Below are 134,747 nucleotides of genomic sequence, written 5' to 3'. Positions count from 1 at the left end.
TATTTTATTATATATTAACCAAGGCCTTAACTAACGAATAATAATTATTTATTATTAGGTGATCTTTTTCGAAAATTGATATACATACAAGTTTAGAAGCTTTAAAGCTTTTAACCAAGATTATTTATTTTTTCTATGGGAATTAAACAGCCTAACAATATCAGTTAGTATAAAGTTTGTAGGGACAGATAATAAACCAAAAATAATTTTAATATTTAGTAATCTGAATTATGAAAATATTATATATTACTATATTATCATTACGAATTTTTTATAGCGACTACCGTACGGTAATTGGCAAAGAATGAGCTATACATTCACCCCTTTAAAGCTATTACCGCTATAAAGTATCATCCTGTAAATATAAATAAGTATTAAATTATATCCTTATTGTTATAGGTATTCTATTTGTGTCATGTTGGCTAGGTAAAGAAAAGACGTTAAGATATGTTTGGGAGGTTCGTAATAAAGTATACATCGAAAATCTTCAAAGGTATAACATAGTTAATTATTTAAGAGTTTAATATAAGTTCCTTCATTAGCTGCAGAGATCGCTTAATTCTAGCAATTGCATGTATCTTTACTCTTTGCTAAGATTTAAGTACCGTTGGTCAATAATATAACAAATGTTATATTAATGTAAAAAGTGATAATATAATAAAAATTCATTTGTTAACAAAATGTTGATAACAAGATATATCGTAGAGTACCGTTACGCATGACTTTATATTTTTTCTTTAAATAATCAAAACAGCTATTAATGTCTTTATCTAAAGACTGCCTGTTTAAGAATTCCTTTTTTTATTCAGACCAGAGTTCGACATAGATCGCGCAGAGACGAGAAAGTCCAAGGTAACAGGTATCGCTATTGTGGAAGGAACATTTAAAGAGAATAAGACTTTGTATGGAATCTATTTCAGCGTTGTAAGTTTTTTTTTATTTATCGCTCTAGCGCTGATTAATATTGATAATAAATTAAATTGAGCAAAAATAGGTTTTTTAAATAGATTAATTTGATGAAGTTTTATGTTAAGTTCAAAGATCTAAATAACATTCGATGGTAAATTATGTCTAAAAAAAATTTTTTTTTCTGAAAATAAAATGATGTCGAGTTTATTTAATCAAACGAAAGAAGAAAATTTTTTTCAGGCCAAATGTTTGAGATATTTCTTCAAAACTTTCCAAATTATTTTATTTTTATACATGTATTAAGTAAATGTTGTTCACACCGGCTATGTTTTTAAAAGATTAATATTTCTAACACACCAAATGAAATGCCGGCTAATATTATTTTGGGAGTTGATATGACCGCCTTTTATATGGCTTCTAGCAAAAGATACGAATTACAGTAATGCTGAGACGTAGATAGGCTGGAGATTATGGGCCGTAATCCAAACTAATTGTATTTACAGTATAAAGACGTGCCGGTTAAACACATTATGGTTTTTTGAGCAATGGTGTTGGTCGGTTATGTCCACCTTTCCAACTTGCATATTTTCGTGGAATTATTTACATATTTTTTGCTGGCGACTATAAAAATATTAACATCAGTAATTAGGGAAACAATTCGCAAACTATGAACGTAAGACATTATCGGGCCAAGCTATTACCTAAACAAACTAAAAAGACTGAAATACAGTACAGAAAATTGGTGAGTTGACTACAAGTATGTCGTGGTTGTAGTTTTGGAGTAAAGATTACTGGCAGCGTAGAATGTGGACCCTCAAGATGCACGTACGACCTTGTTAAGGACCTCTGAAGATGCCAGGATTTATGTTACTTCCGACTGGTTGTAATTCCGAAATCTTATGTTTGTGGCATATCTCCAGCAGTGGACTCTTCTACGGCTGAAGTAATGATGACGATGTCGTGGTCTTAGGAACATCTACCGACTGACTATGTTGTATTTTTCTTTCTGTCCCCAGGTTCTATTATGTTTACTTCATTTTTATTTCGTACTAATTATGAATAAACCCGCATATAAGATAATACTTGGAACGATGCATGGGGGCAGAATGCCTAGAAAAATGAGGATAATAACGACCACCGTTCTATTCTTTATTGCGGGGATCCTGATACTGGATCGCGTAAGTACAAATTGTATTATAATATATTTTTCGTCATTGATTCTGGTTGTTCGGTGTTTACAGCTTTACCAGAAGAGTTGAAAGCTTTGGTTTAGTTAAAATAGTTATAACAGTAATTAAGCTTGAACAGTCACACGGGTACATGGCTCCTTGAGAGTTAACTCTTGCATTATGGCTGTATTTGTTCCAACAAGCTTTAGAGACTATTAAACTCTTAGGTCCATTAAGCTGATACCTTGTAAACAGATTGAGCGCAAAGGGAACAAGAGTACTCCTTAGCTGGTGCTGTTACTCCAAACATTTAGCAATACGCATTCAAATTCAACAGTGCCGGAAAAGGCAAATCCTCTGTTTGATCATTTGATGTTACCGTACAATTATTAATATAAAAAATTACTTTGTGATCAAGATTTCTCGACTAAGTCGAATCAGTAATGAGGAGATTAAAACAAAAGCAACAGACATAGTCCAGGGGATTGCCAAGTGGACGTGGCAGTGAGCAAGCCACATAGCGCACAATAAATTGCCCAAAGATCTGAAATGGAGACCGCAGACCAGTTAGCATACAGGCATAACATCGGTGGACGGTGACAACCTTGTTAATATCGTCGGAAAGGTGGTCGTTTCAGACCGTTTCCTACTCGTGTTATCAGAAATCTAGGAGAGACTCTCTTTTAATTCCATTTTGGCATATTCCATTAACACGTAATGTACATTCTCTTCAACACCAACTATACTGAGGAGAGTCTGTTTTTTTATAAAATATAATTTTGGTTAATGGTATGAGTTCAAATCTCAATCTTAAAATAAGTCTTCCTTAAGTTCCTGTGTCCCCCAGGTAGAAAATAGGCCGTCCAGCCGTTTTAACTCGGACCTCACCTTTCCTATTTGCTTTGCCTGTGCAATTACCGTCCGTCGCTAGGACTGTTAAGGATAACCACGCTGTCGCTTCCTTAGGGATTCTAGCCTAGGCCTCGCCTCGTTAGACGTTAGGGGTCCCTACAAAGCAGACCATATGCCATTTCCGTTGTTAAGTCGTATTAAATATATATAATTGTCCTTAAAAACTACAAATTACGGTATACGAAAAGGCTTATCAGAAGGTTTTAATGTCTTATATATCGCCTTTACTTCTGACGTTTCATTAAAAAACTTTTTTTTTTTTTTAAATAGTCTTAAATTTGTACATGATTTATTTTTGTGTATAATTAGGTAACATGTGTAATTCTATACCTTTAGTTCATCCTTTATTTGTCAAATTATCTAACTCTTCATTACTTGGTATACCTGGCCGAAATGATTATGATGATGAAAACCACACCGATTTTTGTAATTTCGATTAATAAATAAGAGTGCAATTTAAAGTAATCTCTTAAACATATTTACGATTTCTGCTAACGTGTGTTGATGTCTATATTGTGTAAAAGTATCCGTAAAAACAGTTTTTTGTACAATGATCAGTAGTTTGCTGTTTTTCTTACATTGTAACATGAATATTATATTAATTTATTTTTAATTATTCATTTTTTTATTAATAGTGGAAAATTTTGCGTCGGAGAACTGACCCTTAATAGTAAAATATTAATTAATTTTTTTTTCAGGTCAATAAAAAAATTGCAAATTTCATCATAAAAAAAGAAAATCATAGGACATATCAATCGTGCAAATGGGCTTTAGGGAGATACCTTTTTTTCTTAAGTTTCACTGCGCCCTTTTTGGTACTTTTTTACTACGGATTTCATGTGGTAAATAAAAAAGATTTTTTAAAATCACTTTAATCACAGTTCTTTTCTTTAATATTTGTATATAGTCTGTTCACTTTTGAAGTAACTGAAGCACCGTAAATGAAAATGTTTAATTTCGTTATGATTCGATATCGAATAAAAAATAATCATTCTATTTCATTGAGGATCCTATTTATAATAATCCTAATATCCTTATAAGTCTAGTAACTGTTCGCTTGTTGCACGAACTTAATGAACGCTCTTGCGGGTGCAATTTCATTAGATACCTTTATAGTTGTCCAGCTAAAGAAATATTCCTAATTCAAATTTCAAATCACTGACTCCTGAAATGTTATGATGAAGACAGGACATGTATCTTTTATCTTTAGACAGATGATACCTAAAATAATTACTTTCTGTTCTTCGTGTTATAGAAGCGAAATAAGCGTTCAGAAGTTTTTTTTTTCTTAAATAATATTTGTTTTCCGCTTTGACATCGAGAAATGGGTTGAGAAAGTCAACGTACGTGAACTCAAGCGTAAACGAGAAACTTACAATCTTTATAACGTATTTACAAATTGTTTTTACGAGCCATTTATTACTTTATGAATAAGAATTTCGATAATTAACATTCCGTGAGCCGAAGAGGTGTTTTTGTTTTTCTTTGAAGATTATGATATTAAATTTGTACCGTTGGCGTCTACGCAATAATAGACTGATTATTTTGCGCAGTGATAATTGTATAAATAATTGTTCTTTTATATTTCGTTTCAATAAATATTTTTTGTACTAACAATAATCCTTTAGATAATAATTTTAACATCACAGGATTACTATCGTAGACAATTTGGAAGAGAAGCGAATGATTATCGCCAAGTACCGATTTGTGGAATGACGCACTGCTTATACGAACTTGAGATAGCTTTTGTGCTGATAATACTAACAAAGTTACCAATCTTAAGACAAATGTCATTATATTTGAGGTATGACTTGTAATTTTCAACTAACAATTTAAAATATTTAAAAAAATGATGTCAGCAAAAATAATTTACAGACGAACTGATTATAACCAAAATGCAAATATTGTAGAAAATGTTCCAAGTTGGGAAAGAGAATATCTAATGAAAACATTTCACGAAGACGACTTAATAGACAAAATGAGATTACTGGGTAAACTTTGTTAGTTAGTAGTATTGCATACAAAACAGTTCGTAGTCATAGATATTCATTTTTAGAGATGTAAATGTCTAAGGTTTTGGCCACCATATGTATAATTCTGATAACATAATATAATCTCTTCTGTGAATTTCAGTGATACAATTTGCCCTGATGATCATGTTTGCTTACGCGTTTCCAATGGTGATTTTAATTATACTATTGTTTAATATATATGACTTCAGGTAAACAGAAAATTTAGCTTAATTTACTTTTACATATTCATTTAATCGTTGTTTATTAAAAATTATAAGACTAAAATTATTTACAGCCAAGTATTTGAAAAGGAAGGGAAGTAAATGAATCTATTGGATATCAATCATAATTTTTTTACAATACATGATAGATATTTTTTGAGATTTATAATATCTATATTTTTTTATGTATATTAATATTTATGATAAAGTCCATTTTATTTTACAACGTCACAAAATCCTATGGCAATGGCCAGTAATAAAAAATTATAATATAATACTCTTATTTTATATAGTGTTTTTATCACTATATAGTGATGTTTAAATTGTGTGGAAATTGGTTTGTTAATTGATATAATGTACCCATGAAAAATAGTTAAATTTAATTTAAAGGAGCAACAGTTAAGTTTCTGACCGGCTCTTCTTAACAGATCAGCGTTCAGAGCCGACAATAGCTTACTACTTATGTTTTTAAAATTACCGACGATGCAAAAGCGCATGTAAACACCTACAAGAATAATATTTTCCAGTTTGAATTTGTATAGATCTTCATAAATCACTCACTCTCTCACTTACCTCATGAACATTCTTTGCGCACGCATATCGTATTACAGGAATTTGTATTAATTCTGTTGCAGACGTAACATGCAGCTGCATTTACTGCACTATCGAAGATCTCTGATTCTCAAAGACAACTCTTTCAATATATGGTCAATATTATTGAAGAGATTGATTTATTTAGCTATTGTGACACACGTTAGTTCACATAAATATTTATTACAACTTTCCAAATAATAAACAGAGTAGTGGTAGCGCAGGAGTTAAGGACTGAGACTTACGAACGTAAGTCGCGGGTTCGACTTCCGGGATAAAGATGGCGAGCAGCGTCCTCTGTACCATTATATCACAATGCGATTGCAAACCTGTTTGCTAAGCATGGAGATAATTGTATATTCCCGCAAAGATATAGTTTGAGAAGGCCTTTGCCATGCAGTGGGCCTCTATGGACTGAAATGACGACGAAATGATAAACATCTTCAGACAACCCACCAGCCCTTTAAACGATCCATACAAACTGTACTCTTGTTATTATTGAAAGTCACTGGAATATTTTCAATATTCGGACAATGTCAATGGGCGATGCAAATAATTTTCACAGAAATTATCTAATGCAATAGTTTAAATATTTTGATGTAATTACAGGAGGTTATCCAAAGCCAGCTCTTAAATGTTGAGTTATTTTAAAAGCGACAAACAAAAACTTCGCACTTTTAATAAATATAGCTTGATTAGTGTCAGGTGATGAAATCCATTTTAACTTTCGGCAATAAGAAACTATACAAATACCTCGGTATGTAAAATTAATATTAGACATTAAATGTATATGTATACATACGTGTGTTTTTTAGATTCTTTCGTTGATGGCTGGCGCCGGCTTTTTGGAATACTATTTACTTGATGAAAGAAAAAAAACTGAGCCTAACGTTAATGGATACTTTAATAAAATAATATTTCAAGAAGTGGTGATTATCTTTGATTTACGTTTAAGTTAACTGTATTTTCCTCTAAAGAGTTCATTTTCAAATTATCAACGGTTGTTGTGTATAAAATCTTTTTTCATGTTCATTTTTATGCAGTTTATTGAATTATTGTTTGCACACACAAAATTGTTTTGAACACTTTGATAGTCTTCGGACAGGTCATCTTTGGAGGAATAACTTTACGAGAAAAATGTTTTTCTTGCTTAGATTTTTCTCAACAAATCATTTTAGAATGCTATCGAGAGATATAAAATGCCTGTTTTGATTGACCTCAAGATAATATGATACTTTCCAGTCATTACTATATATATGTGATTGAAGTAAAATCTATAAATAATAAATAAATCATCTATAAACTACAATTTTATAATACAATTTCTACGTTGTTTTTCAGTGGGATTACGGTATGAAATATTTCATGCATGGTACGTTCTTTATTTCGTATTGCAAAAATTAAAATTTGTTCGTATAACAAACGAATTTTTAGTTTTGTAGAAGTAGCAATGTCTGTTATTGCAACGTTGTTATGTAAATAGTTAATAAAAAATTAATGTAGAAGTAACAATTGAAAGAATGCATTAATTCATTTAGACAATAAAAGGTTTTAAGCAAAGGTGGTATAGTTGCAAATCTCATTGACTATATTTGCTCATTCATAACCTGGTATCCTAGATAAGTGCATCTGGAGTTCCAGTTTATAGTCCGGTTCTAATTTTGTATTCGTTGCAACGACCCTAGTCGAGGTTCCTTAGGGAGCTTTTACTCTTTGGAATAACTCCCAAAACAGATAAAAATATATTAATATAGTGTGATACAAAGTCGTAATTATCTCATACGTAAAAACAAAGGTGCTCGAATGAGTAACGCAGGTGCAGCGTTGCGTGTAAAAAGCTGGACTGACCGCTACGAGGCCGGAACTCTTTGCCCAGCGAGACTACCTGCTCGTAGCGAGGCATTTATATATATATATATATATATATGTAATTAATCATTTTAATGACACGGGTTGAGTGCGCCATATGCCTTCTGTGTCTGACGCTTCAAACATGGAATGGAATTTCCGATGAACCGAGTACAGGTCGTCAAGGAATAATTCATATGAAATTTTCCCCTCAGAGGGATTGAGTGTACGGTCATTAAGTTCGTGAAGAGGGCGCAGGACAGCTGCCTTTATTTACAAATTTAAATTAAGTCGTTTTTCTTCTTCAGGACATTATTACCACAAGAATTCCAGAGATGAAAGGTATTTAAAAGAGCAATTGACTGCCGACGAAATAAGAACTTATCAGTACATGTATGTTTTCGTATTTGAGGTAAGCGTTTTTTAATTGTCTTACTTTAAATATTATGTAATACTAAAAATTATTATTCACGGAATAGTACGAATATGCCGAAAATTATAATAAATAATTTAAGAGAGTTTAAACACGAAGAAATCAAGTTCTTTGAATATAATATTCATAACATGCCTTTGTTTGTGTGCCAGTTCATCATCTTTCATATCAGTCTATATTTATCCACTGCGTCCGTCTGTTTCAATTTTTTTTCTAATTTCATGCTTAACTCTGAGTGTGCAGTAAAATATAGCGCCTGTCAGTGTTAGAAACGGTTTTTTTTTAAATGATAAATGAAATATTATTTATGACTCTGTGGTCTGTACGTCCAGAGCAAGCGATTTTAAACTGTATTTTAAAGTAATTCGATGTAATTTAGCCTAATTTATTTCGGGCAAATATGTCCATAGCCATTCGATAGATTAAGAACCAGTGTTGAAGAAACAAGGAATGGCTTTGTGAAAGACAATAACATATATTTATTTTTACAGCATTTTATGGTGGTAGTGTTCATCATACTACGATACATATGTTCAAACGATCTTGAATTCAAAGAAAAACCAAGAAAAATAATTAACAGCGTAGACTATGATGATTAAACATGGATCCTATGAAGTGACTAATGTTGGAAATTTTAAATTAATTCAATCTTGTAATAATTACGAAAAAAATGAAACCTTTTGAAAAGTACTTGTAGCATTTTTTTTTACATAAATTTTATAATGTTTTTATGGTATTTTTGTGCAATATTGGAGATTTATTAAAGTAAATCTGAGTAAGTAGTTTTATTTTATTTTTTAATTGTTAACATATGCATAGATACGAGATATAATATATCTGTTTCTAAAATATATCAACTTTTGTAAATATTTGTTTTTAAGTGAGTTTTAGACATTTGAAATTTGTTCCTTTATATTGTCTTGTGGGGAAATTCTATATGGAGTATTCTTTTGCGGTCGGAGTAAAGCAGGGAAAATTTTTATGGCCTTTCTTAACATCTTTTATCAATACTACGGAACACCTACGCATGCTACCGTTTCTTTGGCGGTGGCTCATCGTATTAGGGTAAAGTAGCAGCTTCTTTATGATAACGTTTAACGTTACATGTTAGCGTTCTATATGTACGAATTAAAATTTTAAAAAAGTATAAATAGAAGAAATGTCATAATTTGTAACGCAGTAAAAATATAAAAAACATTTGAAGGAGCACGCTACATCTCAAGTGGCGTGGGGTTGTGAAGGCGCGCTATTGGCTCGGCGGATCTTTATATATAACAAACATTCCAATAGGCCCGCTTGCTAGCCGCGGGAGTGTAGATCCATTGCCCAGGATAAGGAACCTGGCCTCGGTCGCGTTCACTAGCTATGTGACGTCCCACACACCGACGCACATTCTTTGTGTCGGTTGGATTCACAAGCTATGTGACGTCTCACTCGCCGGCGCTAATTCGAATTTACGTTATAAATTTTTGTATCAGTCATTCAACTTCATTCTTGAAGCATCTTTAAATTCACGCTAGGCTTTCTGCCCACTACCCATTTAATTGAAACATATTTTTCTTCTGTTGCCGAGTTCGCTGTTTCTTTTTAATTTACCACACACAGTTTTTATTCAAACTATCTCGGAATTATGCGTGAAGTCTAAAAATTTACGGTCACCGTATCACCTATAACCAATTTAGAAAGAAGTAATACAAATAGGTAATTTTATTTCAAATGGATATCCTTAATTTCATTATTGGTATAAAAAATTCATTTAAAACAATTCGGGAAATAATTAGATAGCATTTTCGAGAACCTTTATACGACTTACAAGAAATTTCAATAATTAAATGAAGGTTCAAGTTTACAAGATATTTTAAGAATTCTGGTACTATTAATCTGGTATAATTGTTTTAATAATTTTTTAACAAAACATGCCAACCTATGTTTAATTTTAAAAATATGAAGTAAATTATTCGCTGATTTTCAAGTTATGGGATCGTACTTTTTACTACAGATAGCCTTCGAAAATTATAGTACGCTCTAGCAATAATTTTAAAAACTTCACTAAGTATTTCATTTTATTTATTTTATATCACACACAAAAAAAAATTTCAACAAAACAAAATTTATTTTTATATGGGATTTTTATGCTTTATATGGGATAATATTTAGCGACATTCTCTTGGATCGGAAAACTTCATACTTTATAGTATTTTTATGATATTTATTTATTTTATTAAATTAACTATGCTTGAATGGTTGGCTGGATAGATTTAATTTATGGTCATCCAGACAAGAGAAATCAGCAGGTTTTTAAAAGCAAATTCTGTTGAGTCAAAATTTTGATACGATTTTCATGTACAGTTAAATCATTGTAAGGTGTAATAATTTGTGGAAAATTGTTAGAAAGGTGGAATAAATTATAATAGTATTTAAAATATTAAAACATGGAAGGAAAGCCGGAAAAACCAGTAGAACAGGTTTGCAAGACAATTGTTATTTTTACATCATCATTAAAATACTTGCTGTTCACTGACGAAAACCGTTTATAGCGATGGATTTATAGCAACTCATCAGGATGAGAAAAACATTTTTCTATTTCATTACAAGTCATATATTTTCTGTTAATTTTTATTTATTAAAACATAATCTACTTTTTAATGTCACTGAAATCAAGATATTGAGGTCCAATCATCAATCCAAAAGCCATTTTGTCCTTTAGTTTCAAATTATAAAATTACTTTCCTAGTTAAAAAAAAAACTTTAGTAAGATACAGTACGTATTTAAATTTAATTACAGGATTATGCGCCATGCTTAATAGAAGAAGTCGACAATCCTTGTGGACCTAACACTTTCACGGATCGTACTTTTCGAGATGGTATACGGCAGATTGATCTTGTCATTGTAGTAAAAGAACAAGTGGATCAATTGTACATAACATTGAGAAATAATTTTATAGTAAACATAATCAAAATGGGCTTAGAAATCGAATACGAAGCCGGTGTTGTAAGTAACTCTACGCATCAAATTTAACGATAGTTTTAGAATCTTAGTGAGTTTGACCTGACGTTCACTGAAGCAAACATACATAAATTCTGTGCAATTTTGCGCAAAAAAATACCTCGATACTGTTCATTGTTCGACAAAATCCCAATCCTAAAATGCGATTGCTGGCCAGTATAACTCACGTCTTTTGTACCATTGTGTGCTAAAAGTTTATATCTAACACACAACTAATACAAAACTACGTTATTTCTAAAAATTAAAAAAATGTTGTTATATTAAATATTTTTAAATACTCATTAGTAACACAGCTTTCAAGTAAAAAAATTTTACTAACATTACAATATTTCGTGGACTCACTATGTCTAATAAAATTTATTATTGTTATTGTAAAAGATTCTATTTTTTTTAATATCTAATTTGAGATGCTGGTGCATATTTACTTTAGTCACATTTTGGGATCGGTTTTCCGATTCCAGTGCAAAAAAGGTAATCTATAGATGTACTTAAAACATATAAAAATATAAAATAAAATCGTCGCCGTCGTTACAGCCAATAAACGCCAACTGCAATGCCTGGGTCTCCCTCAAACATATCTAATGGGTGGTAGGTAGTAGGTGGTAGTAGGTGGTGGTAGGTAGTAAGTGGTAATAAATCTAATAACAATGTTAATCAAACACATTTTAGATGCCGAATCACAAAGAATTATTATTTTTCAAAATACATTGTCCGGATCCAGTTCTTAGTAAGTTCGCAAATGACGTTAGCGTGCGATGCGTTGACAAAGATCGTGCAAAATATATCATGTCTCAAAGTGAACTTGAATGGATTAATTTAGTCAGGTACGAATATATATTCGAATTCCTTACACACTTGAACTAAGTTGAACCTATTCACTCGGTAGGAATTCATATAATTTAGTTGGTAGCAGAAAAATTGCACATTGAGGTTAGAATTGTTCTACTAGTATTTATATGTAGGACATTTTATAAAAGTCCACTTATCATCATCACCATCATCATTATAGCCGCAAAACATCCACTGTTGACCAAGCACGGTTGGGAATCCACTAACATCGCTTAAAGACTAATTTACTTGCAAATATTCGGCGTCCTTTTCAATAGTTATTCTAAAGTTTTTAAAGATTTAGTTGCTGCTAGCCCGATGGGCTCTTACAGCTTCATCTGATTTGAAATCGGACCCCGCGAACATATCATAATTTACTGGTTCGTTATTCCAGTTGCACGTTGACGATCGCATGAAGCTACCCAGACTGTACGTACTTTGTTACGTAAATAAAAACAAGTACATTAATTTAAAACATAGAATTAAATAAATACATACTCTACCTAGTCTATCATGATATATTCTTTTAAATATAATAATAATAAATAAATACTCTACATAGTCTATCATGATATATTATTTTTCAGTGTAAAACATACAGGGTGATTGGTTGTCCATGTAAAAGCTTTAAAAGTGAATGTTTGGCTCATTTGTCAAAAAAAGCTCTAATGCTTTTACACCTATTTCCAATAACTCAGTAGAGTCATCACTGTGAAGTTGATTTACATTAAATATTTTTCGACATGCTAGCAGCTTCTCACAAGACAATAATTATTAATAATTAATATTTTAATATATTGCAATCCGAATTTCGAAAAAACCTAATTAACTATAACATTATTCATTATTTCTGAATCTAATGATTTTTGTATTTAGTATATCATTATATTATAATATATACATTAACTGACAACAATGAGCTATATAATATATTTAGGTTTTAAAGGCTTAGCCGGGTATTTCTTGCTTCTAACTCTACATCAGACCTTACTCATTGCACTATGCACCTATAGGGTATCTTCTATCTTCGTGCGAACGTCTTGAATGCACTGGTACTAAGAACTGGTCTTTATTTAATAGTTCGCTGACCTTGGTTCCGCGAACTCATTTAGATAAAATTCTACAAAACCTAACGTCTAATAGCACTTACGTCAACAAATCTATGTTTTTACTTATTTGTATCGTTTACATTAATTTGAAATCAATATAATAATAATGAATATAAATTGCATTTGTTCAGAAAAGATTATAAAGAATACTTGCATTATTCGAATGCGGACAGAAGCCTTGTAGTATATACTATTTTGTTGAACTTGGCTTTTGGTGAGCGTCAAAATCACATTGGACTGGAAAGGTTAGTAGAAACAGACCTAGTTTTAAATTTAATACATTGGAACACATCTGTAGGATAACGATAACCGTGTTTATTTAAGATTGATAAAACGTAAGGTAGTAACGGACGTGTATGCTTTGCATGATGGGCCATACTTCATTCCTCAATCAGAAAATACGACAACAAATGTCAACACTCGCCAGGTAATATTTTAAAATAAATAGTACACAACTATTACCCTCTACACTTTTATTTTATTTCACACTCCATTATCATCACCGTCATCATATTAGCCAATAGATGCCCGCTGCAAGGCATAGGCCTCCCCCAAAAATCACCACGAACGGTCTTGCCCAGTCCACATCTAGCAACTTCGTCCACTGGCTCATTCTTACTCCACAATTAACACTAACTCGAGCCACAAATATTCCAACAAATTTGAAGGTCAATAATAAAACACTGTTCCATAAACGCCCCATAAAGAAATATATTGGGAATATAATAATATTTTTAAACCGGTCATCATAATGAATAACGTTTTTACAAAATTTACATGATGTTTTGAGAAAATAAATTACAATTCGAATTAGTCGAAAGTGGTATTCTATCATTTAAAACAATATCCTAAATGAAATTAATAAAACCTGATGTCGTTTCATTGATTCTAAGTGAAATAATTATTTCCAAAATTTTATTTTAAAGTATAATAGTAAGTTATGAAATATACTTTAATTATAACTTATATTATCATTGTTATAAACTTCTGATAAATTTCTACGATTATTATCTTTAGACATACAGCCTAATTTATACTTGAATACACGACAAGCGACTAAAAATCTAGTGTAAATAGTAATTTTATGAATCCATTGTAATCGCTTAAAACGTGCATCTAGTTATTTTATAAATCTAAGAGGTTTTAACTAAATCAGCAAGAATTGTAAATTAGAAAAATAACTGAACACAAATTATTGCGCAATTTATTTTTCAGGTTTTGTTTTACAACTGGGCTGGTTGGAGAAATGTGTTAAGCCCACAACCATTGAACTTAATTCATGAATACTTTGGACCAAAGGTGAGTTAACAAGATATGTTACCTATAGATATTAGATTGTAAAATGAATAGTGTTAACTTATGCTATAGAGAATCTAAGAAGACTTGATGAATTGAACCCATGCTACTTTTTATAACATAAAGATGGGAAAATATAAAGGCGAATTCGAAATTTTTTGTTAGGAAATACAAACACATTTATCTATAATTAATATTTTGTTTTTCTCCATCTTGGTTAAGATTGCAAAGTACTTCGCCTTTTATGGACTCTACAATTTATTCCTTGCGGTTGCGGCAGCTGCTGCAATAGTAACAACCCTACTAGCCATTTATGCGAACAAAAAATACGTATCATTCATGTAAGTATGTTGAAAATGGTAATAAGCTACAGTTAAGAGCAATAAAGGCAAAAAGCCGTGACATACTGGTATGAATTATTAATTTAATTTAAGTAAATTATTAACAATTATATACCACATGGCAACACAAGTTATGACGCGATACACATTTTATTTTTCAAATTATAATTATTTACATCGATTACACATTTGCGACAGAAAGACTAGGCCACCTTAGACGAGTGCGGTATGGACAATCAATTATACGACACTATTGCCTAATGTTCACTGCAAGCTCGACGGAATAGCGTAATAATTATCAATTTTGTAAAGTTACAAATTGGTTAATACAAAAATTAGAAAACGGCAACCTTGTTCAAAATTCTCTAGACCCAAAAGGTGATAATTATATGCGGAATTATTTGCCTACCCAGTGGCCTTTGTGCGAGACGTAAACTTGGACGTGTTTTGATCTTTTATTTGTATTTTACAGAAACTTGATGTGCCACAAGGTTGACCCATTTGTATCTATATACTGCACACCCACTTTTTGTTGGGTTTCTCCTATTTTTGACTATTGCGGTCAATACAAATTAAATCTTTTGGCTGATAATAAATATACTCCCTTTTTTTCAATATTTCTAATGCTCTGGGGTGAGTATTCGTTTTTTTCGTTTCAATATTTGGTTATGTAGTATGTAATATGGTGTACAAAAAATGTAACTTTTTTTAAATAATCACGTATCATTTTAATCACAATACTTCCTCAACTCGCTTCGTGAACTTCATGAACTTCGTGAACAATCGTCCCCTCAAATCTTAAAATATTAACCGCCTAAAATCCGGAGAAACCGTGAATGTAAACAAACCAACTTTTATCCGTATTAGTTTTTTTAAATAAACCCGACAATGATTATTTCCGACCTTATTACATTTCATTAAAATATATCATATAATACATGTTGAATACACCTAAATAATAAGAATTAATATTGAGCTTATAGTTATACCCTAACTGCGAATTGTATCATCATCATCATTTCAAATGTAGGATGTCCACTATTAAACTTAGGCATCCCTCATAGATTTCCAAAAGTGCCGGTTAAAAGTAGACCTGCATCCAGTGTCATCTTGAAGGAAATCGTATGTTCACCTAGTTTTGGGAGCCCTTACGCTGCGCTCACCTGTCCGCGGTCTTCTACTCCAAAACTTTGAACTTCCAGTAGCCATCAGTTCTGCGCACTATGTGCCTGTCTACTGCTACTTTTACTTGCCAATCTGCTTGGCTTTGTCCATTACTTTCCTTCGTCTACGGATCTCCTCAATCCTGATTCGACCTCGTATAGAAATCACGAATATAGCTCCCGATTACAACACAGGAGCATAAATTTCTTAAATCTTTCTCTAATCACAAGACGGATTAATTATAATCTTGCATTCTACTTCATCTATTTAAATACTTTGTAAAACTCTGTTACAGGTTTGTTATTCGTGTCGTGTTGGCTAGGAAAAGAAAAGATTTTAAAATATATTTGGAAAGTACGCAACAAAGAATACGTTGAAAATCTTGCGAGGTATAGTAAACACAAAAAAAGTAATATTTATCATCGCGGTGGTGATTCATTTGCCTATTTTTTTTTAGAACTGAGTTTGAGACTGAACGCTCGGAGTTACGAAAGTCAAGTATAACTGGAATGTCTATTATTGAAAGAACCTCTAGTGATAAAAGGACACTATACGGTTTTTACTTAGCAATTGTAAGTTAGTTTGCTTGTATTATAAGTTTGCTTTAGCAGAATTATTAATTTTGTTTATTTATTTCTCGCATTACACATTAATATTAATTAAAATTAAATGGCGACAGTACACGAACGAAAACGGAAGAAAGGATAAGGTATTATGAAAGTGTGTATGGGTGTGTATGATTAGTGTTGAAGGTGACGAATAAACAAAACGAATCTATCTATATATAAGTTTTATTATTATATATATAGGGTTGTTATATTTTTTTAGTTTTTTACGATTAAGACGTATGGTTACTCATACTGGTATACTGGTTTATATTTTTTACCGGAGTATCCGGTGGCAGAGAAAGCGTCTAATGAAAATTCCGAATTAAAAATGTCTGGTCTGAACTTAATGTAGTTTTTAGTCTGCAGTTCATAATTGACTTGCAAGCCCTGTGTACACCGACAAATATCTCATTTCTTTCAGGGCTTTGGTCAAAAGATGTATATTTCTCGTGATAATTATCTTTATCTATTAATATCAGTTTTAATGTTACATAATTGAAGTGGTTATGACTATTAGAATAGTTGAAATGTTTTAACTATTTTAAAAATTATTACATTATTTTAAATAAGTTTTAGGAATTATAAAATTGTTTTTGTACCCGTACAATCTGTATTCTGTTTCTTGGATCATTTATAATTCTGTACAATGTTTATTCTCTAAGCTATTTTATTAGTACAATCATTACTATAGACGGCAATAATTTGATAAAATCATTTGTATCTACGATGCTTTGTGATGTGCCAGTAGGCTTTATATTAATAATAAACAAGTGAGTAATTTAATCTATGGCGGCGACCATGTCCATCTGTGGACGTACTGTGACTGAAATAATGATGATGATGTAGTGGATTATAATAAGTGATACGTCGTGACCACGGTTAAAATATCAAAATTCGCATTTTTTTTCTTTCAACAGGTTTTACTGTGTTTAGTTCATTGGTATTTAACAATAATATTGAGTAAACCTGCAAATAAAATAATACGCGGAACAATGTGGGGGGGCAGAATACCAAGAAAAATAAGAATATTAACAATGAGCGTCGTAGTTTTTTGCATAGGAGTAATACTTCTGGATCGTGTAAGTTTAAAAGATGAGATATATGTAACTAAATTATCATTATTTGTTAAAGTTAACCTTTTTATATGTTGTAATATGCGAACTACTAATTATCTTTTAACTCTGATTTTGGTATTGTGATAGAAACCATTCATATGCAGTATGTTTAGGTTAACGCAATGTATGTTACATACGTTATTAGTATCCTTACATACATACAAATATATCTACGCAGCGTATTGTTTAATGTTGTGTACCCAAGAAACATATCAAGTAACAGTAATTCAAGATATAAGCTCGATATATTATTACAAAAACATGTAAAATACGTAAATTATTCATTTATTGATTTATTATGTGCACCATGGTTAATAATAGGATGCTGCTATTCCATGTGTAGCACATGATTCTATTACTAAAAATCATAGAAGTGAGATTTACTAATTTCTTTAAGTGAATCTGAATTGTGCAATTAAATGTCTTGAAAGAACTTATTAAAATTCCGGAAAGTATGGAGAGTATGGTAGGCAGCCGAGACCTTCCAGTCACAATTCCACTAATTTAGCAACAGTCGTGCAGTGTGTAGCCATGTTGGAACGATTCATCATTCTCGGTTGTTTGCAATTTTTGACACGATTCATATCTGCAGTAATAAATAGTCTGGCAGGTTTTAAAAGTTGAAATGGACAAAGACCTATAAGTAGAGGTCTAATAAACACCTATAAAACCTTTACATCACCCAACATACTTTAATTAATATTTTACAGGTGAACAAAAAAATTTCTTGTTTCATAGTAAAAAAAGAAAATCATACAACATATCAATCGTGCAAATGGGCCTTCTCGAAATATCTTTTCTTCTTGAGTTTTACTGCGCCTTTTTTAGTACTTTTTTACTACGGATTTCATTTGGTAAAAAAAGTTTTTTGATTAATTTTCATAGTTTAATTAGTTTATGTTATAGCTATTTTTCGTCGAATTCAACTAGTTGAGCTTGATTGAAGTGGTGTTAAATTTTTCCTAAGAAAACAAAATTGGGTTAATATAATAAGATCAGTCTGCGTCAATCTTCGGAAGACCATTTTTTATAAGATCATATTTCTTCACATGCGGAAATAAATTTATATTTTTTTAAAACTAGAGGCATTATTTATTCGATCTATCAATCTAGTGTACTAAAGTAGAGTATTAGTTACCCGCGAAAACGCAATATCTCCGTTTTCTAAAAAGATAATACATTAATTATGTTTCACTCTGCTAGTCAAGTCTGTCTTACTGGAAATGTACGGTCCGTAATGACGAATTTTGTTGCCGGACGTGCATGTTTCTTTGCGATATTTTCTTTGTGCATGTGCGGAAGTGGCTAAATATTGGTCCTTTTCTTACTTAGGATGAACTTCCGCGAGGTAACGCCTAATTCCATTAGATATTTTCTTTGTTTCTGAGCAATGAAAATGTTTAAATCCCACCAAGTATGCACCAGAATTGAACTCGCAAGTAACGATTGCTTGTCATAGTCTAGAGTCGCAACCCCTGGACTAACAATGTTGGAGAAAAAAGTTCTTATTGTTTGAATGTTTGCTTTTGTTAATATAAATAATTCGTGACCGTTTTTCTTTACAATTATGTTTCAAAGGTACTTATTTTTATTTCTTGTTCTTTATCATTAACATCAAAGAGCTACTATCGTTACCGCTACGGGAGAGAAGATAGAATATTCCATCAAGTTCAGATTTGTGGAGTGACACACTGTCTATTCGAACTTTCGTTGGCCTTCATACTGATATTAATCACGAAATTACCAATTGTAAGAGATATATCACCATATCTGAGGTAAACAATCATTTATACTAATTACACATTATTTTTAATCAAGTTTTAACAATTAATATCAACGAAATAAATTACAGAAACACCGATTATAACCAAAGTTCAAATATTGTTGAATGTGTTCCATGCTGGGAAAGGGAATATTTATTGAAAACATTCCACGAAGAAGATTTAATTGACAAAATGAAGTTACTTGGTAAACTGAGTTGTTTAATCATTTAAAATGAAATAATAATCTTATAATAATAATATTTGCAACGCAATTACCTCATACGGTAAAATAAGAAAATGATAAGATAAATAGCAGACTCAAAAATTATGCCAAAACTATGCCACGTGTCTAGAGAAACTGATTAATTGCGAATAAGAGGCGCTCTTATTCAAAAACATTTTTTGTCTTAGTGCAACGGATTCTAAATCGAGAAAAATTTTAAAATTGATCCTTATCATCAAGCAAATCACTGTTTTTAAGACTACCAACCGATCGAGCATAATTTCAGCAGTCTCAGGCGCTCCCAAATTAAAAATTCTAAGCAAGTTTCGAATAACAACTCCTAGTTAAGATCCCTTAATGACGGATACCCTTGCATCCAATTACTCTACGGCGTGTCAACCATAGCTATCTTAGAGTTTGGCGGCTAATACGATAAAATAAATAGGCTTGCATTTATGACAATAAGAATAGAACATAAAAAACGTTTTAAAACTCATATATTCTTAAATTTATGCATACCTAATTTTTTGTTCTCTTTCGTGGATTTCAGTGATACAGTTTACCTTCATCGTCATGTTTGGTTACGCATTTCCAATGGCGATTTTGGTTGTACTATTAGTCAATATATATGACTTAAGGTTATACGAAATTTTATTTACTTTCGTTCATTTTTCCTGATACGAGAACTGTTTGATAACTCCGCTATTATTTAAATTTGCCTCGTAATAACTTAAATGCTACACTACTGCCGTCAAACACCATCTGTTATTCTTTGTGTTTGACAACCATTAAAAGAATACAATCTTGTGAATGGTTACAAAATCGGAAAAAAGAGTTTTACGTTAGTTTATTAAGAATTATTTTTTGCATATAATCCCGCCACAGTTTCCAAAGAAAAGCCTTGATAAATACTATGAGAACTCTAAACGATCAATATCAATATGGTTTATTGAATTCTGTTGTGATTATACAATCAAGTACATCATATTTTACGTGGTGTTATTCACATAGATTACCTAGAGAATGATTACCGGCTAATACTAATAATAAAACAAAAACGATAACATTTGGCGACAAAAAAGTCTGTGTATGTTAAAAATTAAATGTTTATTTGCCAATAATTCTTAGTTTATTAAAATAATCGCGGAGTTATCAAACAGCCCTCGTAACGTTGCTGTAAGAAATTTCTTATCATTTTAAAATAACTCAATTTACAACAATGGTCATTTATAAAAAAAAATTGTATGCAATGTCGATACGAACGTCTATAGGTCATTTAGTGAACTCAACGGTCACTCCTCACCCTTAGTGAGGAGTGACCGTTGAGTCACGATTTGTCCTTTATAAAAAGCCAAGGCAGATCGAGGTTTGTAACTTTTTTTAAATAGTGCTATCCCATTAGTATATTTTTATAACCTTAAGATTTTTATTATACTCAATTCTTATTTAAAATGGCTACTATGAAAAAAAATACAAATTGCAAAACGTAAAATCATATTCGATAGAAGAACTATTCATCTGTACTCCTTAAAGTAGAAATTGAAATGAATATTTTTTCAGACGTAACGCGCAGTTGCATTTGTTGCATTATCGAAGGCCACTGATTCTTAAAGACAACTGTTTTAATATATGGTCGAAAATTTTGAAAATTATGGGTTTTTTAGCCATTGCGGTTCACGTTAGTATACTGCCCTTTTTATCCGGAGTAGCAAAAATTTGAATTTGAGACGTGGAATCTTTTAATTCAAAACTCGCTTCAGACTAGTTAAATGATCCTTACGATATGTAAAATTCACACTGCCATATCATGTACCTGTTAAAATTTTCTCATTACTATTAACACTTTTGTATGTGTGTCATTGTGGTGTACCATAAACGATCTTTTTACATTTAACTAGCCTCCTAAACAATTAATTTTTCAATTGTAACAAGCTGTCAAACTGATCTTTGTTTTAGTCGTGAATCTTGCTCAATCAAAGTTAAAAGTCTATAACTTTTTACTTTAAAATTAGCAAGCCATCTACCGTTTAATTTTTCGAGCGATATGCTCTAATACTAAAGGAATTTTCCCACTGAAAGTACCATACCATGACCGTAATAAAATCGTTATCGTAAATAATAGATAAAATCTTTGTTCATAAATTGCAATACTTCGTCCCATGTATTGTAGCGTAGTTATAAAACAATAATCATAGAAGAACAATCTCTGTATTTATTATAGTTCGCTTATATAAAGTAACTTGTTTACAAGATAATTTAACTTACGACTCCAATGTTATTAATTAATAATAACTAAGAATTTTGTACATTTTAGCCAAAACTTTCCAAATTTCTTCCATTTAATCATCTTTGTTATAATATAATAAATATATGCAAAATAATCACATATTATATTTTTAGATTCTTTCGTTAATAGATAACGCCGGATATTTAGACATATATTTGCTTAACCAAAGGACAACAACCCCAGCTACCATGGAGGGATACTTTAATCCAACACTATTTCAAAAATCGGTGATTTTTTTTATATACTTTGATGTACAATATTTTATTCCTATTTTCTACATTACTTTGCTTTATTAATATAAAAGAAAAAACAAACGATAAAATTAACTCAAACTGTTTATGATTACCTCTTCAACGGTGTAATGGCGCCTTTTTCGCTCTTATTACTTATACTCGCATTGTAAGAGCTTGTAAGAGATTGATTGATAAAGAAAGATGGTAAGAGATTGTAAGGCGCGTTTTCACCAGAAATATGTGAGAATGCGTGGGTATGTGTAGCAACACTGTGGAACAGGGAGAATGCTCCCACAGGAAATGTGCTAGACCAGTGCTGGGATGAGTAGCAACGCTGTAGAACAGTGGGAGTGCTTCCGCTAGAGATGTGCTATAGTGTGCTTAGCAGTGTGGTGTTATGTATCAGCGCGATCAGGTTGCGAATGTTTCCACGTTAGATATATTACCTCGTCGCTGAACGATGTAAGAATTTGTAGAAATGTTATTGAACGAAGCGCGGATCGGAGAGCATGAGTGTTTTGTATCTATAAAGCCTCACTATGCTTAGCTATTTCCACTACATGCTAGTGATTATATCGGTTCTAAACAAACATATCCCTCGTTACGCATCCTCGTACATATCTTGTGGAAACGCAGCCTTAGTCTTAAAATAATATATTTCATTTTTAAAATGTTCTTTTTTATTATTATTTTCAGCCCAATCGTTATATACTTGGTCGTTATTATACACGTTATATGCACGGTATGAATCATTTTTTTGCAATATTTTTAATACTAAATCTATTTATGGTACTGCCGTAGCAGATGTTTATTTTTACTTGTAATCAGAATTTTGTCGTAATCATATTTTTATTTTAAGATTTAATAAGATGAGGCTCTAGGCAGGTATTAAAGGTATATTAGGCTATCGAATAATTAACTTCAAGCCTCCGAAATCAAAGTGGGTATATGTTTATGTTACATTAACAAACGAAGTTGCTGGATGCGGCAGTGCAAGACCGGTCACCGTGGCGATCTATGGGGGAGACCTTACTGTAGGTGTTTATTGACTGCCACGACGACGATGGTGATGATGTAAATTATCCAAACTATTTTGTATTGGAAGTGTAATAATAATATTTGATGGAATCAGGCGTTATTTTGCGGAAGCCCATCCTAAGTAGGAAAAGTACCAATATTTAGCCACTTCTGCATATCACGAATCACTCTGTGTTTAACACTAACCGGTGTAACATAACTCCTGAAGATGCCCCGTGGAGGGGTGAAACATGTGTTGAGTAATTTAACGGTGGTAGTTGTGTAATTCGCATTGATGGCCGCATGCGCATTCACCAGCGGGCTAGCGGGTGGTGCACTTTGTTGCACGACTACCACTGCATGTGCGGAAGTGGCTAAATATTGGTCCTTTTCTTACTTGTAATAATAATGTTAGCGAATTCTACATCGCCGTCATTATGCTTGTTAAAACGCTAGAGGCTGGGCTCCCACCGTTCAAATAAATGTTATGTAATATGTACTCTATTTAATTTGGAAAATTATTATGATTTGAATATTTCTGTAAACGAATTACAAAAATATAGAAAATACTTAATAACCGCTTTAATTTTCTTTAGCTTATTATCTACATCTAACTTATAAAGATGAAAAGTTTTTAAGACAAGCATTAACTTCCGAAGAATTTAGAACCTATCAGTACATGTACGTATTCATATTCGAGGTAAGCACAATCTTTTTAATCTAATTACTAACTTCATTTTTATCATTATTTGAATTCATTTATATATAAAAATAATAAAGTATATTTAAGTTACCTTAACAATTGCCTTAACAAAAGTTTATATATAAACAGGTTGATTGCCTAAAAGTGTGCTTTTTATGTATGGTACATCTATCCAATATGTAATAACGTAATCGTGATATAGTAATAAAAAGCGTTTTCAAAATTCCGATAAATTTATTACACATTTAAATTAAGTTTCGTTTGTTGTCATCGCTGCAGTCTTATACGACCAGAAGCTATTAAAAACTATATTAAAGTAAAATATTTCAGGACGATCCCACCCCATTGAAACTTTAACTGCACATTTACAATCACTCTATAGATTCCAAACACTCATTATATATTTTATTATAGTAATAAGACAATTATTTCTAACAAAACTATTTTCTCCTACTCTTAACAATAAACATTCGATTTTTTTTATGATACATAATTACAAAACTTTCATATTCTGCCACCATTTTTTTACGCAGCGTTTTTTGTAGGCCTTCGATATGGATATCCATTAAATATTTTTTTTCTAATCACGTGGTTAAGAAATTTTGACTGTTAATATAACGATGTTTTACTTAAAAGAAACTTATAGTATTTATTTTCCAGCATATCATGGTGGCCATGTTCCTTGTGTTTCGGTATATTTTCTCATGGGATATCGATTCAAAAACAATTCCAATAAAGCGAACAAAAACATTAAAATGATTATTTTTCTCCATGACGGCTACTATTAAAAACCTTTAATTCGTTTTCGTAATCGTTAGGAAAATATTTCTGTAAACTCGTCTCTTGTAAATTTTCTTTTGTATTTAAGTCATTGTAATCACGTTTTGTAAAATAATAAGTGTTATTTAAATATATTTGTGCCAAGATCCTGTTTTATTTTAGCAATTAGATATCGCAAACATGTAGAATCATGAAAAAAATATTATTAGTATATTATTTGTCCTTAGGAAAAATTTAGTATAAAAGGCTTTGAAAAACGCATTCTTTGATATCATAATATTTTAGTGGCCTTTACATGCCTTTACTCTATAATGTTAAATACCGAAAGATTCTTGATCACCAAAAGGACATGTGTAATAGCCACATAAAAAAAACCACAATTTTACTTTAAAAAACTAGTTAAACTTAATAAAAAACTAACCATAACTTTAAAGCTATTCAATAATTTGCAGTGAAAAAGACAACTTTTAAAAAAAGCAAGTGCTATTAAGGTTAATAGTAAAGATTTCGATGACGAATAAATTTGTTTACGCAATTCCCTACATGCGACTTTGTGCTGTTATTTTAACTCGGAGGTTTTGTTGTATTCAGGAAGCTCGGAAATATCTCCAAAATACTGCAATACCTGTACTCTCGTTAATCTCGCTACTCAACCCCCAGAGCGTAAATTTTTCGACAAGTTGTTACCAATAGCATCAAGACATGTAGTTGAATGATTATTTTTTTATTAATAAACTCCATAATGCCAGCAAGTGTGCTGAAGAATATCTATATAACTTACGCCGTCAGTTCTAAATTAACAAATAAATATAATTTCAATTAATTATAATAATGTAATCGTGGTTATCCATGTATTTCTTTTCCAGTTCTCGTAGTAGCAGATAAATTAAAATATGCACTCGATACGTGAGGTCTAAAACGAACTGGGAACTCTCCTGGGATATTTTTAGCATAGTTTTTGCAAAGTGCCAAAAACATTGTATTCATGATTTTGGCAAAGATTTCTACAAACATGGTAATGAATAACATCCTGGAAGTTAATTAATTTAACACATTTCTTAACTTTTATGCCTGGTTTTCAAAAAATTATCATTAATAATATCATAAAAAATTTGAACTTAGGCTAAATCTTTTAATTTCTTAAACAAAATAATATGGATTTTTATTGTCAACAGGATGTGTACATATTTTTAATATGTATATGAATTTTAATCAAAGACAAAGTACACAAAAAATATAACAAAAGGAAAAGCAAAGTTTGTTAGACAATATAAATATAAGGAACAATATAATTTCTTAAAATTTTCAATGATATCATAAATTTATTTTGTAATTATCCGTAATTATTAACTGAAAACCCACGCTGAATTCTAGAAACGCATCTGCTCGTTGCTACATAAGTTACTGATAAGGATACAGTTTATTTTTGTTTGATGAAGTCGTCGTTCATTTTAAGAAAATATCGCCGGAAAAAACTATTGTTATATTTTCGTCTTGCATACGCTTTTAAGAAACTCCTTTAGGAAACTTGTGTCTTAAATTTTGATTGTTCGTTAATAAAAGAGTACTCAGTTTTTGGTAATAGGAAAATAATTAACTACTCTATTTTTTAAAAACACCCTACCCATTGTTTACTCGATCTACCTATTCTAAATCTAAATAAAATTTTGTTTCGAAAATTACATAGTTACACAATTTTACGTCCCTGAAGTCTTATAATCTTAAAATATAGGAATGTACGTTTTGTTAGTTCAGCAATCAAATTTCATTACTTGCTGGCTACAGCATACATAGTAATGTATGGAGCGTCTCTGGCACATGTGATTTACAAGTGGATTTGTCAGTGTCATAACAATTCGCTTTTTTGCTCAGTGAAACTGAATACAGTTTCAATTTGCTAACTTCTGCTGTCAAATATAGCATAAGAATCGATTCCGTTTGACGGAAACGATAGCCATTGAAATGACTGGGCTAATGGTCACTCTCATATCTCATAACAAAAATGTATACCTAAATAAAATTTTAAATTTTTGTACAAAATCATATTAACCTACCTAATAATAAACCTAATGAACCTAATGAAAAATCTGATAGTGATCTATGATACTTTTCAAAATTACTATTATTTTCATTATACAACAGAAAAAATATTCTGCCCCTGTGCAATAAATAAATATCAAACATAGTTAAAAATTTTAATATGGTTTAAATTATTGCAAAACATAACGAGTAAAAACAAAAATTGTTTTAATTTTAGAAACTATCGTTGTTTCAAAAAAAACAAAATCATATTATGCTATGCAAAAATCATTAAAATATGTTTACCGTCCCTGGTGCGGAGTACTATACTATACTATATTACTAGATTATATATGAACTTTAGTAATACATGTATCATAGATAATATACTGTTAGACATTCCATTGACATTTATCAATGTAATTGTCAGTGAGTTTTGTACAATATATTTTATGGTACATCGAATAACAAAAATTCCAAAAATTGTTTTATGTGGTTTGCTGTTTATAAATATTCACTTGAAATCTAAAATTTTATACTTTGGTTATTTTACCAAAGTATTTCATCATTGTTCCCCCGAACCATGTCTCATGTAACAGACATGAAAGTTCTTTTTACGAGATTGTTTTCTATTAAAAATGGGTAAGCAGGAATATGTCTTATTTTGACTATTTTCTTTTTATTTCTAACAAATATATTGAAACCTAGAACAGTAGCAATTTATCCCGACCTTGATAACATTAATTGATTATTAAAGGTTATGTGTTAAAATCTCGAATAGATTGTTTTTTCTGACCGGCTCCTTGGATGTAAGTATGTATATATATATATATTGGCTTGTATATAATATATACACTTTTTCATATATTAATTTTTAGTTATACCATAAAATGTATATATGAAATGTACAAATATGAAAAGTAATAGACATTCTTGTTCTTAAACCATGACAACTAGAAACGAATTTTATAAAAATATCTTTGTAGGGTAGTCAGATTTATATTACTTTATTAAAAAATAAAAAAATTGATGCAGTAATAAATTTATTGTGGTGTTATCAAATAGAAATATTGTAATACAAATATTATAAAATCCAGTTGCAATTCAATTTAAAAAGTACCTTTTCTTATATACAAAATTAACTTTTAGTCTTTGTCTCTAGAAGTATTTTCAATAGGTGGTGCCCTTATTTCTAAAATTCTTTTAGGATATTTAATACATATTAATTATAGAGTTGAATACATATTTAATTATTTCTGTTATTATTTAATACATTCTTGTTAATATCTAATATGCTATATCTATATGAAATTTCAATAAATGTATATTATTATGATAATATGAATATTATATGATCTTAAAATCACAGTACCCATTTTATAATTTAGTAATTCCACTTATGTTGTTGGGATGTCTTTATGTCTCAATTTTCTTTATATCTAGCGGCTAATAAGCCATCTCTAAAATTTACACCTTAATTTATTTACTCTCTTTGTCTTTATTAATACATATTTTTTACATTCAGTTCTAGGTTAAATAACATAAGGTTTAGTGGAAGAAACTTTAGCCAAGAATCGGAACGATCACAGCAAGCTATCAAAGTTAGCTCAACTATCCCACCTCTGTCAGAGCCTCTTCCAAATCTACCCCCCGTGACTTACTCCTCTGCTAAATCTGAAGATTCCATTACTGAAGTTACAGTCTTAAGTAATGGTCTAAGAGTAGCCTCAGAAAAAAAATTTGGGCAATTTTGTACTGCAGGAGGTAAGCTTATAAATGTAATATATTTATTAAAATTTTTAGTAACATGTTTAAATGTGCAAAAATTAAAACAATGTTATTATTACAGTGGTAATAGATTCTGGGCCAAGATATGAAGTAGCATACCCTAATGGCATCTGTCACTTCCTTGAAAAACTCAGTTTTGGTGTGAGTAAAAATTGATATTTACAATATCTTAATTGTGAAGTGATCTTGTTCCTTATTATATCACTATTCTTTTCACACTTAAATTAATGAACACCTTACCCAACTTTTTTGAATCAATTATGATTTTTTTACTTCTTTTATTTATAGGCCACTCATAAATTTCCTACAAGAGATGTGATGTTAAGAGAACTGGAAAGACATGGCGGAATTTGTGATTGCCAAGGTTCTCGAGATACCACTGTTTATGCAACCAGTGCTGATTCTAGAGGCCTTGAAGCTATTACACAGGTATAATTTGAATTAAATATAAGTCTATTATTGACTTCATTTCTAAAAGTCGTTCATTTTTAAAATTACACAAAAGAAATTTTTTACTTTATTTATTTTGTTGTCTGTTTTAAAATTAATGATTATAAAATGTTGTGAATATTACTAAAATATGCAGTGGTGTACCAAGAACTTTTGCCGCCCGGGGCGATCTCCAGTTTGCCGCCCCTTCTATTATAAGTCAATCAAATAGTGGTTTTTTATAAATTAATACACATAAATAAATTATTAAGTTATTTAATCAATATTAATTAATACACAGAGTAATTTTTTTAGACATATGTGTATGCACTCGTAAACATATTTATATAATATCTACTCTTCTTTCTAGCTTTCATACTAGAAAAATCGTGTATAATGCTCTCAAAATTAAAATTATTTGTAATTTCTTGTTCTATTGGTAATATTGCAAGAGTTTTTGGTCTTAATTGACTCATTGTAGAACGAAGATAATTTTTTATCAACTTCAATTTTGAGAAGCTTCTTTCGCAACTACCGACACTGATTGAAATTGTTAAAAAAATTCTTAACAAAATTACAATGTTGGGAACAGAATTTTAATTTATTATTCAAGAAAGAAAATAAATATGAAATGAATATGTTGCTTTTTACAACTATAAGTAAATTTAAAAAATGCCGCCCCAAAGTAAGTGCCGCCCGGTGCGGACCGCACCCACCGCCCCCCCCTAGGTACGCCACTGAAAATATGTATTGCTATGACAAATGTTAGATTTGATTAAATAAATAATTAATAATTTAAAGTTAACAATCTTATGGCAGAGCTTCATGCAAGCATAAAAATGATTATTAATCTTGTCTATTACCCAATTACAGGTATTGGCAGAAGTGACCTTAAGACCACAATTATCTTCAGATGAAATTGAAGCAGCAAGGCAAGCAGTGGCATTTGAATTAGAAACATTATCCATGCGGCCAGAGCAAGAAACAATTTTAATGGATATGATTCATGCAGTAAGTATATTACTATAGTACATATATGTGTATGTATATATATATATATATATATATATATATATATATATCTGTTAAGGTTTCTCACGAAAGTACTTTATACTACATAAAATAATTACAGGAATAAGAACAGAAATGGTACAAAGTATAGTATTTAATATGTTTGGATATTTCAAGTTTTTTTATAATTTCAGGCTGCATACAAAGGAAACACTCTAGGATTACCAAAAATATGTCCCAAAGAAAATGTACTTAAGATTGACAGAGGAACTATAATAAATTATTTGAAAAATCACTACACACCTGATAGAATGGTGGTTGCGGCTGTGGGAGTAAGAAAGTTTTTATTTTTTAAATATCATGTGGTCATATTGGATTTTGTAGTTTCAGTCCATAGACTCCACTGCAAGGCGTAGGTTTCCCCCAAAGGAATCTTCGAGAGGGATATACTATAATTGCACCACACTTGGCAGGTAAACAATTGCAGTGTGCTATTATGATATGCAGATACAGTAGTATCTGCATATCATAATAACACAGTAGGCACATAATAGCACAATAGGCAGTAGCCTATCCCCTGAAAACTTGTTTGTGACCATTGCCAATCTTATGTAATTAATGCACAATGTGTGAATTATATATAAGACTGTATCCCTTGAATTGAACCCGTGACTTGCGGTCGCAAGTCGCTGATATCAAATAATGTAATAAAAAACTTATACAGGCTTTAAAAACTACCCTTAGAAGAATCATTAGTTATTAGTCACTGATTAAACAATTGCCAAACTCTGTAAACAAAAAAATATATTAAATGAATATGCAGTGAAGGTTATTTTTGAATATTTTACTTTAGGGTGTTAGTTGGTTGTTCTAATTTTGATTTAATTTTACAATAAATAATTGTACCTGTTTTTAAAAGATTTTTTTTTCAAACAGAGTGAACATTGACCCAAACCAAGATTATTTTCTTCTTTGAGTGTCTATCTAAGCTTGAAGGAGTCCCAAAAAAAGATGTTAGTTTAAGTCATAATTCTTGTTATTTCTAATGATTAAAACGCATTCACAATTTACAGGTGGACCATGAACCTTTTGTTGAACATGTACAAAAATACTTTGTGGATATGAAACCAATGTGGAGCTCGGAAAACAGTGAATCATTTACACAAATAGTGGACAAGACTGTTGCAAATTATACTGGTGGTATTATACAGGTAAGATATTATAATTCCACAAGGCTTTTTCAATATTATCATTCTATGATTTAATTCTACTTAATTTCCTTTTTGCTAGATTTTCCATCACATTGTAATTATAGTTTTTAAAAATTTTGTTCACCTTAAAGACTTCAATGCTGACTAAAAATATGCAATATATATATATATATATATATATATATATATATAATGTACATATCATAAGGTAAACGCTTTGCTCTTTTGTGGTCTGATAGTAGGAACCAATCATCAATGTCAGAATGCTAAACATGTATGGAATCTCAGCCTAAGCCAAGTTCCACTTCTGAATGTCTTTGCGGCCTTTGTCATGGTCTGCTTGCCTAAGTAACTAAAGAGCTTGGCAGTTCGCTATCCAGTGGAATTTGTGCCCATAATGTCACTTAATGGAAATTTAAACTTTAATGTAATAATTCCTAATTACTAATATTTCTTTCTAGGATGAATGTGAAGTGCCATTGTATCCAGGTTCAGACTTACCTGAATTATCCCATGTTGTTATTGGAATAGAAAGTAAGTAATTATAATTGAAGGCAATTTAAACAAATGAACATGTCATTCACTGTTGATTTTTAAATAAACATATATTCTTGAAGTATAGGTTATTTCTTGATACAAACGAAACCTTTACAAAATCAAGTTTAGATAAAAACATCCTTTTCGAAACTCTCGATCATTAATTCTGGCGTCCTATATCCAACAAGCAAAAATGGAGTGTACATATTTACCTAAAGTTATTTTGTTAAGAATTAATTGAGACAACTTCAATGAATTACTAATATAAATGTGTAAACTTGTCACTATTGTGTCTCAAGTAAGTTATTCACATCACTTACCTATTTATTTCAGGAATTCAATACCAAGTGCTTTCCATAATAAGCTATAGCGTCGATTTACGTAAATATGTGTCTATGTAATAGATAACTGTTAATGAGTTGTTATTTTCAGGTTGTGCTCATAGCGCTCCGGATTTCGTAGCCACATGCGTTTTGAACATGATGATGGGTGGCGGTGGATCTTTTTCTGCAGGCGGTCCAGGGAAAGGAATGTACACCCGCCTTTACACAAATGTTCTTAACAGGTAAAAACTAAAAATTATTTCTGTAACACTTTTTGCCTGCTGACATATACAGCTACACCTATTTTGAAATGGTAGAGCATTGAAGACTTTAGTCTAGAACTTTTTGAAATATCTAAAGCTCATAAGCAACCTCGCGTGTTTTGACTTGAGTTAACACATTACTATTACTTGGATTGGGAGGCCGTCAAATGCTTTAATCACACAGAAAGATGTTACATAAAGAGGTCTCAGTTAAAGGTTTTATTTAATATGTATCTAACGAAACCTTCGATTCGATATATAATGAATGAGAATCCTTGACTGATCAAATTGAAATGCTACACACATATGTTTGTGTTTCTATAGCTGATAAGAAAATCACAGTTCTTTAATTACACAATATTTTATTCATATCATCATTACAGCCAAAGAACATCCATTGCTGGATATAGGCTACCCTATAGATTTGCAACAACACTGGTTAGAAACAGACAACATCTTCCGACGACCTTAACAAAGTTGTCTTAAAGCTCCAGCGGCCATCTGTTCTGCGAGCTATGTACCCTGCCCACTGCCATTTCAACTTACTCATATAATAGGACTTATCAAAACTTGGCCTATGATGATTACTTTTCATATTCAGTGTCTCTACGGGTCTGTATGTATTTTGATAAAAGTGATTAAAAATTGGTATATAACCAGTGGATGATAAAAAATAAATTAACGATTGATTGGTCGTCAGATATCACTGGATGTTCAATGCGACTGCATATAATCACGCTTATGTGGACACCGGTTTGTTCTGTGTGCACTCTGCGTCGCCGCCCAATCGCATTTATGACACCACGCTGGTCATCGCACGCGAGCTGTCCAACATGGCCGGAAAAGTCGGCGAAACTGAATTACGGGTAAATACCATTTGATATGTCCAATAGTTATAAAACATTCTTTACTGTTGATTAAAATTAGAATTAAATTATACATTACAAGTACCATTCTTTTAAACTCTTATTAAAAACGTGAAACTTGTCTAAATTATTACAATATGTTTTATTATGCACAAATAATTGAACATCATTCAATAATATATTGTAATTACCAGGTAGAGTGGGTACTAGAGAATGCACGTATTATTGCTCATTTATGTCAAAAAAAGGATGTGCGTTTACATGGGGACCAAATGCAAGTTTAGATCTGTCTGTTCCTGTGCTAGTTTTTTTTTGTTGGTTTCAATTTAGTCCTTAATTTGGCGTTTTTGCATTGATATCTTTTGGGTTGTAGTCAATGATTTGACAACACAGGAACAAAAATATTAAAGCGGTATTTAGGATCGACCTTGAATACTGACAGGTGTTTTTTAAAAATCTTGACGGAATGCTTCTCCAAAAATAATCTTAAAATTAGCATCATCAATAAACATTCATTGGATGTCAGTATATAGAAAGGTGAAGGATATACATACAACAAATGTTGCAGAGAAATACTTATAAAATTTAAATCCTTAATTATATTTAAGGCCATAAAATAATTATGTTTTTCGAATAGCTCCGAATTATTATTTAAAAAAAAAAGTTGCTATGTAAAGGTATTATTTTATTTCTTTCCAATTGTTGACATTCACTACAATCACGCGTACAAAAAATGCGTTTGAAAACGCGCTAAATTAACTCTGTCATGCAAACTTAGCATAGTATTTTTATATGTAGACTTGCTTTTTGTTAATAAATATCTAAATGTATTCTATTAATTACACATGCTTAGCGAGTAATTCTTAAGTAAGTTGACATGAGACAATATAACAACATTTTGATTTGGAGAAATAGCTGTGTTTTAAATGTGATAAATTGGAATGTATGATTTCGCAGAGGGCTAAAACACAACTCCAGTCAATGTTGCTGATGAATTTGGAAGCAAGACCTGTTGTATTCGAGGATGTTGGCCGTCAAGTATTAGCGACCGGGAAGAGGAAACCGCCATCCTATTTCATTAATGAAATTGGTTAGAAAAACAAATTATATTATTTATTGAAAATCATTTATGTATATATAGTATTTCTTCTGAGTATTCTGTTATTTAATCAACAATTAATTCCACAGAAAAAATTACTGCTGACGACATTGTACGTGTAGCAAGGAAAATGCTTAGTAAAAGACCTTCAGTAGCCGCACGTGGAAAACTAACGCATTTACCTACATTCGAAGAAATCCAGGCAAACATGACACTGGACAAAAGTGACGCGCCACAAGGACGACGACTCAATTTATTCAGAGTTTAAATTTAAAATAAAATAGGTGTTATGTTGAAAACAAAAGATTATTTTGGTCATGTTTAGGAATAAAAGGTTAGTTTATTCATTCTATCGAGGTTTTATTAACGTTCCACCTTAATTTCTGTGTTTTTATTGAAGAGCAAAAGAGTTGCAAACTAACATTTCAAGATTAAGTTCTCAGTGGTGACCATGATTACAACATTTTCGTATGGAACCCGAATAGAATCCTTCTAAAACCTAAACAGACCTGTACAGGGTTTTGCCTAATACTTGGTACACCCTGAACACTAGAACTGCAGTTGTATTAATAAGTACAGTATGTTAATAAATTAAAAACCTTAATAAACCTTCTTAGATAATCTTGAGTATTATTTTTAATCTTAAACTTCCTGTTAGTGGGTATGCAAATCTTTTAAATAAAAACTTTGTTTTATGTAAAGCAGACTATAATCGAGTTTACAAAACGCTAATATTAAACAGCTGTACTTGATATTGATTCTTAGCTAACATTAATTTCTGACTTAATTTTTAGCAAAGTAATTCATTCACTCAAACTGTATATTATTATTTGTAATGAATAAATAATTATAGAACAAATTTGTAATTATTGTCATCATTATAACTTCACTTCTTGTTACATTTTTTTTTTAATTTTTTAATCCTAAGTATTCTAAAATTTGGCGATGAATCCCTTTTATAAAGTTATACCTTATACTGCGAAGAAATATGCTGTTTAGTCGACTATGGAAGTTATTAAATATGAACTATGAAACTTGATCCCAAATTAACCTACACAGTACTATACTATTTTATTAAAGAGAAATGTAACGCTTTCTCTATAGTTAATCTAATTGAAAAAGCTCGTTATTCATCTCAGATGACTTATAAATATTTGTAGTACCACGAAAAGAGAAGCTTTGGAAAAAATACGCCGTGTAACTAACAACAAATCCAAATAAGCTAAAGATACCATATGACATAAATGGAAAATACTATAATATTGTTTAGCGGTAATTACTCGTCGCCAGAGTATGAATTCATTTGTTGCTAGACTTATCTCTAAAAATAATTGATTTTTCGTGAATACGAAACTGAACTGAACCGAATACGAAATTACAGTATATTCACCACAGTATATTGCTGAAAACCTTTAGGAAAAATCACGCTGCGGTCTGGTTTTATCATCCTGGAATTCCATAAGATCCGGAATTGCTAATGCCTAGACTTATTTTAATAAAAATAGTTTTTCAGATTCAGTCTTACCTATAACAACTTTTAGTACGAAATTTTGGAGACGGCTTTTATTAGTCAGCATAAGATAAAGAATGGAACTATTATAATCGCAGAAGCAAGCATGTGATATTCGTTAGTACGTATATTACTCACTTGTATTTTTCAAATACAATAGTGTTTTTTATAATACGCTGACTGCAAATTAATTTGCATCCAAATGTTCGATTTCTGATTTAAAAAAATATTATTTTCTAAGAAGGAATGGGTTTCAAATGAAATTACTTTGTTTTTTAAATATAAAATGTGTATAAATTTAAATAACAATTTCAGTTATATACATGTGTCATGTTTCTGTAACAATTATTAGGTTTCATATTATATTGATAGTAATGATTTTTCAGTCTTATTAAATAGTTATATAAGTATCTTGAGCATTTGAAATAATAAAAACGAAACAGGATTTCAAAGAAAATAATTCAAAATTATGCCAAGCTAACAGCTTTAAAATAGTAACCATATGTTTATTTATATTTTTCAGCTTATCCATATCCCTTAAAATGGTAGCCTAACATTTTTTTTATTTAACCTTAAGTAAATAGCCTACCCATATATATTATTCAATTAAAAAATTAGAATGCTATTATTTTATAATTTATTATTGTGCTAATTTCACAACAGTTCTAGCTGCTTCGTCTGCATCATTTATTATTTTGAATGGAAGTTCTGATTCTTCAAGGATTTTCTTAGCAATGGCTGCGTTAGTACCTTCCAAGCGAATAACAAGTGGATGTTTTGGAGGGCTCTCTTTACAAGCTGCTACTATACCATTGGCAACTGTAGCACAGTTTACAATACCTGTAATAAAACATAGCTTCACTTTATATCAAAATTTGTGAAGCATTTTATACACGAGTTCACCCTTAAATCAATATGTTACATCAGATCAAATAATTTTACTTCATAGTCTTTTTTCATGCTTACAAACTTACTGTTTCTCGGTCGATTTAAACAATTTTTTATGAATCCACAAGAAAAAAAAATCCTATGTCCTTTTTTACTAAATATTTAATAAGACCAATAAGTAGTAGTAAAGTAAGTAAGTAGACCAGTAGTTTGAATGTTTTGGACTATGACATAATATTTCACAAGTTTAATCCCACAATACAAAGCCTAAATAATATTATTTCCAATCTACTTTAAGCTTTAATGGATGTTGTGACCACAATGACACCACATAGATTTAATATTAAATTAGATTGACTTATGCATAAAAGCTTTCAGGCATTCTCTACCAGTACCAACTTGTGTAAATGTGGATTTTATGGTCTGCCTTAACAAGGATTGTTAAAAAAGGGTTAATAGGTAAAGAATAAGAATAACTATAGTAATTCCATAACCCCTTAGGCATATAACTTACCAGCAAACACATTAACAAATATTGCTTTGACTTTTGGATCTGACTCTAAAATCCTCAATGCTGCTGAGACTTGTGCCTGTCCAACACCTCCACCTAGATCTAAAAAGTTTGCTGGCCTTCCTCCACTTAACATAATAAGATCCATTGTAGCCATTGCAAGGCCAGCACCATTCACCATGCATCCAATGCTGCCATCCATATCTATGTATGTTAAATTAAGTGAAGCAGCCTCTCTCTGAAATAAATAAAATTTTAGTTAAAATAAATCAACATTATACACCAATACCATAGAAAAATCTTGATAATTATGATTATTAAGAAAATAATATAACTTGTTTACAATGAAAATGAAAAGGATGTTTTAAAATGGCAATATGTTAAATGTCAAGGGCATTTTAGAATAATTACTACCCAACAAACAGGTATATTAAAAATGAACAAATGTATATTTTTTATTAAAATTCTCAAGTTGATTTTGAAGTTACAGTAGTTGGAAAACAATAAAAAAATAGTAAAACCTATTCTTGTTACAAACATAATATATAACCATAATTGCCTTACTTCTCTTGGGTCAACACCCGATACATCATCCAAAGCAAATATCTCCTGCTGTCTAAATTGGGCATTATCATCGAAATTAATTTTTGCATCTACTGCTACCACGCGTCCATCATCTGTTTCAACTAAAGGATTAATTTCAAGTTGTGTGGCATCCACCTAAAAATATAGGAGTAAAAAAATTTGAAAATATTATACATAGGACACAGAAGACACTTTCTAGTTACAAATTGATAATATTTTTAGACATCTTTAATATGGAAAACAACAATCAATGAAAAGTTTAAGCCTACGGTGTTGTATATAATTAAAATTACTTAGTCACATTTTGGGTGTCAAATCTTACTTGTATATGAGTTTCCACCTACGTTGCAATGAATAATTTTATGAATTTCTACCTACAAAGGAGGTTTAGGTGGCAGCCATCATCTCACAAAGAGGGCAGTGACATTTAGTAATATAAGTTTATACTGCTAACCAAAACTTTTTTAAAAATCTAATCACTTTATAATAACTATTTGGTTAATATAAGCATAATATTAAACATTTAGTATATTTTTTTTAACAAATTGTCTATTACTTAACAATTAAATGAAATATTGCATGTTGTATGAAGCATATCTGATTTGCCTCCTGAATGTCAATATTGGCTCTTACAGACAAAGTACCAATAATGTCTATTTTAATAATAATTTAAATCAATACAATACTTTTTTACTAATCGACTTTTTTGATGAGATGTAAATTTATAATAAAAGATATCATTTGTCAATCTACACAATTAAAATACAAGTGATTACGAAGATATAACCAAAAAATTGTTATACCTTAATAAACAAGTCCCATAATTTTTTTAATTCGTCTGCACACTTCTTTGCCATGGTGCCTTTAAATTCTAAAAATGCTGCAATTTCATCAGCCATTTCATCTGTTATCCCTTCATAAATATCAATGGGGACAGTCTTCAATAAATGTGGAGTCTTTTCTGCAACTGCCTCAATGTCCATACCACCAGCAGGAGAAGCAACTAAAGCAGCACCGTTATAAGATCTTTCCATAATAATACTAATATACGTCTCTCTTACTATATTAACGCTTTCTGCTACCATTACTTTATCAACTAATATACCCTCTTTGGGTGTTTGCTTCGTGATTAACTTATGACCGATCATGTTTTTAGCTAAGGGTACTATTTCTAAGGGATTTTTAGTTAAATGAACACCTCCTTTAAACCCATTGTCGAAATGTCCTTTTCCTCTTCCACCTGCCAAAATTTGAGCCTTAATCACGTACTCTTGAGCTTTAAAGTCTGACAAGATCTTCGAGTCTAATTTTGCATCAAGAAGGCGAAAGTTCTGAATAGATACTTGATGTTTTTTTAGCAAATCCTTACTATGATATTCTTGGAGATTTAAATTTCTTCTAGAATGTACCGGTGGACTGTATTTTACTCTAGAACTCAAAAGGTTTAAAACTGTCATATTTCTTTTATTTAGCGCTGCCATAATGAACTTCGTACACAGTTTATTTTTAAAAAACCAACATTAAACGTAAAAATTATGAAACTTATGTAACTACAGACTTGCACCAATAAATATAAAGATAAGAAAAACGTGTACGAATAGTCGGTTATTGGTAAAGGAGAGCGAAACAATATTTAGCTATTATATAAAGTCGCGATAACAGATGTCCGATGATAGCGGACAAATAACTTGAATTTCATAGGTATGTTGATATTTGGGTTATAGTTGTTCGCATATATATTACTCAACGTGTATATAGTTACGTGCATATGTATCACTCAACGTTGCAATAAAGTTTACATTAAGAGTTTCTAATATTCTTTGTGTTAACAATACAAAATTGAAAGTATTAAATCTAAAAAAATTACAAATAAGTTGTACGTTCAAAATAATAAACCCTTTTTATGTCATTTGGCGTGAAATTTACTTAAGCATGGTCATAGAACATGTTAAATTCTTCGAATTATATTAATTAATTAATCAATTGTAGAGTATGTTCGAATGAAAAAAGATATGTAGGTAGCTTAAAAATCTACATAATTTACTGTTAGTAGATTACCAACCTGATTTTGATAATGGAATTAAAGTACTATACTGATGAGATTGTCCCATGTTAAATAATTTTAAGGAAAAGTGTAGTAATTTAGTGAATATGGATAAACCATGTCTTTTTTCATTAAAATAATGATTTTTTTTGATAAAAAATAAAATGACTTTATTATCAACTACACTTTATAACAAACAATTTTAAAATTAATACTAAAGAATAAATATTACGCTTTGAAAAACAAAGTTATTATTTTTTTCTTAAATTATATAGACAAACAACTATTATTATTTTTTACAACTATTAATTGTCTAACAAAAGTGTGTTCGCTTTTGATTTATAATGATTTTTCATTAAATAAAGGCACTTTTATCTTACTTTTAATTAAAATTGACATTTTTTGTTTATTTGGTATTATATTGATATTATATTGAACATATATCATTTGTCCAATATAATATTATATAAAATCAATGAAATTGAGTGAACAGTTTACATAGAATATTTACATAATTTAATTGTTTTCAAAATAAAATACATGACGAATACTAGAATAAGAAATAAAGTAAAAAAATTACAATTTTTGATTTCTAAAGTGGATTGTGAATTTGATTTAATATGAGTAAAATATATGGCAACTTCATAGTGTTGCCAACAAGCTTTTACTTGCGTCTCTGTAACCCCGACCACTTCCTTTTTCCCGTGTTCTTTTGACAACGCGAGGTTATAATTTCTGTTTAGCCTAAAAGTAAATGTTAACTCTGTTAATTTGTTTTGATTATTCTTGAGATTAATAGTATTAAGTGTTAAAAGTATTTGTTATTGTTTTAGGTGCTAAATATGACGGAGGAAAACTGGAATGACGAAAGTATGGAAGTGGGCAGCATGGCCGTAGAAAGCATGCCACTGCCGCAGGCGGCTGACATTCCAGAAATTAAACTCTTTGGAAGATGGAGCTGTTATGATGTCCAGGTTTCAGATATGTCTCTTCAAGATTACATTTCTGTCAAAGAGAAATATGCTAAGTATTTGCCTCATTCTGCTGGCAGATATGCTCACAAGCGATTCCGAAAAGCTCAATGTCCTATTGTTGAGCGCTTAACTAACTCTCTGATGATGCACGGGCGCAATAATGGTAAGAAACTCATGGCGGTTCGCATCGTAAAGCATGCCTTTGAGATTATTCACCTCCTGACCGGGGAGAATCCCCTTCAAGTACTGGTCACTGCTATTATAAACTCTGGGCCCCGTGAAGACTCCACTAGAATTGGTCGTGCTGGTACTGTTCGTCGTCAAGCTGTTGATGTATCTCCTCTTCGTCGTGTCAACCAAGCTATCTGGCTATTGTGCACGGGTGCACGAGAAGCCGCTTTCAGAAACATCAAAACAATTGCAGAGTGTGTTGCTGATGAACTGATCAATGCAGCAAAGGGTTCATCAAATTCCTATGCCATCAAGAAGAAAGATGAGCTGGAGCGTGTTGCTAAATCCAACCGTTAAATTTCTTAAGGGTGGATCAATAAAATTTAAAAATATGTATGTTTTTTCATTCACTTTTCATTTATTCTTTTTTTAATTTAAAAAGACAAACTTCTGTTGTTCATTTAAGTTATTATTGGGTATTAAAATAATGTTAAATTTCAGTGTTTTTTGCAACATTTTGTAATAGAAAATCAAGGAAATAGATTATGTGGAATATACTTTTGTAGCATATATAACAAGTAATAGGTAAATTTGTTTTGAGAAGATACATTTATTTTAATAAGATAGAAGACACATTTAATTTTTTCAGATTTTTAATAAATTATTTACATCCTTTGAAGCACTTTTGAGTTTCATTCCTTGACTGAATTATAAAAAAGCCACAAATACATTTATTCATAATATTCAAGTATCAAAATTTTACATTTTTTTTGATTTTGTCATTTTGTTGGAGCCAATTATAAAAAATGCATTGATTAATATATCAGCTAAAATGAACTCTTAATATGCTAACAATGGTACATTTTTTTAGTCTATGAAAAACTAGAAAATTTATAAGGATGTTTGTGTTTTTTTTTGTATGTGTTGTTAAGTTGCAGAGAGTTTCACAAAACGATTACAAAAAACTATTGTGTAGGAAAGGGTTAAACACATTTTAAGTTCAATTAATAATTTACATGTACTCTGGCAATGAAAATATATACATATTATAATCAATTACATGTCAAAGTTAGTATTTAAGAATAAATTACTTGATTTGAACATAATTATTTTTTAATGCTAGAATTTCTTTAATAAAGAAACTAAATGACTGTTAAACAGTAATGCATACAGTTCCTGCTACACTGTTTTACAGGTCAGAGAGTTAGTTAATAATTAACAGCTTTGTTAAAATTAGCTGCAATTTTTTTAATGATTGAATATAATGGATTCATGCTTGGATGCCCATATTTAGAAACAATAACTTCTTATTGATGTATCTTAGAATAAAACTATCAATTTATGAGATGCCTTCTTCCACCTTTTTACCGGTCTTGAATAGAAAAAAATTGAAGGTCAGTGAAAATATGGTAAGTCTATCACCTATGGGCTGAAGAAGAATGGCTTTAACAGAAGGAAATGGAGTACCAGTAATAAGAATTAATTATTTATGTGTATTGGCACATACATATATAAGCAGTTTTAATTAATGTCAAAATCAGTGGAAGAAGGCTCTTTTTATCTAATTATTTTTTAACCAGTTGCATATAAAGATTGATAGTTATGGAATATGTCAGATATTCACAGTTCTTATATAGAAATAAACTTGATATGTCTGGGAGACACCTAAAAGATTTATGCACATATCATTAGTTTTTATATTTACCACAAGTACACACTATAGACCTAATGAAACAAACCAAGTAATGTCTAAAGGTGTTGAGCACACACTCGCAAATTAGTTTTCGTAAATTTGGGCCGATTGAATCACTCAACAATAGCGGCATATTCTGCTTGAAAAGTAGAGATCACTAGAATTTTTTTTCATAGACCACCAAGATTTAGCTCGTTCTGGTTGATGCCTAGCAGCTACATGTCTATCCTATTCCCAAAACTCTACAAGTAATGTGAAGATTAGATCAGGAATATGCCAGTATTCACAAAAAAAAAACAGTAACTTAGCATTTAATAAATCTTCCTATGCTATCTGCTATATTGATGGGCGTGAAGTCAAGATTTTAATTCTTCTCCATCAAATTCAAATAAATTCTAGTGAACCCCACTTACAAATTGTGAACCTCATTATTTTGTCACACCAATGTAGGCCTTTGTTTAGTCTTTCGTGAAACTGGTGCAGCCCATCTGTGCCATTTTGGGATCTAAGGGTCTAGAGTAAGAGCAAAAATGATTATCATTATTTATTAACATAAAAATAGTGTTATAAATAGTAACAAAGACGGAAAAGGGAGCCAAGCAGAGTTGCAATAAGACGTCGGACAGACGCATACGTGATAGCGAATGTATAGAGAAATAGCGCGGCTAAATGGCGTGAGAGATGCCGTTGGGCTATGTACACAAACGTCGTCGTGACCTCTTGCCACGATTTCTAGCTTTTCCAATCTATGAGTTGCAAAACTTCTTGTATATGCTCTCCAAGGCTGGAATCTTCCTCGACAACCTCTACCCGTGTACAGTGGTCCAACATCGACGAATCTTTTAAAACATCCCTTCATATATGGACCGAACATGTTCAATTTTAATCCCAAATCGTACTTCCATTCCACGTAATATGGATACCATCTGTACATTCTAACTTGTCTATCATAGTAACGCCACGTATCGTAATAATGACACCTTGCTCTGAAAAATCTCGCCATATCGCGATTAGAAATATCATCAGAATCGAAAATATCGTGACAGATGCTGTTTGATGGTATCAGCGTGTCGTTTAAGCCGCACCAGTAACATGAAATGATATAGGGATAAGTAATGTGCCAATACTCTGTAAAATGAATATGATACCATGCACGGCGAGCGGGCAGTGTTCCCGTGGTTTTAGTAGTGAATGCGGGCCAGTGCGTCCTGTATCCCTTTGACTTTGTTACACGTAAAGATGAGTTATCATAGTTTATAAAAGGCTCTTCTGTACTATACGAAGCAGATTCAACGGAGTATTTTCTTTCCCGATATGGAGTTTCTTCGGTTTGACCACCCTTACTTAAAAAAGGTAGAGCGGACGCATTTAAACGGAAGCTATTATCTTTTCTATTTCCTGAAAAAACTTGACGCAATATAGGAATTTCGTTCATCAAATCTTCATAAGTTTTGTCATCTAGGTTCTTTATAATTTCTAGATCGGCGTTAGGCACATATTCTTGTCGGTTTCGGAAACGCGACAATAGCGAGCATGATGCATAGTTCAATAAAATAATCAAAATTAGTAAAAGCCTTGAATATAAAGTATTTACAGACATACTATTTCAAACATGTCAGTAATGACTTTTAAAAGATATTACAACTATTTTGATCTATTTTAGTTTTGTTTTTCACGTTGTGTTACTAAATATAAGAAAATGTGGAATTCTTCATTTTAAAACCTTATATGTATTAGTAATTATGTATATAAATCAATATAATGTCGGGAAAATAAACACGAACAAAATGTCACCTTTGTGTATAATTAAAGAGATAGTAGGTTACCTCGTCCGGAATGTTCACCTACATGGATGCATTTTTAGGGTTCATCCGAAGGTGCAATGATAGAAGATGGACGGAACATTAATACTGTAAAATTATTTAATACAGTCTTCAAAATGTGTCCTTTGAAACACAGGGACTAGCAGTGATGCCTTTATAATATTTCTACACCTGGGGCATAAGCATTATTTCAAAGGGTTTAGATAGATGTCTTCTATCGGCGCATATCTTTAACATTTACTATCCAAGGGCAATGAATCTTTTACGAATACTCTTCATAGTTCGTAAACAGTGATCTTGTATAATTAATACTGAATGTGCTGCCTTCAACATACGACGAAACCTATGCTTTTAAAATTATCCCGGTATAAAACTTCCGAAAATCTAAAGTAAAAGTTCGGCAACTTTTCAACATTATCATTTCAACCTGAACGGCATCCAATAGATAAAACTACTGGGGCCTTATGAAGTCCTGCATTAATCGCCACGATTCTTAACTCCTTTCACTTTCACAATCTTATTCATATCAGTTAACAATGTAGTCAACGTAACAAAGTTACAGCAGATAATGTAATTTAGATCATTTTAACGTAGGTTTAATTAAAATCTGACTGAGTTTTTTAAGTAGCTCAATGCATTCGCCTGCTAATTGCTTACATACTGCTCTCAGCTAAGATTCGCGGCATATTAATAAAATGTTCAAAACTGAAATTTTTTAGAAATTATATACCATGAACAATGAGTTATATTAATTCAATTAATCTGATTTTTTTCAATGAGAGGTGTGTGATGCATTTAGAAGAATTAAAGTTTCGGTTAAAACAATTTTGCCTTTGTTTATATATATAATAGGTGACCCGGCCACGCGTTGCTGTGGCTAAAGTTTTTGTTATATTACATTATAGTAAACAATCTAAATTGACTCCTTATTTGACTTTCTACTACTATAACCCTTTAGTACAATAAAATTATTTACGAACAAAGACGAAAATGTTGATGTTGGTATACAAATTCACTGGATTGAGATTTGAAGGGGAAGTACGTTGAACACAATTAATTAAAATGTTCTTACACTTGATATTAAGCAGAAATCAACAGGTACAAAATAAAAATTTATCAGATTTATTATTTCTATTTATTTTATAACAAATATAAGTATAATACAGTAAATAACATGTGACGCTTAAACTCATAAATGAGGTATGCAAGGCAGACAGTCTTAAACTTTTAAACATTAATATCTATTTTTTTGAATTATAAATACTTTCAATTTCAATTTAATTTAACACCAATCGGTGCACAATGTTTTTGGTTAACCTGTCTTTAGCTAACACAAATAGATTCGACGGTTTCCCAACACGTGAACACGCAACATATAGTTGCCCATGAGAAAAACATGGATTTTCCAAATCTAAACCACAAATGGACATTGTTTGACCTTGAGATTTATTTATAGACATGGCGAAAGCTAAACGAATTGGAAACTGTAGCCTTTTGAAGGGTATGGTAGAATCTGATGGTATCATCGGAATACGTGGCAGCAGGACCACTTTTCCTTTAAACTTCCCAGCCAAAATGGTTGCTTCAAGAATGTTTCCGGTGATCTTTTTGATGACCAAACGCGTACCGTTACATAATTGAGGTGGATTCAAATTACGGAGGAGAATAATAGGGGAACCAATCTTTAATCGAAGATTATGTGGTGGCATTCCAGGGATATCTAATGAATTTAAAAATTCAATCGGAAAATTTACACTTTCATTTTCATCAACAACAGTATCGATTGATTTAAAAGACATCAGATCGCCTGGTAACAACTGTTGTATCTGGAAGTTAATTTCATCAACATCAACGTTTTTGGCTGCCAAAATCGCCCGTTGACTAAGCCATTCATGATTCAAATAATTATTCTGTATATCCGGGAAAATACTATGAATCAATTCATTTTTATCCTGAACAACAGTGCAAAAATTGTCTGTTTGTTTAATGCATTGCGTATTTAGTTGCAGTTCTATTTTACCGTTCCCAATATCTAGTAGTTGTTCGGAAAATATTTGTGCTGATGGATCATTTTGCAATTGTACTCGCATATTTATGGTCAATCGAAGTGTTTCAACACTTCGCGATAAGAATGATTGTTTCAAACATGCATTAATCTCATCCGCGAAAGTAGAGCGAGGTATAACCGGTAAGGTCTGCCGGAAGTCACCAGACAAAAGTAAGATAGCACCACTGAAAAGTTTATTATTGCTGTTTAAATCTTGCATAGTTCTGTTTAATGCTTCAAGTGAATATTTGTGTGCCATTGTGCACTCATCTCAAATTATTATAGAACTCTTCCGCAACACTGCAGCTATTCCACTATTCTTTTTGATGTTACACATTGCATCTGGTTTATTATGAACGTCCAATGGCAGCTTGAATGTTGAATGTGCTGTTCGCCCACCATCCAGTTAAGTAGCCGCAATGCCTGACGATGCTACTGCTAATGCGATTTTTTGTTGTGACCGTATTTTGGCAAGAATCAACGATATTAAAAATGTCTTACCGGTTCCACCGGTTGCATACAAGACAAAAAAAATCGCCTTGTTCAGCAGCAACAGCCAGCATAATCCGATCATAAATAATTTTTTGTTCTGCTGTCAGTAACGGTTTACTGTTCATGATAATTGTTGCTAAACTTCCATGGTCATATTGATTTTCTCGTTGTAAATCGGTATTGACTAAGTCGGTGGCTGGACGATTAGGTGATGGCATACCATAATGATTAAGTGGTAAATTTGAAATAAGAACACATAAATCCTCGATTAAGACCAATGCTTCATTGTACATCTCTGGTGTATAATCTATGTTTTGGGATTGATTTGTTTGTCTAATTTGGTGCAAGATGTCTTCTGTCATACAATTTTTATATTTTTCCCACAAAGTTTGTGCTTGCGAGGGATAACATGTCGTCAAAATAATTGCAAACAACTGACGAATGTTATTCGGTGTTGATGTCAATGCAGCGTCAGCAAGCGTTAAGTCCCAATGGTTATCGTCTTCTAGCAATTGCAGTTCACGACATGCATCCTGGTATGTAATTCAAAAGACGTTGGTCCGGGAACATTCACCAATAACAAACGTAAATAGAAGCACTCACGTTGCTTTGGATGTACCGTGTAAAGTCTCCCCAATGTCTTAGCTTTGAATATGCCTGTAATGGAAAGATGTGAATTTCCTTGTTTCCGTGGCTCCCATTTTTTACTGGATTTGTTCCATGTGAAATAACGTGGAACATCACCATACACCAATGTCTTCGCGAATTGGCCAAAAACATCAGGTTTTTGACACAATGTAAAAAATTCAGTTAGAGTCGTTTTCGGAGCTTCGAACACTCTTTGGAGAACATTTTCTTCAGTGAAGTATACACGTTGACCGTTTTCAAGATGTATTGCCAGATGTTGGACAGCAGGATCTCTTTCGTGGATGGGAAAGCTGAGAATATGCCAAATAGCTTCATTGCTGCTAATGTATCTGCCCATTTGGTATCGTGCTATTTCATCATTTTTATTAATGTTTTGTACTTCAAATATGGCCAAATCACTGCCTTTGTTTACATAATTACAAATATACTTAATTGGTTTAACAGAACTACAAAGCTCAATATTGATATGAGCTTTGTAAGTTTTTGAAAGTAGTGGTGAGTATGGTACCACCCACTCATTATCAAACTCAACTTGATTTGGAAAGTTCGGCAGTCGCATTGTAAATGTGTGGCCACCATTCTCAGTACTTCCGCGGCGATACTTTGGATAACCATCAATATCCGTGATCGTGTCATTCGAATGCAGCTTTGGGAAGTTTTTTAAAGGAAGTTAATATCTGGTGCATATTCAAAGGCAAGCCGAACGAATGATGCACATGTTAATGAGCGGCTGATCCGTTGCCTTTGTCGATCTAGTGCTCGTACTGTAGCTATGTTTCGTTCTCGTGCCACTCTTGTTCTCGTAATATTCTGTTGCAGACGTTCGTCACGCTGTTCTTGAGATTCTCGTGCGCGACTTTCTGCAGTCCTGATTCTTTGAGCTGCATTTCTTGTTTCGATTTGTTCTGGTAATTGCTGAGCTCTTTCAACACGTTTGCGTCGCGACCCTTTGCTGCTCGCGTTGTTGAGGTTAGATTTTTTCGGTGGCATTTGACTGAAAATAATAATTTAATCATTTAAATATTAGAAAGAGGAACTGAAAAACATGTTATCATAGCACATTGAAATAATAAGTGCAAAATAATTTTCAATAGAGATTAAATAAAAATAATATAAAAATTTTTGTACAATTATTGAAAAAGTGTGGGGAGTTTTGTGCCATTTTCTCATTGATATATTAATTAACTTTTATAAAACTATGTGATATTACTTACATGTGTAAATTGAAATTATTGTTCCTGTGCTCCTACTGTGGCTATGTCTCGTTCTCCTGCTGCTCTTGTTCTTATGATATTCTCTTGAAGACGTTCGTTACACTGTTCTTGAGATTCTTGTGCATGACCTTCTTGTTGTGCTGTACTGATTCTTTGTGCTAGATTTCTTGATTCAATTTGTTCTGCCAACTGATGGGCTCTTTTAATACGTTTGCGTCGTGCCTCTCTGGTGCTCGCGTTGTTGAGGTTAGATTTTTTCGGTGGCATTTGACTGAAAATAATAAATTATCGTTTAAATATGAGAAAAAAAAAATTGAAAATCATTCTAATTAACTTTTATAATTATGTGATAATACTGACATGTACATATTTAAATTATAGAGTTTAAATAATAATTTCAATAAGAATTGAAATACTAATTTACTCGTTTAAATATAAGAAAAAAAATCTGAAAAACTTGTTATCAAAGCACATTGAAATAATAAGTGCTAATATTTTTTTATAGCGGTTAAATGAAAACAATAAAAAAAAATTTGTACAACTATTGAAAAAGTGTAGGAAATTGTGTATCATTTTTGCATTGACATTTTAATTAAATTTTATAATTATTTGATAATACTTACATCAGTCTAAGTAACACGTGGCCGGCTATGCTAACACCAAATATTTAAAAAGTGGAAATAATTGAATTATACGGTATTTCGTTCACTACAAAATAAATTTAATTAATTTTATAGCGTCAACAACACATGGTAATTATGCTGTTAAAATGTAGCTTATATGACATATGGATATTCACTTATATTCGATATATCGAATTTACTCGATGTTTCCATACGATATATCGAATTGAATCGATGTTTTGACAAATATTGTTTTCATTCGATATATCGATATATTTTAAAAATATCGGATCGATTAAAAAAACGAATGCTTACTCATAATGGCCATAAAATCGAAGTAAATTTTAACATTACTCATTGATTTCTATTTTGAATCAATTTCATTAACGTAGTGACATCTGTGAACGAGCACAGAGCCATAAAGCAGCTAGCCGATCAACACTGAAAACCCGGAGAATTGAAGTAAGAAGAGCCATCTTGTATAATGAAATGTTAAAAAAGTAATTTAGTAAATTCTTAAATTCGTAAATTTCGAATTTCTTAAATTTAAACATTACGAGTGGGTCTCCTTCTACTTCTACCCTGCATAATCCTACTGTAATAGTACATAGCGCCGTTTTTACTCCTTCCATTCGCTATTGTGACGCCAACTTAATTTGCTCCCTTTCAGAGGACACTCATAATGTACTGAGTTGGTTCTCCTCTATTTAATTCTCCGTGACCAGTGTCTGCAGACGTACAATAATTATTGTATATGTATCATAATCTCATGGATTTTTAATCCTTAATCCTAAGCGTACAATCTTGACAAAAATACAATAATTTTGAAAAATAGCAATTTTCTATATAAAATAATTTATAAAACAAGTTTTTAAATATTATGTATTATCCCGCCAAGAATACTGAGTAAATGTTTCCTATTATGCCAAATAGACAGCGTAACGATCGCCTTGTGTCGACAACATCAGCCATAATACGAATTTTTAAAGTAAAGCAACACTCATATGTTACTCTAGTTCCGATTATACTTTCATATTTAACATATAAACGACAACAAACTCTGCGTTTTATAAACTAAATTTTGTAAAAATATTCGATATTAAAAAATATCGATGTTTTCAAACGATATATCGAAAAACATCGATGTCACGTACCGATATTTTATATCGAATACATATATCGATATATTTTTTAAGTGGACACCCCTAATATGACACGTTCGGAGATTTACCATAGCAGCGCCATCTATTGATTACTTACTCAACCCAGTTGAAAGGTATCGACATCTGTTAGAATCATTTGGAGTTAACAGATAATTGTGACTGTCAAATAATAACAGACAATAATTAGCAATAAATTAAAATTGCGACTATAATTTAAGATTTAAACTATCCTATCTTTCAAGTTAGATCGAACTGCACATGGTGTGCGAATTTTATTATAATCGGTTAAGTGGTTTAGAAGTCCATTGAGGACAAACATTGTGACACGAGATTTATATTAAAGCGTTTTGTGTCTTATTAAAAGACGTTTGTAACACTTTATCAATTTATTTAACACACGAACAAATTTTTATTAGCGCTGAAGTGCGAGCAAAAAGGACGTGCATTCGTCGTAGGACTATGGGGCGCAATGTGGTCCGCGACCGAGTGAAAGCGAGCAATAGAACAAAGGCGCAAAAGAAACAAAAGAAACAAAAGGTCTGCGCCCGCGTCACCGGTGCGTGCATGTGCCCGCTGCACTAATTCGGCACACTAAGTTCGCTCGTCGGCTACGCTCGCCCACAAAATCTTACACCTATTATTCATTCAGACATCACATCAGTATATATACGACTCCCACAATATATATTAAGATATTGGTAAATATGTGGCGAAGCTGGCAGTAACTCGTAAGCTGTCAATGTAAAGTATACCACATCAATATCGTCGAACGAGTTTCAAGAACCTTTATTGTAAAATGTTGATGAGTTTTGACTAATTTTGAAAATGATGTTGAAATATATTGATTTTTTTATCTATTACTTTCAATTTTAAAAATTAAATTAAAAAAAAAACCTGTAGTATGGAATTGTTGCCAAAATGGAAATGTAGCCTGTGTTAAAACAACTTGCTTTTTATGCTATGTTGTAGCCTAAATGTCAAATTTAACAGCTTATGAATATTATGAATTATTAAAAGTATGTTTATGCCTGTTGTTGTTAATCTCACTTATAACTCAAAACAAAAACGACTAAATCAATAAATACGACATTTCTGTATAATATTAACTTATTAAAATGATACATAGTTTGTTTATAATAAATCCTTCGGGGTAAGTAACTGTACACGTAGTCTTGTTTAATATTTAACGATAACAATCTTTCTATAGAAAATTTTCATATTTTGATTTATTTTAACTCAAAATATTATTCCATTGTAGTGACGTGTTTTTAGAAAAACACTGGCGAAGTGTTATTCCTCGATCAGTATGTGATTATTATTTAGAAGCTCAACGAGCATCGCCCAACGTAAGTATATAAACATATTATTTTTATAACACTTTGTTCACAATAAACAATTTTTTTGTAGTTAATATAACTTCAGCACAAAATAACAATTTGTTATAATAATGAAAATAAATTTAATTGTTAGAAAAAAAATGTAATTGAAAATGGTTTGACAAATCTTTCCTATTTTCTTAAACATAAGTTTTGGTTAAAACATATTTTCTAAAATTATATGATTGTTTCCTCTCTTATTGCTAAAAGTTATGTTTCTTACCAATACCTGAAATAAAACTTATATTAAATATCAATATAATATTTGTATAAATTTAATATTTATCTAAAGTTTTTCTGTTAATGAAGTTCATTTTCAAAATTAAACATCTCACTCAAAAGGTATGAAGAAGAGGAAGGTAATCAAGAATGGTCTATAAAAGCATTCAAAAATCTTTATTTTATTTTTACAGGATGTTCCACCAGTGCTGGCAGCGCCCCATCATTATTTAATATCAATACAAAGAGGGGGAGTAGCTCTGGTTGCAGTCAGTAAAGAAGAGGTTGCACCTCTGTTTGTCATAGAGTTTCTCCACAGAGTTGTGGACACATTTCAGGTACTATGTGAATTTTTTAACTTAATTATAAAATTTTCTTTTATTATTAACGTTTTTTCTATCCAACTCATATATATCTATTCTTGCACATTTTATGGCGGTCATAGTTTTAAATAATAAAGAGTCTATAGATATTTATGATGTGTACAAATATGCACAACTTTGCTATTTATAATTAGTACATATTATAGTATTTTGGAAACCTATTCCTAGATAATTAGTATTATCCTTATGCATGTGTTGAAATGGGAAGAGTATTAGTCACTCTGTCAGTGCAATGTGAATGCATGTGGCATTGGTTATGATTCATTTTCCTCTGTCCCCACTTTCTCGTAATATCCTAAGTGGCGGTACAGTAGTTCCAGTAGGACTAGGTATATTTATAATTTCTTAGCCGTAATATTTCTTTTATTAAAATAAAACACTGATATTTTTGAAAATAAGATTTCAGTATAATATCGACATACATTATATTGATATACCTATTCACAAAATACTTATTAATAATTGCCTTCCATAAAAGACCAACATTGCTATTTTAGCAAAGAATTCATCCAAACATTGTATCACTGTTTGTTACATGACTTTATTTACAATTTACATATTGCAATGTGAGATGATTAATATAAACACTTATCTTATTCCAGGACTATTTCTCGGATTGTACAGAAACAATAATTAAAGAAAATTATGTTGTGGTTTATGAGGTAACTTGTGAAATGTTTACAGTCATGTATTGAATATGTTATCTGTTTACATAATTTTATATTTTTACATATTTACAGCTATTAGATGAAATGTTGGACAATGGTTTTCCCTTGGCTACAGAAAGTAATATTCTAAAAGAGTTGATTAAGCCTCCAAACATTCTAAGAACAATTGCCAATACTGTCACCGGAAAGTCTAAGTAAGTAAATTCTTTGTCGAGTCCATAGTAAACTGCTCACATATTAAATCCTGAAAATAGGTTTTTAATAGCTAAAATATTTTGAGTAATTGGAAAATGATACCATTATTATATGTACAATTTATTTATTAATGACTTATGTGCATATTCAATTATTTAAATAATTTTTGGTGACTTAGGTTTTAGATACAGATTGCATGTAGAAAAATTAAAATTTCATAAACAACTTTGAAATACAACTATCAATTCTTAAATATTTTTTCAAAGATTAAGAAAGAATACATGTTATTTAACAGAAAGAAGATATTCATGTGCATATTCACTCTGGAGGCGGTTTCAAGAAATTACTAATAGGTTATGTAGTATACACATAGCTATCATTGTTTCACTCTTTAATTAGCTTTGTGATTTTTATACACTTTTTTATACAGTAAAGACCTAATGTAATACAATATTAGTAAAAAAGAGAGAGTAATTATTTTTCATTATTATGCATTTCAGCGTTTCCTCAATATTGCCATCTGGGCAGTTATCAAATGTGCCTTGGCGGCGGTCTGGTGTAAAATATGCCAATAATGAGGCTTACTTTGATGTTGTTGAGGAAGTTGATGCAATAATAGATAAAAGTGGGGCTACAGTTTCTGCGGAAATACAAGGATATGTAAGTCAATGTACAAATTGGAAGTATTATTGCATTTGGTGCTTCTGGTAATAATTGTTATTTTCAATATAGATTGATTGCTGTATTAAATTAAGTGGAATGCCAGACTTGACGCTGACTTTCGTAAATCCGAGATTATTTGATGATGTTTCCTTTCATCCATGTGTGAGATTTAAACGCTGGGAGGTATGTGGCATATTTCTTATTATTACATTTGTGTTTATAATTTTTTGCAATTTTTATTGGTGTCTTTACTTTTACAGTCTGAAAGAATACTATCATTCATTCCTCCTGATGGCAGTTTTCGTTTAATGTCATATCATATTGGATCACAAAGTGTTGTGGCAATTCCAATTTATGTGCGACATAGTCTTACTTTGAGGTCAAACGGAGAACAAGGAAGATTAGACATAACTGTTGGACCAAAACAGACCATGGGAAGAACTTTAGAAAGTAAGTAATTTTATTGTGTATTTAATATATTTATTCACATGATAATACTGTGAAACAATACTTGACCACCACTTTGTTTAGTATGGTTATTAAAATGTAATTCCTTGTTTGTTTACTATTAATTAAAATGTACAAAGAACAATTAGTAGGTTTAACTTTGCATAAATGGAAATAGAATGTGAAGATCCATATACAAACAAAAGTAGATGACATAATTCAGCAGATTGGCAAGTTTGAGTGTAATGGGCTGGTGCACCATGTAGAACAGATAGCCGTGGGCCTTATGGGTTTTGGATTAGCTACGCACCGGCGAGCACAGTGTAGAACGTTCACCAACTAGGTAAACTGACAGCTATGTTAAGATCGTCGGAAGACGACGGTCCTATTGGACGTCTTATGGTTGAAATCATGATAATGTTATAAAAATAAATTCTCTAAGCTGTCTATTAAATCCATGCACATTGGCTAATAGATTCTCACATTTGATCTATGCTGTAGTTATATGGATGCCTTGCCCCCGAGACTTTTTTGAGTATAGATCACAGAAATGGATTATATTGTAATGAAATCCATTTCTCTCTATAACATTTGGTTTAAGAATATATTTGGACTATACTAGAACTTATTTGTTATAATGAACTTTATTGTCTGCAGATGTAGCGTTAGAGATTTGTATGCCGAAATGTGTATTAAATTGCTCACTGACTGCAAATCAAGGAAAATATTCATATGATCCTGTTAGTAAAATTCTTTTATGGGATATCGGAAAAATTGAACTTCCTAAACTACCAAATATTAGAGGATCTGTAAGTATTTGGTAAAATTTTATTTAATTTAACGATAGTTTTGTATATAATACTAATATAGTATTTTTAAATACAAAATCGTAAATCATTAAAAATGCAATAACATTCTTGGCATAGATTTGGTAAACAACTGATTATTCAATTTCATTTATGTTAATTAGTAAATTTATAAGCTATTCTCATTGTAAATATTATACTAGTTAGCTACTCAGATTATATATTACTCTGGAATATTTATAATTAGTAATTTTTTTAATTTACTAATCTTGTAATTTTAGGTATCTGTAGCAACTGGGGCTGACACTTCAGGAGCAAATCCAAGCATAAATGTTCATTTTACAATACCACAATTAGCTGTAAGCGGATTAAGAGTTAGCCGCCTTGATATGTATGGGGCTAAATATAAGCCTTTCAAGGGAGTGAAGTATATTACAAAAGCGGGCAAGTTCCATGTGAGAATGTGATTAGAGCTAAAAGGCGAATGCCCCGTGATTTTTAAGGAATTGACATAGTGGGACCATTCTACCATCAATCACACCACTCTTATTCTCACGCTGCCAATTTGTTTTGTATCTGTTATGTATCTATTTGCAATTATTGAATGTTATTGTTTTATTTTCAAGCTTTACCAATTCAACATTTCTAATGTGTCAAGTTTTCTTTGTACATTCATTTCAATTTTAGATAGTACAAAATATGAACAATAATCGTCAATTATTTGAACATTAAAAGTAGTAAGCTACCACCAGCTCGGAATGCTGATTTCTTGAGAAGAACCAGCCAGAAACTATACAGTTGTTCTTATTAAATATTTACCCATTTTTGATGTGTACATTAAAATATTAACCAAGTAAATGAGTTCACAAACCAAGTTTTATTTTGACCAACCAAAAACTCTTGAATGCTATATATATGCACTAGATACAGACTAATGTAGGATGTTGACTTTTTGATGGCGAAATTTAGGCGTAATGACTTTATTTTTATTTCTTTCATTTAATTATCTAAAATACACATTTAAAATGTTGTTTAGGTATTGCTGTTTAAAATAATTGTATTGTTAATGTTAAAGTATGTTAATTTTAATTATCACATTAACATCCTGCTTTTATCAATGCCCAGTTATGTAAACAATTACAACTTGTAGGAATTGTTAAATATGATCTATGTTATATTCCTTCAACTTGTTTTTCATTGCCAGTGATTTTGATACATTGGTATTTTTTGTATATATTTATAAAATAGTCATAAAATCAACATGACGGAGAAGATTAAAATAAAATGGAACTCTACACTGCTTCAATACAAATATGTTTTACAAAATATTACACTTGTATAGAATTATAAACTGTAATATTTTTTTGCGGACAAAAATAATTTTTGAAGGACTAAATGTGAAGATTACACAAATAAATTAAAATACCCAGAAATTATTATGTACAGGTCAAAAAGGATAAATTTCTTCTGTTAAAATTATAAACACAATTACTTTACACAATGCTGCCTTTCAATTATTGCAACATCTAACAGTTTTAACTTAAACAAAATAGGTTATACTAACTACAACATAATAACAAGATATTTTGGTGTAGAAAGGAGAAAAAATTATGAAAAAGAATTAATTTTTCCTTAATTTTATCATTCTGTATCATGCAATGTAAACAAAAGGTTAGTTACTAATTAAATATTATTTTTTATTCAATAGTATATTTAAAAAAATATATATAAGAAAATTTTACAATAGTTTTGACTAATGTCTCAATATAAACAAAAAAAAAAGAAAGAAAATCCAACTTTTATCACTGCTGTTTCACACTTGGTGTATCATTATAACTGTTTAAAAACTACTGTCAAATAATAGTTTTGATAATATATTGTTTTATTTCGTGACTAGTTAGTTAGACTCTGCCATCTTCGTAATCAATCATCATCAACATCACAGGCTATAAATGTACACTGCAAGCCGAAGGCTTTGGAGGAGCCAAAGATCGCCACGATGACCGGTCTTGCGCTGCCTTCACCCAGTGACATCTATTTATGCTTAAATATACAGATATATCTTGTCAAAATGATTAAATATAATGTTTAAACGGCGCGACTGATGTTTTATCAGCTGATTAATTAAATTTTAATTTTTTTAATTGATGACACTCATATTTTTATGTGTCCTGTTTCGGACGAATGGAAATCTAAAATATATAAAAATTGTTCCAGCTGTTCTTGACTTATAAATTGTTAGGATTGTTTTATATGTATACTATCGCTAGTTATCCAGAGGGTATGAATCATAATTCTATCATTACACTGCTGATAAATCACCATTCGTTGTTAAAGATTCTACAGTCCATTGACGATAAGAATAAATAAACTTTAAATCACGGACCCAAAATCCAAGAGTCACTAGTATGACAAGGCTCTACACGCTGAAAACATTAACACAATCAAACATAAATAAATGAATAGAATGTTCTATTTATGTATATTGTATCAAATCCTGTTCATTATATTTACTCCGGTACCATTTATTTTATTGTACTAGAAAACTTTAAAACCTACAGTAAATGGTATTTTCTGTATGTTTTCACTCTGCGATATAATTTAAAATCACGTTTCGGTGTTATTGACCGTTTGTATACTTGTCGACTTTGAAAAGTTTATTTTATTACTCAAGAATCGATTTTTATTTTTATCATTAAAGAATCGAATTCGAATTCGCTAAAAAAACCTTAAAAAAAGTTTCATTGATAAATATTTAAGAAAAGAAATCTGGAATGTATGCGTAATCTGAGCGAATATGTTAATCATTAAAATAAAAAAAAATTGTTTTAAAAGTCGTTAGTTTGTATTTTAAATCCTGCAGTTTAATTTTTAACACTAAACAATCGAGTTTTAAAAAGTTATCGTTTATGTACGTTTCCTTGTTGCTTTTAATTTCTCCTTTGCTATTATTTCTGATATTCTTAATACAATAAAGTTTTAAATAATTATTGAAGTAAAGGATTTAAATAACATTTTACACATTTTTATGTTAAAATAAGCCAGAAGTTAATAATAACTAAAAGAAGTTTTCCATCAGTAGTTATACTTGAATATAATCTTAAATAGATTACATTTGGATATTTTCTGTGGTGTTATTAAACCTTCATTTATTGACTTACATATATCTGGAAGATTTTGAGCCAGATGATATTTATAAAGTAAAAAAAGAACAAGACATTATTTTCTATTTCTGACTGAAAAGTAATCTGAAGCTCATCTTAATTTATAGGTTAGTTTACTATATTATTTAAAACAAGACTGAAAATTAAATAAAAATAGTGAACTACCTTGTTCGCTTCTCAATTATCAAGAACATGTTCGGGAATATTGAACATATTTGACCCTATTTGCGAAATAAGGAATATGGATCGTTAATATTAAAATTTTACCACCTAATAAAAAAATAATATAAAAAGAGACATACTATGTTGTTTAATTAATCTAAATTATTTTCGATGTTGTTTATCATCAATAACTATAAAATTTAATAACCGACTATTGGCCTTTTAAATCATATACATGCTAAATTTAACCTTCCTTCCGAATAATTTAATATACAGTATTTAGTAGATAATAACTATGACATTCAAAATGAAATAAAAGACATATTTGTTTTTATTTTTTTCTGCATCCGTTGAAGTAAGACAAAAATAAATAAATAAAAGAAAGCAATTACTACGCCGCAAAGCGGTCTTTCTTTGTACTTATTTTTTTTTCAACAATTTATTCAAGTGAAACTTCATCGGACCACCGACAGTCTTTGTCCCAGATGGAATAAGAGGCCAAAATAATGATAAAAAAGAAGCACTCAATGTAGGTCAATTCCAAATAATTTAATAGTTTAATAAATATATTGCTTTGCTTAGTTTAACAAATAAGTGAAATTTTAAGTTTCTCACCATCGCTCATGATAGAACAATTATAAAGTTATCAAAACTATGTCCAAGAACATAATTACTTTATTTAATAAAATTCGTCATTAATTAAATTAGATTGAATAAGTGAATTGTCTCATATGATAAATTTTATTAAAAGATACGATACTTATAGTTTAAATCTAGTTCAAGGTTGACAGATTAAATTTTATTGTTTATAACATGATTATACAAAGAAATAAAAACAAATAGTTAAGATTTTCATAAAAAGGATTGTTTCCTATGTATAATATTTTACATATAATCAAAATACAAATTTGTCATTATTCAGATATATTATTTAAGCCTATAAGGTTAAAATCTGTTGTTTATAAGGTCATAACCTGACTGCACATTATATAAACTATAAAATTATGCTGTATTGCATTAAATGTGAGAAATGAAGGAAGTAATAATAACAAATTCTTCAAAATATTTTACAGTTAACTTTTGCCTAAACTGATTTGACTGTGGGACGAAATTTAATTATAAAGTATGAAGCGGTGCATAGGTGAATCATATTATTAAAATACTATTTAGTTATCGCTGTACATTGTATAGAGTAAAGTAAAATAAGAGTATGATCTGGTTAGAATCTGAAACAAAAAAAAAATATTTTTAGCCCCATAACAAATAGCCTGGCTATTGTTTACTTTAGATAACGGACTTTTGCTTATACATAATTTAATTACATATATAATCGATAATTAGGTAATCGTTATCATAATAATTTTCTAACATTGGTGCATTATAGTTTTTATTTTAAGAGACCATTGCACCTAAAGTGGCCATATAGCAAATTTGAATTATTCAAATTTTATAACCAGCGAACATATATTACAACATTTATTGTAAGAGTTAGTTTTCACGTACATTTTATACACTGATTCTCACTAAAAAGTTTATACGTAAAATTAGTTCCATTGTGAGTTCTTCACGGAATAAGTCTCAACTAAATGTTTAAGCAGCGCTCTTGCTCTTTAACTTCCCACGTATGGAATACAATTAATTCTGAGACATAGATTGGTTTTTCAAAAGATTTTCTAATTCTCTAAGGACTAAGATAATCGCAATATAATTAATTATGTAAAAATATTAATTTAAATGTCGTACTTACCGCAGAGTAAGTGACTAGTGAGATGTTGGTAAATTTCATTGCAGTAAAAGCAATCGGCTTTTGTGACCTATAAAAATAGTTCTGTTATTAACATATAAAGATAATATTAGGGGGAGCGGAAAGTAATATCGTTTCTATTGACATATTTTTTTCAGAAAAATCGATTTTTTTTACCGCTTCGGCATTGAAAATTTATACACTAGATGGCAAAAAGTTGTTGCAATGAAAAATTAAAAATTTTTAAAAATGCAGCCGTGTGAATTTAACTTAAGAAAGCGACATTACTTTCCGGTTCCCTTACTACATAAAAATATTAAAAATTCATTTAACACTCACCTTTGTATTAGAAAAAGCAGTGCACGACGGCATCGAGGACTTGTTTTATACCAGCTACTTGTGTACGCCGCAGAAGCGATATCGGCATTCTAAAATCACACGGTTCAATTGTTCTGCAACTTTTTTTCATTTAAAATTTTAATTGAGTAATACGTACCGCGTGGTAAATATCATCAGCATACCAACATATAAGACCAATTTGAATTAATGATGATCCCAGAAATAATTTATTACTTAAAACCATGAAAGGTTCTAGTAACTGAAATTAAAAAAAATTTCTTATAATAATTTAGAGTTCTGCTATGTACTTATAAAGGGTTTCTGGTGGTAAAATTCGGATTACAAATTTAATTAAAAATGTTATTATTAAACATTGACATTAAAAATAATATGCAGGAAAAATTGTGAGGATTTAATTTCTTCAAAATTACGTCGTCTAAATGTTGACCATCACGTCGGGCACTTTCTTGGAATCTGGCCTCGGTATTTCGTGCCACTTGTTGTAGAAGTGATCGTGGGTCAGCATTAACCGAACGATATTTTCTTTTAACGCTGAGATGGTTACTGGGTTCATGTATATAGTGAATTGTTAATAAAAATAAAACCAATTACAAAGAAATTATTAAAATTCAAAATAGTATTTTAAAAATATACTTAACTTACAACAATGACGAATAATACGCAACAGATGTTGATGGAGCTAAAAACGATGTTAATAAGGTTGACTAACGAATACAATTCTTCTAAATTGTTGCAGTAGCTGCAAGTAAATTATGATCTTATTAAAATAACAAAAATATGAAGAAATACAATCAAATGTGTTACTCAGCTTTTGTCGAGATTTTTAATGAAAGTACGCTGAAGGTTATTAAGGAGAAAATAATCGGAAAATTGCGACGATAATAGAAAAAAACCAGCACTATTCTTACCTCACACCAATCACAGAATAAATTAAAACATTTGTTCGAAACTGGTAAAAATTTTACGTCTTTTTTAGGCTTTAGAAAGGCAAGATTTTGGTAAGTAATCTTTTAAGTACGCAAATTCTAAAGAAATTAGCGCATCATAAATCAATCAATAAAAATATAACCAATGCTATGTGCAAATAAGAAATCTGATTTTTGTAAATAATCCATGTATATCATTAAGGCAATATTAAAATAATAAATGTTATGGCACACAGAGAACCCCGCTGCCCAACCTCTAGAGTTTTTTTTGTGAGCAGTGGCAATCCTGCATAATTAATATACGAAGTGTGAATTATATAAAAGATTGTATCTCGGGAATACGAACGCACGTCTTAGTCCACTACCCCTGGGCTAACTTATGTTAATAACTTAGTCTGTTGTGAAAGGGTACAATTTTCGTAAGGTTCGCTAGTTCCGGACCACATTACAGATATTAAACTTGGTTAAAGAATATAAACTGTACAGGAATTTATAAAAAAACAATTATATCAATATATGTTGATTATATTTCAGTAAATTATTACAATGCACCTAAACAACAAACGTGTACGATTATTTTTAAATAAAAAAACATACCTAATTAATCGCTGGTGAAGCTTTATGTTAGATAGAATTTCCTCGTAATATTCATCATCGCTTTTGTTAACAAAAGCAAGCGATTTCAACTTGCGTTGCAATAGCCGTAGTAACATTCCAATGTGACTCGTCATTCCGGAGAATAACAGGTCTGTGCAGATCATTATGAATACGCAGGTTTGACCTACAATGATAGTTTCGATAGCTTTTTCTCTATTTTCTATCAGACTAGTAATCACTTGTTATAAATTTTCTACAGCAGACACGCTAATAGCAAGGCTTGTATTAATAACGTGAATGCTACCTTCTAATAATTTCCGTTTGATTAAGTATACTTGATGAAAGCAGTTCCATAAATAGAATTCTGCAAGCGTGTGATTTGTAACATATTTTTTTAATAATATTAAAATTTTTTAAAATTACTTTAACCTTGTAAATTTTTTCGATATTTTTAAACACTGTAAATCTTATGTAAGAGGTTCAACCGGTTTGTTTAATAATTATCAAATATGGTTATGCTAATGTATTTATAAAATTGACAAATCTTTGAAATTAAAATTTTGACTACCTTTACATATCATTGTCGTTGTACTTATTCTGGGAATAATAAGTAGTTTCTATTTTAGAATTATATATTTTTATTAAAAATTATTTTTTTACAAAAATGGAAAAGTACAAAGTTATCACCGAGTGACATTTATTTTTATCTAATTGTATTATAAAGGGCATAGTGATATGAAGGAACACCGTCAATACCGAAACATTGATAATGTGATTATCAATCATTTCATTATTAGTAATATATAAAAGCACATGCACTTTGATGTTACTTTCTGCATTAAGATAATTACAATATCATACGTTACTTACCAGAAAATACTTCAAATATGTACACAAATATGTGGATAACAAATTTATTCTTATCAAACGGGTACCAAGAGGCCCATACGAAGCCAATTTCTGCATTTTGACCTTTGAATAAGCGAATGAAGTAGATACCAATTGGTGTTAAGCTATAGAACCAGACGCCTGATAAATTAAGCCCGAAATACCCTGCAAAGGGCCAAATATTTTTATTAATTTAATGATTAATTTAAATATTTATAGTACTATATATGTATTAATGCAGCTAATTAAAAGATTATGATTTAGGTAAGAGCGCTGATTTGATGACATCCATTTTTTTAATTAACTATGCAAACATCTTTCTCTCATTTAAATATTTAACAAGATCTTTCATACTCTGCTTATAATAATCGCGATTCATTTCCTTCTAGTTAATGTATTAGTTACATGACTTTTTTAAAAACTAGCGAATGTACCCTTACCGTAAATTGCGTGTTACTTGTGGATTTGTGCAAAAATATTGGTGCTGTTCTAAAAACAACTTTGTAAATTATTAATTAGACTCTGGTAATAGTTGTAATATAACGTCAGAAAGAACTTACAACCTTTAATTATTATAACGCAATCACATAGGCTCATTAAGGCTGTCTCCGACTCGTTGCATAGTAACTGCATATTTACCCACGTTTATCTTGGATATCTTCTTTCTTTTCCGGATATCATTGACTTTCTTATTTTTTCATTCTTTTAGTATTTACTTAACTTACTTCTAAGGCTATATTCGATAAATGTTCGATGTAATTAACCTTTATGGCTTTGATAACTTTTACTTCGTCGAACTCATAGCTCATAGGTTAGCAATCCGTAAGCTTGTAGCGTGCGTTATTAAGAGAAAATATGCCATCTTTAGCAAACGACGTCTACGCTATCTTAGGCGTCTTTTGTTAAAGAATGTATTTACTTTTTTGACATTATCCCTTACATGGCTATGGTGTGTTTTATTTCAATAGATCTCGAATTAAAATGTGCGTTTCGGTTAATGGAAAATTAGTTAAGCATTGAATTTTAGTTGTTTTTTATTATTTTAAATAATTATTTATTCATATTTTAAATCGTTATAATAAATAATGGTTAAACATTAAAAAAAATTGTAAAATTTTGTACATTTTTTTTGGAATCCACTTACAAAGATTTGTCTAAAAAAAAAATTGATAATTCAACAACAGTAGTTAATAATTGGTTAACTTACATCGATGTGCTGTGCGCAACCCGGATAGACTTTTGCTCTTAATATTTTGTGAATCTTCTTCTATTGGTGACATAGGCCAAATATCTCTTAGTTCCAGTAGAAGTTGTTTTAATACATTCTTTTTATACCAGAGTACAAGTCCTTTCGATACAGCTAACAAAACATGTAAAATACAGTAATTTATTTATATTAACTACCGCTAAATTATTTTTTATTTTTCTTTTCAGTCGATGCAGAGGGCCTGCAAGATAAAGGCCTCCTACAAAGAGTTCACGATGACCGGTCTTACCCTACTCGCATCCAGCGATTTCTCGCTACCATAACTATGCCGTCGATCCACTCCTAGTGGGTCTACCCACGTTGCATTTACCGTCACGTGGTCGCCACTCGAGGAATTTTCGGTCAAGCAATGGCCATCAGCTACACAAGTGACGTACCCCGCCCACTGCCATTTCGGACGAGCAAATATTAACAATAGGCCTTGATTTTTCTGCGAATTCCCTAATTTCTGATTCGATCTTGCAACGAAACTTCGAGCATAGCTTCCACCATTGTTATCTGGGTGTTCTCGAGCCTTCTTGTAAGGCTCTTCGTAAAGGACCATGTCTCGGATCCGTAAGTTATCACCGGCAACGCACATTAGTCAAATACCATCGGTCTTCAGGGATTGCCGCATTTTGGACTAGAAGATGTTTCGGAGCTTCCGAAAGCTGCCATTCGCATACGCCATTGTATTCGGCGAGGGATTTCTTTCTCGAAGTTGGACTTACCAAGCTGGACGGTTCGTCCCTGGTATATATAATCGCCTTCAACTTCGAGCTAAATTTAACTAAATTACTTTAATTATACTCAATCTGCGTTTAAAATAGCTGATCGGAAATAGCCATAAAAGCTTTAAAGGGGGTTAATTAGCGCATTTGCTGTCAATTGTTACATGGTACACCATACTAAAACATCAATGGTTAAAAAAATAATAAATAACGTAATGATAATACGGTAAGAAAAAGCGTTACGAAAATTTGGATTACCACATATTAAAGTTAATTATTGTTTATCTTTCTCTGCAAGTTTAGTGCTTACAGAATTTTGCCGAATTCCAAAAGAAAAAATCTCTATTTCAAAACGTAACTTTATACAATAAAACATACATAGATTTTAAATTTTAAAGTTAATAAAATAAAAAAAAACTTTATAAAGGATCGTTAAGTACATGCAAAATGAATATTTACTTTTAAATATAGAACGAATGCTTCTTACCTAGTACGCCGTAACCAAAGGTATGTAATAAAGGAACTACATTTTCAATTCGGGGCGAGTTCCAGAATGTTAGTATAATGTAAACAAATTCGCTCAAAAAGTGATAAAAAATACCACATATAGATAATAAAAATAATAGCTTTTGGCGATAATACGATGAGGGCCGTTTTGGAACAGTGAATGAGAAACCAATACATTGCATACAGAAAAAGCTAAGCGATAAAGATTCTTCTATTTCCTTTTTAGCTTCTTCGTTGGTCATTTTCAGGCCAGTGTGTACCTAACCGAAGCGAAAATAGTAATAAATGGTTAACACCTACTGACGTTGCTCCAAAACCATAAATATTTAATATCAAAGAACTTATTTTATTAAGTTCTAGTTCTTGTTTCAAAACTTTATAGTTCAACTCTTTTATAATTTAACACTTTGAAGCGAAATGTATTCTTGTGCGGAGTGGAGGCGGGTCTGATGAAATTATAAATGAAAATGATGACAAGTAGATCGTTTACCAGGCGCGGATTGATTGACTTGCCACATATGATGGGGAATTGTTTTCTTTTTGTTTACATGTGAACAGTAATTTCTTTATTAAAAAAACTTTTAAATTTGGTCATTAAAAATGTTGAAGGGCTTGTTAGAATGGTGACCATGGGGCCAAGGTCACCGAGAAAGCCATAAATACGATGATGAAAATGATGACACCATGAATACGGCGAACAGTAATTGTACCAACACTGACTAAAAGAGGGAAAGATAGAGAGAAATGAAGAAGACCTATACTAAATTTATAACCGAAAAAGATTGAAAAAGAATGAAATAATGATATTAATTATTTACAGTTTACATGCAAGTCATCACGACAAACAGTCACCATTCTTTTCCCTTTATAATATATAACCTTCATCATTATAATTTCGAACCTAGAACGTCAACTGCTGCAAAGGACTGGGAGGACGCCGCCTCCATCCAGTGTCTTCAGACGATCTTAAAGATATTTTTCCCCTTGTGGGTGGACATCCTATGCTACATTGCCGGTGCATAGTCTGCATTCTAGAACCTTAAGGCTTCAGCAGGCATTTGTTCCTCGCGCTGTGTAGCCTTCCTACTGCAATTCGATAGGCTAGGTCGGATGCTTTCGTTCGTCTACTCCTGATAATACCATATAGTGTACAAGTATACATATAGATATTTAAATTTTATACGTTTAATATATTTTACTAAAGTGGAGATAATTTTTTGTAAAAAGTACTCAATTTTTTTTATTAGTGTGTTTTTAATAATTATTAATATTCTCGCAAGATATTAATAACATAACCCGAGGCAGTTTGTTTTTGTATGGTAGTCTAATATAATTTGCGTTCGTGCCACTGAAACACAATCGCACGTGTGTTACTTTCAACATAATAGCGTTGATAGCGACTTGGATAATTCTATATCATTAAACATTTTAGACTTTCTCACCTCCTATGGTTGAATGAGTTTGATTTGTTTTTATATCTAACCGAAATTGCCATAAGTGTGTGGTAAATTAAAATACATGTTGTCTTTTTTAATATGTACACGATATCTGTGGCCTCGTAGGAAAACAAGATAAAAGAACATACTTGCGGGGCACTAATTAGGCGATATTGAATGGGCTATGCTAAAATAAGTTTTAAAAGATATTTTAAATATAACAACAATTAAGTAAACGCGCGACATAAAATAAAAAAAAATGTTTATTTCACACAAATCGCTCAAACGTATTTAAATATTTAATGAAACATTCAACCGATTCTTATTTATTTGTTTTAAATTTTGAAACCGGGAGCCAGAAGTGTGTGGATGTATGTTACGTTATCATATTAGTGCAATTGTCTTATCATTTTTAATTTTTAAAATACGTCTCAGTTACAAAAGTAACATTAGCTTAGTGGACATGGACTACCATTAACTATCTTTAGTCGCGGGTTCCATTACTGTAAGAAAACATCGGCACCGTGCCCGCGTGGAGATTTATTGATACAATTATAGACTCGAAGAAGTAGCGTATGCCACAACAGCGGGAAGATAAACCTAAGAACTACAACAACAAATTTATATGTATTGAATTGCCTTGTAATTAATTTTTTTATTAGCATTTACCAGTATATTCGTCTATGAAACATGCTATCAAATTGGGGTAAAGATAATATGCGAGTTTTACATGTAGTATTTCCTGTAAAATACAATACATACTTTACTAAATAGTGTTTATAATTTTCTTTATTGTAGGAGTAATTTCGTGACATCGATATTTTATAGCCATCCAAAAGTTATTCTGATTTATATAAATTATGTGAGGCCTATGTCATCTATCTAACCTGAAAAGCATACGTCCACAGAAGAAACTTTACAAGACTATCAATAGAGAGATTATAAATAAGAAAGACTATAAATTAGAAGTAAATGTATCATTAAAGTAAGTTTTAAAAAGTATTGTATACATTTCTTTCATTATAATGATTATTAGAAAGTCAATTCAAGCTGGTTTCTTTTACAATACGAATTTCGGCTTTACACACATTGATTGCAACTGTTGTTATCAGAAATTAATAATAAACCCCGTGGTGTATATTTATTTACTACATATAGTATTGATACGACATAATTTGTCATGACATGCTTTTAAACGCAACGCACTTTCCTTCAAACAGTTTTGTATTCAATATGAGTATATATACTTTGAAACCATTTTTTATGTCAGTCAGCGATAAACGATTGCCAAATTTTGAGGGGGGCGATAAAAAGTATTTTATTTCGTGCATCGTCATCATTTACATCGTCATCATATCAGCCTATTAACTTCTGATTCAAGATTTAGTCTTCCCCAAAGATTGTCACCATGACCAGTATCTCCTTTCGGTTTCGGCCACATCGGCTATCGGTCGCACGAGTTATGTGCCCCGCCCGCACTACAGATGAGCAATTCCTCGGTGACATTTATTCTTCTGAGGATTTCTTAATTTATCATTCGATCTCACTGCAAAGCTTCCGGCATAGTTTTCTCTATTGCCCTCTAGATGAATTTGAATCTTCTTACAATGCCTATCGTAAACGATTACATCTCAGGTCAAAATTTCATCATCGGCAAACATCGACAAACCCAAACATTGCGGTATTTTGGAAAGAAAATGTTTCGGAGCTTCCCGAATGCTGGTCATCCGAGTTAAATTCGTATAGTACATCCACAGGACATAAAAATAAATCGCATGTAATAGTAAAAAAATAAGTAGAATGAATGGGAGTTGTTATTACAAAACGTGATTTCTTACAGACTATCATTGTTTGTTAATAGTAGACTTTTACACTTTATTTAAAAGAGTATACTTTAATACTTTCTTTGAATGTCAGTATATGTTATTCAGTAATTATCAGAATATAAAGTCTGTTATGGGCGGCCATCGACACGAATTAAGGTGATTTAAGATATTCCCGCTGCAGATCGCGGTGTTTCGGCAAATTTAGCACGCGGAGCGCCGGCCGTAGCGGGCTTTACAGTTCGCCACCGTTACGCGGCGATTAAGCCGAGCACGCGCAACGGGCTGCCTATCCGACGCCCTACTGTACTTGTAACGCCTCTGCACTTGTCATCATAACTGCTCTACATATAAAAATTACGCTAACTGGACTTTTTTGTTCAAGGTGGATGCTTGAAATTTTTGCATGCATACTTATCTCAAGCTGTTTTAAAGTTTACCATTGTAACGTTACTTAACAATTATAAAAGTTGTGAATTGGCGCCCTTAAGATTTTGACATGCACGGCTGGTCATCACAGCAACACTTGGGGAAGGCTATTCCTTATACTAATAGGCATTTGTGCGTTGACATGATGATAATGAAGATTCTGCAGTTGACCGACAAGCGCTTCGCCACCCAACAGGTGGACCGATAGATCAGTCAGAAGGAAGTTTGTTAATATAAAATAATATATTTATTGGATCAATCATGCAAATTTTGTAAATTTTTCATATCCATATAATTTAAAATAAATACATAACTAAACATATTCGATATTAAATCAATTGAAATAAAATATAAGTAAATAATTAATTAGAATGAGTTCCTGTTTTAAAGTGTATGTCATTCCAAATTCTATTTAATATATCAATTGCGTACTAGTTGTATTTAGCTACCATCACAAAAAAAGATAAATTAACTTCAAGGAGGTTACTATATTTTTTTCATTATCTATACTTAAAGCGATTGACATAAATAAATATATCAGTGAAAAAAAATTCATAAAGAATTGAGCACGTACTAGGTCAAACATTCAAAAATCGTAGCAAGATTATGACTCCTTTTTCGAAGTTGCACAAGAAGTTTGTGGTCTAGCTATGGAAACTGTTATGTTTCCTGTTATTATTTATTGTAAAACATTACACGTATTCGAAGTTATTTACGTTTTATGAAATGAAAATCGTAACAATAAAGAGTCTTTTGATTACTGAAAATGATTTCGATTCAGTGCAGATCATTTGCATCGACTATTTTACAAATTCATTTATGTTGTCATCATATTTAAAATGGCCAGATAATTTAAAGTGATCACACCATTAACAGTGTACGTAGAAGAATAATGTCAGAGTAGCCCAATTTGATAGATACTAAAATCACATTGAGTTCTTTTCAATAGCGTCCTTCAACTTAAACTTAAACTACGAGTATTACAAAGACGCCTTAATTCAAGAAGAACCCACAACAAACGCAGACGGGTTTTTTGTAGTTACTTTTATCTTTAATACAGTAGTAGAGCAATTTATTCTTAAGCCTCATAATAATTATAAATAAATATTTTACATTACAATATGATTTTTCAATGTTTTTTCAAACTTACGTTTTTATTACATGACAATTCCAAAATATTAAATGTTTAGTGTGTTGCAGCACTGTATGTAGTTGCCCACAATTTACTAAATTTATTAAACAAGAGAGGTATAAGAAGTTATATTTAATATTAGTGCTAGCCTTATGTATATTACTATTTTATTAACATTTTTATCGTATATACTTCGACTGTATACCGTTATATTATTTTATACATAAAACTTTTCTCTAAGAGAGTTTAATTTAAACATACAAATATTGATTGAGGCTATAAAAGAAAATGAAGTTTGTTTTTTTAAAATAATAAATGGTCGAGACGCAATGAGAAATCGAAATTAATAATCACTCATCGATCTACCAAGTAAAAGTATATTATCAATGTTTGACCACGCGACCCAAATATTTTTAGAAGTCAATGACTACGCCGACCACGTAAAAGATCTGACAAATGAACACCAAATAAAAGGTGTGAAACAAAGTGAAATAGATAGCAAAGAATTATAACGAGTCATGCGTCTGCGCCGACCAACGCACGACCGGCCGTTACATCGACATTCACTGCAATGTGTGATCGTGGCGTAATGAATTAAGTGCTAGGGACATTAACACAATAACCCACATTAAAAGTATATTTTTTACTGGAAATTGCTTTTTTGGCGTGAGTGAAAGAACTGACGTTGCATTAAAATCAATAGACACAACTAATGTTGTTGTTACCGATAACACTGTCTTTTATTGCTCTGTACAATGTATTAAGTTCATAATGAAATAGGGGCGAGTAAATTGTTTGTAACTTTGTTAAAGCACTACAGGTTGCTACTCTTTAATCGTCATTGTAAACTTTGTTGACAAATGGCGCATGCAATGACACACTTTGTTGTCTATAACAATCGGTTTAATTTGTTATTCTAAACTGGTTTTTCAAGAAAATTCATTTAAGCTCATTCACAAGGAACATTTAAAATAATTACAAAAGTTTTGCGACAATTCCATATTAATCTTGTTTCTACATTTCTCAAAAACAGATAACTATTTTGGTCTTTTTTATCGATATGTTATTACATAGTTATTGAATATTTATATTGATAAGTTTAAAGTCTATCCAAAGTGGATGTCCAATATTAAATTTAAATATCGGCCAATAAGCCAAAACTTGAATACTTTGTTCTACAAAAAACTTTAGGTGACAAAGAGAAAATGAGTGTAGGAGTAAAAGGAACGGAAGTTACCGGTTAAGGAAAATGAAAATACCAAAAACAGAAAAGAACGGATTTCAGAACGTCATTTTAAGATGGTTATAAAATAGTACCATAATTTTATAGCAGCCGTTACAAGCGTTATGCCAACAATTATCTAATTACTGCAATGTATGTATACACAGCGTACCGTAATGTGCACAACAAACATCAGGCTCTATGTAAAGGTCTATACGTAATACATTTTATAGTATACACTTTTTTTTACAAAGTTGAGGAGTTTTTTAAGTAGATATAATAAAAAATGCAATAATTTTTTTTAATTTATTAACACAATAAGAATTAATTAAAGGCTTATGTTTAATTATTGTGTAAGTTTTGCATGCGTAATTCTTATGTTTTTCTTTTTTTTCAGTCGATTGATGTCCACTGCAAGATAGGCTTCCTTAAAAATCGCCACGATGACCGGTCTTGCGCTGCCCGCCGCTAGCGACATCTCGTGACCGTAACTGCAGCGTCGGCCCATCTAGCGGAGGGTTAACCCACCCCGCGTTTACCGGCTCGTGGTTGCCACTAGAGATAGAACCTTACGGGCCCAACGGCCTTCGGTTGTACGAGCGATGTTCACCGCTCACTGCCACTTCAGACGGGCAATACCTTGAGCCGGAGGTAAAGTTAAAGATAGATTTAGAGAGCATCGCCTTAATGATGGGCGACGACAACCTTCGCCCATCATTCCTATCGTTTGCTCGTAGGGTGGTGACTGACACTTTTGATAGAAACAAAACAGTATAGATAAGTAGGTACCAAATAAACTGCACATAAAATAACTAGTCAATTAATAATAGGAAAAATAGACTAAAAACAGATAAAGAAAAGTGTAGTAATGTATAAAAAAGCACAACCCAAAGAAAACTGTGATAAATAAAATATGTAAATAATAATATTAAATAAAAAAAATGTACCTAGCCACCTAAGATAATAAGATGATGGAAGAAAGGCGATGAAAGCAAGAAGGAATAAAAGAACTAAATAATATATATTGTGATGGAAATAAGGCAAGAATAAAAGAAATTGAGAAGCATGACAGTGAGTAAAGAATAAAGATGAAAAATCTGAAAAACTTATTTGGACACAAAAACCCTGATCCCAACTCGTTAGGGGTACGAGAAGTCTCCAATAAAATAATGGGGGCCCAAAAAAATCTTGAGCCGCGTCCTTTTTTGTGGATCTCATTTCTTAATAACGTGTTTTTATGTAAAATCACTACTTTTGCATACACCCCGCATCTATTTTGTGTAGAGGTATGAGTTTGTAATTACCTCATTCAATATTTATAATTAAAAATGGCCGAAAATTATTTTAATGGAAAGTTTAGATTTATATGTTTTTAGTTATTTGGCGTTTAAAAATAATTATTCTTAGCACTAGATTGATTTCACTATTTTATACTCAATTTTCTATATAAATCTATTGGCAATAAATTTATTTTAACGTACATCAAAATTAATATAAAATGTCCGCAGAATGCATCGGCGTCTATCCCTTTCGAAGCTGTGTCATCATCTCGAAGTTTTATTCTTTTTTTAACACTATGGGAACGTCGAACTGTCATTATGAAGTAGACTGCTGAAACAAGTTCCTTTCTTAGCTACGGCCAGCGGCGCCATGCACTGCAATTATTTTGGAAGCAAGTAATTGAATCTCACTAAAATAAAAAGACAGAGATTTGCCGTGCGAGATGTAATTGAAGATTTTCATCGCGCTGATAATGAGTGGCAGTGCGAATCAAAACATTAACTTTCACTACCGTATCAACTTGCGATGATGGCTTTAAATCTTCTTTTAGGAAACCGTAGGAAGTGAGCCTAAAAATTATGTTCATTATTTTATTTTTAAAAGTACAAAACAATTTTAAAACTTGTGATATGAATTATTACTTGAATTAACCTACCTATTTTTAAAAAAGTGAAAAATATTTCAGAGCATGTCATTTTCGTCGTACAACATGATGAAACGGCATATATACGTAGTGTACTTTTGGCCCTTACAAAGTTTTTAGGTCAACATTTGAGTAAACGTATTTTTGTATTTGTGTGTGAAGAGGCATATGTCCACCTGTGGACGCTGATGATGTATTATATTTATATATGTATTAAATATGACATAATAAGTTTATGTTTTTAATTTATATAACATAATGCTAGTTGCAGGGACAAGATTTTATTTTAATTTATATTTTCAAAGCATTGACTTTGTGTCTTTATAGTTTGTTTCAAGCGATGCTCGAAAACTCATTTAAGAACGAAGTTAGTTGGATAAAAGTTAAACCTCTTTATATATACTATAAACAGCTACAATGTGAAAGAAAATAATTTGACGAATTTTTAAAGTAAATTAAATATTGTAACAAGAAGTTTCTGTTTTGGTTTTTATTGCTAAAAGAACATAGATCTAAATTCTGAACTTGTTGGGGTAAATATATTAAGTGTAAGCCTGGCAATAATATTATTTATTAAAAAGCGATGAGATGGGTCACTAAAACATGTTGCTTTGCCAATCGACTAATCATTAAAATGGTTATCTAGCCTTTCTTTCTTATTTATTTATTTGGAAAGCAATAACCATATTTGTAAACTAGTAGTCCCATTTTCATCTAACTGTATATTTAAATGTTTTATTAATTTTTATTTCGCAAGTATAAAAGTTAATTAATGTATTACAGTACAGACGGTACTTGTTCACAGTCTGCGAAGCCTGATGTTTTGCAGAAACCACTTCAATTGCTATCGGGCTTTCAAATTGGAACACAACAAACAATTTCGAAAGGAAAATATAATCAAATACTAGTTTGGTGACAAATATCTTAACACGACAGGATATCAGCAGATTTTAACAAACGATTTTAACAAATTAAAATTAAAGATTCTATAATAAACAGTTTAGATAAATGAAAATTTTCTGGCTATATATATTTATTTAAAGTTTATGGCCAAATTATGAAGTATCTTATATGAATTTAAATGTAATAAAGTATATTTTATGTCTCGTCTTAACAATATTTTGAAACACCATTTATATACAAAAAATAACGAAATAAGATTTAATTGTATAAAAATTGGCAGTTATATATGTTGTTTGAGATAATTTTGGATGCGAATATACTCAAGGCAATCTCATCGTCGGAATGCAGTTCCGCCGTTCTAGGTCGATTTCGATGGCGTACTCTGATGCCAAGGTCCGTTGTACTGTCCTCTAATCCAGGCGTGGTTTGAGCTTGCCGGTGTTAGTGGCAAATTGCAGTGTTCAGCTCCAGGCGCTTTATTGAAAATCCAATGTATCTACTGCAGTAAGTTGAAAGCTATCAGGGAAAGAAAACTGATCTTTGCGTTCAGGCATTAAGAGCGATAGTTGATTGAATCCTGCGCCGGACGGAATCCGTTATCCGGCGTCAGGTTACGGTCACGTCTATATAAGACGGCGGCGTCATCTTCACCATTTCATTTCGTTCAGAGCGCCTGGACGGCCGCGTGGTCCGTCTTTACACGCGCCCCAGGGTCAGTACTCGTGTTAGTGCGCGTGAGAAGCTCACTCCAGCACCCATCGGACGGTTTAGTCGTTCAGGGTCTGGTGCTCGCGCATTTGTGTGGCCGGGTCGTAGTTCTTTTGCGTGGAACCTTCAGATTTAGGCTGTCGTGCAAAGACTAGAAATTTTGAAGATCGTGTTGCAACAAGGGTATGTATTATAAAGCAAAAAACACAATTTTTTTTTCAAAATTGATGAATCCATGATTAACTCTTTACCAAATAATTAATTACTTGAAAGTTAAATGACATAAGTATGTAATAATAAATTCATGTTTCGATTTTAATAAAATAAATATTAACAATTTCATAGTCATAATTAATAAAATAACAGTTTTGACAGTGTTACCATTTAAAATAATTAAATAATGTCCACCGTTGCTAACCGTTCCACGAGTTTGATTCGCACGGGTCGTCTTACTTGACTTACGCTAAGCAAAAGCACGGTATTGGTGCATAGATGGTAAAATGATTGCAGTCATTACTTTGGAATTACAAGAGGTATACGACGGCATCTATGATCATTACATGCACTTGTGTGGGATACCAACTGTGATGCTATTGTTGGATAGAGCTTTTTGTACTCCGTGTGCCTATTCGCTTTTAAATTCCATATTATAAAACTAATACACTAGTTTTTTTTAAATATTAATATGGTTGAAGATAGGTAAAAAAATGATATAAAAATTTCTGATAATGTATATACGAAAGTTTAAGTAGTTAAGAATTTTAGATTTGTAGTTAAGAGAGGCTGTTCTTCATGGAAAAAAGCCAAGGAGAATGTTTGGCAAAAAACAAAACGGTAGAGTGCATCACATCACATCAGTATCCCTTTTTAAAGTTTGTCCCTTTTGGTTTATATATCTATTTCTTTTGACATATTTTTTGGTTTAAGACACTCTTTAGAACTTCTTTTACAGGATATTCACTGTTCTTTAACTTTATAAATTTAATTAAACAGGTAGTTATTTCTAAAATATTTGTCAGATTAATTTGATCATATTTTTATTGGCGTTTCACATGCAGTTTTGAATTCATATTCCTTTGTGAGATTTCTGCAAATTACTAATCGTTATATAGATAAAGTTGTAACACACGTAACTAATGATTATTTTATGTTAATAGATTCATAAAAATTATCATTGTTTAATATAATAAGCATCTTTTAATAAAAGTCCGTTGAAAATGACGGACAAGGACGAGTTTTTTACGACCGGAATGCTTAATTTTGCCGGACATAATTAACGCTTAAAAGTTAATTGATATCTAATGTGATATAAATAAATAGAGAAATTTATACATTTTTTTTTTCAACAATCATAAAGTATATAAGTATAAAACCAAAAAAAAAGGTAAAAAGTATATTAAACTTTATTACCAAATGGCTTCAAATCGGTAATACGTTTACAGTAAAGCTTTGGTCTTCTGTTGGCCTGTCTGATTCTGGATTTATTGGAGGACAAAAGAACTCTTTGCAAAAAAAATTTTGAATTTTTATTACAAAATCCTGATTAATCTCGAATTGTTATAGTATATAGTATAGCAATATGATCAACCAACCAGCTAATATAATATCTTTTAGTCATTTAATTACTCTTTATTGTACATTAACGAGAAGTAAAAACTAGTCAGATTAAACAGGAAAAATTAAGTACAAAGGGTAGTATATTCAATTATTGGATAGACTTGTTGAATGAGAAAAAAATAGAGCGGGCGGTCAACAGTTTTATTAATTATTTTAATATTAACAATATAATTTGACCGGAAAATATTCTTAGTCTTATAATAGAAATGTTGGCTCATTGTTTATTTTAATTTAATACGCTTTATTGTATACGTAACATAACAGCAAAATTAAAAGTAAAATGGGTTGTTACTCGAGGCCATTTTATTCAGACAACCACAGTACGGGACTAGGAGAATAAGTACCGGGGAGTCGACGGGTACTTTGTTCGAGAGTTTTTTATTTAGTTATCTATTTATTCTCTCTCTTTACAATCTTTGTAATGGGAGACTTACTGCCTTGAGACATTCCTTACCAGCGAATCAGAGATGGTGCTGAGATAATTATAAGGCAGTTGTTTAAATTTTATATAAAAGTTAACTAGTTATATGTCATATGCTATTTCTGTAAATATTTCACTTATAATTACATATATATATAAACACACACTTAAAAAGTAGGATAAAATTTGTACAAAGAATACACTGACATGTATACTATATATATAATTCGTTATTAGGGAGTTACGACGTCTTTTTCACCAATAGGTCTCGAACCTTCTTTTTAATAATATACCGGTTTCCTAACTGCTGGGTAGCTTATTTCAAACCAGAACGCTTTTTACAAGAGAAAAAGAATAAAAGAAGTTAGATTTGCGCGAAGGGCAAAGAAGTAAAAGATTATTTGACCACAGTATTTCTCTCATGATGAGAGTTAAGAAATTGCAAATATGGGGTTAAGAAGGATGGGGAAGTGTAGACAAAGCAACGAATGGAGAGTAGTTAAGGCACGTCAAGTTTTTCAGTTTTGAATACGATGAAAATATAATAACATACATATCCGAATGTAAAGTTATATCTACATTTATTTATATATAATAAATATAAATATTGAAATATGTAATAAATATGGTACAGAAATACATAAATAAACAAACACCTAGTCAACCTAGATAAAGTTTGTACTTGCCTGAAGGAGAAAAGAAAAATAAACAACAAATAAAGGAACACCGGCTGCTAAGAAAATACTCTTAAACCATTTTTATTGTTTAGTAGGTATCATATCTTTACAGGACGAACAGCGGTAGCTTAGTATAAAACACAGTGACTTATGATCGTAGGTTGCGGATTCGTGTTCAGACGGACAGAATTTAATATCACTACTTATTGAGAAAAAAATTCTAATGGATAGACATATACGGTGTGTATCGAATTTGCGTGGTTGATAACGACCTCCTTTCTCGGAAGGAAGACTCAAATCTCAACAGTGAAAACATTACAACCTAACATCAAAAAAAATAATAGAAGCTTAGCTTATTTATATAGGTGATTAAAAGTGTTTGAGCTTTAAAAGTATAATATTAAATAATGTTTGGTTAACTTATGAAAAAAAAACGGATTAATATAGTAAAATTCGTTATACATTTTATCAAAGACGGGCAACGGAATCCTCTGCGTAGCCTAATACAAAACTGCGATCCCCAACCCGCCTGCCAAGCGTAGTGATTATGATAGATCTCCTCATAGATATGAAGACCTATACTTTACAGTGGGCTTCTATGGTCCGAAACGACGACGACGAATATAGAAATTTTGTACTGTCAGGAGATTAAGCCTTGTTTGCAACAACAAGGCTTGGTATGCAACCAATAGAGTTCCAGAGTGATCACGTTATCGATGGTGAAGTAAAATAGGTTTTAAGGCTCTAAACCTTTTTGCACGCAAATGAGTTATACATTCACTACTTTAAAGCTTTTAAACCAATCACTTTGTACCAGAAAAAAGAGAAATGTAATTAACGTTAATAATATCATTGATTATAACAAAAGCATAAAAATAAAGAAGTCTTGATTCTCTATAATGAAACAACATTTATTAATTGAAGATTATAATTAAAAAACACAGAAAGTTTAAAAGTGTACAATTTTTAATTTTATTTAACCGTACAAAAAACATTCTTAATGAAACTAATTATAAAATGAAAAGAAAACATCATAACATATTAGTTTGACAGATGAATTAAAAAGCACAGACAATAGCGATCAATGGCCTGAGCCGTCACTTGCATCGTATGTCGTAAGTTGTAGAGGAAAAAAAACTTGTCTATATTAACCGCACGCGTGGGCGCATAACCAGTTGGGAGGTTTTTTGCCGTCAAGTGCACATGGCCTTGACCGAAGACTCGGCTGCGCCCAAATCACTGATCGACCTACTTACACAGAATTAAAAACATATTCGAGATGGATTGTCATTGTTATGGAATATACCAATGGTGCGAGCGATTTTTGAACAGAAAAAAACAATTATTCCCGCAAATCACCTATATTTTAACGATTTTAATAAGTTGCATAAAATCATGTTTCTTTTTATACAAAAAATCTTTTTGCAATTTAAAAATGAAAGATGATTAAGCCTCGACTTCCGAGGTTCAGGAGGTCATAGTAAAAAAGGAAAAGAGTTAGGTTTCTATTGCTTTCGTGCTACTGGATACGACCCTAAAGCGAATACTTTGCGAGTGGATAGTGGTAAATACCTATATTTGTAGCTTTACATGAATTCAAATTATATTTTTTTCAAATTTACATTACATTTTGAAATATATCAAAACAACATTAAACAAATGCAAAAGGTAAATTAGTGCACCAAATCCATAAGAAATGGCTTCTTTCTCTTTATTTCAACTATCAAACTTTCACGACATTAATTTGACCAATTTCTCTGAGAATTACTACAAGATAGCTGATGACCTAGATGACGGTATGACACAGGTATGCCTACACCAATATGGTTTACCTAGTGAAGGGAATAATTATTGGTTTTGTTCGTACCTAAAACTATCATATTTTCATTATCTTGTAACAAACGGTCGAGTTCGATGTGATATCGCACCACAATGATCATCTGGGAAGATTTCTAAATTCGGACAACAATAAAATCCGATTGTATGTATGTAATTGCGGCATGCAGTGTGCACGCGCTCATAAAGCCTCGGTACTTTCCCCCGACCCAGTGCCCTCTCTACGGAGCTGGCCGACCCACAACGCTCTACGATTCCATAATGTCTCGTATTTTATTTGAAATTTGCCGTGGCTCATTACGTGTCCGCGTACAGTTATATCTAATAACAGATCTCGATGTAACGATTGTCCACTACGACGTATCACCACGTAATTGATCGCGGTCGGTATATGCTCGTGCTTTTTGTTCCGATGTCGTGATACGCGAAATTGTACGTCAAATGCTTCTGATTTTTGCGTTTAGATAGCACGACGACAATGATAAAAATGGCATTTTTCTCGTATAGAAACGTATCTACAAAGGTATTGCTAGCATGAAAGTGATTACATCTTTACGAGTATACGTGCATATAGGAATGAAGTATTTTGTCTAACCAAAAATTTATATATTATGAATTTAAATAAAATAAATGAAAATTTCGGTTTATTTTTTAAACTCGTCATAGTATTTTAGAAGAAATATAGTAGCAGATTTAATTTCAACGATAGTGTTTGAATGAGATGTTATAACAATTTTCTTATATATTCTATCGACAGTAATATGTCATTGGAATAAAAAAGTTAATAGAGCTAACGGTACATTTTTTTTTCAACACAGATAAAAACGAGATTTCCTTGTAGTTAAATTCAATTAAAATGTATCCTCCGTAACCTTGACGGCCCCTTGGTTCCGAAGTCAGTGTACCTGAGTATAAGTCATGGACCCGAAAACGATATGGACTTTAAAATCAAAGTTCAATGATTTACCCACATAGTTTATATGATTGTTTTATATATATATATTAATGTTTATAACAAATAAAAAATATCATTCTACCCTTGCTATAAATAGTCTCTGTGGAACATGTTTTAAAACGATTCGTATTTATCATGCAAGAAAATACGAAGTGCGATGATATTCGTACATCGTCCCGACGACCCACGTCAACAGCCTCCTACAAATGTGAATTAATAGGCGTGTAATTCGATTGCGGCTCTTTGGTTTTTTAGTAATATTGATTAGTTTATTTTATTATATAAAAAATAAACTATACATGAGTTTGCAAAGAAAATGATTTATATAAAAAGAGTTTAATTATGCCGCGGCTGTCACGATACATTATGTCATGTTGATGAATAACAACAATATCATGTAAAAACAAGACAAGAATGTTTTCCTTTATACTTACAGGGTGATTAGTTATAGATATTAAATTTTTTAGGGGCTAATATTATTCATTTGCTACCAATTACTACTGCATGATACATCCTTCAAAAATCGATGATTTAAGAAATAATAAATAACGTAATCCGTAAAAAGCGTTTTTTTAAATTCGGATTACTATATATCAAAAGTAATTATTGGTTATTATCTGTCCCTGCAAACTTTGTACTGCTTACAGTAATTAGCCTGTCGCATTCCAAAAGAATAAATAAAGAAAAGTATAATAGTAAGATTGAAAATAGGAGAAAAAGCTCTGACGTTTTTTTGCTGATAAATGTGCTATAAATTATTTTTTTTCATTTATAATAAATTATCCCTGTATATTCGAATAAAAAACAATAGTTTTCTTTACTTTTATTTGTCTAAATAAAAACTAATAACTTCACATGAAGTGGACGAAGTAATTGCTATTATATAATTGTAAAACCGGCTAAAAGTTTCTTTATGGAAAAAAATGGAACCAGAATTATTTGCCATTGCTATTTTTCAAAGCACCAATTACGACGTTAGTTACAGTAACAGTAAGGAATGTTTAAATAAGCGAGAAGTTGTGTATTTAAACAAAATGCCGTGAAAAAATTGATGTTATTCAATAAGTACCAGTAATTTGAAACTTGTTTCGGCATCAAGTGATGTATGTTATGTTGTAGTTAAAATTATATAACTCACGATCTTTAGTAACGTTTATTGATTAACAATAAATATTAAATTTTAGATGTATAAGTGCTTGGTATCAATAGATTAAATCAATAAGGACCATTATTTGTATTTTTATGATAATTCTAAAAATTACAGAATTAAGACATGACTATGCTCTTTTAATTTATTGCAGCCTTTTTGCTAACTTGAGATAATAAACATTACTGTATAAAAACAATTCAGAATGTTTTTTTTAATAAATGTGTGAATTATTTTTTTGGCAATAATTACGAGACTGATTAAAAAAATAGATAACGTAGAAATTCAATTAAATTATATACAATAATTTTGGTATAATTTTTCTGTTTTACTCTTAAATACAATTTTACAAGCATTAAAAATATAATAATTACTTATATACATATGTATACATTATTGACGTTTGCCGATCTCTAAATGCACATATACTTATACGACAATTCGATAGGCTAATAGAAAAAAGCATTATTGATAAAAAGCTTTAAGCAAACGAATGAAATAAGTTTTGAAAAAAAAATATCAAAAGGGTGAATAAAATCGGTTACAATAATGATTTGACATTTGTATCTTTCTCTGTCGCTTCACTGACAGATTTTTATAACGGTTGTTCCATTTGACAAAAACGACACAAATATAACTTTCACTATGTTTGGATCACGTAGCGAGATGGAAGAAACATTAGTGGTGTATTGTCGTTGATAATGGATTTACCACAGCGTCCCGTCCATATTCTGCGCGTGCGAAGCCGCCGCACGTAGCAATGCGACCTACAAAGATGATGAATAAACGAGAAAGTACATACGTAAGCTTCGCTCCGTTTTATGCTAAACCAGTGGGTGGCGAAGTATCACGATATGTCCGATGCCGGCGATACAAACATGACTGACAAAACAATTTTATGACTCATAGTTATTTTAGCGGAAAATATAAAACTAAACTTTCAAAAGACTACACAGGATCATAATCCGATTAAAAGTCGATATCACAATAATATAATCCAATCGTGTCGAGGTTCAGCTTTCTCGGGCGCCCTCGAATCGTAATCGTTTCTAGTGACAACTCAAGTCGTGGTCCTTTCTCGAAGGTTTCTGCTTCCAGTCACTCTATTGAGTGACCTCTAAGGCTAACTAAAAGCTTAACGAGTTCCAATCATGTAAATTAAACCAGCGTTTTACTACTCAAGCCTAGTCAATAACAATTAAAAAAAATTGCTAGTGATTATGAACTACCAATTCGATTATACACCAATAAATAGCTTAAATCGTAAAAATAATTTCACCTCAATAGTATGTCGATTCGTCTTTTTATACTGCGGTAGTCAGTGATGCGTAACGTAGCTTGAGAACATAGGTTGTTTTCCTGTACTCGTTTACTCTAGTCTCAGGTAAAATGTCGCTTGTCAGGAGATAGAGCGTAACATTTGATTCATTAGATCAGTAATCCTATTTATATCGATACATTGATCGTTTTTATTATTGCACTGGGCGTATAATTAAAGCCATCTATTTAGCACATTCAAGCATGAATATGTTAAATTGATTGCTGCTTTAAATTTTCGATTAAAAGATAACAAAACAAATTAGTGTAGACTTCCGTGATATACTTTCGTTACTTACTTTGTAGTAAAACTATCACGAAGTGCAGAGCGTTTTGTTTTACTTGCGACTTGCATCGGCCATAATCCTCTCGATGTTCTTCATTTCTCGATCACATAAGAACGCGCCTGGAACGCTTTTACACTCTTCGGAGTCCATTATCCCCATTATTTACGAAAAATGTAAAAATTTATCAATATAATAAATATCGTATGTAATGAGATGTATTAGCTTTGGTAGGACAAGATTTCATGAAACATCTTCAGTAGAGTTTCAACGTTTAATGAAATCACTGTACGTGTGTCTGAACAAATCTCTTTAACAGAGAATGACACCGTCAGTTTTTGTACGAAATAAACGCCGGTCTCATCCGTCAATACACAGCCCAACAAAAAACAAGGATGTGTTTAGTAAGTTATTTTACTCTTGTAATTTGATTACAAATCGTAACCAAGGAAGTAAAAACCAAGAATGTATATGTTGGTATTCTTCACAGAATGTCGATTCATACGAGGAAGTCGTAATAAAAACAAGCTTTTTTTTCTATAATGGAGATGCATTGCTTCCCTGTAATTTGAAACTGACCGTGTGGTTGAAATTGCAACCGCATCTATTATTATTATACATGGTAATAGCGTTCAGAAAAGAAAGTTTAATATTTCAGTGCATTTTATTTAATGAAACATTTATATCTATCTGTTAGTAACGATTTATGTTATAGAAAACTTATTAAATGATCCCAAACAAAGTAATAGAAGCGGGTATAAAGTTTTAGGACCTTATCAAGAAAATAAAACAGTCAATGAATGGCGGATATAGCCGCGGGTCGCACTAGTTAAATAACAGTGAGGACGTCGTGCAGTGCGGTCAGCGACCGCCGCACTTCCCCGTCGGATCAGGATCCCCACGGCTCCCGCAGTTGATTAACGCTCGAAACAACGCTTATATTATCCACGCTGTCAACGCTCGCCAAGACAATCGAAATAAGTCACGTTGTCCAGTGATTATTTCACTATTCAAATACGGACGTTACCCTTTTTAGTTTAAATATAACTGTTTGCTATACTATAATCGTTTAATATTGATATTAATTGAAATGAATGTTAAAATGTGATACTAAGCACAAAACTCGTAAACGGACTGGTCAATTCCGCTATTTTTAACATATTTTTGTCGTTCCCTGGTGTTAACGGTGAGAAAAAAATGTTATTAATTATTAATAGTGAGGAAAATAGAAAAAAAAACACATTTTTCTTTCCTATATAAACTCAACTCTCAAACACTGGATGTCAAACATGTCTACCATAAAGCATTATAATGGTATTATTAATAAATTCTCGCAATGTGCAACAGAAAAGTGTAATATATGTAAGTAATGGTGGGTTATTATAAAGATATTAAATCTATAAATAAAGTGATCACTCTGTAAAAAGATTTGTGTAAGTTTTTGGATTGCAGCTGACTATTAACTTATGGTAGAAGGAAGTCGGGGCAGTTAGTATGAAAATAAAAGAGATAAACTAGTACCGCGTTGACAAAAATATATTACCTCGTTGTTGCTTACATTAGACATCAACGCGTAAACTACGCAAGTCACTTGCGATTCGTTATTAATATTACTTGTTTTAATGTTCCAATTCGTAGATACATAAACTTTTTCTCAGCTTCTGATTAAAATTTTAAGTTGAATATTTTATAGTAATTTCTCTGATAAATTAAAAATAATATATAAATAGTGATTATCAGACAAAAATACATGCTTAAGTAGTAGAAATTATATATTACATAATGAATAATGGCTTAAATTATTTTTTTCGATTATTTTTTAGGTAAATATAATTTAAGACATTACATTTTATCTAACGCTTTCATATCAGTTTAAAAGGTTAATTAAATGATAATTAAGAATTTCGTGTAACACAAAAATGGTAATTGTTATGAAAACCATAAATTAGCGTGTAAAAAAAATAAATTTCTAATAATCTCACATTTCACGTAATTTAGGTAAAAGAGAAAATTAATCAGTCAATGTTAGATACATGATTTCACAAGCTCATGAAAAGAGGTTATGGTGGCAATAATTTTTAAGTAAAATAAGATAGCATCGAATTAATGATATTTAAATTAATAGTGAATGTTAAATAATACTGTTATTATAATACATTCAGAGTTTATAGTTTAATAAATTTAAAAGCAATAACATAACCAACTTGTTTGCAAATTGTTAAATTTTGTTATTAGATTTCTTAAGAATAAAATAATTTATTTGTTGTATAATTTTTACGGGTCGTCACTTTCATATCGGTCAAAGTGTAAGAAACACAAAGTATTTTTCCAGATAAATCGTATTAAAATTGGAACATCTGATAAGTAGACAACTCTTAAATTTTGTTTGATTTTCACATACCTATTTTTGGTTTCCGGAATCAAATATGTAGCAAGTGCTGTCATTGAACGTTATAATTATTATTTCATAAGGACAGAGCAAGGGTCATTACGGCGACCTTTGAGGGAAGCCTGTGCCTAGCTTTGAAAGTAAATACATACATATGTCTGCGCGACCCCGTTGTTGTTGACCGCACCTAATTAGGTGTTCACAAAAGGTGTGTCTATTCTATTGTGAGGAAGTAATTATTAAGGTTAAATGAATATTTGCAATTCTTATTGGCGCCTATGAACTATACGTGACCCACCGAAGGCACAAGGAGGTGAAAAAGTTGTCATTTGAAATACCGATATGTCCGATATGTTCGATATATTCTCTTAAGATGTTGTTACGCTATTAGTCGAATATGTGAAGACTCTCCCAAACTTTTGTTGCGTTGCGTTGTATTAGAAGGGTGTTGTAATCACCGTAATAATATTAGTGAGGTTGTTAAACCTGATATAGCAAATTCATTTATTAAATTCGGTAATTAAACCACTAGGATTGTTTTTCCGACAAAAATAAAACACATCTTTTAAAATTTATAACCATTACATGGAAGTAAAACTCTATAGTGCATAATAATAAGGTTCTGTTATTCTTTGGAGTTACAATAAGTGATAAGGAGTAACATATTTATAAAGTATCATCTATTGTTAGCAATATGTGTTGATTAAAAAAGCAGATAAACTGCCTCATGGAGGTCAAACGGTAGTTAATAAAGTCGTAAAAGTGTTTTTTTTAAAGATAACATCTTAGTTGCTTGCATTACTCTGAATTTCACTGTTTAATATGTTAAGATAAAAAAGTTATTAAATTCAATTTTTTTTTTGAATAAAGGACTTTTTCTTGATCTTCTTTTGTCCGGACAGGTAACATTACCGGGGTGTTCTGCCGTTAAAAATATTACACAAGCACACCTTTTGTTAGAATAAATATAAGTTAATATTTTAAAGCGATGAACACAAACACAGTTTTATGTACAATTTTATTTTAAAAACTAGAGCTGCTCTGCAAATTTGACGGTAGAGCACACTATTTACATTCAGATGAATAATTATTGTTTTCTTATTATGAAAAACTTAGTTAAAAAGTTTGTATAATACTTTAAAAATATTAGTGGTAGAACCATGGGTGGGTATATTTCTGATGGAAGAAAAATAAACATAATAATCATCGGGAAAATAAAAATAAAATTAATCACTATATAATGTGTGAGAATTTGTTGTATTTTTGTAAATAATATCTGTATTAATAAATTTCATAGAAATCTGAATCAGGTAAAATTTGGTAATACATTTTTATTTTTTGGGTTTAAAATTATTATTAAAAAATGTTCCTTTCTCCGTTAAGGTGAATCGATGTTATTTAGTAGGCGTTAACATTTTGACATTACAACTAAAACAGAGGAATAACAAAATTAAGAACGGATATTACTTCGAGAAAGTTGTTAAGATTGTATATGTTTTAACAAAAAGACGAAAATTGTGAATGTCGTAGGTCATGGAGGATATTTGAGGATATGTATTAATTACATCTATTCAAATTTGTGAAAAAATTCCACCTGTTAATTATAATAGAAATTACGATTTGTTTCAACATTCCATAAAGGTGGATTGACCTGTTTCCCCACTTAAAGTAATATGGTAATGTAATATATGCGTATCAGATATCATTGACTTTTCTCGTTAACATTCCGTTATTTTCTTATCTGTATAAATTATATCTGAAGAAAGTAGAATATATAAAAATAGTATGAATAACCTTTTTAATTATTTCAAGTTGCATTCATTGCGTATCATAAAGGTGATTCTCATGGATAAGCGTAAACAAACGCTTCTGTGAACATTGTTTTATAACATTACGGTAACATAAAAGATCAGTTAACGGTTATTAGATAACAGTAAATATTTCACAAACAGAAAAGGTGAGAAACGTAGATTTATTCATATTGTAATAATTATTCTTTTAGGTGCGGTCATTTCATAAATTTTTAAAGTTTTAAAATTACTTTCTTATGAAAAGAAAATAACATAAAATTTCATTGTATCATAGTTCTTTGTAGTATTCAAAAGTTGAAACTTCAATACATAATATGCCATGACACTTGTCAAAGAAAGGCTTTTGGACATGATGTTTTCTTTAAAATATGATCACGGTATTTAAAACTTTATTTATCGGAACAAATAACCACTAGTATTTAAGTAAGAATAATTTTAAGAATAGCTATATTTACATTGATTATTTGACATAATTATATCTATAAGATTTAACAATGATAAATTTTAATTAAATTTTATTTTGAAATTTTTATAGTTTTTACCAAATTTACCCTGAAAGATTATAAGTATTAAATTTTGAGACTTTGAACGTAGTAAGTTTAACGAAAATGTGTAGGTTTGGATGTACATTAGAAGTAAAGATGTTTCATTTTTGACGTAATGAAATTTTTTATTTTTTTTATTTTTTAAATTCACTGCTCCATTTTGCCTTAAATAGCGGACATTTTACTTGTAGATTTTCTACAAAAATTTTATTTACTTATTTACTACTATGATGTATTGTTGTTAATCAACGCAATAAAGATTCTATAATGTAATAAATTAGACTTGAATTTAAAGGCGCCGCAGTTATTATAAAGAATAAAGTCTCATTTGAAAACTGAATTATCTAAATTTCAAGGTAATGGATGCAAGCTTAGGTCTACGTTTATGTGGGTAGAACTCCTCATGTACAGTCAGGTTAATAATACTGAGGTAACCCAGAACAATAAAAAAATATGTTTTTTTACATATATTTTAGGTGTATTATTTAATCACCGCAGGTAATAATTATGTAAGTATTTGGTTGCTATAATATAATATGATAACATTTTAAACTCCTTGTCTCAACAATCTCAATTAATAAGAAATCGCAGAAACGAAATAAATTAGTGAACGTTGGTATAATTTATGACAATGTTCATTGCTTGTACCGGTTTTATTAGTTTGTGTTTAAAGGACGAAAAAAACAGAAATGGCGCTGTGATACTAATATAAAACCAAGTATGCAAAACCGATTATCATAAGAACAACTTCTTATGAAAAGTTACAAATTTTCAAGTTTTATTTGTTTAAATGTTTATGGTTTGTTCAAGAAAGAAAATTTATTATGGCATTAGCATTGATTATAGATTATTCTCTATTATATTATGATTCTTATTCAATTTACAGCAGTCTAGAATATCAGTATTAATTTATAACCAATTCACAAAATTACGTTGTTGCGAAAATAAAATTATATTTAATGACATGCGATAACCGAACTACGAAAGTTGTTAAAAATATTGATTATTAAATACTAGGGCTCGATATCATCTTATTTTTTTATTTTACCAGTATGTGACCAGACTTGTTACTCTTATTATCAGTACATAAATTTTTTTGCACAATATCCTGCGTTAACACATCTAGGCACATAGCTTCGATACATTTTATGGTACATATCAGTCCAGTAACTTCAGTAACGTCCGCATACCAGAACATAATAATGCTTAAGCCATGATTTTGACGATCAATTTATATAAACACGGGATTAAGAGTATATTACAAATAAAATAGACATTTAAAAGAACCGAATGAACGTATTTCTTTTTGTTTATGATTTTATTTTGTGTCCTTTGCTTTTGCTATAAGGAAATATTTCGTACATAAATACTATTTTGGGAATATAATAATATTAAAAAACATTTAAATAAATTTATGGATCAAAAATACATTTTTTGTTAAGCCTTTTTACTTTGAGTTCTGTTTTACTTCCACTCCATGTACATAGCTTGTATTCTTCGATCAATAACCCTAATGTATTGAATAGCGTGTATTTGTTTAGATTTAAAATTCTTTACAGTATTTGCATTTATTACGTAACCGCTTAAAAGCATTTGAATGAGTTATAGCAAAGTTTCTATACGGTAAAGAATATGCTAATAGTATCTGAAAACCTTTTTAAGGTTTGTTTTTAATTATCCGTCCGGTACCTGCGTTGCGTGGGCCACGCTGTCTTTTGTGGGTATAATTTTATAAAAGCCATTATTGCTAATCTTTTATATATCAAAACAATATTGCCAAGTTGAATACTTATAAGACCTATATTTTGACAATTTGCCTTTTTTATGAACTTTCCCTCAAACCCCCTTACGGATAGAATTTCGTAAAATTAATTCCTAGCTGATCTCTACTCAACAAAAGAAGTATTTTTATTAGATTTTAAGTTTATTAAAATTTGGTTCTATAAATATAGTGACGGGTCAGTACATTTCATGTAGATTTAACAAATCATGGAAAAACTTTCGTAATTTTGGTTTGATAAATAGTTATAACATACAATACATTTAAATTGCATTTATGCTTACATGTAATTTATAATTGCAATAATAATATTCTTCAAGTACCACAGAATGAAAGGCCTTTTCGCTATTTCTCACACTTCATTACTTAGCTGTTATTTCCCCGCTAAATAGCGTCTAGGACTGGGATAGCAGGAGCGCCGCGGGAGCCCTCCAAAGCGGACGGAATGTGCGCACAAGGTCATTGCGCCCTGCGCGGTCATGCACATACCCCTCCTCTCTCGTCGCGTCCGTCCCGCCTCTGTCCATACGCGCATCCACCACCACATCTAAACGATCAGCCACGGATAAAAGGGAAGCAACCGAACCGAAAGGCAATAGAAACCATTTCAACGTGATATATCTTTTATTTTCTTTCATTCTAAGGCCGCATATCGTCCCCGGCAATATTGTTCCTCGTTCTAACGCCATTTTCTGAGATTGTTACAACGAGAAAAAAGGCATTCGAACATCACTGGGGTGGATTTATGATGCGCACCGTGACCGGCATTTATCTTGATGCTTATGGCTTCAGTACCGCTCTCTGCGTTCAAACTGTCATTAGCTAGTTAGAATTAGTGTTTGAACATGAAAATTTATGGTCGCAAGCTTTCTTGTAAGAACAAAGTAACTTCATTGTACAATGTAGTCGCTAAATTCCATCGTATGAAATTTTTACAGCATTGTGCGAACAATGTTAGAAGTTCACGCTATCATTATTTATTTATGACCAGCAGGTAAATAATATTAGTTCGGCATACGTAGAGTATGTGATAAAAAGGCTATTACAACGTTTTACGTGACTGAGCTGTTAATAATAGATTTTTCATGAATCCTTATTATGTACAAAGAATAAATAAACTTTGAAAGTTATCTTTTGCAACAGTTGATAAATGTTAACCAATTTCTTAGCTCTTGGAAAATTATTTTCGAGTGTTCCTAATATATACAACTAAGGAATTAGAAATATATAATAAATATTGGTGCACATAAATAAGTGTACGTTTCACAGCTATGTAATTTTAATCTAGTAACATATTGCCAGGTATTTTAAAATACTAGCAAGCAAGAATTTTATATGGTTTATTTCGTATAGCTTTCAATTGTGTGCTTTAAAGCGAATTAGAAGGACATATATTAAACGAAAATGGTATTAATCACAAGGAATGTCAAATACATTTTTGATACGTATATAGATTTAATAACGTTATCGGATTGGACATAATACTATAAACGATATAAGTATACTTAATATTGATAGAAGTTTTTACAGTACAGAAATTATTAATATATGTTAAATGTGTTGGTAGATCTTTGTCATGTTATTCGTAATATTATTTAAAATGATTCAATATAGGTTTATTTAGATGATGCATGGTATTATTTTTAAATAAATATTATCTATTTCAAAGATTGAATTAAATTATGAAGTAAGAGGATTGGGAATACTTTAATATTAATACGTTGCTTCAATTCGTAGATAAACATCTGTGTGAAAAAAATAGTGATCAGCGATTTTCAATTTCTAATTAAAAATGTCAAGCCAGTGTAGTTACCTGTTAAAGAATTATTGCTATTTTTTCTCCAATAGACCTGTTTTGTTAACAAGCTATTCCTCACAAGACACGGCTAATGGGATCGCATTGTGTATAAATAAGTGCCTATTGAGACGTTACACGCTGCCTTCGTAAGCATGAGTGACAGAGTGAGAGTCTGTATGTCCGATTTACATATCATCGCCTCAGGTAAAGGAAATTTCTGCCACTTACAGTCGATTCCATTCGTGTTTCGCGGCGAAATGACCATATCACGGTAATGATAGCTAATCTTATAATTGACATGTCATGAGCGAGTAACCAGACGCACCGTTAGAGACAAGACAAATTATTGGAAATTGTTTTAAAGTTATAACTGTATCATATTCCTACAATATTTCATAAATTTCATTTAAATTTACTTGTGTGTTGTTGTTATTCTCATATTTGGAAATGGATTTAAATTTTTTACTTTCGTAAATTATAGCACAATTATAACGTCGAAAGTTTTTTAAACTTTTCGGTTGGTTTCTCACAGTTATATTAATAGAAGTTTATTATTGTGTACTTTTATCTACGTATAAAGTTGTCTATCATATGGACTAGTTCCCACAAAGTTTTTTAACTTTTCTTTTTCGCATGATGTGTTTAAAGTAATTTTAAATTTTGCGAAATGGTCCTTCTTTAAAAAAATCTTTTAAAACTTCTTTAATCAGTGCGTTATTCATAGAAATGTAACTTAGATTCATGTGAAGAGGCCTTAACAAATTGATCGTTGTATTTTATTAAAAGATAATAAAACGTACGCGGCAATAAAGTGAAACGCAATAATATACTTGTTATATCTGACCACCGTATCCCTAAGGGTACGCGTGACTGACTTCAATACAGGTATAATAACTGCAGATGACGTTCATTACCGCAGCCTTCCCTGTTCCGTCTATACATGTGTAACGACTGTAGTGAAGCAAAGAAAATTGTTCATAGTAAGCAACGAGTATACTTAAACAATTTCTTATTTCGCCACGGCTCCGTGCAATATTACGTTTGAAGAATTTCCTGGAGACTTTTCTTGATCTGATACTAAATTAGGCGAATCTAATTGCTTCATGCTAGATATGAAAAGGAAAGTGCGACGTAATTTTTCATTAAATTTACTAGAATGAATCACATTTTGTAATCATATTATACGAAAGATATAGTAAAGTATATTATTGAAGTAATTACTGTATATTCGTGCAGTCAGTGTTCTATACGAGATCTAATCAGATCTAATAAGGAGATCTATAGGTAAACGAAAATACCAGCGGATTGGTATGTAAAACAGGTAGTGGCCACAAACCGCGTAAAACAGACAGCCAGTGGGTCTTATAGATTCTGAAGTGGAAGGCGAAGGATGTACGGCCACAAGATGAACTAATGTTAAGGTCCTTGGAAGACATTGGATGCAGGTTTCCAACCGTTCACATTGGATCCTAAACCAAGAGGGTGATCTATATTTAGCAGTGGATGTCCTAATAATGATGTTGAATAATGCAACTCATAAACATTTATATCGAACTGTAATTTTAAAGTTATGTAAAGTCTTAAAGTTGTATTAATATACATAAATTAGTTTAGAGCATAATAAAATGTTACTTAAAAAAGTTTTATTGTATCTTGTGTATTCATTTAAAAGATAACTGATTAAAATAGCCTTTGTTTCCTTTGTATGGTAGTGTTGTTGTTTTTTATAAGAGACTTATAGCCAACAACTATTTGCAGTCTGTATTTGAGAACATGCAGGATGCCTGTCCTACGGCGCCAGTAACTTGAATTTATTATAGCATCCCTACAAGATTCAAGCGATTAGCGAGAAAAGTCTCGAAATATACGAGAACAAATAAAAGATAATAAGATATTTCGAAATATTTAATTCGTGTTTAAAATATTTGTTTGTTTATTTACACGCAAAAAATAATAACTTTATTCGTTTTAATTTTCAGTATAAAATGTAATTAAAAAAAAAACTTTTTAAAATAAATATACAATACAACAAATTTATTTAATTTCAATACATGATATTTTGTAGATCTTTCTTACAGATAAATCTTTGTTTAATAGTCTAAAAAAGTTTGGATTTTATATTAAAATTCTTAATTTTAATCATTGTAAAGTTTTTCGTAAATTCTCTCGTAGAATAAAACTCTTCAATATTAAAATTTTATTTATTTTTTATCGTAAAGTAGACCAAACAAAAATTACTACACAAATGATTTATCATGTAAACAGGGCTATCAGTTTGCAACTCACGCCTCGGAAACTTTCTTACTCTGTTGATTCTTAACTAGAGACAGCGACAAGACTCGGTGTTTGAATTCCACTGTGAGATGCTTCTTTTAGATAAGTACGCGATTTGAAGATGTAAGGTAAAAAGAAAATCCTTTTTGTTTATATCCGTTCCTTGCGTATTTTTAAATACATTTAAAAATGGAAAACATATATTTTAAGTAATACAAATAATATCAATAACTAAAATAGCAAATTAAAATGTCTTTAAATTTTTACAATTTTTTTGACTAATAATACTTCAATAAAAGTAATTACGGCCATAATATACGAAAAGTAATTTAAATATTTAAAAAAGTTGAAAGTATTTTAAATCGTAAATAACGTAGTTTAAATTTTTATGTTACGGTTCTGCCATCTTGATGTTACGTGGATATTTATTGTGGCCGCGATTTCATACACCATTGGAAGTATGAATAAAAATAAATGTCTCTTTAAAACAATTGGATTTTGGTCGAGATTCCTGTTTTATCTTCATATTATGTTAGTAAATTCGTAACTGTATATGTATCGTTGCGAAGTAATCTAAAAATCTTCGCAATATTTTTGTAGCTATCAACATCTTGCAATCGCGAACGGTACGTGAAAGTACGTATGTAATTCACACGTATTCGAAAACTGATGGCCCAGTTGGTGCCAATAATTGGGTCAGGCGAGCAACCTGCCGGCTTGCTCACACGCATTGTCTTGCTCGCAGCCTGAGAAGTACCGTTATTGCTCGGTCAAGTTCGTCCCATTGTGACGTTGCTACTTTGTGACATACCAAATTACTACTGGCGCCTCTGATTATAATAACACTACCGTAATCAGAATTCGATTGTCATTTTTTAAAATGAATTTCACGGTCACAGTTTACTGTTTAATCTCGCATTATGACTATAATATTAAAGTCACTGACTTGAAAATTATGTATTTTGATGGGTGTATTGACTTCAAATTTGCATTGTGCCGTTATTAAAATGTCTTTCTTCTATTATTATTTGCACATATTATGTATAATAAATATGGCTGAGAGGAAAAACGAGATTTTAGTGAAGTTGAGAATGTCACCTAAAGCTTTGAATCAGTGCTTTGCTTTGCTTTGCTATTATTAAATATTATAGAGAGATGCTCTCCGTTTTACGAATCTGATTTATTATTTGACAACTCAAGTATTCAATGACTATAAAACGCTCTTCAACGTATTAAATATATATATTTGTTGTATATATTAAATATATATATTATAGAGTGAAATTTCACTTTAAAAATTACAAAAGCCTCTTTTAACGGCTAACTACATAAGTAAACATGCATATGACTTTCTGATATTTTTTTTAAGAAAATATTGTTTTATTAAATTTACTTAAACGAAAATATACAACATATAGCAGTCGAGGTAGATGCTTAATAGTAATTTTCCTATTTTAATCCAATTTTCCTATTTTAATTAAATTTTAAATCCTTGTATAAGTTTTATTACTATTGTTTTTCATCACTGAAGGTAGAGTAAATCTTAAAACCTTTTGCCGGATTCGATGACGAACTGTTTTCATTCGGTTCTGTCTCCTACTTTCGTTAGGTCAGCAGTAATAAGAAGTACTGTAATAGACAACTCGACCAGACCAGGGGCAGGTGATCGTCCGCGTGGTCTTTTCTCCGTCTACCTTCCATTCGATCAGTAATTTGATGAAGTTATCTGGTTGTCTGTAATGTTGTTAAAATAAGTTGAATCATTGGTGGTGTATTGTGAAGGGCATAGTCGTGATATTAAGTTAAAAGACGATAAACTTGTTGATGCGTTTTGCTTGCTTATTAAAAATAATTATAAAATAGAGAAATAATACTATAGCGCCAACGCGTTAGTACGTACTAAATATACTAATGAGATTATATATAAACTGATATTAGCTTAATATTTATTATTTTTTATTTTACAGTAAAAATAATTTTTAAAACAATCCGCATTTTAATTCAGTGATAACATAAAAGAAAAGCTCATTTTAAACAACCACAACTTTCCTGCATAGTGATTATAAGTCGATAACTATTGTATGGTTCATTTGTAAATTTTTTAATTATTTTTTCGACCTATACACGCAGCAACTGTTTCATGAATAAAATGACTGGTTTTTCTACGTTTCGCACCCTTTCTCTACTATAAATGTGATCATTATCAATGATTAACATAATTATTTAACGATAACAAGCGACATAGCCGATTGATTTTCTGAAGATAAATTACAAAAAAAACTTTATTAAACCAATTTAACATCTATTTGTAGAACAGTATTCTCAGTATATTTAAGTTAAATATGACCATAAATTTTCTTAGCTTAATGGTGTCATTTACTTATATCAACGTTTATTATATGCAGCTTTAAATTGCCGTACAACCGGAAATTCTTACAATTTTCCTCTTCCTGTAGTAAGATTTTATGGTGGAAAATGAATATATTTTGATTTAATGATAACAGAATGTTGAATGTAACTGTTAAATTTGTCTACTAATTAATGGAATTGAAGTATGTTACATATTTTTATAGGAGAACTAAAAGAAGAGATGTAACATGTTATTTGCGGTGTCGGGGGCCGTGTACGGTGTCGGGGCTGATGACCCGCGTATCAGGTTTAAAGAAGGCTTAAGATTGCAATGCAGTTGCGTTCACCTTCATCTACCAGACTTCTCCCCCTAACCAAATCTTAAAATTATCCTTCCAGTCCGATTTTGAGTTTTGGAATTGAGCTGACCTTCGCTTTTGACAGACATAAATCTTTCAGCGGGTTATAGTGAGATATCGTTGTTATACCTCTCGTTCTTATCTCCACCGTTTAGATCACTATTAATTTTTACCCGGTTATTTTGTTGACCAGATCGTAGTACTTGTGCACCTAGTGTGATGTTTGGTATTTGTATCGGTACTTGTTTTCTAGGTAACAGTATATTTTATTAGTAACAATTTTTAATGTGGTGATAAAGGAATAATTCCGGTCTAAAAGACATCACCGTTAGCTAAGATAGGATATGCGTTTCTATACGATGGTAAAATAAAACAACAAAAACTTTGTGAAACAATGTTAAACTCTTTATTAGTTATTGTACTGGACAGGTTAATATGTATTACAAAAGCTATCACGTTCCGCTTATTGAGAGCATGGGAATAAATTTGTTTTATGTGAAACTTGACTATGTGAATCGATTCCATTTACATATATTACGTGTAATGAGTAATGGTAGCATAGCGATAGAGGACTGTGACTTGCAATCGTAGGTTGCGGATTCAATTTCCGAAAAACAATCGTAAAAATTTACACTTTATGTATTAATTACACAGAATTGTGATTAAGGACTCACTGCGTTCACCAACCCTCCTTACCAGGCATGGTAATTTTTGTATTATTAATTAAGGATATTTGTAGAAATGATCGCAGCAAATGACAACAGTAAAGCCAATATCAGAGCGCGTTTGCAACCATGTATTATATGAAGCATATTATTATAGAAGAGCTCAATCTGATTAATATTTCTATCCATTTGAGTTCATCTTTTACTCTCATCTTGACCTACGTAAGATGATTTACAGAATATATATATGAATAAATTAATATTACTGACATTTTACATAATACACTTCTTCACTTGTACAAGAAATTATTTTTGTTCTATTGAAAAAAGAATGATTTTGTAATTAACAAATAATAATAGTAAATAAACGAAATCACGGGTAAAAGACGCGTCATGGGCGAAATAGTAAAGTAACTCACTAAACATGAAAGGATCTCGTAAAGTCGGTTACACCGTTAAATTGGACAATTTGTGAGCTCATGGTGTAGCCATACGGTGGCTGAAGCGCTATCGCTGATCTAACTGTTACTACAATTATGCCATACAAAAATATGTCACTTTACTCTTAATTGTGTCCCGTTGTGACATTTATCTATATATAAGCTGTTTGCATTTGTTTACGGCTCAGATTCTATATATAAGCTTTTATGTACAAAGCACCAAATATAAAAAGATAACAACATTTTCTTAATCATACTTTCTTATTCTCTTTGTTTAGATTACTTTAGATATTCTGATAGACGTCCACTGTAAGGCTGATGACAGGTTCAGCGATTTCCCGTGACATTACTCATATCGTCGGTCTACATAGTGGGAGGCCTACCTATAGCGCGTCTACCAGCTCGTGGTCGCCACTCGATAGCTTTTTGGCCTCAACAGCCATCGGGTGAAAGAGCAATGTGCTCCGCCCACGGCAACTTCACTTACCATAATTAAAAGTTTACACATTCGCTATCTGAGCTTTTCAACAGATCCAAGTAAGTCCAATGCGAATTGATAACACGTCATAAGCTTTTCTGGTTTTTCTTCCTGGCAAATACTGATTCCCTTACAACGTTTTTCTTCATCACCTGTGAGCAATAGCGATGTTATTCAATTCACAGAGTGTGTACTCATGCTGGAATCGACATAGCGACTTGTGATCGCAAATAACAGTGCTCAACTACGAGGCTTCAAGCGATTATTAGTGTACAAAACGTAATAGACAAATACATAGAGATATTTTATCCCTCGCGAGTGTCTCACCCGGACTTATATTACAAATAGTGAGATCATAGTATTAAATCAACGTGAAAAATATAATAAGAATTTTGGTAGTCAGAATATGTTTTTCTGTTTTTACTAATATTTACCAAAATATATTATCGCTTTATAAATTAATGGTGCATCAATTATTTACATGGTTATAATTACATGGTAAATATTATAGGGAATTTTTCGTAGGTGAGAAATATTACAATTTCTGTGTGCATTTGTATTTTAGCGCAAGGTTCCGCAGTGAAAACATCTGGGCTAAGGTATTTATTGTTTTGCGGTCGACTTAAAGGTTAAATAACGTTACCCTAACTCCTCTTGTTGTTTGATCTATAGTACAGACTACCGTTTATTTGCGTAAACTTTGCGTCAATTTTGTTGACAAAATAACGTACGTTTTTGTTTATTTCCTTACAGTATGTCAGCGTGTCAGATGTAATTTAAAAAAAATAATAATCGTAACGGTAAAACATGAAAGTTTTTCTGGTTCATAAAATTTAAAGTGTAATGCGCTATGATGGCAGCATTACTCGCGAAATTTTAACGCTCATGGCACATAATAGTTAATGCTCTTATGGTTAACCGTTGAAACGGTTAATATTCAAACATTAATATATTTATATATGTTTAGGTTACTGTTGGAATACAGTACATATCTAGTTTGATACTTTTCTTCATCGATATTTTAAGGAATTTATTAACAACACATCATTTTTATTATTTGACTATTAAATAAATAACTTATATTAGTCCATTATTATTCTCAATATTTATGGCTTTAAAGTACGGGAGTGAAGACCACGGATCAGCAAGCACAGCATCAGTCGTCCACCCACACGGTGGACAAAGGACCATGTTAAGGTCGAAGATGCTGAAAGCAGGTTGCTTTTCTTACTCTACTATCGGAAATTTATGGAGGAATTCTCCAGCACCACATTTCAAAGGGTTTTTAGTTCTCCCTACCATTCTTATTTCCGCGTCGTAAAGCGACACCGAAAATATTAAAGACGTTGCAAACGGAATCTTTAGTTCGTAAGTTCTATTTGATGTTGTATATGTTCAGATTTTTATTATCAGTTATGCCGACTTCTTACAATATTTCTCTGTACCGTGAGTAAGTAGTATTCACGTTATAATTCACACAAGTTCATGCCTGCCGGGGATCGTAATACATTTTTTATTCCTTCGGCGATATATGAAAAAGTAAAAACCGGATTTCAGATTGTCTTATTTGGTGTGAAATGGTGCCTTTTGAGAAAGTACCCCAAATTTAAGTAGCACTACGCGTAAAAGTGCAATTAGTTGTTCTTTCGATTAAAACATGATAAAACGTCCGGCTTTATGTCTTTTGATTGCTTTAAATCAATGTTACAAAAAAATTACGTTCGGTATGCGAGGAGTGAATTGGAACATTTTAATGGACGTGTTAAATCGAGCAGAATGTTACAAAGCGGTCGAAAGCTGACCAATTCATTAAACATGCTCAAGAACGAATTTAGTCTTTCTCTGTAAAGAGTGTTTAACAATCGCCTTACTTTCACGTTTAAAAGGTGTTCATTCATGAACTCGATCAAAAGGCTAGTGAAAGCGATATTGCGAATTCAAAAAAAATAAATAATGAAAACGCGCGAGCTTTTCTGTTAACTTTCTTGCACCTTCGTTGAACCAGATTCCTTTGAAACGAATCACGTATAATTTTACATAAAAATGCTTCTCCAAACAGAAATCGTTTTTTCTTCGTTTGTTACAACTGAATAGTACACAAAATTAAAGGTTTAAATAAACCATAACGCTAAAAAACATTTGAATCTTTTATAGTAGACTTATAAAGAAAACGTTTCTTTAGACGTGATGTTACTATTCTTTGTGGCTAAGGAAATTGTGTAAAGGCAAAAGAAATATTTAAAATGACTACGAATTGGTGTAGTAATCACAAAGGTGTCGATTTATAAATGAAATTTATTATTGCTGTATGTAAATATTTATGTATAAATACAAAATTACTTTTATAGAAGATAAAATTGTTTATTACGAAGAGAGTTAATGTAGTTTCATTATAAATTATTCGTAATTGATTGTTAATTTTTTTAATCAAAATTTCGAGTTGTTCACTGCTGAAAACAGGTCTCAATTGATTTCCAACAATACCGATTGGAAGCGGCTTGCATCCAACATTTTCTGAGGACCTTATCAAAGTCCTCCTCGTGAGCGGTCTGCGTTGCGCTTGCCGGTTCGTGGTATTCACTTTAGAACTTTAACCCTTCTTTGCATGGTGATGGAAATTTCCATCATAACATTTAGTCAACAAAAAAAGATACTCAAAACCCTTGTAACGTAAATTTGTTGTTGCTCGCAACTTTTTAAGCGACTATTGCGTACAACAAAACGCGGTTGTCGAAAAATAGCAAAGGTCACTGTGAATTACCAGACCTAGAACTTGTTATGTTGCTGTTTGTTGAGACTGGAAGAAAGGAGCGAGATTTTAAATTGTTTTATGGAAATAAACGGAGATATAAAATACAATAAAAAATGAAAATGAGTGGAAAAAAGGTTTGTTTTCATGTTTTTGTTATTTTATGTACAATTTATATCAAAACACTATAAATTAATTTCTCAAAACGTTGTGATAGAAATTTACATCACTATGCAGTAACTTCACTTGTAATGTATGGGAATTTTTTTTTGTAAATGTTTATTTTATGTTGTTTTTTGGGGAAACTTGAATGAAAGAGATATTGCAGATTATCTTTGTAAGTTATAAGGCGGTTGGCTCTCAGAAGATGGTCTTAATGACCAAGATTACGATGATGAAAACCACGATGCTGATGAAATTATAAGTGTTGCAGGAGGAAAATGATGATGACAATGTGGATGAAACTGCTGACGTTGAACCTCCTCTTGTAAAACCAGACGATCAAGAACCCTCTCACACATCAAATTCATCTAATTTGCAGTCTTCATCCAGTTTTCCATTTGACAAAAGAAACTTGATTTGGAAAAAAAGGAATCTGGTGTGTGACACAGATAAAATTACTTTCTTGGGGAGTTCTGCTGCTTCAGGTGGTCTATCACACCTAGAAACTCCATATCAATGTTATAACCATTTTATCACTGAAGATTTTATCAAAACATTATTAAAGGAGACAAATTTATGTAAAAAACAGAGTAATCCCAGTTCATCTATATCATTTACAGAATATGATTTGTATAAGTTCATTGGTATATTATTATACATGCCAGTAATCAAATTTCCTAGCACAAGATCATACTGGTATACATACTGATATTACTTGTCCGTTTATTGTCCAAGAATACAATAAACATATAGGAGGAGTAGATCTTGTGGATAGCTTTTTGGGCAGAAATCATATAAAAATGGGGTCTAAAAAGTGGTATTTGCGTATTTTTTTCATCTATTTGATCTTGCTATTATAAACTCTTGGATTGTTTATAAAAAAAAATGCTCAAGAAAGTGATGAACCTAAAAAGAGTCTGCTTACAATAGGCCAATTCGGAAATGAATTGTCCTTTGTGCTATGCAACAAAGGAACCATCAAAGCAGCTAAAAGAGGGCATCCTGGTACCAGTGTACTAGAAGAAGAATTACAATCAAAAAAAGAAAAGGTTCTCCAGCTCCACCACCTCCAAAAGACATACGAAAAGATGGTGCTGAACATTGACCAAAAGTAGGTGGGTCACCCCGGTGCAAATTTCCCAAATGTAAAGGCTATTCTACAATTTCGTGTAATAAATGTGGCGTCAATTGGTGCTTAAATAAAATAATTATTGTTTTTTGAATTATCACTAAGAATAAAGAAGACTAAGTAAACAACTTTTTTTATTTATTTAGTACCGGGCTAAATATGTGAAACTGCATGATGATGTAAATTTCCATCATATTGTTTTTTACATAATACATATTTTTATTCACACTAGGATTTTTTTTAATATTTTTCCTTTAATCTAGAGCATTAATTACATCACCCTGATTTATTTTAAAAAAATAGTAAAAATCATGCAAAGAAGGGTTAAGTCTCCATCGGACTCTGTGGCTATCTATTACGCGCTATACTTGACAATTGCCATTTAAACTTGCCAGTCCGCTAGGCTGTCTGTAACTTTTGTTTGAGAGAGATTTAACGGTAGTAGTTTAATTCGCATTGTTTGCCGCATGCGCATTTATCAGCTGGCGGGTGGTGGTGCACTTTATTGCACGACTACGACTGCATGTGCGGAAGTGGCTAAATATTGGTCCTTTTCATACTTATCAGCTTATCATTATCGGTATTAATAGATATTTTTTAGTTTAATAAAATGTCTATAATTTTATGTATGTATTTTGTTTCAGGTAGAGCTTCGACATTATGTTGGGCAAGGCGCTGAGCCTGGCGCCTTTAGCGCTTCTTCTTTTACAAACGACCTCCGTGCTTAGTAAGTTTATAAATTATTTTTTTTATTTTACTTATTAATTATTTTTGAGACACAAACAGGACAATTATACACACACACACACACACACACATACACATGTAAATACATAAAAAAAATATATAATTAAAGGCAGTAAAGGTAGACAAGTGAAATTTATATACATAATAAGAATACCGTAGTTTCAAATTAAGTAAAATGATTGTAAACGATAAAATAAATCATTTTATGATAGGTAAATAATTTTTAGAGCTAATTACTCTTAGACAAATGGTAAATGTGTTTTGAGTATGATTACTTCTTACATGGGGCAATTTAAAGTAGTAAAGTTTCCTAGAATTTACTAGAATTAAATTATTATTTATTATACATAATCAATCTAAGCTTCTGCAATATAACAATATGTTTTGACTTATGTCGAGCGTTTTGACGTATCTGGTATCGAGTACTAAGAAAATTATTTTTACAATTAAAATATATATCTCGAATGTAATAAGGGTTGATAACTTTGACAATGGTTATTTAAGTTGTATATGCAACTTGCAAATACTTTTGATGAGAAGTATGTATAAATTTATGTTTATTAGTAATACATATCTATAAATATTATAACAACACACGATACAGCAGTGGTAGCCCAGCAGTAGAGAACTGAGACTTGTGATCGTATGTTGCGAGTTCGATTCCTGGGATTTAATCTTATATAATTCACATGCATTGTTTATATAGGATTGCCACTGCTAGCAAACAAATTGTCAGAGATTGAGCAGCAACGCTCGCTGCGTATCGTAACACCATACTGCGATTATGGTTTATCTTCCTATAGAAATAGTTGGGGGAAGCCTATGTTTTGCAGTGGTCGACTATGGGCTGAAATGAAGGCGAATACGACACACGATACAAATGCTAAAATGAATCAGATCTAATTTAAGAATTACTTCAAATGAGAGGAAACATTAAAACAAGAACCTTCTCTTTTAGGTCGAATCGCATTTGAAAAATTGACCGATGTCGACTTCGCCGGTACAGCGTATTATACAGTACGCAACTTGTCACTGTACGAATGCCAAGGTTGGTGCCGAGAGGAGAACGATTGCCAAGCAGCTGCCTTCAGGTATGATTTTTTTCTTTATGGTGTTATATCCAACGTGTAGAAATTAGTATTACGTGTCAAGAAATAAACTTTTTATCATGCCGATCACTTAACGCTCATTAGTTGCAATCGTCTTTAGAATTCTCGCAAAATGTATTCTGGTTTGTTAGGTTTTATTTTTAAATTGACTCTAGACGGACTTTACTTTTACAATCTTCTTATTTTAATAGATAATCAGACGAATAACGGCCAGCATTTTAAATGCATTCTGTATCAATAATCATTTTTGCAAATAGAATATCTAATCTAAAACACGACTCGTCATCCATTGACTGATTGTGAAAATAATAATGATCTACGTATCGTATCTATCTCTGATCACGAAGCTCCTGACCTGAATGTCACAGATAAGAAATAAGATTGACGTGAAGATTCACTAATTCACGTGACTTGAACTTTTTAGCGAACGGCACTAGGTCAATTCTGACCGTTCATTGCAGTTGGATCAGATGGATGGAATGTATGTTAGTTTTCTACGCGTGCGGTTAAGGCGTTCCAATGTCACGGTGTTGGTTAATAACAATGCGTCCAAGAACCGCTCACCACAAACTGTGTAAAAGCGGAAACCAACCTCGATGCGCTCCAAATTGGATAACAGTAAAAGTGATCGCATACGTTTGAAGAGATTATTGCCGGCGAACTACTTAAGAGCCGTTCTATAGATTTCAAGTCGTTTGGTGGTCAGGTGTAAACATTAATCGGAAAGTTTCTTCCTGTTGTTATTTCTATCTTGTAGTTATTCTATCTATATCTGTACATAGAAAACAAATGCTATTAAATAAGCGTTAAAAATATGATGGACTTACTTATATGACATGAATGTAAGATGTTTGATAAAGTAAATTAACATGATAAGACAATTTTCTTGACGTTATTGACGACCCTTTTAAAGTTAATATTTATAACATGTCAAAGCCTGAATTGTTCTAGTGTTAACGGCCATCATATCACATTTTGTTATAGCTTGCCATGAATTATGCATTATGATGCGACAAAACTGGATTAAGACATAAAGGTTCATTTTTTTATCGTAACATTTTATCATTTTAACAGCATAATGTATTCATATCCTTTTCATTGAAAAAACTTTACTAGTGTTTTTAATGTAAAACAAACTAGTCGTAGACATAATTTTTAAATAACATAATCATTGTAGATATTGGCGGTGATTAATAGCTTTTACTTATCAGACTTATATTGATTTTTTAAAATCGTATAAATATTTTAAATAGTATTATGCTTTAATAAGAGACAAATTTATTAAATTACTTAAACAAATTAATGAAATATTTATGAAGATAATGAATGGTTTACGTTACTAATAAAAAATGAAATAAATTTAGCTAAAATTATTTTTCTTAATTGCACATTGGTTTAACATTAAAGTTAGGCTTTTAAGTTTATTTTGACTTTGACTTTGACTAATATTTTACATATTTATTGATAAGCACACCGGTTTTTCCGATTGTATTACGAACCTATTATATTGTTGCAAGAATAGGTTTATTAAGAAAAGTCTAACATTGTTACATTTTACGAAGCCAAACTGAAATAACAGTTAACTAGGTTCTTAGCAATCAGAATGAATAGTATAGATTGAAATCAGTTTGATGTTCGATTTAACATCTGGTAGGCAGGAATTCAATTAAAGTAGACGCATTTCTAATTTCGCATTGTACAAACATCGTATCTTAAATCTTTCTTTCAAAAAAAGACAGAGCAAGAGAATTGATCGGCTACCTTTTTAACAATCGTTAGCAAATAACCCAAAAACTTTGTTCCTATTTCGATATATTGTAATTTTAAAAGTTTTGTGATATGTTCTTACTACAAATACTATATTATGAATACTTTTTCTTAATTATGAAATCATTTTAAAGAAAATTAGTTATATTTATTTAAGAAAAAAACCCACGATCAGTTGACTTTTAATATAATGTAAGGTTACGAGACAGGTGTTAGATTCTTGAAATGTTTTAAGTTCAAAAGAAAGAGCAAAAACTTAATTATGTTGTAGAATAGTAGTCATTATTGCAGAAATAGACCTAGCTCGTCTAGTACTTTTTTAAAACCTGTTTTTAACGAAGTCTTTAATGTACTGAAAGATTTAAAAGTCCTTAGGATCGTTACGTTTCTTATATTCATATAATGACTTATTATTGTGGACTTAATCACTAACAGGCAACCGTGAATGTTATACTCCTAAGAAAAACATAACAAAACAGCATATTCTTTATCTATAAATTTGTAAGGTACATGCCAACCATGAAATCGTGATGAATTCGCGTAATTGATTATAGTTTAGATATTTTATGAAATAAAGCATATAACCAAGGTCCACGTTACCCTACTATTAATAAAGAGATTATAAATTAGCAAACACTAGATTATATGAAAAAACACTTATAGTGATTATTAAAAAATCAATTCAACAAAAAACTAAAGCTTTTTAACCCTATGAACACGAATTAATAACGCTAATTTCGACTTTACGTTGTGTTTATTGTTATCAGAAATCAGTTAACGTGCTTTACATAGTTTATTTATTTATTTATTTATTCCTTTTATGATACATCAGCAACTGTATGATTTATTATGAAATAGACAAACGATAAAGTACAAATGACAATGTTAATGCTAATGGCGATTTCTTCTATACAACAATTGGATGGACTTGACTAAAAAGATAAAATAGAGCCTGAATAATGCCTATTCAAATTTAATGATTTCTTTTAATAGAATGTACATATGATACATATTTATTAAAAAATTACGTAATATTATAATTCATAAACTACACTGTTGTAATACAATATAGACATACTCAGTGATAAACAGAAGTATGCATCTCTACTTGTCTTTCTAGTATTTAAAATACTAAAATTACAAGTTGTTTAATACTTAGTAACACTAAATGTATTATTACACATTTGAAATAGATGATTTAATAATAAAAATAAGTTATGATTTGACTGATTGATCAAAATGTATTGAATAATGAACAATGATAAAAATATCGATACGTGCTTATGACTATCGTACGCCAGCCGATTGTCTACTACGATGCTTAGCGGACCTCCAAAGCGCCGGCAATCATGACTTCAATTACTGTAAATGTTGCTTCGGCTAAATTGCAGCACGAATGTTTTGTCTACTTTTGATTTATAGTTTTGTACAGCATCTAAAAGTGGAGTGCGAATGTTGAAATTTCAACCAATAAGTCACTCAAGATCAATCAACATTCTTAAGATTACCAGTTTTTTTTTATATTTTTAAATCGAACATTCCAAATTCGAATAACGCCATGTTAAAAATCATTTTCTCACATAGGGCACAAGGACGTTTCCAAAACGCTTTGTATTTTTTTGGCATTATACATAAAACTTTCTATGACATTTGCGTTGTTATAATCTGTTTATAAAGTTTTACAATAAATTATCTGTTCAGAAATAGATACATAAAGAAAAAAATATCAAAATTTATTACTTACAGCAACAGAGAGGATTTTTTTCTTAATGTTATAAAACTTATTTCTTGTTAGAAAATAATAAATAATACATTTCGAGATCCATATCTAATGAGATTAGATGTGAATAATTTTTTTCTACACCTTCATTGGAAATCCGTTTACTGGTTGCATTTTATTGATCAATAAACTGTTATTTAAAATATTTTATACTAATTTACTCAGAGTGAGTATTCAGTTGAGTCTGAAACTAGATTGGGTTTATGTAATGTTTTTAGATTTAATTTCATTCATATCATAGAGAACTGGACAATAAGACAACGTAACAGTAAGATAATTTTGTTAGTATCTGTGTCCAAAATGTGTAGATTTACGTAGTACAACTAATTTCATTTGCACTTTACGGAAATAAACTGATTTTTGTTACTGATGATTTTTATTATAGCTAAGAACCATTTTTTTAGGATCATATACTCTATTATCAATACTGTTTTATCAGTGGATCTCCGTCTTTTAGAAGTGATTAATCATTGCATGAAACGCATATATTTATCTTTGGCGCATTAGACTTGTCTGTCAGTAAAACCGCTTCAATTTAATTACTAATTTTTATATGATAACACGGTTCGGAAGATTTATTGTTGTGCTTACTAAACTAAATACGATGTTATTAGTTAAAGGGCTGTGAATGCATTAATCATAAATTCTTCGTGCCACCGTGTTTACAGCTACATTATCAATATTATTATCAGATACATCGTTTTTACCGTTAAGAAAGTATAATTTATTTTATATGCCGTCACATAATAGCAAGGCCGCATACACACCATATTTTTATATAGGAAGGCGATAGAAACACTCTATTTGAGAGTTTGCGGTGCGGTTTATGACGATAATGTTGCTGAGGTGCGAACGCATGGAAATGTTTATTTTTGTCATTTTAAATTAAGTTCCATCATCATCATCACTTTAACCACAAGACGTCCCCTGCAAGACATAGGCGTCCCAATGTATAGTATATAAAATATATATTTCCAATGTGATTAGTTGGAAGCGGCTTGCTTTTTCCTTCAGGTCATTTGTCGATCTTCTGATTCTGCGCCACGTCGGCCACTTTCGTTCGTCCACGGATTCAATTTACCCCTTACTTTTTGAGGTGGCACACCGCCAATGGCTCCAAGCCCTTTTACTTTTTAGCTTCGACTTGGGTCATTACATGATGTATTCCACTGTATTAGGAGGTAGTCGAATCGTTGGAATCCTGCAAACGCACCATGGATTAACTGCGTAAGAGATTTCGAGACGGGTTCTCGGCTTGGGTTGCAATACGCTATGCTTTTAGCATTTTGATTCGAAGGTGCCGGAATGGGCCGAGACTCCATCAGTTGACACTATTGGCTTATAAGTAATGATTGCGCTACCTTTTGCGGGTAGAAATGGGCAATTATGGCTAAATTGGTAAAAACATGGTTTCCTTTAAGGTAAACATAGCTCCAGTGTTGTCGACTTAAACATATACTTTTGTACCTCTTACCCTTTAATATATTTGGTTCGTGTTGGAATTTGTCACTGAGTGTTAGTTGAGGTTGATTTGAAGTACTACGTATCTAGTAAAATAAATGTTACAGAAGACGAGTGCTGTTGACGCTTTGCAGGTTTTAATGACCATCCAAACGTTGCTCTTTTTGTGACACTCACTGAAAGCCGTTGTTATAAATCCAAATACATATATTTTTGACGATCGATCAACTCACTGAAAATCTTCTCTGTTTTGATTACATATTGAAAAGTAGTTCTAATTCTAGAGAGGGTTAATCACCAATTATCTTCATCATTATAATTTGAAACTTAGAACGACAACTGCTGCAGAGGACTGGGTGAAAGCCGTCTGCATTCAGAACCACCTTTTGGGTGAACTCTCTATGCTACACATGCCGATGCATAGTTTCCATTCTAGAACCTTAAAGCTTCAGCAGGCATTTGTTCCGCGCGCTGTGTAGCCTTCCTATTGCAATTTGATAGGCTACGTTTGATGTAATAGAGACCTTGCATTATGATGTTTTTCAATTTATATTTGTTGCAATAATATTAAAAATCTACATGTAGAAGTTGTTAATATGTTATGTGATAAAAAACTACAAAAGAAAAAAATATTTTATTCATGAGATAAAGTTTATAAAAGGCGGACTAAGCAAAATATAGATTGTGAGGTCGCTAGAGCAGGTGAATTATAGTCTGTTGCTCTGCAAATTCCAGAACAGTGTTTGCAATTACCGGTTAGTAATTAACTTAAAGGCGAGTTAGTTAATTGTCGGTATGTCCCCTTGTAATAACTTCTAGACATTTATAGCTCAACGCAACTGCGGCTTGGCGCGGTAAATGCTTTATTTACTATCGCCTCTTGGATACAGCGATAGTCTGCAATATAAAACAACCGTTACAGTGAGCTTTAATTATCAAGGTAAAGGGGTGATGTAATAGTTCCGTTATGAAACTGTGAAAATTAACTAAAGATTGTTTTAAAAATGGTAGTCCATTTTTAAAAACAATCTTTCAAACCTTTTAAAACTATTTTATTCAATTTAAAAAATGTCACAGAGTATTTTAAAAAGTAATTTGATAAACACGATTGTTTTTAGCGTTGAGAGATAATAATGCATAATAGTGGTAAGTATTTATAAATATTATAAATAGATATTCATATGTCGGACAAATAGTCCCATTGAATTTTGTAAAATAGTGTACTATGTGTGTGCTTTTTTACATCACACAGTTCCGGTGAATTATAATATTAATAAGAGCGTAACAACGTGATGAGATGATACAACTCTCTTCATATAAGCAGACAACGTTGCGTTATTTATACCTACAAAAAAACAAATTATTTTTATCTCTCCATCGACATTAATCTTTTGATGTTAAAACGTGTTTAAAATATTTGTCTTCATTACAATAACCATTTTTTTAATAATTACGCGATTTTACAAAACCGACATATAACATAAAAGAAAAGGTAACTATTTAAAAAATTATGGAAGTCGAGTACGAAAAACTGGCTTTTTCTGTCCTACCAAATCATTACCAAAACTTTTTGTTATTTACCAATGCCTCAATCCCACGCGTTAGAGACTTAAACTAGCGTCTTACTTTTATAAAACCCGAATAAAGATAACACTAAATATTTATAAGCCTTGTCTATGGCACTGAATTAGAATAAAATACGAAATATCTGGCGTTGAGAACGGTAAACGGCTCCGTTATGCGGCTGCAAGTTGGAAGTGTAACGCGCTGTTCTCAGTGTCATTAGAAAATAAACGCAGGCGTAGAGACTTCGGCTCCCCATCGCCGTCCTACTGTTAAAACTGTTTTTTTATATTAAATATCATTAATAAAGATTATTATCACTTTTAGTTAATTATTATTTATTGAAAACAGTATTTCACTTAATTTCAAAATGATTACATTAATACCCATTCATTACATTAACACCTTTTAGCAGTTCATCTCGAATAATTAATATTTTATTTCCATTCGGTATTTTTTAACGACAGTTATTGGTGACGAATGCATATACGATATACAATACATGAGAAATGTATACGCAATAATATATCTAGAGATTATTGCTTATTAAAAAGCTCACCTAACTTAGGCCTTTTACTTAAAAAGCTCACAAACCAGTTTGAAATAAATATAGTATATTTTAAATAATGTCTACAATAGAATTTTTCATCTAATTGTTTTCTGACAGTTAGTCAGTAGTCAGTAGACAGTAAGTCACAATAGTAAATTGTAAGTAGTAAAAAACCTTGCGTTAAAGAATAATTAACAATAAATATAAATCATTATTAATTTATATTGAGCTTATTATATCAAATAATAATAATCTAACACGGACGATACTAAAGATGCACACACACTTATGTATATACGTGTTTTACATACATATATACATATATGTGTACATACATATAAATACATATAAATATGTATGTATATTATAAATTCACATGCCATAAACTTTCAACTTTTTTGTTCTATCAATTTGTTGTTTAACGGCATTGTTTTAATTCGTAATTATTTTTACAGTTTCGTGTTGAACCCACTGACGCCGGTTCAGGAAACCCGTTGTTTGCTACAGAATGATACACAGGCGAATAATCCGATGGCGACTCCACAGGTATTATTATTCAGAGTTTACTAATTTAGGGATTACTACTAATTATAAGTAATTAAGCTGTTGTTTAAAATCTTATTAATATTTATATATATATATCGATTGACGTTTATAAATTATTGCCTACTTACTATCGCTGGCGCCAATTAATCCGATATAAAATTTTCATTAGCAGTGTAGATTAAAGTGTCCATGGAAATCGGCCTAGTATAGATTCTATATTCAGTAGTCGTTAGAAAAGGATAGTTAATGGCTTTCTGATCTAGTATCTAGTCTATGCGATAAATAAACTCCTGTGAAGTTTTATGAATAATTTATACGGTCTGAAATTAAACTAACGAATGTTAAATGGACCAGTAAATAAACCTGTTGTATATGTATTATATTATTTTATTCACTAAAGATTATTAAAAAATTAAGAAATAAGGCAATTTTAATGACTGGCAACAACATACGATAGGTAAATAAAAAAAAGTCTTTTTAAAGAAAATCATACATCAACGACACATCTATTTACCTGTATACCTTAATCCAATTTAAAAAATCAGTAGGTAATAATTATTTTTTAATAACTATTTAATAATAATTTATTTCTGATGTCTGTTATGCATCATTATTATGTTCTTCAACATTTCATCATATATATTTTTGTTTGTGCTGGATATTGTATGTGATAATTAATCATTTTTATTTTGTTTGTGACTGTAGCGCGCGGTGAACACATATTATATGGTGAAGTTGCAAGTTCGAACAGAGAGCGTTTGCCTCCGCCCGTGGGCCTTCGAGCGAGTACCTGGCAAGGCGCTCCGAGGCCTGGACAATACTATAATCTTTACCACCACGAAAGAGGCCTGCCTTGCTGCCTGCCTCAACGAGGTAATGACTCTACTTTGCGGAAATTGCTTGCCTACTTTCGCGCTACAGCCTTGAATTAGATGGACGTAACGATTTACGTCTTTCTCTTATTCCAGGCTCGGCCCATGTTGGCTCAACGGCTATCTATTCAATTTATATTTTATGGGTTTGTCCTATTTCAAGTTGCTTTCGAGATAAACATTTATGATTAAAGCTTGTTTATGTTAGAATCTATTTGAAACAGCGCTAAAGTTTTGAATTCTTTACTTGATTGGCTATAAAATAATAAAGAGTGAAGATAGTTGTTATATTGTGAAACGAATTTAATAGACGTATTATCAATATTTAATTTTTTTTGGTTTAAACAATTAACATATGAATTAACAACAATTAATTTGCAAACATGTTTATTACATTATCCCAGTAACAATAAAAAATTACAATCAATCACTGTATAATATATTAAACGTGTAATTTAAATACTTGTTCGGTTTATTTTTTTTAATAGTAGTCTTGTGAATAAATACTTTATTTCTAAATCTTTAAAAATGATGCCGTTATATATATGGTGATTATTTAATTAAAATAATTGGAATGTTGAAATTTTCATCTAGAAACGTTTCCCGTGCCGATCAGCTGAATATGAATATGGCGGCATGCGTTGCGCTCTCAGCGATTCCGATCGTCGCACAGCCCAACATTTCGGACAGCTTGTGGACACGCCCGGCACCGATTACTTTGAAGTAAGTATCTTGCTCTTTCTCATGAAGAAGTACAAATATGTGTATATTATTGATTATATCTGAAGACGAAGGTCTTTGACCAAGCTCAAAGTCACTCAGAGAGCAATGGAGAGCGCTATGCTCAGAGCTTTGCTGTGAGAGAGTGTGATCCGCAAAAGAACAAAAGTCACCGATGCAGCTCGAAGAATTGCTCATCAGCAGTGGGTGGGGCACATTGCTCGTGCATCCAACGGCCATTAGAGCCATAAGCCGACGACATATTTAAGATTGCGGAAAGTCATGCGCTCAGCGTAAAATTGGTCATCCTGTCAATATTTGGAGAGGACTATACTTTACAGTGGGCATCTACCGGTGGACATGATGATGATGACGGAGGGATTGTGTGAATCTTATAATTATGGCTCACATACTCCACTACTAACGCGGGTCAAGATGATACGGGTTGGTGTTTGGCATATGGCTTTTCAATTCGGTCCTGGAACATGCCAGGTTAATCACAATGTCACACTGTCGGTTTTGTTCAGTAGCGAAGTTATATAATACTCACAAAGAGTTTCTCCCTGCTGCAAATGAGTCCCCGATATGCACCCGTAAGTCATTTTAACTACGAGGCTATCTCTGATCTCGCACATTAGTATCAGTTGTTCAAGAATAATGAAGCATGTTTCGTTTATGCCCTGACAGAACCGGTCAGAATACGGATTATCAGATTATTATTATAAAATAAATAGCTGTCCCTTGCTCGATTTAATTAGCCCGCACTGCCTTTCGTGATTGTAATTCCATATAATCCACTTTTAGACTTTTTAGAATATCGATAAATATTGTGGCTAAGTTTTGTACCCATGAGAGTTACAGTTTTAAAATACACAAAGCCCCTTGCGTGTGCAATTTCATAAAATTTATTCTCATCTGCCTTCACTCGGCGAAAGGAATATTTCTATCAAATTTTAATTGTCTAATCCAAATGGTTCCAGAGATGATGCGAGGAGTCAATAAAGACTTTGATATCTCTTCTATGTGTTATATACACATTTATAGTTAAATGCTCTGTTTTTATATTAATGCAACAAAATATTGCCAATTTTCACTTCAAAAACTGATAAAGTATATCTACGTATAGTTTAAATTAACGGAATATTCAACGTAAAACAGCGGCCAGTATGAAGTTTTAATTTTTTTGTTATTTTTCTATTGTCCCATTTTAGCTTTAACACTTTTCTTTATTGTTCTATTTTTTTTTCAAACTTTAATAGCTTTTATCAATTGAGACCAATCCGTAACAAAAAATGGCGATACGCTATTCCAAGTACGGTAGTACTTTCGTTAGTTGTTTTTGTTCAGGCGTTAGACACCGTTAGATTTAAATAATCCGTATTAAAATACATTTTAATGAAAAAGTACTGTTTGCGGTGTCTGTATCTATGAAGTTCCTTTGTATTCTTTATATTTTTTTAACCTTCTTCCATAGGACGTTCACAGCTGGACATAGGCCCCTCCCCCCCAAAGGTTTTCAGTAAGACCGATTGGAAACTTCCTTCATCCGGCGTGTTCAGATGACCTTAACAAATTTATATAAGCATCTTATGGGTTGATGTTCAGCAGCTATGTAACCGGCACAATGCCACGTGGCAAATGACATGTGGCCAATCCTTTGGGCTATGTCGGTAATCTAAATAAAATCGTTCATCTACATCTCCTCATCGCTCGATTCGATCTTAAGTAGAAATCTCAATCATAGTAAGGAGATGTCCATAGTTGTTTGAGTGCCTGAACTAGCTATTTTGATACAATAAATCATGATGCTAAACTTTTGGATCTGTTATTAACCTCATGGTAATAAGAGATAAAAAAGGCTAAAAGCACAACGGAAACATTTGTTTCATAATTAAATTTTTAAAATCATTATACTTTATAGGATACAGATGTAGTTTATTATGTAAGTTGGGTAGCTCTTCACAGAGAACAAATAGTTCTGTTTTCACACAGCTTCAATTGAATTTATTCTTATTTTAAAACTTATTATTGTAACCAAGATATCTTTTTTTTATTTTTTTTATTATAATTTTAAGTCTTTATTTACAGAGGTTGCGGTCGATTTATATGCATATAACAATAAATATTAGTAGGTACGCACTCCCATGTTTCTGTTAAGTAATGCCTTTCTATTGTTCGCTTTTAGCGATAAGACCGCCTATTGTTACATTTGCCATATATTTGTAATTATTATTTTTTATTATTATATTAGTATTTGTGCAAAAAAAGAACTTTGTATTGTTGAGATTACAGAATAAGCTGGTAATACTTTATATTTTAAAATTCTATAATTGTATTAGACGATATTGTTATTATTAAATTTAACTAACTAGATATCTTGTTTTCATTTGTGTAGAATTTGTGTCTGAAAGCGTCGCAAGCGTGCAAGGGATCACGGGTGTTTAACGTACCACGCGTGGGAGTAGCAGAGGACAAAGTCGCCCAGTATGCGGGATTGCATTATTATACCGACAAGGAGTTACAGGTATGTGGTTATCAATAAGCGGTTAAAGTACATAAATATAGTATTACACCGGGTGATTGCTTATAAGCTTCAGATGAGCAAATGTATAACATTTATTGATTTAACAATACTATAGCATAACCTATCCAAAACTTTCGGTTTCAGAAATAATAAATATACGTTATTAATATACATAAAAAGCGTTTACAAAATTCGGATGACTACATATAAAAGCTAATAATTGTTTACCATCGGATATTGTAATCTTTGTACTAACAGAAGTTACTAGTCGGTCGAATTCTAATAGAAAAAAAATATAAATGTACATATTTCAATGTGATAACTTTATTGGAAATAGGTATAAAGGCATTAAAGACGTATAGTTTCTTTGTTACCAAATATTGTTATTATTGTATCACACAATAACAAAACCAATTAAAATTAAAATATTTTACTGATTTAGGAAACAGATGAAACTAAAAGAGAATCCATACCTTCAATTGTACTATCCAAGATGGATACGAATCTATTAATAGAGCGAACTTATTTAATCCGAGAACTGGATTGATTTCACGTCTCATGTTGCATGTGTTTAATAGACTCAGAAAGATTTGCTTTTCTTTTATGGTACAGAAATAATCATAAATTTAAGACTCGTTTTGCAAAGTTGCATTCTTTTAATGTAAGTAACTTCTTTTATAAAAGTTTATTTTTATATGTCTTTAGTTTTATATATAAAAACAAGAAAAATTATTATTTATTTGCAGATATTTTCAATATAGGAATGAGGAACCCAATTTAATTACATACAAAAAAGTAAATGTTATCAAATCAATGGTTACATAGTAAAGAAATACATGAGGCGTAAAAAGTTCAGCGAACTAGACGTAATAAACAAATTATCACGTAATAAATTTAAGAAGTTTATTAAACAACAACTTAATAAAAATTCTAATATAGTGCGGAAGATTTTTATGTGATAATTAAAAATTGGAAATGAACTGCTTTCCTGGATTAATATATTGTGAAAGCGACCATGAAAAAAAAAACCGTCTGCTTCGTTGTTGTTGATTTTGCGTTTGGAGCCCTCGTATCTTTAAGCTAAAGGACGCCATTATATGGGAGGTCGATATGATTCAGGTTTCTATCGAATCGGGTCTTTTTAGCATTCTTCTCATAAAGTAAACAAGTGGTCATTGTAAATGATACTATATACAAATGAATGTTTACAAAATAAAAGCTTATCTTTGTATTTACAGTGATATAATTCATGATAATTTTCACATAATTACCTTATTTCGTTTTGAAGGTTTGTGTAAGATATTTTTTTAAAATTTGATACATATTTTTAATAGGTAACTTCGGAAGCTGCTTGTCGCTTGGCCTGCGAGATAGAATCGGAGTTCTTGTGTCGTTCATTCCTGTATTTGGGTGCACCTCACTCCTCTGCCTACAACTGCAGGCTCTACCATCTAGACCATCACACCCTGCCCGACGGACCGTCAGCGTACCTTAACGCCGAGAGACCCCTTATTGATGACGGCGAACCTATTGGAAAATACTTCGAGAACTACTGCGAAAGTGAGTACTATGATCATATCTCACTAAGATAATAATATGTAAATTTATTCATTCGCGTTGATCCTTTCCATTGCAAATAATAATTATTCATTGTTATAACATTTTCTTAAAATCAACATGTGAAACTACTACCCATTAAAACAAATTTATTGCATAGCACCGTTAAACTTGTTTTTGCGTTCGTTGCTATAAACGTATTTATTTATAGCTCTTCTAAGTGGTAAGCTATTTGTCTATATTTGCTAATTCTATTACTGATATCATTTTAAAAACAGGCACATTTATCGATAGTTTGACTTTCTAATGAATTTAATGTGTGAAATAAAAATAAGTAAAATGTAACTTAAAATTATTAAATAGTTGGTAGAATGTATACGTAATTAAAAAGGTGTTATCGCTAAAGTTATACATATTTTGGTTTACAATTTTTCACCCCTACTATTACTTAATGACTGTTTGTTCTGTTTTTCGTTATTAAGCATGTCCATTTAATAATTGTCTGAAAGACATCGCCGTTTGGGTTAAAACGGCTCTTTCTACGTCATCTTTTTATTTCATCTGATTTATTTTCATTTCCCGTGTTAACGTGCAACAAAGAGTAAATAGATATATTAATTGTAATAGGAAATAGAATAATCAAGCAGATATTTCATTTGGCATCACGTTTTTTCTGTACATTGCTCCACGTAAATGTATTAACTAACTTCAACTTAATGTCATTTCGTCATCAATCATCGTTTGCTGACTGAAGAATATGATTATAATGTGAAAGAGAGTACAGTTTTTATATATGATTATCGTCATTAATAACATTCGAGATTATTTTTAGACCCTAAATGTCAACGCTCTGTGGACTTTATTTTCTTTTCTTGCGATTTAAAAAAAATATAACCTTACATGTGTCTCAATTGAGGTTGAATATTGCAATCTTAATAAACATTTTTTGCCTATCGTGTAAAGTAATTCTTAAGAGCCGCAACATTTTGTATAGCAAATATTTTAATTACGAGTATTTTATTAAAATACTACATTAAGTACACATAAACTACACATCGAATGGTTTCAATTAAAATATAATCTATTTATTAACTTTAGCCGTAGCACAGCCACCACCGGACATATGCCCCTATAGATTTCTAATAGGACTTGTTGAAAGCGGTCTGCATGCAGTGTCATGTTAAATATCCAAATTCGGTTTGATGTACGAATAGTCATAACCACTATTAGATGAGTATACGAAACTATGTGATAAATTTTCGTAATTAATGCCGATTTCATGTACCGCGGTAATTGGTGCTTATACATTTTAATGTACTCACGTTTTATAATTTACGATAATTCTTTTATAAATAAGTTTTAAACGATTTAAAATAAAAGATAAATGTTTAATATTTTTAACACGTGGATCCCGGATGTTTCTCTGTATACGAGTTTATACGTGAATGAATTTTATATTACAATCCATTCTAAGAACATACTGTAAGTCTAGATGTCACTGGTCAAGGTGTTGCATACGAAACCAACGCGAAACGGTACGCGGATTTATAAAAAATTCGTATTATAATACTGTAACGGTGGACTGGGAAGTTAAATAACACGGTATAATAAATCAAAAAGGTTTTATTACGATTTTATTTTTTTTCCATTATCATAGTTTACAAACATAATTTTGAGAATTTGATTTTAAAAATAATTTGCGATTACAAAATTTTAAATATAGTTGATTATAACTTTGGGAATTATATTAGAAAAAATTGTTCTATTTCGACAGTTGTATAGTACCACAAAAATTAAAAAAGTTTTATTTAATGTGTACCTAAAATAATTGTCTATAAAAGTTAAAGTATTTTAATAAAACTATTTACCGCTTCTATTAAATGTTGAGACACATAAATGCTGACGTATTTCTATGTACACACAAATAAACAGAAGCTCGAACAATTCAAACAATTGTTAATAACATCGCAGCGGTTGTTTGGTGCAAGCATTCCTTAATGCGACCGTTTTTGTCGTAAATACGATCAAGTCAGCATTTCACAGTTAGTCTGAGTTACTCACTTGTTTGATGTAAAGGCCCAAGAGATACGCCTACTAGGTTAATTTGTTTGCTAAACAAGCTTCGGTACAGTTAGACATTGGAAGACGACGTTTTCTTGAATCAAGAAACACTGTTATGTTATAGCATAATTTAGCATTGATAATTTGATTTATTTTAATATATCGTCTATTATTATATAATTTAAAATAATATTATGTATATTTAGTAATAGTTGAACATAGTAATATAAAAATAGTAGCTATTAAAATCTTTTATATCACCATAGATAACAAAGTTAAATAAATAGTTTTACATAAATCAATGTATTCAAGACCGAGATACTAGAAAAAAACATAGCTACTTAACGATAGATTATATTAACTAATGCTATACAATAAGTAGTAAAAGGCGAGTAAATTACAAAACAAATTAATAAAGATACGTTCTTTCGACATTCCTGAATTAGCTTCGACGGTGGTCATGTATAACGGTAATATAAAGTTAATCTAAAGAAACGTTGGGAGCTAAAAAAAGACGGTGTTTTTTGTAAGGAGTGGTATCGAAACCTTTAATCTCTTATTTTTATACTAATTCTCGTTTTGTGTAAAAAAAAATCAATATAAAATATTGCACATTTAATGGTTTATTATAAGCGCTAAGTAATATTTTGTCATAATTATTAAACCGTTTGCATTTCTCAGGTTGGGCAAGAGTGAACCATATAATTACGTAAATAGTAAAAATATTTAAACCAGATTCCCGATTTACACAAATAGCATTGAATGCGACTCAACGCGCTCAACGAAACTCACGACTCCTCAAAAGTCATTCATAAAATTGGAAACTGATATACATCTAAATAATTATGGCCATTAGTGGACCGCAATTTTCAACGGAAGTTAATTGTACCACGGTGTTGCCATTACAAAAATAACTTCTCATCTGCCGCGCTCGTGGGAACGTGCGCCTTAAAAAATAAATTTTCTGCTATTTTATCAGATTTAATTTTTTAGAAAATGTAATGGCGGCTACGCGTCTTACCTTTGATGCATGTGAGATAAATACACACTGTATTATATACATTGAGCTGTATTCACATTCCGTGCCATTTTTATTTTAGAATTTCCTTTTTTTGCACATCTAAAGAAGCGACATCACACTTGAATCTTTCATATGTAGGAGTTGCTTCGTGTTAATATTTTATTTTAATATATATATAATTATTAAAGAACATATTATAAAAGAAATTGTGTTAGATTTCGCGGAAGTAATTTCTTGATACATTGACTAAATAGTATTACTGTTTATCTATGTTTCTTCTTCTTTTTAGTCATTTCCTGATGACTAAGGATTGTGGCCAATCATGTCTACGTAAACAGCTTTTGGCTCTTGTGTTGTCGGATTTTTTCATGGAGCCATATACAGTGATGTCGCATGCTTTTGTAATTACGTGAATCTAGCGAAAAGGTGATTGCCCTCAAGTCCTATTACCTTACACATTGCCAATAACTATTAGCTTCTCATTGTGTATATTTATTGCTACTAAATAACCCCTTAATAAATATTATCAAAACAGTGAATCCAAAATTAAATGATGCGATTCACGTTGATTTGATGTCCAGCTCACGCTGTATCAATGTGAAAAACCTTACTATATTGCTAAGCCCTTAAGTTTCTATTAAAACGTAATAAAATATTTTTCTCAAAACATTTATCGTTTTCCAATTAAAGAATTATTCCAAGGAAATAAATCTTAATGCTTTACGATAAGAAAAGCGATACATAAATTGTAGCTAATCTTACGTAGCATGCTATGGTCCGGAGTAAGAACCGATCGTTGCATTAAATACAATCTAGCCATCTGATTACAGTCATTATAATCCAGCGATGTTATCATGAAATGTATGTGTAGCTACATATTTTAAAATATAGAAGTTTATTAATATAAGGATAAAGATAAACAAGGCATGTGTTAAGCGCCGACTTAGAGGAATCATTAATTAGTTTATCAGAAGTTAATGACGAAAATATATATCAGATAGTACATTCCAGAATTTACAATTTAACTAAAGGCAAGGTATAGTGTTTTAATAAAACCACACTATTGTGAGGTAAATTACGTAGAGTTATCGCTTAACAATTATCAACTCATTGCATGAAATTAATGCCTTGATACTTCCATAAAATAGCTGGTATAACAGCTACTCCATTACGTGAATGTACGTTACAGTCACGGCGTTTAGATTAACATCACCGGCGGTATGACGTATAATACGACATTGCTCCGTAAGCAATATAAAGAACTGTTCAGTGTTTTCCGGTCTCATACCGTTACTTGGAAATCAATTTTCAATAATGATATATACTACGCGGTATAAAATATATCTAACTAATCTAAGAAAACGAATAAAACCAGCGGCGCAAAGTTAATTAAATTTGCAATAAAAAGCAGTAGTCGGTAGCACGTGAACATAATTTGGTTATGTTTACAATGTATTAAACGCCGAGTCATGACAATAGTTGCATTATGATGCAAAAACTCATAAAGCCGAATGCCGATAGGAGCTGGTGGCGTCGTTCGTGCGTGCCTCCTAACGGTTACCTTACACAAATTGAAATGAATAGGCAGCCGTTTTTTGTTGCGCCCGTGAGTTCGGCCGCGTCTCCGTCCAGTCCTAATTCATAGATAATTGAATCGGAATCTATATAGAACGCGATTGATTTGCAACGTCGAATACTTGTGTACATGCTTATTCTTAAATTAAATTTTGTAATCGAAAAAAATATGGATAGGTATTAGGTAAGCAATATTTATAATTTTCAACAATTCTACTTAAACAAGACAAATTTAATTTTGTTCTGAGGTTTTACATTTTTTTTTTACAATCGTATAAGTACAGGATGGTTGGTTACAAATATTCATAGTACATTTGCTGTCAATTAATGTATAGTCCATCCTAGAAATAATAAATTACACAATTAAATATAGTAATAATAGCCTTTTCCAAAATTTGGATTATATATATTAAAATTTATTATTGTTTACTATCTGTCCCTGCTAAGAAAAAAAATATTGTGACATATGTCAGAGTGATCACTTTGTACATATAATTGGAAATAGGTGTAAAGGTTTTAAAGCTTTCCAGACAAATGAACTACACATACACCTCTTAAACAGTTTTTTGACATATAAACAATCACCAAGTATATCTTTTATGGTTATAAAAGATATACTTGGTGATTGTAGTTAATCAAGCATTATATTACTAAATATATAAATTATATTTATAGCACATAGACTTATCGCAAAAGTTATAAACGTCAATTCACCCATGTAAGTATTGATCTGATATGAAAGGAACATTTATGTTCAATTAAAATGTTGCTAGTTATGCGTGTTTGTAAATGTGTAATAATTACGTTAAGTTACGGTTTGTTAAACAGCTATTAATAGCTGGCATGCGTTTTTAAAGGCTACAATAAAAAGAAAATGGCGACCTTGCTTATACACAATGCCGGTCAGTGGCCGCGATAACGAAAATAAATCGTGTAGTAAAAACTATTCATACACGTGCTATTACTTATAATATGTAAGTTTTGATACAGCTAACTATTTGATATAAAATAATAGAGTGTCCTTTTTATGTTAAGGTGCTAAGCAAATACATAACAGATCATAAGTTTATGATAACCACACTTGCAACAAAAAGTGTCAACAAAAGTGGATGATAGATCGATCCTTAATGTTACTTTGAGTAAAAACGATTCCTAAGTTTAATAAGAAGGGTGCAAGGCTAGATAATCTCAGTACTAACCGAACTGGTTTGCCTATAGAACTACTGTGATACCCAATGGGACCGTTATCGCCTTCTGCGGTCATTTACGAGCGTTAACCAAGGCAGCGTTAGATACTATTGCATAAGGTTTTTTTCTGAATTTCGTTGAAATATCTCATTTTGTATCCCGCTGGGAGGTTTAAATTACATCGAGTTTTTTTTATGGTTCGTGGTTAATTATTTTTATTAAAACTTACTGCTACGGATAATCACAACGGGAATAAATTGTTTAAGTAATTCGATTATGTATGGTAATTACGTTTTTTATTGCTTAAATATTATTATTTTGAAATATGTCTTCCCTAAAGTGTTTCTTATAAATTATTAACTTTTTAAATACAGTTTACATACAATGAAGCCGTCTATAGGGACAAAACCGCACAGTTTAGTTACTAGTATTCGTTGCTAATTTTTGTTAAAAATTATCCAAAAATGTGGACCGAACATTGAAATTCTACATGCGAACACGAAAATATATAATTAAAAAAACAGGGTTCTTTTTATTCGAAATGCATGTTTCTTTAATGTGTTTGCTATTAATTCTAGTAATTGTAATAATCGAGAACGTTTATATTTCTTGTATGACTTGCGAGGTGTATTTACGGTAATTAACATCAAATCTGGTTTAAGATCCGAAGGAAGTACTTATACATAGAGAGCGTTTGGAGATTGGTAGTTAAAACTTCTAAGGGGTGAATGTATAGCTCATTTACTGTCCATTAATTTATGATACACACTATGTATATTCAAAAATTAATGGCTTCAGAAATAATAAATAACGTAATGCGTAAAAGCATTATCAAAATTCGGATTACTACTTATTTAAATTATTTATTGTTTTCTATCCGTCAGAGCAGACTTTGTAATAATATACAATGCCTGAAGTTACTGGCCTGTCACATTGTAATGAAAAAAATATCACTTTATAGAAAGTAATTAAAAAATAGGTTTTGTCAGAAAAAAACCTTAAAGCTTTTACTCCTGACAAACGAGCTATACATTCACCACTTTAAAGCCTTCACACACATAACCAATCATTCTTTGTATAAAATGAATGTCTTATTCGTTTCTACAAATCTATTAAAATATTACACCTTCCATATTATATTTTTAGTTAAAATAACAATTATTAAACTTATTATTATGAGATTATTATTTTAAAGACCATTGTTTTATTGACTTTTTCACTTAAATACCACTATTTATAATTTTTTATTCTTTATTATTTTTTTATATTATATTTATGTGAAATTTAATTTCACGATGTAACTGGATTTAATTAAATAATATTATTAGGGTAGCTCTTCCTCTTTAGTTGCGAATAACTTACAGTAATACAATGTTTATCAGAGTAATGGGATCTGTTTAATTAACATTTGGCGTGCTTGCTACTTGTGGGTGAGTCAAAGTTTTGGACCAATGAAGCGGTCAATAACCTATATAACGTCATCTCATCGCAAAGGCAGGTAAAGTGGGCGAATACATATCACATTAGTACAACTTTAATGAGTATATTCAGCACGGTAACAACCATGGAGTGTCACCTGGGTAACTAGATTATTCGATTAGCATACTAGCATAGAATGCCAATAAGTTATAACTAGCAAGCACGTACACTGATAAACATATGTTACTCATAGCAAATAGGCTACAATACCGTAAGCTAATATACGTTTGTGCAAATAGGTACACGGTGTATTGAAAATAGATTTGCATGAAATTGCACTAGTTTGCAGAACTTACTAAGATTTCAAATTTATTTCTATAATATAAATTTATTATTTATTATAATTTATAAATTTACTTATATTTCTAAATAACTATTGATTGTGGCAATTAATAATACTAAAACCAATTAGTGGCTTCCCACCTTGACCTCATTGGCAAGTAAACATTTGCTTGACGAGCCATGTAGAGAACTCTATGTACGAAAGCAACCGAGCGGCTTAAAAAATGAAGTGACTATTGACGCTAGGGTCTCAAGTGTCTTAAGGTTTTAAGTAGAGACCTTAAACCGCAAGCGCAGCCTAGGATATCCATTCAGGATATGGATAAGCGACCTAATTAAGGTCGTCGGGAGATGCCAGATGCAAGCCACTTCCAACCGGATCTGTTGGAAATATGACGGGAGGCTTATGTCCAGCGTTGGGCGGCTAAAATGATTTTACTTCTACAATGTTGTTACATATCATCCTATAATTATATTTATTTGATAATTAAATTCCCTAGAAGTTCTAAAGAAATTGCACATTACAGAAGTTACTAAAAGTCCAACTTTCAAGCTATTGATTATGGAGTTTTATAATATTTAAATTAGTAAATACTTAAAAATCGTAAATGTTTCTAACGTCCATTTTCCTAATGTTAATTTCATCGCGGTGGTAGGTACATAATGACTGTATCTAAAGTTCATACGACATTAGAATCGGTTGTTACGAGGTAACTCTAATCGACGTGACAGTCTAGCAAATCACAATAATAACCACGTTAACTTTGAACCGTCACGATGTTTCAGCATCGTACATTCGTTCTGGATATTAGTAGGCAAAGCTCGGAATCGCCCAGTACTTTTGAATTGCGTGTGAAAATCTAGAATTGCTTCAAGCGGCGAGCTTAGCTTTCGCATGTACTGTAATTGCGGTGCTGGTCTGCACATTGAAACGCCTCCGGTTCACCGCAACATCGCCACAACCTTGTATCAATCTTTTATTATACATAGTGCATGCTCTAGGACTTTTTTTGCTTTTTTTGAAATCTTATACGATGCCTGTTTATTTGCGTTGCTCGTTAAACCAGTTTTTCTTTCATATTTCGCGCTATATCAATTTAAAATTTTATATTAATACTTTATTTATGTATTTATCAATAACCAGTTTTGATGTAATTTTCAAAAAAATTAAATTATTCTTATTGGCTACTAGTTGTCCTCGTGCCGCTTCGCCTAAAATATAGAAAGAAATATTAATTTTTGATATAAAGTTCATAGAATACTTTATTATGAAAGAATAGCTATAGTTTGAAAAAAGCTTTTTTTAAATTACCTCTTTCACTAACTCCTTATGGGTGAAATTTCGTAAAAATATTTCTTAGCTGATCTCTACTCGACGAAAGGACTATTTCTAATCTCTGGTCTTTAAGTCTTTGTTCAGAGATATCGTGATGAACTAGTAAATTGGTGGAAATTTTATGTGTTGTATATATTTTTATATATATTTATGTCAATATATACAAGACATAAAATATATGTTTGTATGTATTTGGTATTCGAAAAAAACAATAATATTACAGGCGTATGTGCAATATTTTTCATTCTAATAATAATGTGGTGTGACGTAATTTACTTTCCGAATTTTTACGAACAGTTTTTTTTTAAACAAACATTTTTTCTTAATTTAATCTTAGTTGATGCTTTATATGACAAAAATCTTTTTAGAACCACCTGCGAGCCCTTCTGGAGAGTTACCCGTAACTATAGATCATCAGCACGATGAATCAAGCGTTCAGAGCAATCTCACAAGGAATGATGCTAACTGTGACAAGACTGGCACATGCTACGACGGTAAAATAAAGAGAAACTTATATTACTAATGTATTTTACGGTATGTTTCCTGTTAAGACTAATCAATTGTTTGTTTTAGTATCCGTTCATTGCAAAGACACAAGAATTGCAGTACAAGTACGCACAAATAAACCTTTTAACGGCCGTATCTACGCGTTGGGTCGTTCAGAAACTTGTAACATTGACGTCGTTAATAGCGATCTTTTCCGTCTGGATCTCACCATGGCCGGGCAGGATTGTAACACTCAGAGCGTTGTAAGTATACTGATAATTAATTGTGTAGACAAATTATCTTATTTATTGACATGAAAAGATAAAACAATAGGCAGTTTCTCTCAAGAATAGTGAAATCTTTAATGATATAAAAAGGTGTCTTTGATATTTGCTATGTAAACAAATTAACGAAAGCACAATAAATAAAAATGTTTTCCCGTAATATTTGATTAAAAATGTCTCATAGCATATTTTTAACGATCGTAGCTAACCGTACTCGTTTTATACTTAAAGTCACGTAATGGTGTTTTTTGATCAAAATTTGTTTAGTAGTTGTCAGAATGTCGTGATTTTGTTATTGAAAAATATAAACAATGAAAATAAATTTTTCATACATCGAATCTTAGCGTAAAGTTTGAATGTGTTGTTTATACTTGTAATAAAAGTGATCTTAAAAGTTGAGATCTCGTTTATACTGTAATAAGAATAAAGGTGTTTTTACGAATAATATTTGCTTTAACAATGTATATTTTTCAGACGGGAGTATATTCCAACACTGTTGTACTACAGCACCACAGTGTAGTGATGACAAAAGCTGATAAGATTTACAAAGTAAAATGTACTTACGACATGAGCTCCAAGAACATTACGTTCGGAATGGTGCCAATCAGGTTAGTATGTTTGTCAATAGTTTGCGGTAACGGGGCAGTTCACACCTATTAGCATTTCTAATAGAATTTAAAAGACAATAGTGGAAACTGAATACGTGGTTTGAAAATAGAATAGTTGAATATAGGTGTATCTTCTGACTTCTCGATAGTTGAATACTGTCATTTATTGTCGTACACATATTATAAACATGTAAAGATTTGTACAAAATGAATTGGAAACAACGAAAGATATAGTGAAAAAAATTCTTCAAAAGAAGAAGTCAATTTCTCTTGTGAAGATGTAATAAAATTTATTTTTACATGTTATTTTAGTTATCGTTTAAGCCTCGTTTAAATATTTACAAAAAAAATTAAACTAATAATCACAGCTACAGAATGCTTTTTTATGATCATGATTTAGTCCAAGGTCGACGAAATTGATTTTTACCTTTCTGCAGAGACCCGGAGATGATCTCTATCACCGCTGCGCCCGAAGCACCTCCGCCACGCATTCGTATCCTCGACAGCCGCGATCACGAGGTCGAAACCGTGCGCATTGGAGATCGGCTTACTTTCCGCATCGAGATTCCCGACGATAGTGAGATATATATTTATATAGATATCTACATAAATTATTGCTATACATTAGAAATAACTTAGCGACGCTTTGTGGGAAATGTTATACGTTGTAATATTTTTGTGAAATAATTATTAACAACAATTTTGAATTGATTAAATACATAACTACTAATATTAATAAATTCGAACCCATAAGCGAACTATCAGTATATTTCTGAAATGTTTAAAAATAATCATTTTTTTAAACTTTTTTTCCATAAATAAAATCTGTAAAGCCGTTCACAAGATATAGCCTGACTGTTTATATAAATATCCTAATGAAACAATTAAAAAAATTATCTAAAAATATCCAGGGCGTCTTTTATTAAATATTGTTTGTATTTTTTTAGCTCCATACGGTATTTTTGCACGGAGCTGTGTTGCTATGGCTAAGGATTCAAAGAGTACCTTCACAATCATCGATGATGAAGGGTAAGTGGAATTAAAAAAAAAGTATTAGTGTAAGTAACAGTTGACCGATAATATTAATACCATTTTATCCGTAGATGTCCAGTGGACCCGTCAATCTTTCCTGGTTTTACTCCAGATGGAAACGCTCTACAATCTGTTTACGAAGCATTCCGTTTTACGGAATCGTATGGTGTTATATTCCAATGCAACGTCAAATACTGCCTTGGTCCTTGCGAACCAGTGAGTATATGAATAACTGTAAATATTTATAAAAACTATTACGACAACGCTGAACAAATAAAATATGTGAGCACTATTAGTTAGGGCAATATCTGTTTTAAATTTCAATGAGCAAAATAAAACGACTGTTAAGTCTTTAAAGGATTTTTATTACAACTTACAACTTTATGACTTAAATAGCTTTTCGAAAACTATGATCATGATTGTCATATGTTTATAGATAATTAACGATTTTATTTTATTCTATTAATCTAATATATTGTTTCATCAACGTAATGTTTACGAAGGAAAAAATAAATTGTATGTTATAAAATCTTGCCGTAAGTTAAGTTAAATTTTTGTTTGAGTTAGCTCTTCAAGTTTAATAATTAATTGTCTACAGGCACTATGTGAATGGGGTAGAGAATCCTTGGAGTCATGGGGCAGAAAGAAACGTTCTCTGCCCACAAACGAGACCGAACAATCTCAAAATAAGGAAGAAAATATGAATATATCACAAGAAATACTAGTATTAGATTTCGGCGACGAGAGACAAAGCACTGATTTCTTACGATCTGATAAACCTGGCGGTACAGCATCAGAAGCTAACTATGGAGGTAAGTCATTTTCGTAATTTTTTTTTGTGTATATAAATATTTCAAAAAAAAAGATACTTCTAACAAAGTGCACAAAAAATAATCTTTGAACTAAAATATCTTCATATATCAATATTCATTTTAATTGCCTCTTAAAATCAATATAGTTTGATTATCAATTTATAGAACATTAATAATAAAAGACATAAGTTTCATTGCGTGAAAGTTTTTAACGATGGATATTATTTTTTAGGTGATCGTAAAAATTTAAATGTATTTTTTCTTTCAGAAAAAACCGTTACAATCGTCGAGCCGTGCCCGAGCAAATCATCAGTTTTACTGCTAGGAGTCGCCTGCGCTTTGCTTGTATTGCTTTACATCGCCACTATCTTCTGTTATTACATGCGCAAATGGCTGGCGCCACCCAAGCATATGTCGTAATGACCACCCAACGCCATACAATTTATAATGAAGTTGCGGTTATAGAGTTTTTGTAGTTTAAGCGCTGGATATACATCGACAAATTTGTGATACGCATGACTGATATGCAAGTTTTTTACCGCCATTATTTATAAAACCGATGAAAAGTAAACATGGATATTAAAAAAAAAACCACCGCGGCTTTAGAAATGGTTCTTCGGCTACAATTATAAAATATTGCATTTATGAAGCATTTATTACATTACTTAAGTATCTGCTTAATATATTTAAGAAACCGGCTTGTTTATTATGACTATTTTTTATATTATAATATAACAATTTTTAGCCGTGATTTTGATAGTACAGAAAACTAGTTGGTACCTAGTAGAATTAATATAGGTTAGTTTCAGACAATGCATTTATTGATTTTAAGGTTATTTTGGATTAAACAAAAGTTTGTATGATTATCATGCGATAATTTTAGATATGATCAACGTTATTTGGAATAATCCCTATGAAGTTATAGTCATTTCATAAATTACCCGACTAGTAATTGACGGGACTATTCTGAATTTAAATTATTGGAGTTTTTAAGTTAATTTCTTAGTAAATATAATCATGTCCATTTATCATTTTTTGCAGTAATTATTAATGTCAAGTTCTAAATTAAATCTTGTAATTCTAATAATTTTGTACATAGGCTGTATTCATTATTTCAGCACTAACAATTTGCTCTAACTGAACTTTCAGTTGGGTTCTGATAAAATGTTTATTTAGTACAGATTTCATAGTCCAAAGCTCATATAAATGTTTTACTTAACCCAACTTGAGATTTCTTAATTTATTTAGATAACTCCTATTTATTATTAATTATATTGAGTAAATGAAATAAAGCTGTACAAATTTACTTTTAACTTTTTTTATTTAACACCATGTTCAAACATTTACAAACAATTAACAAATTATTTTTTAATGGTTACCTAAAACAGATCATATAAAATTTAAAATTTTATTCAATTTTCAACACATTGTAGTAATAAATTATTGTAAACTCCACTTAAGATTTCTTCTTGCACATCTGTCTCAATGTCCTCAAATGAACAATTAAAAACTTTTTCAAAATTGTTTAATAAAATGGGGACTACTTTTTCGGTTGAATACATTACTCCTGTTTCTTTGGTGAGTGATGTAACACCCTTATCCTCTATGCCACATGGATCAATATGAGTAAACCATGACAAGTCATTATTACAATTCAGTGATATTCCATGAGTGGTAACATATCTTGAAGCATGTATTCCAATAGCTGCAATCTTATTGTCACCTATCCAAACACCAGTGTGAGGTGATCGACTTGCTTCTAGTCCTAAAGAAACAGATAATTCTTAGAATAAACAATATTATAAAGTGATTAAGATATTTTGGTGCCTAGAGTACCTAACATTGAATTATTGGCTTATAATTGTAAGTATTTTCGAATCATATAAATTCCAGAACATGTATGAGTATGGTGAGATGAATAACTATACCTGCCAGTGCGAGTTAGGGCAAATTGCACACGCAAGTCTGAAAAAAAATCCTTTTCTTGATTTATCAATCAGTTACTTGTTTTGTGTTCTTTGTAATTTTTATTAAGAATATAACTAATTACAAAATAATTCTAAATATCAGATAACTGATTATTAGTGAGCCTAAATAAGTGCACCATAAAAAGGAGGAAATTCAAATAAATACAAATAAATCATAGATGTTTAAATATTGAAACTATTCCAACTCCCAGTTACAATGTGAGAGGGATTAATTCAGTATTTATAAATATATATATTTCACTGACCTAATTCATCACAAAGCCTGATAACAGTTTCTTCTAAGCTTTTGACATACCATTTCACGCTAGTTTTATAATTTTTCAGATTGATCACTGGGTATATTACTAATTGACCTGGACCATGAAATGTAATTAGGCCACCTCTATTAGTTTTCTTAAATTCAGCTCCTAGACTTCGTAATCTTATAATTTCGTCATTAGGTGTTTCATCACGTATTCCTGCAAGAACATTAATATATGAAAATATTAGTTTTACTTTAACTTAATACATCTAATAATTTGAAGAAAATTGAACTTTTAAAGAATCATACCAACTGTGTACACTGGCTTGTGTTCAACTAATAGGAGTGTGTCGTAATTAATATTTTGTCCATTCATAATAGCATTTAAATGTTTTCTGGCAAGGGCTTGTTGAATTTTTAAACCAGTGTCGTAACTTATAAGACCCAATTTCCAAATTTTGATCATGTTTGTTCTTATATTCATATATTAACTCGTAAAATTATACTTTAAGAATTTATTATTTAATAAACTAATTGTAAATACAGACAATTTTTTTAATTTTATTATTTTAGTAAACAGTTGAAATAAACAAAAAACAATTATAAATATGACACTGACAGAAGACAGTTGCCATTTTTTAATTAAGTTTCCTAAAAATAACTGGCAAAATGTATTATTTTTCTAAAGCTTAGGTGTTTATTTTTCTTTTATATTAATTTAACTAATATGGTAGTTACAATAATAATTTTGATAAATCCAACTTATTTTTAAATCTTTTCGTAAATTGGAGAAACGTGCTGTCTACAATACATTTATAACACTACGTTTAATACTCTTGTCTATTATGTAGTAAAGATTTTGCTTTCTTTTCAGAGATGGCGCTGTTTAATAAATAATTACGTGTATATTTAAGCGTATAGAAATGTATCTACAAAGTTTTTCAGTCACCTTTAGCTCAGTAATCCTGTGTACTTTGATCGTAGGGTAGTTTTTAGGACATTATATAAAGCAGCTGTGAATATAAACTTAAGAAGTAGCGCACCGAAGTTCTAATGTTTATGTACTTTTATTTTATTTTAAATCACAAATATGTTTGTATGTTATGGAATTAAACTTGTGTGATATTGGTGGCGGTCTTTAGAAAAGCTAATAGGAAAATAATTACTGAAGTAAATACGCAAATCTCGTGATTTTTGATCAATAACGGTATGTATTTTGATTTAGATAAATAAAAAAAAACAAAATAGTAATATTTTTATCTGGTAAAATGACGTTTTTATCCGGTAAACCTTGAGTACTTCCTTTTTTACAATTTTACCGCTCTAAAAATCAAAAAACAACATTTCGGAGTTATGGCGCGTAAATTATCTTAAGTGAGATTCATAAGACATTTTGGATTTTAGTATAGTTTCAAATATAACAATATTAAAGCATATGATGTATTCACGACACAGAACTAATTTAAATCGGTAGCTTAACCTTTAGGAAGGTTGAAATATTTTGTCTTTTGTTGATTAATAATACGTCTTATAAACTTTTATGATTGACTTTAAGAAATATTGTGGCGATTTAGACGGATTATTTTGTGTTACGAAAGTTTCAAAATCAGTTACTTTCATGATAACATATGAACATGTAGAATTACATCTACCATTAGCATTATTAACTTTTTTGTTTAATGTTGCCGTATAGAAGAATGACGCTCATGAGACCTGATAGATTTTTTTTAAAAAATATTAGAGTATTATTAATTACTCGCCACTTCAAGGGTTAAAAACCGCTGGTGAAGTAAACAATGGCCAGTTGTTAGGTAAAACAGGAAGGTGGGTGCTTCTGTGCTTCCCGGGAACTATTAATATCTCACCATTAACAAGGGGTTGCACTCTGCGGGGTGCATATACGTTCATCGTGTTTCTCACGATTTTATTTCCGACATTAGAGACGGTGCGTAGTAGACGATATTACAAATAGTTTAGAACATGCGTGCCATCGTCAAATCGTTTTAATTTGTGAATAATATTTTCAAATTTATTGTCCGAAACTGTATTAACGTGTTTATTCAGCTTTCAGATAGAAAACACTCGTAAATTATTTTAAATAAAGGAGCCGACTTTCGGTCAACGGCTTTTCGAGATATTAATTGCCAGCATTAAAGTATTTAGACGTGGGATTACTTTTTACGTTATTACGACATTGAGAAAATAATTTTACGGATTCATGTTTGCAGACAAATAATGAGTCTAATTAAATAGTTTGTTAGTTGTAATTACTTATATTTTGCTTAATACTATGAATAATATTAATTTAATTTTGTAAAAGCCTTTAATTTCAATAATTATTAATTTTTTTAAAAAAAGGGCTTTGAATAAATTGTATACTGATTCACACAAAATATTTTTCTTATTTGAATATTTTTTTTAATGAAAACATTATGTTTTAGTTAAGCTTTTTGGGTAAACCACTTAATAAAATTCTGTCATGATTACTCTAACTTATTTTTACAGTGAAAGTTTTTGATATATGTCTCTTAAAAGCTCTCGCACTGGGAATCATTGGTGTTATTGATCTCTACCGTAAAGCAATAGATCACTATACGTATCCTATTCTTAGAAATTTAATTAGTAGAGGAATGAAATAGCTTAAGATGATCATTTTTATCGATTAAAATAAAAAAAACCGTGATATAGAAACTACGTAGACTGTATTTTTTTATATTTTTTTAAAAATATGTTTTAAGATTGTCTGTTAAAGCGCGCCAATGTTTTTCGAAAAATTGTATTTTTAATCGGGCAACATCAACCGACCGAGTCGTTGT

General features: G+C 31.1%; 7 protein-coding genes across 8 annotated transcripts; 4 read left to right on the top strand and 3 right to left on the bottom strand.

Annotated features, from left to right (window-relative positions):
• Nucleotides 1-27,006: 27,006 nt before the first annotated feature.
• Nucleotides 27,007-34,852, top strand: LOC137929467 (mitochondrial-processing peptidase subunit alpha). Its single transcript, XM_068772434.1, has 12 exons — nt 27,007-27,230; nt 28,114-28,352; nt 28,438-28,517; nt 28,665-28,805; nt 29,679-29,816; nt 30,011-30,148; nt 30,890-31,027; nt 31,489-31,561; nt 31,997-32,129; nt 32,851-33,016; nt 33,974-34,106; nt 34,205-34,852. The coding sequence occupies exons 1-12, from the start codon at nt 27,172-27,174 to the stop codon at nt 34,381-34,383; spliced, it is 1,617 nt and encodes a 538-aa protein (XP_068628535.1). The 5' UTR covers nt 27,007-27,171; the 3' UTR covers nt 34,384-34,852.
• A 1,102-nt stretch (nt 34,853-35,954) lies between these two features.
• On the bottom strand, nt 35,955-39,302 carry ScsbetaG (Succinyl-coenzyme A synthetase beta subunit, GDP-forming). Its single transcript, XM_068773142.1, has 4 exons — nt 38,413-39,302; nt 37,589-37,744; nt 37,028-37,262; nt 35,955-36,465 (listed from the first exon to the last, which is right to left on the bottom strand). Exons 1-4 carry the CDS (start codon nt 39,088-39,090, stop codon nt 36,266-36,268), a joined length of 1,269 nt encoding a protein of 422 aa, XP_068629243.1. The 5' UTR covers nt 39,091-39,302; the 3' UTR covers nt 35,955-36,265.
• A 997-nt stretch (nt 39,303-40,299) lies between these two features.
• On the top strand, nt 40,300-41,190 carry LOC137929977 (small ribosomal subunit protein uS7). Of its 2 annotated transcripts, none has more exons than XM_068773143.1 (2): nt 40,300-40,403; nt 40,487-41,190. In XM_068773143.1, exon 2 carries the CDS (start codon nt 40,496-40,498, stop codon nt 41,153-41,155), a length of 660 nt encoding a protein of 219 aa, XP_068629244.1. In that variant the 5' UTR covers nt 40,300-40,403; nt 40,487-40,495; the 3' UTR covers nt 41,156-41,190. The 2 variants fall into 2 exon arrangements, with proteins under 2 accessions (XP_068629244.1, XP_068629245.1); XM_068773144.1 differs by having other exon boundaries at nt 40,329-40,403; nt 40,469-41,190.
• A 10,289-nt stretch (nt 41,191-51,479) lies between these two features.
• On the top strand, nt 51,480-56,822 carry cm (AP-3 complex subunit carmine). Its single transcript, XM_068772280.1, has 10 exons — nt 51,480-51,651; nt 51,760-51,847; nt 52,291-52,434; nt 53,082-53,141; nt 53,220-53,341; nt 53,843-54,002; nt 54,075-54,188; nt 54,266-54,455; nt 55,110-55,261; nt 55,540-56,822. The coding sequence occupies exons 1-10, from the start codon at nt 51,617-51,619 to the stop codon at nt 55,723-55,725; spliced, it is 1,251 nt and encodes a 416-aa protein (XP_068628381.1). The 5' UTR covers nt 51,480-51,616; the 3' UTR covers nt 55,726-56,822.
• A 2,928-nt stretch (nt 56,823-59,750) lies between these two features.
• Nucleotides 59,751-65,825, bottom strand: LOC137929973 (odorant receptor 4-like). The gene is made up of 9 exons (XM_068773137.1): nt 65,564-65,825; nt 64,307-64,459; nt 63,082-63,264; nt 62,212-62,395; nt 61,331-61,427; nt 60,825-60,926; nt 60,668-60,756; nt 60,332-60,398; nt 59,751-59,810 (listed from the first exon to the last, which is right to left on the bottom strand). The coding sequence occupies exons 1-9, from the start codon at nt 65,823-65,825 to the stop codon at nt 59,751-59,753; spliced, it is 1,197 nt and encodes a 398-aa protein (XP_068629238.1).
• Nucleotides 65,826-75,148: 9,323 nt separating this feature from the next.
• Nucleotides 75,149-130,751, top strand: tyn (trynity). Its single transcript, XM_068772549.1, has 16 exons — nt 75,149-75,343; nt 102,987-103,069; nt 104,048-104,180; nt 111,775-111,865; nt 112,571-112,738; nt 113,332-113,460; nt 115,853-115,981; nt 117,316-117,541; nt 126,849-126,974; nt 127,054-127,229; nt 127,725-127,858; nt 128,296-128,435; nt 128,806-128,887; nt 128,962-129,106; nt 129,489-129,702; nt 129,971-130,751. The coding sequence occupies exons 2-16, from the start codon at nt 103,003-103,005 to the stop codon at nt 130,120-130,122; spliced, it is 2,112 nt and encodes a 703-aa protein (XP_068628650.1). The 5' UTR covers nt 75,149-75,343; nt 102,987-103,002; the 3' UTR covers nt 130,123-130,751.
• A 286-nt stretch (nt 130,752-131,037) lies between these two features.
• Nucleotides 131,038-132,490, bottom strand: Lipt2 (Lipoyl(octanoyl) transferase 2). Its single transcript, XM_068772798.1, has 3 exons — nt 132,241-132,490; nt 131,936-132,148; nt 131,038-131,467 (listed from the first exon to the last, which is right to left on the bottom strand). Exons 1-3 carry the CDS (start codon nt 132,413-132,415, stop codon nt 131,115-131,117), a joined length of 741 nt encoding a protein of 246 aa, XP_068628899.1. The 5' UTR covers nt 132,416-132,490; the 3' UTR covers nt 131,038-131,114.
• Nucleotides 132,491-134,747: the final 2,257 nt, after the last annotated feature.

This window comes from Battus philenor, unplaced genomic scaffold (genome assembly GCF_028537555.1).
Source record: "Battus philenor isolate CCGP_79_NKW_IND1 unplaced genomic scaffold, ilBatPhil1.0.hap1 SCAF_5, whole genome shotgun sequence".
Taxonomy (NCBI): Eukaryota; Metazoa; Arthropoda; class Insecta; order Lepidoptera; family Papilionidae; genus Battus; species Battus philenor.
The sequence above is the reverse complement of the archived record's forward strand: the minus strand, read 5'-3'. Positions and strand labels throughout refer to the sequence as shown.

Bases quoted from the DNA above. Each gene is read 5' to 3' on its own strand.
- cm (XM_068772280.1), top strand. From the start codon at position 51,617: ATGATACATAGTTTGTTTATAATAAATCCTTCGGG. The intron at 53,142-53,219 runs GTAACTTGTGAA...ACATATTTACAG, and splicing joins ATTATGTTGTGGTTTATGAG to CTATTAGATGAAATGTTGGA. The intron at 54,189-54,265 runs GTATGTGGCATA...TTACTTTTACAG, and splicing joins TGAGATTTAAACGCTGGGAG to TCTGAAAGAATACTATCATT.
- LOC137929977 (XM_068773143.1), top strand. From the start codon at position 40,496: ATGACGGAGGAAAACTGGAATGACGAAAGTATGGAAGTGGGCAGCATG.
- tyn (XM_068772549.1), top strand. From the start codon at position 103,003: ATGTTGGGCAAGGCGCTGAGCCTGGCGCCTTTAGCGCTTCTTCTTTTA. The intron at 103,070-104,047 runs GTAAGTTTATAA...CTTCTCTTTTAG, and splicing joins ACAAACGACCTCCGTGCTTA to GTCGAATCGCATTTGAAAAA. The intron at 117,542-126,848 runs GTGAGTACTATG...AAATCTTTTTAG, and splicing joins CTTCGAGAACTACTGCGAAA to AACCACCTGCGAGCCCTTCT.
- ScsbetaG (XM_068773142.1), bottom strand. From the start codon at position 39,090: ATGGCAGCGCTAAATAAAAGAAATATGACAGTTTTAAACCTTTTGAGT. The intron at 37,745-38,412 runs GTATAACAATTT...CTATATTTTTAG, and splicing joins TATGGGACTTGTTTATTAAG to GTGGATGCCACACAACTTGA. The intron at 36,466-37,027 runs GTAAGTTATATG...GTTTTATTACAG, and splicing joins ATTTGTTAATGTGTTTGCTG to GTATTGTAAACTGTGCTACA.
- LOC137929973 (XM_068773137.1), bottom strand. From the start codon at position 65,825: ATGACCAACGAAGAAGCTAAAAAGGAAATAGAAGAATCTTTATCGCTT. The intron at 64,460-65,563 runs GTAAGAAGCATT...ATGTTTTGTTAG, and splicing joins CTTTGGTTACGGCGTACTAG to CTGTATCGAAAGGACTTGTA. The intron at 61,428-62,211 runs GTATGTTTTTTT...ATTTACTTGCAG, and splicing joins CTTCACCAGCGATTAATTAG to CTACTGCAACAATTTAGAAG.
- LOC137929467 (XM_068772434.1), top strand. From the start codon at position 27,172: ATGTCTCATGTAACAGACATGAAAGTTCTTTTTACGAGATTGTTTTCT. The intron at 28,353-28,437 runs GTAAGCTTATAA...TTATTATTACAG, and splicing joins GCAATTTTGTACTGCAGGAG to TGGTAATAGATTCTGGGCCA. The intron at 31,028-31,488 runs GTAAGATATTAT...ATTTCTTTCTAG, and splicing joins ATACTGGTGGTATTATACAG to GATGAATGTGAAGTGCCATT.
- Lipt2 (XM_068772798.1), bottom strand. From the start codon at position 132,415: ATGAATATAAGAACAAACATGATCAAAATTTGGAAATTGGGTCTTATA. The intron at 132,149-132,240 runs GTATGATTCTTT...ATGTTCTTGCAG, and splicing joins CAAGCCAGTGTACACAGTTG to GAATACGTGATGAAACACCT. The intron at 131,468-131,935 runs GTCAGTGAAATA...CTGTTTCTTTAG, and splicing joins CAGGCTTTGTGATGAATTAG to GACTAGAAGCAAGTCGATCA.